Source organism: Pinus tabuliformis, chromosome Q (assembly GCF_031772625.1).
Source record: "Pinus tabuliformis cultivar Carrire ecotype Pingquan chromosome Q, CPIR1, whole genome shotgun sequence".
NCBI classification, from domain to species: Eukaryota; Viridiplantae; Streptophyta; class Pinopsida; order Pinales; family Pinaceae; genus Pinus; species Pinus tabuliformis.
The window spans coordinates 221,585,364-221,729,542 of record NC_142296.1 but is presented as its reverse complement, the minus strand read 5'-3'; the positions used below and the strand labels follow the sequence as shown (position 1 = coordinate 221,729,542).

Below are 144,179 nucleotides of genomic sequence, written 5' to 3'. Positions count from 1 at the left end.
TAAGGATGAAAAGCTGACGGTAACAAAACAGTGTAAAATTAAATTTGCTATCAATGTTGATTTTATTGATGAAGTAGATCTAGATTTGTTCCCCTTGATGTATGTGGAGTCGTGTTTGGGAGTCCATACATGTACATGCTTGATGCAATACTCATGAGGAGAGATACCCAATACGGCTCATCAAGGATGGTAAATCATTCATCACCAACTTGCATAAAGGAAAGTTGAAAATTTCACTGGTAAGTGCCAACCAAGCCAAGAAATTCATCATTTCCAGCAAGAAGTATGTTTTATTGTTTTTAAGAGAAAATCAGTCTGTGAGGAGTCAATAAGAGGCAAGGCAAGACTTTACAAATTTTTATAATTTATTGAAAGTTGTAGAATTTACAATCTATAAAGTTTCAAGGTCTAATTTTTTAAATGAAGGGTGCTAACTCAATGGAAGAGCATCTTCTTTGCAACTAGGAGCTTGGTAGTTCGATTCCATCATGTCATAATGTTCATATGGAATGGAGACGATTATTTTTTGGTGACGAAGGCTCTTTTGACCATCACCAATAAGCTTATGGTGACATTTTTTTACCCTCACAAAAATATGAAATGGTGACGGTCAAAGAACACCACCATATATATGTATCAATAGTAACGGCCATGAAAGGTCCATCACCATAAATTTGTGTTGTTCATATGAAATGGTGACAATCAACGAACGTCGCCATATATATGCATCAATAGTGATGGCCATGAAAATTCTATCACAATAAATCGTTGTTATTCATAAGAAATGGTGATGGTCATTATCCATCATCATAATCATTATTTTTCACGAACCTTGACTTTCACCACAACACTTACACTTTTGGTGGCGTTCAATTTTTTGGTGACGGAGGCTAAGATTCATCACCATTACTCATATTAAATGGTGGCAGTCACTATCTGTCATTATAAATCATTATTGGTGATGGACCTTGAATGTCACCACAACCCCTATACTTTTGGCGACACCACCTTTGGTGACATTCAGTTTTTTGTGATGGAGGCTCTTTTGACCGTCACCAATGAGCTTATGGTAACATTTTTCAACCCTCACTAATGACATTTTTTGTTGTAGTGCTTATCTACAGTTGTCCCTCTAAGTTGAATAATTCATTTCAAAGTGTAACTAATATATATTTTCTTCTAGTTTGTTTTTCTTTAGTTGAGAGAATATTGGACTTGTAACTATTCTCTCTTTTCTTTGAAAATTTATTTAAAGGGCTCCCGAGCTCAGAACTTGAGGTGCTGAAATTTTGCAGGAAAGGCCTTGTTACACTTTTGTACTTTGTTATTTCTTTAATATAATCTCTAAACCATTTTCATATTCCATTTTGTAAAGGAGAAAAAAAAATTGGTACTTTTATCAATAGTATTTTCTTTCAATTTATAAGTGGAATCTTTTCTTATATATTGTTACTTATGCTTATGATTAATTTGAACGATATATATATATATATATATCGTTTTCTATTCATTACAAGTATAAGTGAAACGAAATCATTTGTGAATGTTTATATGAAATTAATTAAATTAACTATTTAATTGAATTAATCTATCTTCAGATTGTTCAATTAACAATATAGATTGGAAATATATATTTTCAATTATTTATTATCTTTTTTTCACATATAAAGTATCAACACCCAGGTTAATTAGTATATTATATAGTATAGTTTATATTTAAATTTATGATTTTCATTATAAATTACCAATCCATTCTCATCCTTTCCCCATAGCTTTCACATATTTCAAGCCTCCATCTATTGGATCATTTTTTGTACGGGTAACTGGACCCAATTTAATACCAGTCAGAACCACCATCCCAAATGGGAAATATTCTAACTTGGGGCTCTCACTAAGTGATCTCTAAAATGTTGATGAGGACAATTTTGGCCATCAACATTTATGGCACTAGAAGGAGGGTCATCAGACTGTGAATGGAAACAAGATCTCATAAAAGAACTTCAAGCCATTCGAAGAGTTCATCTCTTCCCTTAATCTCCCCTATAATTTCCAAATCTCCTTCATGTTCTCCTCACCAACAATCTAAAGTTTAAGATCCTTCTAACACACTTCGTAGTATTGTTAATATACTTCCAATGGGCCTTTAGTCAATACACCTTTACATCAAGATCCACCTGTGTCACCCATAATTCAAAGCGTTATTCAAAATATCGAAGGATTATTAATTTTAGGAGATCAACACCAAGTTTTTGAAGCCTCTGAAGGAAGTGTTGTTGGGTGTGGAGCCGGATTATCTTCTTTATTCATAGGTATCACCGCATTGGATCCTAGTTCGTAATGTGGCGGCAACGCCACTCGTAATATTTGCGCTGAAAGGGGAGTCCATGGGGAGGCGGCAGCAACCTTTAGGAGCCCCCCCCCCCCCCCCCCCCACCCTTGACGGAGAATCAGGGGCAGCTCCCCCGAAGCTAAAAATAGATGTAAAATTGCCTTGTAAAATGTTATAATTTCATAGTCAATTTGGGTCGTTCATTAGGCAGAGATATGACAGTAGAAGTTATGTTTAATTTAGGGTTTTTTCCCTAGAGGGAAACCCCTCGCTATATATGAGGGAATTGTATTGTGTCTATGTAGATCTATATTCTGCGTAAGTAAGAGAGAGGAGATTGTGTGAGAGCGAAGAGGGAATTACGGTGGCTTTGTTGTAGGTTGTATCCCTTTAGTTTGATGGATAATATAAAAAGAAAGACTCGTTGTTTCCCGTAGACGTAGCCCAAATTGGGTGAACCACGTATATTTGTGTCTCTTTTGTTTTATGTGTTTTCTGTGTTTATATTTCTGCAATATATTTTTTGTGTTCCATTGCTCTGTAATATATAATTTTCTAACAAGTGTTGCGTCATCACTAAATATTTTTGGCATCTTGACTAGAGCTCAAAGTGAGAAATTAGGAGTCAAACCCTTTGAGTTTCCTCTAGACACTCACTAACAAAAGAAATTTGTCACAGTTTTGATTTGAAAGCTAGTGAAACCATAACTCCTAGTTCACCTCCACCTACACCTACCATCACTTCACCCACTACTCATCCATCATAGACTCCTACCCTCTAAACCTGATCCACATTCCCTTCTTCTACTCAACCCATAATATCTTCCATTGTTACTAGTACAACAAGTTCTTCATCACCCATTTTATCGTCATCATCCACTACCACCACATCTACTTATCTAATTTGTACAACCTCTTCCACTACCAAAATAGCACAAAGACCATGGGAAAGCTCGGGAGCTCTCAATATCCATGTTCAATTACATCCTCTTCCTAAACATCCTAAATGATAACTACCAAAATTTAATCCCGATAATGGTGTTCCTCTTGAGGAACGTGTTAGCCTCATACTCACAATCAATAAGTCCAAAATAATAAAATTATGAAACTTGGAAAATATAATTCCTCATTGTCTTTGTTGTGCTCATTAATTCTAGAATGAATTTGTTCCTAATAGTTAGGAGTTTGTTAAGGTCTAGTTGGTTAAAGGATTATCTCTAACTAGTTAGCCTCCTAGATTAGTGTGTGGTTGAGATATTCACTCAACCAAGAGATTGCATGTCCAAGATAAACTAAATATCTCAAGACATAACTTAATGTATACATATTGTATAATAATTATTTGTGAAAATATACAATCAAGCTTAAAATCCTTTTTTGCCAAAGTTATTTATTATTTTGTTTTCATTTAATTATCTTCAATTGCTATCAGAGCCTCGAGATACTTTTGTTTGCATTGTATTGTGGAGGTGTCAGGCTTCAGGGTTTATGAAAATGTGTGTGGTGTATCGGGAAGGTTGATGCCGATTTCCCTCCATATCTTTGGAACCCTCACGAGATCTGTCATTTCTATGCTCCTAAATGTGTTAAGATTTTTGAGGAGCGGCAACAACTTCCAAGCAGCCTAATTTTGTTTTCTATTGGTGAAGGCAACCATTTCAGAAAGAGATCCCTTCGCATCAAGAAACGGGGTTTGCAGGGTAGTGTTCAAGGACTAGAACATAGAGCTTGGCTTTGGAGTGGTTTCACAATTTTAATACAGGTTTTAGATCACAGAGCCAAGGAGCAGCGACAGAATATTTGGCTCTCGGTTGTGACTTTACTATTCCTTGTAGCATCGAGTGGAAGTTCCAGCAGTCACATCATAAGCATCGCATGTACGGTAGGATGACTCACGATCTTCAAATTGAATAAGTGGTCACCTGGCTTTCAAATTGCTTCAGAACCAGCAATAGTAGGGCGATAGCTCATGTATAAAGAAGTGACTGTCACTAAATTAATTCCCAGTTCCAATGAGTTTCACTTATATGGATAATGTGTATCAATCACAATGCTTTGAGGGGATGATATTGAATATTATCGCATGGCTTAAGGGTGAACCAGCGATGGTAACCAGTTATCCATTGGAATGACCCCGGAGAAATCGCAACTGAGACAGGGAGGCCAATCTCTTCATGACCAAGCCAAGGGACATTGTGATTCAGTTAGTCTGCAGTGAATTACTAAAGAGAAGGCATAGTTAATCATAATTGAACTAGGCACATTGTGAACAAAGGAAGGAGATCGCACTGCAAGAGATCGTAGTTGTGTGGATCTAACTAGACCATGACCAAGCCGTAGTTTCATGTGTTTTCCAGATCGACTATAAAGGAACCTCAAAAATTGGATGTTAAGGAGGAGCCACCTATTCGGCACTGCCTATGGAGCTTACATATATAAATACTCTTGTTGAGTGTTATTTGGAGACTGTCTAGATTTCCTTGTGTGTGGAGAGGCTTCAAGCCATGATCAACGGTGTTTGAAGCCGCAAAAGGTACAAAATTCGAATTTGTTGACAGAGAAGCTGCAAGTATTGGAATGTGTAACAAAAAAGGTCAAAGGGTCAATCCATGGATTTTGATTTATTGGTTGGAGTTCACAATTGTTCAAATCATTCAAACTCGAGATCTGCATCAGGAAAAAGAGAATTAACAAAGAGATGCAATCTATTGGGTGGCTCGTCGCATGTTTTCTTTCCTGGTGAAAACCGAACTCTACTTTTTCCTTATGATTCTGAAGATTCATGTATATCAGATACCCTTTGAAATCTTGTCATCATCTCAAAACTTTCTTAATTCCATGGAAGAATCTAGCTATTATTGAAATTTTAAATGCATTAGTCCATCGATGTGATTTACTATGTGTTCCTGCCCATGTCCAAACCATATCCATGCAACATATTTTTTGCAGTGAACTTCGGTGACTTCAACTCTCAACAAATTAGAAAGTTTCGACCTCTCGACTTGTTTCCAGCAGCCAAATCGCATGTCAATTTACTGCCAACAATTTGTGGATCACTCCACGGATTCCTCAAAAATATAACAGTAGTCCACGTGTAAGAAAATTTCTTTAGACCAATCTACGCACAGCTGGAAACAACTTGATTCATGAGCCCATTTCACGTGAACTTTTCAACGCTTGGTATAAGTGATTTATGAGCGATTTATATCTTCATGTTTTTTCCTCTATGGGTCATTCCAAGATTATAAAGTTAAGGTATGTAATTCGATGCATATGTTCTCAAGTGGCTTTTTTACACATTAAATTTAAATTTGGAAGTATATGGTGTAAATCTTTAACATAGAGAGATAAGGTATATTTTGTGATATATGGAGTGATAAAGAAATTTTTTTTTTTTAAATAATGTCATTGTTGTAATTCATAGTAATGTTTCTACTTCAAGGGAGTCTGAAAAGTCATTTTGTTAGTTGAGTTAAGTCTAATTTATGAATATTTTATTTTCTTTTTAAGTCTAGTGAAGTCCACAATTTTCTACATTTGAGTCAAAGTAAATTAAGAGAGAGCCATGAATGAGTCAAGAGTCAAAATTGGATTCAAGTAAAATTTCACAGTGATGAAGTTGTCATTGTTATGTTGAAGCAAAAAAAAAGGTGCATTCTCGGACACCCAAGCCTTGATTGAACTAGTAAGTCAGCGTTGATAGGGGGTTAAAAGTCTTTGGAACTTGTCATTACATTGTAAAATCATTGACTTGGGTGTATTTTCGGTAGTAGCCAACACCCTAAATGTGTCAAGTAAGCGTCAAATTGAAAGAAGAAAAGTTCAAATCTAAGATCAAGCGAGCATGAGTTCAAGCAAGCGAGTTCAAATGGAGAAAAGTATTCAATTTTTAGAGTTTCTAAACAATATGATACTATCCACTGCTGAGGACACAATGAAAATCAGCAAATCCAATCTTGTTGATATTAAAAGGCATCTACATTATGCACATGAGACCATTGAATTTCTCCAATTTGAATCACCACTACAACGTGATGAGTTACAGCAAAAGAGTCATGTTTATGAGTCATTCAACAATACAAATTCAAATGATGAAGATGATTCCAAGCCACTCAGTGATACAATTTCAAGTGTGGAAGTTATACATGATCAATTTCAACTTCTTTTTTTCAAAGCCAATCATCAAACCATTGGAGGAAATCCATTACAACAAAAATCGACATGGTTTAGGATATGACAAAGATGACAACAATTTGCATATTCCTGATTATTCAAAACCAATCAAGTTCATCAATGGAGGATTTCTTGATCAAGCAACATCAGAAATCAATGAGAAAGTTGAAGAAAAGCCAAAGTTCCAACATTTTCAAAGAACGAGGTCATATGGAAGATCATTTCTTTGATCTCCATCCTTGTCACCATTGTGGCAAGAAGAATTACTTGTCAGAGAGATGTTGCAAACGAAATAAACTAGCCAAATTGAAGATTAATTATGCATGGATTGATCCTTGGGAGTGGATGTCCACAATCAAATGATTGTATATGTTTTACCGTAGAATTCAATCTCACATGAAGACAAATATTACAGCCAATAGTGAAAATATAGTACTCTCATGCACTTGAAAGGGGGAGTACAATAGTGAAACTCTCCTACATCTGAAGGGGGGGAGTTCAAAACAAATGCAAATGGTTGTGGTCTCTCCTTTCAGTTGAAAAAAGGGGGAATTGATGATGATGGTTGTCAGACTGAATGTTTCGACAACAACACAATTTTCCAGGGGAAATCAAAAATTTTCAGTGGACAAGCGATTGAGGATGCTGATTGAGAGTACATTTGTGGGCATTATTGTTCACTTGGATGGTCATTAGATCTATCAAAGGACAGGTATATCCTTTTACATTATATCTTGGCATTAAATTGAGTTTTCAAGAATTTTTAGGGATGTGTCATACTTGCAGTTGATTCACTTCTCTTGGTTTGCTATCTTCATATTGGAGTTTTCGGCATCCAGTTTTGGCGTTTTTTTCAGGTTGTTTTTCATCGAGGCTCATCTCATCGGTTTCAACATGAAGGCTTGGTGATGGTACCAGGTTCTTGCTCTAGAATTATGATTGAAGGGGGAATGTTAGCCTCATAATCACAATCAATAAGTCCAAAATAATAAAATTATGAAACTTGGAAAATATAATTCCTACTTGTCTTTGATGTGCTCATCAATTCTAGAATGAGTTTGTTCCTAATACTTGGGAGTTTGTTGAGGTCTAGTTGGTTAAGAGATTCTCTCCAACTAGTTAGCCTCTTAGATTAGTGTGTGGTTGAGATATTCACTCAACCAAGGGATTTCATGTCCAAGATAGACTAACTATCTCGTGACATAGCTTGATGTATATATATTGTATTATCATTCTCTGTGAAAATATACAATCAGGCTTAAAATCCTTTTTCGCCATGTTTTTATCTCTTGATATATTTATTTGTTTTCATTTATTATCTTCAGGACATATTCATAAGTTTATGATGACCATTAATTTGAATGGGATTTTTTGAATAAGATGTAGTTCTTAGATTATTTCCATATACTTTTGAAGGTAAAGTTGCTTCCTGGTATTTTTCTTTACCTACTAATTCCATTGACAATTGGGATAATTTTGAAGAATTATTTTTAAAGAAATTTGGTGATAACATGACTCCATCCTTAGTAATAAATTAATTATTTAATATAAATATGGGCCCTGATGAGATAGTCAAATATTCCAATTTGAGATTCAATAAACTTTAAATAACATGCTAGGTACATCCAAACCAGGTGAAGATGTGCGAGTTGATTGGTATATCATTTATTTTCCCTCTTGAATGGCTATGTTCATAGACAGAGCTAGAAAGACTCCCCTTGCTAATAATATGAAAGAAGAATTAAGTGTGGAGAAACGAATAATAGCTCTTGCCAAAAAAAAATTCCTTGAAGAAAAAAAAACCTTCCTGTCACTCAACCAAAAAAGTCACATTCAAGGAAGATGAGAAAAAGAAAAAGAGCGTTAAAGACACATTTGATGTGGAAGGACTTCATAAAGTTATCAAAACCTTGTCAAACAAAGTTGTCAATCTTAAGAAGCAAGTTGCATAAGAATCTTATTCTAGAGGACCTTTCATATCTTTCAAATGGACACAACAAAATCTCCTTCCAGGTCATATTTTTGTAGCAAAAGAAGAGGAAGATGAAGAAGGAGAAGAAGCTGAAAAAACTAAGGAAGAAGAAGTATCCAATGCAAATTTTTCTTGGGACTTCATTGGTTCTCTTTTTAAGGATGAAGAGGAAGCTCTTCTTGTTACTACCATAAGCAAAATCTCTACTAGTATGTCTATTTCCAATCAAATTCCTACTGCAAACACTCCTTCATCCAATAAAAGTTCCCCTGTAAATTCTTCCTCTACTCTAGTGAATAAAATTCCTACGTCGAATCCTGCCTCTCGCTACTAAAAGTGCCACTCCAAATAAGTCTACTCCTAAAACTCTCGTAGTTTCTAATAACATAGAATATAATATCATAGAAGATATGAAGAAGACCAAGGATAGTATTAAACTATATGAGGTCAATAAACTTAAACAACAACAACAAATTTTATTAATCGCTTTAAATGCTACTTCAAAATCTCCTCTACCAACTATTTTTGTGGCTACTAAGTCTACAAACACCAAAACTAAGCCAAAGCCTCTTTCATCCTCTGATAAAACGTAACAAGCATATGCAATTCTCATAGGTGATAAATCTAATTCGCTCACCCTGCCTTTCCTTTTGACTTTTGAAATCTTTAATAAGAATGTGCATAATTGTTTAGTTGATTCTGGTGCCTCTTCCAACATCATGTCATATTTTTTCTGCTTGAAATTGAATGTTAGGCTCAATAATCGGTCACTCAAATAGTACAACTTGATAGATCAAAAGTCAGAGTTTAGGTGAAATAAAATAAATTTTAATTAGGTTAGAATCCTAGCCTAAAGTCTTTTAGATCATTGAAGTGATAATAGTTGATATTCTTGAGTCCTATGGTCTTATCTTGAGTAGAGACTCGTCATAAAAGTTAAAGGTTTATTTCAAAATTGACTAGTCACATCTCTAGTTGCAATACAATGGTAAGCCTAATCAGATAAGAATTGATCATGAAAAACAAATGAAACATACTTTTATTGAGTTGGAAGAGGAAAAAAAACAATTTCCTTTACTAATAATATTTTCGGAAATTATTTCACAAAATCATATTTTGGTAATTTTACTGCTCAATTATCTCCTTATCCATCTGCTTCTATCTACTCAAATTTGAAAAAATTTCGCATATCGATACTTCTCGTTGTGTAAATATTATAGATTCCTATGTAAATTAACCTGTAAAAAAATTATTTTGGACAATGTATTTTGATGGCTCGGAGTGTAATGATGGCATAGGTGCAGGGTGCATTTTGATTAACCCTAACAAGGAAAATAGTATGCTCACCTACAAGTTAGAATTTGAATGCACAAATAACGTTGTTTCCAGTATGAAGTACTTGTGTAAGGGCTAACAAAAGAAGTAAGCTTAGATGTCAAATATTTGAAATTTTTCAGTGACTCGAAAATTGTTATTAAATAGGTAAGAAACATTATTCGTTGTGATTCTAGTCACTTAAAACATTATCAATTACTTGTAAAAAAAATGACTTCTCACTTTCTTGCAACCAATATGAGTCCTATCCTAAGGTTGCAAAATGAAGGTTCAGATATTTTAACAAATGTTTCTTCTAGGCTCACCCCAACTGAAAACTTCAGTCCAGATTGCTTCTCAATTTAGTTAATATTCCGACCCTCCATACCTAATAATGTATCTAACTAGAGAGTTTTTAATGATGATGAAGACATCATAAATTTCCTCACTTCTAAGGGAGCATATGATTATCATGTAATCAATGAATATTCTCATGATAGAGAATTGAATAAATCATCCAATGAAAACAAAGTTGAAAACTCAATCCCTAAATCTATAATATAGTTAGAATACTTTTATGATCTTAAGGATAGATTTAAGAGACCTACCAATTGCAAACTTTTCTAGTTCTTACTTAAGATTTGAGGTCATTAATCTTGGCTCAAAGGAAAATACTCAAAACATAAATCTAGGTCTCAGACTTTCACTAGACAAAAGACTTGGTTGTATTCATCTTCTCAAAAGATATAAGTATGTCCTTGCCTAGAATTATGATGACCTCAAGACCTATGATACCTCTATCATTCAACATACAATTCCAATGTTACCCAAACTACACTCCTTATCCTCATGATGCGACAGGCATAAGGGTTACTTTTGGATAAGGAACATTGTTAGATTAAATCATCAAATTTTAGAGGAAAAAAAAAAACTACTTTTTCAACTAGTATTTTCAACTTATCTCCCTATGGTTTTAATCAAATTATGAGTGGGATCACTCGTTGGATGCAGAATTTAATTACTCATCCAAGGAGTACCCATGTTGCATACTTTCGATGGACCCTACTACACAAAAAATGAGAACTACAAGAAAAAATGTGATTGCAATCACATTTTTTCATGTAATTCTCATTTTTCGTGTAGCATGGTCCATTGAAAGTATCAAACATGGGTGCTCCTTGGATGAGGAATTAAATTCTACATCCAACGAGTGATACTGCTCGTAATTTGAGTAAATTGTAGGGAGATAAGTTGAAAATATGAGTTGAAAAAGTAGTTTTTTTAAAATCTTTTTACTTTTTTACTCCAAAAATGGTGAAACGTCCCCCATGGTTGGAATCATCATATTGAATTCTATTTGTTCTTATAAAGTTGATTTTGGTTGTATATTTTTGTTTTGAGACCCATTTTAGACCTCAAAATTTCTCTAATGTGACTCTATTAAAAACATTATTATACAAGTTCCCTCCTTGTTCTCACCAAATTAAGATAAATAATTTATTATATATATATGTTTACCTATGATCAATATTGTGTCATTTTTCTAACATAGAAGAATGATCAAGATGCAGAGGTACCTATAGCATTCAACAATTCAAGATTACAAGGAGGGGAGTTAAAATATTCATACATTGGAAAGCAGGCATATGCAATATTTAAATCAATTAAGCATTTCAGACCCTTCCTAATTAAGTCACACACCAAAGTAATTGTGCCTTATTATGTTGTTAAAAATTTATTAGTTCAGAATGACCTTGGCGAAAAAAGAGCTCATTGGGTTGTTGCATTACAAGAATATGATTTGGAAATTAAGCCTGCAAATATTTTTCGACGTCAAGGATTGTGTAAGTTGGTTACACATACTATTGATTCAAAATATAAAAAAAAATTAGTTGAGAATATCATGAACCAGAAGATTTATATTAGGTATGCACTATCGTTGACACTTCTAATTCGCAATATGCTGACCTAATCTATTTTCTTACACTTGGAACAACTTCTCTACATTTGGAATAAGAAATTGTTTGAGGCTAAAAGAAAATCAATACCAATTTATCAATGGGGCTTTTTTTAGAACAAACTATGATTCCATGTTATTAAGGTGTTTGGAAAATTATGAGGCTCACAAAGTTTTGCAGGAATAACATGAGGGTCCAGCCAGTGGTCACTTTGGTGGTGATACAATAGCTCATAAAATCCTTCATGCTGGATATTACTAGCCTACGCTTTTCAAGGATGCTCATGCATATGTACAAAGATGCAAAATTCGTTGGAAGAGATAGGAAAGCAACATTTCCTTTGTAGCATGTTATTATAGACCAACCCTTTGAGCAATGGGGCCTCAATGTAATTGGTGAAATAGTTCCTAATTCTTCCAAATAACATAGGTTTATTCTCAACGCAACTGATTACTTTACAAAATGGGTGGAGTTCATTCCTCTCAAAAATCTTACTACTGGACAAGTGATTTATTTTATTGATCAGTTTATAATCACCAAGTTTGGTCTCCCTTGCACATTGATTTGCGATAATGCTAGTTATTTTTATACTATTGCACTAACTAAATTTATTGTCCAAAAGGATTTCAAGCTAAAATATTCATCTAACTACTATCCTCAGGGTAATGGCTTAGTTGAATCAACCAATAAAATTATTTTAAGGATCATTAAAAGAACCATTGATGATAATCAAAAAATTTGAAATAAAGATCTTGTATATGCTTTATGGGTTGGTAGAATTATGTATAGGGCATCGATAGACATTTCCCCTTACTTCCTAGTATACGGGAAGGAAGCAATTTTACCTCCAAATATTTCCTTGCCTTCATTAGCCCTAGTATAATGCATTCAAGAAAAACCCTTCTCTAGCCTACTACAGTGCCTTGCACAAATTTTTAAGCCAGAGGAAACGAGGGAAAAGGCCAAACAAACATATAAAAATCACCAAAAAGTCATCAAACAATGGTTTGATAGCGGTTCAATAGGTGAAAAATATTTTAATACCAGTGACTTGGTTTTGAAATGGGACAAGGCACATGAAGATAAGGGTGAGCACACCAAATTCCATAAACTCTAGCTTGGTCCATTTCAAATTTCCAAGAAAATTGGTCCAACCACATTTGTCTTACAAACCCTTGAAGGGGTAAAAAAAAATCTTCCAACAAATGGACAGATTTTGAAAAATTATTTTTCATGAAAATTCATTTTTTTTGTAAATATGTAAATAATCATTTGTAAATCCAGTTTTCTGGTTGTTTATTTGTTGACAATGATTTGAAACATGTTTCATTTCATATATCTTGTTTATATATCTTTTAAAATAGAGAATTATTATTTAAAAGATTGCAAACAAGATTGTAAACTTATGTTACATTTGATATCATGACTAAGTTTTATGGGTAATTCATTCTATATAAAAAGCGTTCTTTAGAAAATACTTTGTAGTATATCCTTTTCTAGAAGTATAAATTTCCTTTTATGTAATGTGTGATTAGAATGGTAGATCATAAGATGAATAGCTAGTTGAATGCCATGATATGAATTGTTTCCAAATAACTTTCTCTATCGCCCAGCTTCTTATGCTCCATTTCTAAATGTGCAATCTCTAACATTATAATCAAAAGGAGATTATTAAAATAAAGATAAAAAGTTAGGGGAAGTGTGTGTAAACCCGTCGATGTTATTGAACAGGGTTGTTGATAGTGGGAAAAGGCATACATGATATGAAGGTAACTTCATCAGGTACTAAACAGGCATGTTGGCAGCGAAACAATGTTGGGTACAGAAAGTTAAACAAAATACGCATGCATAAATTGGTACTAAGCTATCTTTAGTAATCAAATCAAAATCCTTAATTCTTATTTAAATCAATAAATCAAAATACCATTTCCCCTCTGGATTAAGGTAGAAGAAAAAGTATGAGTATAAGTTCTTCTTTCTTATTACTTTAATGATCATAAAATTTTCATCATAAATTTTTATTTAAGTCATAAGTTTCTTACAAATGCAATCTTATCTTTTTCTCTCTTTATTTATATAAACAGAGAAAATTGGCTCGCCCAACATGTCCCCAATTGTTGCAGCAAACAACAACCCCCATGTTTATTTACACCATAGTAAAAAAGGGGACCCTTTTAAATTTTAAGATTAATTTTTTCTTTAACATTCCTTTAAAAACTCAAAAAATATTTAATTTTATACTATTTATCAATATATTTTATCCTGGGGCTTTATTTAATGTATTATTTATAAAAAAATATGTTAATAAGGCCATAGTCCAGAACCACCGCAACTAAGTGCTATTCAAATAAACCAAAGTTTCATGCTTGTAATTGTTATAAAAGCTTTTATTTAAAAACTCTTGCGTTCTTCATTTTACCGCTCGACACATCGCCCAAAGGTGTTTCCCTAGAGCTTTCACAAACTCTGCTTTCCAATCCTCCCGGGGATCACCTTCTAAGGTGATGCAACCATACATCGTGGCATATGTGGGTCCTCCTTTTTCACGTGGATTTCATTTAACCTTTACCTTTTGTGCTCCTCGCCCCTCTGTTATACCATGTCATCCTGACCCTCCTTCCTCAGAGATTACCTACACTCTTTCATTCAAACAAACTAGGGATGAACTCCCTAGACAGCTCAGTACTGCACCTCAGCTTATAGGCCCCTGACACACTTACACTCTAGTTATCTTATTAGGCACCTGCAGACCCCGCTTTACATGTAGCCTCGGCTTAACCTTCCCTGAAACTCTCAATACGCAATCCCTTTGTTTCTTCTAGGATCCCATCCTTAGGATGACTCAGCTTTTCCATGCAGTTTTATAATCATTTGTAACATTTTCCATTCGACCATGTGCATCTACCCTTCATGTCACCCCAGATCTATTCATCGTGGTGATTTCTTAAGCGTGCATCCTTTTTTCCTTCCAAGCTTAAGCTCCCAGGCTTATGTAATCAGCCACGATGATTGCCAACTCACGGCTTCTTCAAATTGAACCATGCCACCTATCATCCTTGAGAAGCTATCATTTTGACATGGAAAATTAGAAAATGCGCCCATAATGAATTTCTTGTACTTGCCACCTTCTAGGTTATTTACTCTTGCATGTGAAGTTTTAAGTTTATGTGGTTGCCTGCAATTGTATTAATTTATGGGTTTTATTATAATAACTTAGTGAATATCTCTTTAACCTTTGTTTTCCTTTGTAATAGCATAACTCCTCTGTAATATTTGTAACAATTGCTATAATGGTGAAACCAAAGAAGAAGAATATGGTTCAACAACCAACAGGGTGATTTTGAGAGATAATTAATGAAATGTTGATGGATTCTTTCCTCTTTTCTGACACCGTATGCACAACGGATTCCAACATTTCGTCCTAGAACGCTATGTATAAGTTATTGGAGGAAGAATTACCAGTAGAATACTATGTAAAACCAACAATGGAAATTACAGAGCACGATGACAACAAAAATTCAGAAGCCATGCTTCAGGACGCTACTATATCTAGCCTGCATAAAATTGTTTCTTGTCCAAGACATTATGTCATATGCTGATATGATTCAATGGGTGGTTGAGAATGTGGACATCATTGAAAGGAAATTTTTCAGTTCGCGTAGGACGGTTATTGTTTCATCCAAGCCAACTCACCTCCATGGTATGTATCAGTTTCCCAAGCCACAACTTGTGTATAATTCCCAGTTTGTAGAGATATTTATGAAATAAGAATGTAAAAGTAAGAAGAAAGAGCTCCATGGTTTGATTAGAGACTATAGAAGATACCTTACCAAGTGTAAGGAGGAGTATCCCGCGACTATTCCATTCAATCTTTAAATTATCCTTTTTGTTATATTTCCTCTATGTTATGTAGGTTATTTGCGTATTAGAATGTCTCACAATTCCCTAAAGACAGGGTTCCTCTTATTCATAGGGTTGTTTATGGATTTATTTTATATTTGGTCAAAATATTATCTAACAATCTAGAAAATCATATCCTCCATTTCCACCCCAAGCAGATGCTCACCCATAACCCCCCTTTTTATATGTCTTCCTTTGTAATGAACACCATTTGTTTCTCTTTGGACTTTCCAGATATGGGTTGGAAATGGACACTTGTTGATCCTCTCCCCATCCACATTTATCATATTATATTGTGAGAAGAGAATTATTTTAATCATTTTTACCGAATTTGTCACCTCGTTATATTTCCCATTTATCGAACCATTTTAAATTCTAAGCCTCCAAGAATGTCTACATCCACAATGGATTGTTTATTAAGAATTGGGGAATGGTTCACAAAAGAAGAATTTTTTACCTAAATTAGGGTTTGGGGAAGTAATGGTAAACAATGTGTTTTAGCTTTTTATGTTTTGTATAAACTCTTATGAAGAGAAGTTGGCCATCAAATAGTCAGAATAGGGATAACCCTTGAACTAAAGAAATCTTCCAAGAAAATCTGGCTTGAATTCCCTTTGCAGATTGTTATGTTTACCGTTTAGAATTATACTCATATTGAAAAGGAACCACAGCCTTTATATGAGTTGAAGTTAGCTATTATTCTTGTAAAGCCACATGATCCTTCCAAGTTGGTTGAGAATGAAAATATCAGGAACTATATTCATGACACCAACCATTATGATGAACTATTTTGTAGAGCTTCTTCTTATTTATCTTTCTGCAATAAATCCAAACAGCTATCCCTAGACAACTATTGACATTTTTTTTTTATTTTCAATGTCTCTAGAAGGTCTACCTTACCTTTGAATTTTCTTAAATTGTTGGAAGGAAAAGGTATATCAGAGAAGGTTTCCAGTTCTTCAATGCAATAGGTCACTCCTCAAATTACCTCTCCTTTTCAAATTTCTTTTATGGATTCTCAAGAACAAACTACTTCAGAAAACCTAGTTATTAACGATATTGTTAAATACTCGCAAGCATTTGTATAGATTTCTTCAAAACCGGTCAAACTAGCGAAAGAAATAGAAATGCTTGAAACCAATGTTACATCCATTTTTAGACAACAACCAGTGGATGTCTCTCCTAATTACTCGAAGATTGTTATTACAAAACTAGGTGTTATTGCTAAAACACTTATTAATTCTCAGCCTAGCATGGAGACAATTCCAACATCTCCAACAATTGCAATTCAACTGAACATTGAGGAAATTCCACCAATAGAAGTATTTTGTAGCCCGTGGCATAAATCCATTCTAAATAAAATAAGGAAGAAGAGGAAGGTTGTCAAGACACAAGTCTTAACAAAAAGCACTAATTTGCAAGCACCCTCACTGGAAGTAGTATGGAAAGGAACATTAGCAGCTCCTGATGAAGAGCTTGAGGAATTAACTCAATATGTAAGACCTTATGCTATTGCTGGTGTAGATAAAGCAACTAGAGTCAAAGAATTTATCAGGGAAAAAGATGAAAAAATACAGCAGTTGGAACAAGAATCGTCACAGTTTCAAGCACAAGTGCAAGCTCAGGTTTCCCAGGTCATAGGTAAACATGAGTCTGAAATTAAGAAGAGAGATGACTAGATAGGTGAATTACAAGATAAGATAAAGATAAATGAGAAAAACTCTTTGGATCTTTTCAAATTCAAGAATGAAGCTCATGAATTAAACCAACAGCTTCAACATCAGCATCAACTCCTATGAAACAATTTAAGCATGACACAAGCTCAAGAAAAGTTGTTCAAATCTTTCATTGCTGGTGTTATTGATATTGAAATCTAGTATGATGAAACCAAGCATAATCTCAAATAGATTTTGCAATGGAAAGAAGATCCCAAAAGGTTCTATCCAAGCCTACCCAAGATTAATGAAATGTAAAAGTCAACAACGCTTCATATTTGGAAGGATAAGATATGCTTGGTTAGGAAATTGGTAAATGATGCTAAAAGGCTTTCTAATTTAGTTATTCAATCTATCATCCAGTCACCCAAGGAAGAAAATATGCTATCAAGTGATTCAAAAGAGGCTCTCCTAGAGGCAAATGTATAAAAAGAAAATTGGCAAAATAATAGGACAAAGTTCAACAAATAAAAGGATTGGCCCATTGTCAAAAGTTGATTTCAAATTGACCCTGGAATTCTTAATAAAAACACATGGTTACCTTCAAGTAACCAATGTCACTATTGAATAAGCAATTGTTGATAGTGTTGGACCTGCCAACATCAGGGGATCTCCCCGGTATGAAGTCCCAAAATATCTCACACCATTTGGTGTAGGAGTCTCATCCGATACCATGGCCTGATTGCCATTATCTTAAATATATGCCTTAGCCCTTGCTTGTCAGCACATGAGAGTGGTAATCTTTGTCTTCGAACAGCAAGGTTCACATGCCTGGTGAGTGCTAATGTTACTTGTGTTAAGGTTATTTCACAGTAGAGAGAGGGTGGGAGTGAGTCTCAATTCGTATGGGAGGAAGCCCCAACGCTGTTAGAAACACACAACACAACAGGACATGCACAAATTTTGGAGGAGAAATCCACACAGATGTGGAAGTCACAACACACAAGGGAAGATAGCATGTACAACACTCAACAGGTTAATCTGCATGAGTGCAACGGTCGTTATAACAAGTTTACGTGAAAGGTTATGTCTGATGTCTGTGGAGGTAACCAACATGAGCAGGATAGCGTTAACAACTTATACAACACATTTTCATTAATATATGTATTAGAACAATTGAATGAATTCAAGTGTTAAACACAGGTTAAAGCAACATGTATTACAAGTGTTCAAGATTAATCTTACAAACAGTTACAACACGTGTGAAAATGTGTTGGTATGTTAACAGGCTTCTGAATTAAGAAAAAGTTCCAAGACACATCGATACACCATACATCACTAACCCTGTAGGCGGGGCGTTGGAGCCACTACTCACTCCTAAAAGAAAATATTACAGAATCTTAAGGCTATGTGGGAGGAGCCAAGGTGAAAAACTCTCTTTGCATGTACAAATGAGAGGGTATTTATAGCCAAGGGTGAAACTGTCCCTTGTGACTGTTCGACTGCCCTCATGACTTTTTGACTTTCATGACTTTTCAGATTACATGACTCTTCAGATTACAAGTGGGTCTCTTGGACTTCCAAGCTACATTACATTGATTGAAAATAGTATGTCCCACAGTAGCGAGGTGGACAACATGACTCATGACACGACTCAACATGACAGTGTTGGTATGTTCATGTTGTTGTTGGTGTGCATGTCGAGTTGCAGTGTTGTTGAGTGATGGATGTCCTCTTGGTTTATCACAATGTCACCTTAGCATTGAAAAGTGTGCAGAGTCCTCGATGGTCATTGGGTTCGCTTGATGTTGCACGTGCACGTTGCTCCTTTTCTTATACTTTGGCATGCTTGACATGTTCATCCATTCGCAAAAATATCTCCTTGCATGTTTGCTCTTCCATCTGTCCATGAACACATCTTCGTATGGCCATCTGTTTACAAACACATCTACTCGCATGCATCGTTCGTTTGTCCATTCATGAACACATTCTTTTGCATCTACCCTCCTTTTTCATCCCATCTGTTTTTTCGTCATGTTTTTTCATGTACCTGTATCTGCAATCACTCATGAAGAGGTGACATCAAATCCATAAATCTCCTAGTCTACCATGATGCATGATCGTTCCCTTTTAGATGTAGGTGACCGAAAAATAGGTCAAGGCTGCAAAACTGTGTGGGGCAAGTTTCAAGTTGGGATGTGAGCTCCGGGCACTACTAGTGAAAATTGCACAGAGGTCGTTGGGAGACTAAGATGGACAATTTGGATCAGCAGTGACTCTCCACGGGATCTAGCTCAGCTAGAGGGAAGATCTGCACAATTTCTGAAGTGAAGCAGTTTGGGCAGCAGAGGGCCTTGGCAAAAAAAACTGCACAATTCCTAGAGGGAGCTGGATGTGGGCTCTAGGAGCCTTAGCATCAAAAACTGTGCAATTCTTGAGGGAGCTGGTAGCGGGCTATGGGATGGATTGGCAAAAAAAACTACATAATTGCTAGGGGGCTGACCTGTTGAACACCTCTGAGTTGAACAAGATGTTGGGCTGCTGATGGGCTTACTCATAAATCTACGCAATTTTCTCGGTGAGCAGTCGGTTGGCTAACTAGGTGACTAGCTGGAAAAATTGCGCAATTCTGGAGGGGAGATAGGGACAGACACTTGGTGTCTATCTGACCTGTCTACACAATTTTTTAGGGGAGTGAGTCTCGAGGTCACTGCCTAGTCAAACTCTCAGGTTGACCAGCAAGAGGGTTGATTGATCAACTTGTAGGTAGCGCAGATTGAAATGGCTTATTGGACACTTCTATGTTGTTCTGGGTGACAGTCGTTCGAGTCGATTGCAGGGTGGAGGTCCAGCTATTAGAGGGTGATTCGGTCATCAGAACTTTAGCGGAATGTCTGAGTGTGTGAGCGAGTGAATTTATGCATATGCGACCTTTCAAACACACACTCAACATAACTTGACGACAGGATGCTTCAAACCATCAAGACAACATATGCTCAATATGACTTACCGACGGTGTGAGCGACAAGCCCGACACTTGTGATGGATCATTGAATGACCGCGACAATTCTTGTGCAACAGTGCATACAACTTCATGTGTGAGTGCGACAGATGTTTACATAGCAAATGCAACATGTACACATGAAGCGAAGACCTTGTGCACGACCAAAACATGGTTGCAAGCGTGACATTGTGACCAACATGCAACAAGTTGTCTGTTGAACGATCAAGCAAAGAGGGTGCAAAGACTCAACACGAGCCCACGGGGTGAGCCCGAGTGATTGCAAACATCAAGTAAAAACTCAAGGGAGGCTCCAAAATTGGATGCGGGCCAAAATTTTGGAGGGTGTTGCAGTCGCTACAACACTTGGCGACACACTGGTAGAATTCCAGCTTCTCTGTTTTGGTTCATTAACAACACAGGGCCTTCGTATTTTAGGGAGTACTTAATCATTGTGTGGATTACTTCAGCTTTCCCACTTACCCCATGGATAGACATGGTTCACCTTTTCCAACTTAGTCAAACACAACAAAAATTTCAGCTTGATCACATTTTTTTGAAATCAGGAAGGGTAGTTTGGCTCGCGAGTTAAAAGTTTTCAGAGTATAAGTTTTCATCTCTGGTGTTTCTCTGTTGCTAGCAGGTCTGGACAGTACCCCGGTGAAGTCACGTAGGAACACATGCATTGCTCCACTGCCAGCGAGCCTGGTCAATACCCCAATGGAGTTGCATGCTTCACCTCTCTGTGTAGGAAGCATTTCTCTTCTTTTGCCTTTGTATTTTTTAAAAAGGACTGTGCATAGGAACTTATTTATTTTTGGGGCGAAAGAGGGATCCTAACTTATTGAGAGCAGAAGAGGTTGCTCCTTCAGAGAAGCATGTAAGACCTCTGACATAGGTTTGCTTGTTTAGATTTTCCCTTTCTCTGTTTCTACTAGTTGGATGAGCTTGAACATGTAGAGAAAAAGACTGAGTGTAGGCATGGGGTTTTCCCAGTGTGGACACAAGTTCATGGTTGGACCCAAGCTTCCCTTACAAATGGCTCATATTTTCCATCAAGACTTCATCGGCCGAAGGTTAAAACCAAGCACAGGGAAGACGAACACAGGATTGGCCAAGTGTTGCAGTGTCACGAGTCTCTTCAAATCTCAACCACATACTCATTCAAAAGCCAGAACGCGGTAGAGGGAAGCACTTATTTTTAGAAAACAAAAATAGCAAGGTACCAAGAAAACAAAATAAAACGAAAAAAAAATAGTAAGAAAAGCAAACAAAGAAAAAAAATAATAAGCAGTAAGAAGACTATGTACATGGCGCGGGGCTCAGCCTAGCCTACTGAAAAGAGTGTTTGAGATGTTGGTAGTTAACAAGAAGGATGTCAATCCTCCCGTCAAGTGATTTCAAACGGTATGTGTGTGGGCCAAGCTTCTCATGGACTGTGTATGGACCAATACACAGAGATTGGAACTTCGTATTCTTGCCTTCGTCTTCATGGGTTTTATCCCATTTCAAGACTAAGTCACCAACATCGAAGTTAGCTTTCCCTGCAGACTTCTTGTCGAACCATCTCCTGATACGGTTCTAGTGGAGTGTAAACTTTTCTTTTGTTTTCATCCTTTCTTTCTATAGTTTGTGAAGTGTGTCCATCCTACGCTAAACTATCTGGCAAGGCTTGCCTTGGGATTCTTGAGAAAGCACAGGCAAGTAGATATTGGGTGGTAGGATGGCTTCTTTACCATAGACAAGGAAGTACGATAAGGTATTCAAAGAGGGTTTGGGTGTTACATGGTCATCCCATAAAGAATTTGTCAAGGTGGAGTGCCATTTGCGCTGCTCAGAGTAAACGGTCTTTTTTATTATATGGATAATGTTTTTGTTCGTGGATTCTGCGAGACCCTTTCCCTGTGGGTAGTAGTTAGATGAGTATTTAAGCACAATAGCATTTTGTAATGCAAAATCATAAAGCTTCAAATATGAAAGTACGTTGCATTATCAAACACAAATGATACTGGAACATCAAAGCATGAGATGATGTTCCGCTGGAGGAAGCTGATGACCTCCTGTTCGTTCACTTGCTTGAGCGGAACTACTTCTGTCCAATGTGTGAAGTAATCGGTTGCTGTCAGAATGTAGCAGTGTTGTTTCGACAAATGTGGGAAGATTTTCCCGATGATATCCAGGCCCCATTGTTGGAACAGTTCAGTTACTGAAACAGGGTGCAGTGGGGCTGCTGACCTTCGTGTTTTGTTGGCACACCGCTAACAGACGGGCACTTGCGAGCGTAAGCGTGTGCATCCTTGAATAATGTGGGTCAGTAGAAACCGGCTCGCATAGATTTTTGCACAATGGTATTTCCCGCGAAGTGACCCCCAGCTGGTCCATCATGCAGATCTGGAAAAACCTTCTCTGATTCATGTGCCTCCAGGGACCTGAGAAAGATTCCGTTGTTGTGCTTTCTGTAAAGAACTCCGTGCACCAACTGATAAGATAAAGCTTTGAGACGCAATGCCCTCTTCTGTCTAATGGAAAAGTGAGAGGGTATGGTGCCCTGCTCAAGGTACTGGTGCACATCTACATACCAAGAGTTTCCGTTTACATTGGGTGGTGCTCGCACTACATCATACATCTCAATTTCCTGCTCCCAACCAATGAGCTCTTCTTCTTCCTCCTGTGCGTGTACTGCCTCAGCTGCGAGTCTGCAAAGACCATGATCCTTGATAGTGCGAACTATCTTAATGTTAAGATCATATTCTTGCAAGCCTGTCATCCAGTTCACACGACGTTCACCCAACTCTTGTTGTACAAGGAGTGAGCGAACTACTGGGTGAGGCACATAGACTATGTAATGGTTTTTCAGCAAGTAGGGTCTGAAGTGTTTCACCGCCTTGTATACTGCATATGCTTGTTTTTCAACGGTGGGATAGTTGAGTTCGGGTCCCTACATGCTTGCGCTCATGAAGGAGATGGGGCGTTCATCATTCATTTCATCCTTCTGAGTGAGTACTGCAGTGAGTGAGTCGTCGGAGGCGAAGGTGTATAACAGGAAGTCTTTGTTGAAATTCGGGTTGTAGAGTGCAGGCACTTCTACAATAGCCTACTTGATACAAGTGAATGCGTACTTTTCCCTCTTGCCCCAACTGTAAACTGCATCCTTCTTGATCATGGCTTGCATTGGTTTGACTATCTGCACATAATCCGAGATGAACTTTCGAGGAAGTTTATCTTTCCAAAGAAGGACTGCATCGCTTTCTTGTTGGTTGGGTGAGGGATCTGTGTGATAGTCCAGAACCGGTCTGGATCAACCTTGATCCCGCTCTTGGCAACGATGTGTCCAAGGAGGTTCCCCTCAGACACTGCAAATATTCTCTTTTTGGGATTCAAGGAAATCTTGTATTTCTGGCATCGCTCAAAAATTTTCTTCAGATGGCATATGTGGTCTTCTCGTCTTCTTGAAAACACAGTCACATCATCGAGGTACACCACTATGCTCTGTTTGATGATTCCGTGAAAGGCGATGTTCATGGTGTGTTGAAAGTTCACACCTACATTCATAATCCCGAATGGAATTCATTTGTATGCGAACGTACCCCACTTAGTACGGAAGGTAGTTTTCAGTTTGTCAGGTTCTACTATCATAACCTAATTATATCCCAGAAACCCATCAAGTAGAGAAAACATATGTGCCCCAGATACTGTTTGTAGAAAGTGCTCCATAGATGGAACGAGGTAGTTGTCTTTGTCTGAGGGGCGGTTCAAGTTCTGTAAATCAACACACAAGCGGATTTCCCTGGAATTCTCACGTACAAGAACAAGGTTTGAAACCCAAGTAAAATGATGAACTTTGTATATGATTCATGCATCCAACAACTTGGTGATCTCTATCTGTATGAGAGGTTCAAGCGATGGATGTACTTTCCTCAGCTTCTGTTGATATGGCTTGACCCCTTCTTTGATCAGAATGATGTGTTGGATTATTCATGTGTCGTAAGTTTTCAGATTAGCATACGTCCATGCAAACACATCCTGATATTGTTTGAACAAGCAGACAAAGGCTTGTCGCTCCTACTACGTGCAACATGTACCAAGATTGACGAACGTCAGATATTGTTATGTTCCCAAGTTAATGAGTTTGTCCATCATGATAGAGTTGTGAGTTTTGTTGTTCCTCGGCCCCTGAAAGTGTTCTTGCAAGTCATAGAGATTTTCCAAAGATGCCACACCCCTAGGGATGAGGTGGCCTTTCTTGATATCTGTCCTATCTTGCAAAGATCACTCGTGCTCGTCTTCGTCTATTGTTGCATCCTTGAAGGTATCAGTGTTGGCCATGAAATGTAGTATCTGTTGATCATCATCAAATACGCATAGATTAGTTATGTTATCCGGGATAGATGGTTTATATAAAATTTCAACAGTAAATCTATCCCTAAGCGATGACATTCTAGAAGTTGTGTTTGCCAAAGCATTGGCAGTTGCATTACGCGTTCTTGGTACAGTAGTGATATTGAATTCTTGGAAGTTAGAGATCAGTCGACATACCTCTTGCTGGTAAATTTTGAGATGCGGTGATAAACAGTGAATGGTGTTATGTACCTGTCATACCACTATTTCCGAATCACCTACCACTTTGAGCGCGACCACATTGAGGCTAATGACTTTCTGCAAGCCCAACATGAGTGCTTCGTATTTAGCAACATTGTTCGTGCACTCAAACTCCAAGCGACTCGAGATCAAATGCTTCTTTTTTTTTTGGGTCGATCAAGGCACACCCGGCTCCTGAGCCATCCTATGTCTTTGATCCGTCAAAGTACATGGTCCACAACTCGTCTATACATGGACCATTCGACACGCTTGCACTACTGCTACTGTTGTTGCTACTACTATTGCTACTAATGTTACAATGTACTGTATATGTTTCATTTCCATCAGTTGGGAAAGGAAGGAGACCCAATGATGTGTCTGGTGGGGTTGGGGCTGGCCGTTTCCAAACACCCCAACCCCACCAGAAATAACACCCCAGCGTTGTTTCCAAGAGGCAGTTTCCAAACATGAGCTCTGCGGAGGCCAACAGTTCATTTTCGCCATTGATGGGAGTGATATTGTACCTCATATATCTCTCAGATAACACCCGGATTTGATTGTTTTTTCCCTTGTACGGAAGCCACATGTGTGACCAGTCTGTAGCAAAGTATCCGTTCAACTTGCTGGACTAGTCTCTGCTAAGTAGTAAGCCATACGCTTCTGGTATGTCCACAACAACAATGTTTATTCACTGGTGAACTCGGCCGTCATGAGATAGTCTGATGATCACGTCTCGAAGTTCGCCAATGGCTGGTACAGATGTTTGATCAAGTTGGATGATTTGCGCGGATGTCTTTCTCCACTGTGCATTGATATTTTTAGCAATGGAGAGAGGCATGATGTTGGCTGCCACGCCAGAATCAACCAAACAGTTGTGAACATTACAATTGAAGATTTCGAATGAAATCGGGAATGGAGGGCAAACTGCGTTTTCTTCTTCCATCTAGAGTGTGTTTAGCATAGTTGAAAGTGATCCGGGAGGTGTGCTTGCTCCCTTGTTGGTAGAGGTCACCTTGTCCGCTGATGTCTATCCTAGTGCACGTAGCAGGATGTCCCGTTGACTCTGGATCTTAGCCAAATCGAACAAACTGATGTTTGCGCAAGTTTTCTTCATGTCTTCCACAATGTTGTAATCCAGAGGGGGTGGGCTCACCGAGGTATCGGGGGTAAGACTGGTATTCGTGTTGTCTGGTGGAGTGTTTTGCAGCTTGTTGCTCATGGACGTACTCTTTTCCATCGCTGTCTTCCCGGGCTTGCTTTGCATTTTCTGATTTTGGACGGCTGGTGGATCAACACTCCTCAACAATTCTAGTTTCTGCTTCATTTCCCCAATTGTAAGGGGATCCCCTTTACTTCTAATATTGTAGCGCTCATTTTGCTTGGTGGCCTACTTCTCGGTGTTTGTCTTCAGTGCTGCTTGCGCGAACTGATACATGTTAATCACTCCCCCAGTTCTTGAGGTCTCATCAAGTGCAGCATCTTCATCCTCATCTGTGTCCTCTGACTGTGACTGCGAATTGCTCGACATGTTTGTAATTTGGTCACATACAGAGCCTGCAACTCGTTTCCAGTCCGAACAAGATCCTTTGGGTGCTTGTCTTTGTGAAATGAACAAAATTCATTGTTCGTGCAATCATCCACCTGGAACACTGAGTTGGAGCTCTACGCAGTTTTAGTTGTGTAGCGGTTGTTACCTAATGACATGCTTCCTTGTCTTTGTTTGGGCAGTCGGTTTCTTTCAGATGTGTCCATTGATCGTTGTTTCAGTTTAGACACTTTTGTTTTCAAGTTCTTGACAAGGCGAGTAAGGGTTTCAATATCACTTATTTCTTTGTCTCTACCCTTACTTGCTACAGCCTGGGGCTTACTTCTCACATATCTGGAGTCCTTCGTTGGTTCATCATCCTTGATGATTCCAATCGCATGCAGGTCCTTTTCTACAGTGATTGCCTCTTCACAATTTTCTAGCAATGTTCGTTTCGCAGCTCGCTTGACAAACTGCGCAATGTTGGTTGGCAGTGCGGACGTGTAGTAGTCAACAGTGATGGAATCATGAGGCTTCGTGTCCACTGCAAACTTGTTCAATATGCACAGAAACCTCTGATTGAAATCTTTTACCTTTTTTTCCCCTCCACCTTTAGGCTTCCCAATTCCTTGAGTAACATGGTTGGCGTCTTGTCATCAGCAAACATTTCCAAAAACTTACATTTGAACATACCCCAGTTCTGTATGGAGTTGACAAGAAGGTTGTGATACCATGCTACTGCGCAACCATCCAAGGTACATGGGAACAGTCTACATGCAACGTCATCATAGCGTACCTCAAGTGTCTGAAGCTGCAGGTAGAAGTTGTCTAAGTGATCTTCTGCCTTCACTGTGTTGTCAAGGTCAAACTTTATGCTCATCCTCTCCGACCGCTTCAGCATCTTGTGCAAAGCATCCGGGAGGGCCAATGGTCCCTAAGTCATCCATTCCAGATTTTTGTCAGCCATGTATTCTTGCTCTTCATCCTCCTCCTCTTCTTCAAAATCTGAAGGTTCGTCTCCACCTCCGCCTCCTTCGTTGCCTTCCCCTCCGCCTCTTGTATCGAAGTATGAGACCAAGATCATGAGGGTGTCTCATTCTCCCTGTTGGAAGATCAGAGGTTCCTCTCCGTCCTCAACAGCTTCTGCCAGACCTTCAAGTGTGGCAAGAACTTTTTCTTCCATTGATGATACAACAACCCCTGTGGGAGTGGTTTTTGGCTTTCTTGATGCGTATGGAAGAAGTTGGATTCCTGGGATTAGTCTAACTACTTTCGCGAACTGGCAGATGATGGTACGGACAGAGCGAAGGTGATGATATGAAATTTCGTGTTCAGTCCTGGGAGGTGAGGAGTAACCAACTGCAAAGATGCGCGTAGGTGAGATGGAGTGCGAGTTACTGCCTTGACCAGATGATTGATGAGTGGTTTTGAGAGGAAATTCAACCATAAACAATTGGCATCCCTCCTTCTAGTGCCAAAATGTTGACGGTGTTGGACCCGCCAATATCAGGGGATCTTCCCAGTGTGAAGTCCCAACTAGACCTCACACCGTTTGGTGTAGGATTCCCAATCCGGTACGATGGCCCGATTGCCATTATCTTAAAGATATGCCTTAGCTCTTGCTTATGATCACATGAGAGTGATCTGCTTTATCTTCGAACAGCGAGCTTCGCGTGCCTGGTGATTTCTAATGTTACTTGTGTGAAGATTCATTCATAGCAGAGAGAGGGTGGGAATGAGTCTCAAGTCGTATGGGAGGAATCCCCAACTCTGTGAGAAACACACAACACAACAAGTCATGCACAGCTTCCGAGGGAGAAATCCACATGGATGCAGCGGTCACAACACACAAGGGAAGATAGCACGTACAACACTCAGCGGTTTAATCCGCACGAGTGCGACGGTCGTTATAACAAGTTTACGTGAAAGGTTTTGTCTGATTTCTAGGGAGGTAACCAACACGGGCAGGACAACGTTAACAACTTATACAACACATTTTCATTAATATATGTATTAGAACAGTTGAATGAATTCAAGTGTTAAACACAGGTTAAAGAAACATGTATTACAAGTGTTCAAGATTAATCTTACAGACAGTTACAACACGTGTGAAAACGTGTTGGCCTGTTAACAGGCTTCTGAATTAAGCAAAAGTTCCAAGACACATTGATACACCATAGATCACTAACCCTATAGGCAGGGCGTTGGAAGCGCTACTCACTCCTCAAGGAAAAGATTATAGACTCTCAAGGCTATGTGGGAGGAGCCAAGGTGAAAAAGTCTCTTTGCATGTACAAATGAGGGGGTATTTATAGCTAAGGGTGAAACTGGCCCTTTTGATTGTTTGACTTCCCTCATGACTGTTTGACTTTCATGACTTTTCATATTACATGACTCTTCAGATTACAAGTGGGTCTCTTGCACTTCCACGTTACATTACATTGATTAACAACAATATGGCCCACAATAGTGAGGTGGCCGACATGACTCATGACACGACTCGACATGACAGTGCTGGCATGTTCATGTTGTTGTTGGTGTGCATGTCGAGTTGCAGTGCTGCTAAGTGACGGATGTCCTCGTGGTGTATCACAGCTTCACCCCCGCATTTCAAGGTGTGTGGAGTCCTCAATGGTCATTGGGTTCACTTGATGTTGCATGTGCATGTTGCTCCTTTGCTTGTACTTTTTCATGCTTGACATGTTCGTCTGTTCGCGAAAATATCTTCTCACATGTTTTCTCTTTCGTTCGTCCATGAACACATCTTCGCATGGTTGTTCGTTCACGAACACATCCTTTTGCATATACCCTCCTTGTTCATCCCATCTGTCGTATCGTCATGTTTGTTCATGTACCTATATCTACAATCACTCATGATGAGACGACATCAAATCCATAAACCTCCTAGTCTACCATGATGCATGATCGTTACCTTTTGGATGCAGGTGATCGGGAGAGAGAACAAGGCTGCGAAACTGCGCGGGGAAAGTTTCAAGCTAGGATGTGAGCTCCGGGAACTTCTGGTGAAAATTGCGCAGAGGTCATTGGGAGACTGAGATGGACAATCTGGATCAGTAGTGACTGTCCGCAAGATCTGGCTCAACTGGAGGGCAGATATGCGCAAATTATGAAGTGAAGTATTTTGGGCAACAGAGGGTCTTGGCAGTAAAAACTGCGCAATTCCTGGAGGGAGCTGGTTGTGGGCTCCAGGAGCCTTGGCAGCAAAAACTGTACAATTCCTAAAAGGAGCTAGTTGCAGGCTCCAAGAGGCTTGGCAGCAAAAACTGCGCAATTCCTGGAGGGAGCTTGCAGCAGGCTATGAGATGGCTTGGCAGCAAAAACTGTGCAATTGCTGGGGGGCTGACCTGCTGAACACCTCTGTGTAGTTTCTGAGCTGAGCGGGATGCTGGGCTGCTGATGGGCTTGCTCAGAAATCTGCACAGTTTTTTGGGTGAGTAGTCAGTCAGCTGACTGGGTGACTGGATGGAAAAACTACGCAATTCTAGAGGGGAGACAAGGACGGACACTTGGTGTCTGTCTGACCTGTCTGCGCATTTTTCTCAATCAGCAGAGCGGGAAAGGTCTGCAGCTTCTGCACAATTTTTTAGGGCAGTGAGCCTCAGCGTCACTATCGGGTCAAACTCTCTGGTTGACCGACAGGAGGGTTGTTTGATCAGCTTGCGAGAAGTGCAGATTGAAATGGCTTGTTGGACACTTTTGCGCTATTCTAGGTGACAGTTAGTTGATTCGATTGCAGGGTGGAGGTTTGACTGTTAGAGGCTGATCTGGTCGTTAGAACTTCAGCAAAATGACTGAGTGTATGAGCGAGTGAATTTGTCCATACACGACCTTGCAAACACACACTCAACATAACTTGACGACAGGACGCCTCAAACCATCAAGACAACATATGCTCAACATGACTTCCGATGGTGCGAGCAACAAGTGCAATGTTTGTGATGGACCGTTGAACGACCGCGACGACTCTTGCGCGACAGTGCATATAACTTCGTGTGTGAGTGTGACGGATGTTTACATAGTGAACACAACATGTACACACGAAGCAAAGACCTTGTGCACGACCAGAAAATGGTTGCAAGCATGACATTGTGACCAACATGCAACAAGTTATCCGTTGAACGGTCAAGCAAAGAGGGTATAAAGACTCAACACGAGCCCACGAGGTGAGCCTGAGTGATTGCAAACATCAAGTAAAAACTCAAGGGAGGCTCTGAAATTGGATGCAGGCCAAAATTTTGGAGGGTTTTGCAGTCGCTACAACAGCAACTCAACTATTACCATATTTGCAAGCTCAATTATTCAGCTGTCAAATTAGCATAAGATCTCACTCTCCTCCTGAGCGGGCACATCTTTTATAATTTTATCAGCAAGGGAAAATGCCCACTAGCTCCTCATCTGCAGTTTCCCCTCTAAGTTGAATATTTCATTTCAAATTGTAACTAATATCTATTTTCTTTTATGGTGATATTTTTTGGAGCTATCGCATTCATGTTTTCTTGAAAACATGAATGTGATAGCTCCATAAAATATCACCATACAAAATACAGATCGTAGAAGCCTCAAATCTATAATCTATTTTCTTCTATTTTGTTTTGCTTTAGTTGAGATATCGGACTTGTAACTATTCTCTCTTTTGTTTGAGAAACTATTTAAAGGGCTCTCGAGCTCAAAACTTGGGGTTTTGAAATTTTGCAAGAAATGCCTTGTTACACTTTTGTACTATGTTATTTTTTTAATATAAGCTCTAAACCATTTGTGTATTCCATGTTGCAAAGGAGTAAAACAAAACTGGTACTTTTATCAGTTGTGTTTTCCTTCAATTTATAATTAGAACCTTTCCTTATATATTGTTACTTATGCTTATGATTAATTAATCACAATATTGTCACTTTTGATATATTGTTGTTTGTTGATTACAATCATAAGTGAAACAAAATCATTTGTTAATGTTTATATGAAATTAATTCAATTAATTATTTAATTGAATTAATTTATCTTCATATTGTTTAAATTAATATATAGCTTGGAAATCTATATTTTCAGTTATAAGTTATCTTTCTTTTTTCACATATAAAGTATCACCACCCGGGTTAATTAGTATATGATATAGTATATTTTATATTTTAATTTACGATTTTCATTAAGCATTACCAATCCATTCTCATCCTTTCCCCATAGCTTTCACATCTTTCAAGCGACAATCTACTAGATCAATTTATGTATGGGTAACCGGACCCTATTTAAAACCAGAGAGAACCACCAACCCAAACAGAAAAGATTCTAACTTGGGGCTTTGACCAGGTGGTCACCAAAATGTTGATGAATATCGTTTTGGCCATTAACGGATCAATAGGACTATTCACATCATTCAAGAAGTTATGACAGTTAATGATGTAGCAAGGACCATTCCTATAATTTATGTTTCTTTGGAGGATCGAAAAGAAAATGATCAATTACAAATGGTGGACTTCGAAGGTAATATTTCCAAGGAATCTATTTCTATTTTGATTGATCTACAATCTATTCAAAACTATATTTCACCTAAATTTGTTGAATCATGTATTCTTCAGAAGTGCAAGCATAAAAAATCATGGTCAGTGTAATTGGCCACAAAAACTAAGAGAAAAATAAGTGAATTTGTGGAGAGATATCCACTTGAAATGAATGGAATTTCCACATGGGTAGATTTGAATATATTTCCACTTAGTTAATATGATGTCTTGATTAGTATGGATTATTTGGAAACACATAAGGTAAAATCGAATTGCTACAACAAAACTCTTAACTATATAGATGAGGATGGAAATCCAAGAATAGTAAAAGGCATTCCAAAAACCATTTCTATAAGCCAAATTTTAGCCTTATCATTGAAGACTAAATTTATAAAGGGATGGAAATCATATGCAATGCATGTGTTGGAATCAATAGAAAGAAGAGAACCAGATTTGGAAGATTATCCAATACTACAAGAATTCAAATATGTGCTTCCATATGAGATACATGATCTATGTCCCAAGAGGGATATTGACTTCTCCATTGATATTGTGCCTGGATGTACACCTATATCCAAAGCACCTTACATAATGAGCACTCTTGAACTAATATAATTAAAAATACAATTGCAAAATTTGTTAGAGGAGGGATATGTCAGTCCAAGTGTGTCTCCTTAGGAAGCACCATTTTTGTTTGTAAAGGAAGATGGGACCCTTGGACTGTGCATAGACTACAAATCATTGAACAAGGTCATAGTGGAGAACAAATGCCCATTACCTTGGAATGATAACTCATTTGATCAAGTAAGGGGGGACAAAAGTGTTCTTAAAAAATGACTTAAGATAATAATATCATCTAGTTGGAATCAAAGATGAGGAAATTTAAAAGATAAATTTTAGGGAAAGGTATGGTCATTATGAGTTTGTAGTAGTACCAGTTGGACTTACTAGTATACCATCCACATTCATGTTATTATTTGTCTTCAACAAGTATTTGACTATCTTTATACTTGCTTTTATTAACGATATACTTACCTACTCAAAATCTAAGGATGAACACGAGTACCATCTAAGAATGGTGTTGCAAGTATTGAGAGAACATCAATTGTATGCAAAGTTTAGTAAGTGTGACTTTTATCAAAATCAAGTCCATTACTTGGGACAGATTATTTCTTAAGAAGGAATAGTGGTTATTCTAGAAAAGATTAAGGCTATAATGATTTGGCCTACTCCTAAAAATATGGCATATGTGAGTTGTTTTATGTGCCTTGTAGGTTACTATTAGAGGTTCATTAAAGCATTATCCAAACATGGTTACCCAATAACTTCATTATAGAAAAAATGTTTAAAGATTGTATAGTCTCAAAAGTGTGAGAGTTTTCAATAATTGAAACATCTTGTTACCAATGCTCAATTTTGAAAATAGCAGACCCAGACAAAGATTTTTGAGTGTGCAAAGATGCGTGTGAAGGATTTGGTGGGGTTCTTATGAATGATAACCATGTGTTATGCTATGAATCCATAAATAAAAATGACCTTGATAGGAATTATGTTATCAATCATTTATAACTTTTTGTTATAATCCATCCATTAAAGATGTGATGCAATCACTTAATGGTCAAAAAATTTATGCTAATGACTTATCAAAATGGGCTAAAACATTTATTTGATGAGCTGCCCTTGAATGCTAAATAAGCTAGATGGGTGGGTTTGCTCAATGAATATGGTTTTGAGATAAGGTGCATAAAAGGGAAAGAAAACAAAGTAGCAAACACACTTAGCAAAAGCATGTTAGTAATGCATATGGCAACCTTTAGTACTTTTGAATATAATTTGAAAATCAAAGTGAAAGAAACCCTTATTAATGATGAACACTTCATCTAAGTAAGGAATGGCTTGTAGTAAGAACACTCTGAATAAAAAATTGAATGTTATCAAATTACTAAAGATGGATTTTTTATTTACAAAGATAAGTTGTATATTACTAAATTAGTACATATAAAAATATGGATCATGGATGAATTGCAAAAGAAACCATACTTAGGACACCCAGGCTACCTAACGATGATTGCAACAAGGAAAAAATGTATTTGGCTTGGAATGAAAAATAATATTCCATAATCCATTATAAGATGCATTGAACGCCAATAGGTTAAAGTTGAACATCAACATCCAATAGATAATTTATAACATTTTTCAAATCCCGGGAAAGTGGAAAGTGATTACAATGGATTCTATCACATTTTGTCTAGGAAAATGAAACAACATGATATTATCATGGTTTTCATTGAAAAAATAAGCAATGTTGATTAATTTATTCTCATAAAATCTATACATAGAGTAGACAATATTGTAGATATTTTCATGAGAGAAATTTTTAGATTGCATAAGATGCCTACCACAATTGTATCACACAAAGACTCAAAATTTACATTGATTCTTGGAAATAACTATTTGAAAGATTGGATACACAAATAAACTATATCATTGCATATATCTACAACAATGGGTAGACTAAAATAATGAATCAAATATTGGGAGACATGCTTCAAATGCATGTTATGAAAAAACCAAGTGAGATACTACTTGCGCATGGTAGAGATTTCTTATAACAATGGATATTAGGAATTATTGAAAATGAGTTCATTTGAGGTTTTTTATGGTAGAAGATGAAATACTCTAGTGAGTTGGGATAATTGAGTGAATAGAATCATACTTGGACCATAAATTCTTAAAGAGATGGACCAAGAGGTAATCAATATTAAACAAAATATGGAGACAACTCAAGACACCTAGAAGATTTATGCAAACAAGAACATGATGCATAAAGATTACAAAGTTGGTTAACATGTTTATCTCAAAGCTAAACCATGAAGGATTTCCCTAAAACTTTGAACTTGTGCCAAATTTGCACCGAGATACTATGGTCCATTTGAGAACCTAGAAAGAATAAGGCCAACAACATATAATCTTGCATTGCATGTTACCATTAAAGCACAAAAATTTTCCATGTTTCATTGATCCAGGTGGATGTTGGTGGCCACCCACCTATCCCACTTGGACCCCCACAATTGTCTCTTTCATTTTTTCAGTTTCCTTATTTGTAGCACAATTTACTATTTTTAGCAGTTTTTCAGGTCCTGAACTTCCGGAGCCGTTTTGAGGCCCTAAATGATGTTTTTTGGGAAAACCAGGAGCAACATGGGTCATGGACCAATGTTTCTCTTCCCAAAGTTGTAGTGCTCGGATAGATCTTTCTAACGAGCTATTGTACGCATCAAACGAAGATCGGGTGCCAAAGTTACGACCCTGGGAAGTTGATGTACCAACTTACCCAAAACAGGGCCCACAATTTGGCGTTTCATCTTCTAGGGTTAGGTTTTGGGATGTTAAGAGTTTTCCATTATTTCTCAACAATAAATAGGCCTTCGAGCCTCATTGTAAGATAGTTCAAAGGCATGTAGCTGCCACATCTCTTCTCAGAGATAAGCTACCATCACCCTAGCTGGTGTATTTCCATTTCTGTTTGTAAGCATATTTCAATATTTTACATTAATGAAATGAAGTATTATTTCCGTTGCAACTCTATGTTTATGGTTATCTCTGTAATTTGTTGCGTTCCTGCTTAAATCCGGATCAGTGGTATCAGAGCAGTCTGCTTTTTCTCTGTTTTTCTTTGCATGTCCCCAACGAGGTCGGGATATAAGGAGTTAGGGCTTGAAGTGGTCGAACCTTTGCAAGACCAGCCTCGAAAATCCCGACAGCCTCCCATGGCGGATGAGAAGAAAGATGAGGGGGCAAGAGATCCTATCAAAATCTTGCTCGAAGAAGCCCTCGAGCGACAAAGGAACACGATGATGGATAGCTTTGCGCAGATCCTTCAGCAGCTACCCAGAGGCGACGCATCGGCTTCCAACAGCTACTCTGGAAATGCCATACCCTTTAAGGTACAAGTTAATTTTGAAATCCCCATCTTTGAGGGTCAAATAGACACAGATGCCGTAGATAAATGGTTAAATCTACTAGATGGGTATTTTTCTATTCATGAATTTTCGAGTCGGGAAAAGATTGTTTTCGCTCTTCTCAAAGCAGCGCCCCACGTCAAGCACTGGTGGGAAACCTACTACGAGCAGAAGGATGAAAGTACGGGCTCACTATTTTCAACTGCACACACTTGGAATTCATTCCGAGATGCCATCAAGGAGCAGTACTACCCTTTTCAAAAGTTATGAGGACAAATACATAAAGTGGACCACGCTGCGGCAGGGAAGGGACCAAGATGTGCCAGAGTTCACCAAAATTTTTCATACCCTTCAGACACAGTTGGGTATCAAAGATTCTAAGCTGCATCTGGTACTCAAATACCGTGGCTGCCTACACAGATACATCCAGGAAGAGATGGAGTTCCTGAACATCTCCTCACTCGGCACGACGTACCAATACACTGTCAAAATCAAGCAGAAGTTTAAACAGAAGAAGTGGGAATTTGGATCTGCGAATCCGAAGACCAAAGGACAAAGCCAAGGCGGGGTGACCCAAGACAACCCGTTGAAGCCATAAGAAAAGAACAACACCACGAAGTCGAAGAAGGACACAAGAAAGTGGTGTGAGTTCCACAAGAGCCCCACTCACAACACAAGTGAGTGTCGGACCAAGCAGTCGCTGGTGGCCGAGTTGAAGGCTTCAGAATCAGATGCATGTTCCGACCCTGAGTCAGAACCCGACAAGGGGAATGGCAAAGGGAAGCAGATCATTGATGCGGAGCCCAGCGTCACTATTGCCACCGCCAAGATCCAAAAGAATGAGCCCGAAGACCCAGAGGAGGGGGAGTGTCTTTTCCACTCACAGATGTGGGTGAAGGGTTCACCACTGCAATTCATTATTGACAATGGGAGCCAGAAGAACCTCATTTCAGTAGAGGTCGTGAAGCGGTTGGGCCTACCGACTACACCACACCCGCAGCCGTACAGTATCGGGTGGCTTCACCAAGGACGAGATCTCCGAGTTCGCCAGCAGTGTCGCCTTCCTTACAGCATCAAACCCTTCACAGACGAGGTATTGTGTGATGTTACACCTCTAGATGTTTGTGATGTACTATTAGGCCAACCATACTTGTGGAGGCGACATGTTGTGTATGAGTCAAGGCCTCGCGCTGTCATTATTTCTTTGTGTAATTCATTATACAGGATACCGGAGGTAGCCCCACCTACCGCCACCTCTTTGATCATTGCTAAGAAAGGCAGCAAGCTCATCTCCCAGACTAGGAAATTCATTTTCTGTCTGGTTCGCTCCCAAAGTAAGGGGAAGATCGTCACCACATCCATGACCCCCGTGAAGGGTTCCTCCATGCAGCAGCAGCAGCAAAGGGATACGGTCATGACAGAACACAGGAACAACTTCTCCTCACCCACAGTGGTACTACACAAGCTTCAGGTGGGCAACAAAGTCTGGTTTCATGTGCAGAAAGAATGCCTTACAAGAGCCCATCAGAAGCTCAGACCACTCCGACATGGTCCTTACACCAGTACCAAGGCTACGGAAAACAATGCTTTGGAGCATAGCACTCCCCCATTCCTTCGATTGCACTAAGTGTTCAATGTGTACTGCCCTCAACCATGCTTCCCACCATTACTGGACACATCCGAGATTGCAGAACAGCTCACCAAGGACCAAGTTCAGCAAATGGAGGAACTCAACGCAATGGGGACCATTGCTTCCTAAGGGGGGAGGAATGATCCAGGTGGATGTTGGTGGCCACCCACCTATCCCACTTGGACCCCCACAATTGTCTCTTTCAGTTTTTCAGTTTCCTTATTTGTAGCACAATTTACTATTTTTAGCAGTTTTTCAGGTCCTGAACTTCTGGAGCCGTTTTGAGGCCCTAAACGACATTTTTGGGGAAAACCAAGAGCAACATGGGTCCTGGACCGATGTTTCTCTTCCCAAAGTTGTAGTGCTCGGATAGATCTTTCTAACGAGCTATTGTACGCATCAAACGAAGATCGGGTGCCAAAGTTACGACCCCGGGAAGTTGATCTACCAACTTACCCAAAACAGGGCCCACAGTTTGGCGTTTCATCTTCTAGGGTTAGGTTTTGGGATGTTAAGGGTTTTCCATTGTTTCTCAACAATAAATAGGCCTTCGAGCCTCATTGTAAGACAGTTCAGAGGCATGTAGCCGCCACATCTCTTCTCAGAGATAAGCTACCATTGCCCTAGCTGGGGTATTTCCATTTCTGTTTGTAAGCATATTTCAATATTTTACATTAATGAAATGAAGTATTATTTCCATTGCAACTCTGTGTTTATGGTTATCTCTGTAATTTGTTGCGTTCCTACTTAAATACGGATCATTCATTGCTAAAGAAATATGTACATGATCATATCCAAGTAATTGATTGCATTGTGATATCAATGGAACTAGAGTAAAGTTCCAACCATAACCCTTATACATCCTAGACAATAACGTTGCTCCATAGTTGAGCCATTATTGGAGTAAAGGTGCAACATAAGCACTTTGGACTAGATGAGGATAGTAAAGATATGGAGGATGTCTTGAGAGAGGGATATCCATTCCTATTTTAATCTTAAACATTTTTGAAATAAAAGAACACTAATGATAGTGCTATTAGAAGGGAGAGAGAAATTTGTAATGTAACTCTCATTTTGATCTTTTGGAATGATTTGAACTTAATTATGTATATTTAAATATTTTGCATAGATACTTTTATTACTATGCATTATCCACACCAAGAGTTATACATGCCATGGTGATTTTGAATGTTTGTAATATTAACATTTTGAAATTAAAGAAATATCCAAGATTTGCTAAAAATGAGTACCTAAAGGGGCTATGACAACATGAGAGGGGAAAGGGAAGGAAGTCCAAGGGAATTCTTATCTTCCTAGCTACCTACTCTCTTCTACCTACTTGTTCTACCCACTTTTCCATCGCCCTATTCCTTCAATATTTTATCATATTGATGTTGACCCTAGATTATGGCCTAATTTCAAATAATTTAAAAAGTGTAAATTAACCATCTCCTAGATTTACATAACCACCTCCTACATCCTTGGAATTTCCCACACACATTTTCGGAACTACAGAGAAGGTGGATTAGGGCTCTCTTGCAACTTTCTCACTCATGCAAAGAGTATTAATTCAAATTAGAGAGGAAGAGAGTAGGTCTAGGAAGAAAAAAATTGAGATGGAAGTATTTAAGGGAGGAGTGTTTTTTTCCCATGCAAGAAAATCATGAGACCCTATTAGAGAGTAGGAGAAGGAAGATGAAACCATAGAGAAAAGGAAGGGATTGGTGTCCAAAAATAGAGAGAAAATTAAGTAGAGAGATACCCTTTGAATCTATAAAAAGAGCGACCCAATCATAAAATGTCTAAGAACAAAGAGAAATTCTGCTGTAGTTAAGATTGAAGTAGACAATACTTTAGATTTTCTATCTACACATTGAACAACACTAAAGGGGAGAACTTTTGAAAGTATATTGAATAGAGAAGGAAGAATCATCTTTATGTTGTGTGGGGTAGGAATACCAAAAGTTGGTCTAACTAAACCATTGATTAAAGAACTTAGTAGTAGGTTGCTTGGTTGAGCTTTAATGCTTTTTGGGATGGGGGACTAACCTAAAAGCCTTGCATCTATATTTTTTACCTTGGTGGCCATATAGCCTAGCTAGGAGGTTGCATCCATAAAGGACTACCTATGATTTAGTGGGAAATCTCTCATACTCAATGAATCGCTTGACATTTACCTTTTAGAAAAGATAAGTACCTCATTATTGCTTTGAAATTTCTTATTGTGTTATGAGTATAAATCTATGTTGGTTATGGTTGTTGCATTTTAATTTTTTGTAGGATTAATAATAAAATTGATTGTTCAAAATAAGGTATGTTATACATGTATTTGATTTTCTATATTTCTAAGAAAATCTTTAAATACATATGATTTTATTTTATCTTGTATATCAGTGATTATTGGTGTCATTAATCAAATTGATAATGCTTTGTCTAAATTTTTTAGTAATAAACCCCTTTATCTTGTTTATTTATTATTGGAACCACTAGCTACAACCATATGTACCTACAAGGCCCTCATTCTTTATGTAAGTCAGTTCTATCAAAGAAAACAATGTCCCCCTTTTCTAATAGTGCCAACGACCTTCGTCTACATTATAGATTTCTTTGGATTTTTTGTGGTTGTGAATTGCAAATATTATCATGATTTTGATTGCATAGGTTCAAGATATGTGTGAAATGGTTGGACACTTTTATTATCACCTCCCAAGATAATCCAAAGAATGGTCCATCAAACTACTTTTATCTCATAAACTTGAAAAAGATATAAATATCCAAATTAGATTATGAACATAAGATTGATATCATCACAGTCATTGAAAACAAACTAGGTTCCTCAAGCTTATTTATCAAAGATCATATGGTATATAGAATAGCGGTTCTCGTTTAGGAATTTGTGATAGTTGCATTGGGCATGAACCAAGGATTTGTATGAAGATCAATCTTCCAACGAACTTCATGTGTTTCTTACCACCATAACCTCTCAAAGAACATGAAGCTCTATTGATTGTAGAGTTTCTTTAACCATGGCAAGTCATGAGAAAGATGGAGAGAAATGCCTTCAATAATATCCTCATATCCTCAGGCATCATTTCATTTTCATATATATGCTTGACTCTTAGGGTTGTGTTTTATATTATCAAACATTTTATATGTGAACTATCAAAATTTCACGATGGTATAGTATTAACAATGGTATAAAATATAGCATACTTTCTACCTAACATTAAGACTACAAGATCTTGATTTGAATGATGGAAAATTTAGTGATAATGCCTATTTAACAAGGGATATTTACCAAAGATTATTATTTGCTCAATTGGTAGAGCTATATCTTTGTGAGAAATTTAACACTCCAATTTTGAGCATTATTCAAAAAAACAATTGTTTATATTTTTCTTGCATCTAAAAGAATAATGAATGTGAAGTTAAATGGAATTCTTATTTCTAAAGGGAACGGAAAGTTGCAGATAATAATTGGCTTATCTATTTATTAATATTATGTCTTTGAGATGTATGTGCCCCTTACATTCTAACACTACATTATTTTCTCTTAAAAAAAAATTTGCCAACACCTTCAGAAAATCCTTTCATGGCATGCTCTCTCTTATTTTTTGTTTCACCATTTTTTTATGGAAGTTGATTTGAGTTCACACTTCTCTCTTAGTAGAGATTACTTTGTGATCAAATATGTGATTTATGATGGTTTTTTAATAGCTCTAACCATTGTAAAATGCAATACTACTTTTATAGATGTCATTTCATAGGCTATAATTATAATTGTTTTCCATTGGTTTTAAAGATATAAAATGGTCAAATAGCATAGATAAGAGAAAGAGAAGGATTGTATGTTATATCTATCTTGTATGCTCTTATGATCCTACAGTTGAATATAAAGCTAAGTGTTATTTCTAGTGTAATAGAAAACGTATGGAAATCAAAATCCCCTTTATTAATTCTTTACTTATTGGCCTTTACTTTAATTTGCATTTATGAGAGATGCCAATATGATTCTATGTTCAATATGATAATTGATTTCCTCTTTAAAATCACCTTTCTATTGATGTCTTGCTCAAGATGCTCTATTTATTGATATTCACAAAGACCCATGCTTATTTAATTAAAAAAATGATGTATTTTAATCCTTCAAATTGGAATATACTATAAGTAGAGATTTTGATGTCAACTTTTGCATTTAGTTAGACTATTAGCATTGTTTAGCAACTTATTGTAGGAGGTACACTACATGAAATATGATTGTATCATCAAATAAACTAGAATAAATTTGCATAGATACTTATTACCAAACACCTTGTTCACTAAATCTTGAATAGTAGCAAGAGCATCACAGAGTCCAAATGGTGTCATTTGAAATTGGAAGTGTCCCTAATGAGTCCTTAATGTATTCTTCTCTTGGTCTTGGAGCTAGATAACATTCCAGTAGTATCCTACATGAAGGTTGATGTTATAAATGAACTAGGTGCCATAGTCTTGGAGCTAGATAGGTTCTCAGTAATAGCCTACATGAAGGTTGATCTTAGAAAAGAACTAGGTGCCATGTAGCTCATCTATTAAATCATTTATGTGACGAATCATAAACATATTCTTGATAGTAACTCAAGTGAGCCCTCTATAGTCAATATAAAGGCAATGAGAATTATTTTTTTCTTGGCCCAAACAACTAGGACATCATAAGGGTTCTTGTTAAGAGTGATGTCCCTAGCGTCCAAAAGCCCTTACACAAGTCTTTCAATTTTGGACTTCTAAAAATGCACATATCAATAAGTGCATGCCACTATGGGACCTTTTTAAGAGTCTAGTGGAATAACATGTTCCTAATGTTCCTATAAGAGGATTCCCTATAAGGATTTCATAGGATACCACCTTATACTTCCAAAGCATTACACAAAGCCCTAAAGCATAAGTTCATTGTGAAGGAGTTCTTCCATGCATTATAAGTGAGACATGAAACCACAATGACCCTTCTTCAATAGTTTCAATATGTGCTTGAATTCCATAGCTTGGATGCTCTTATGTTTGAGTCCTTTGGGAGTCACCTCATTACCATCTTGGTGGAAAGAGTGATTTCATCAATTGTTACTAGAATAGATAACTATATAAATAAGTCGTTAAATAACCAAAACAACATCCACACCCCCAACATCAATTACATAAAAGTCATGCTTGACGCTATAGTCTTCTACACAAAGTTCCACCTTGGTCACCACACCCTCTAACTAAATATGTTTAAGGCCCTATATCTTGATGGTGGAAGCATTCATAAGTATCTAGATGGAGGCCCAAATGCTTCACCGAAAACATCTTAAATTATAAATGCAATCCATAATCAAGTCAAATCTATATATAGGTCAATGGTGGCTTGATTGGTCAATAGAAGTGGTTATTGCTATTGCCCCCAATAAGGTTGAAGTCTCACCATTGACATGTTCTCTCTATGTTTGCTCATGCTTGTGCTAGTGCAAGTGCTTACAAAGAGGTTGGGGTTAGATGCAAGCCTTATAACACATTTGGAAAAATAGATACCTCCCATTTTTAGCTTCTTAGCTAAAGACACTAGAGTAGTTGAACAATGCATGTCTTCTTCACTTCACTGAATATATCTCATATTTGGGAAAACACAAACTCGTTGAATTGTGATATGAGAAGCATCAAAGTAAAAGTGAAAAATTATATGTAGTCGGATCCATGTGGAACAACTATAATAAATGGGATTGAACAAATAATCATCAAACACAAAACAATATTAAAACACCTTAAAAACACTTATTTCATAAAAAATATGAAAATGTATGAATAATCTCCATGGAATACTTATCCCAAGTTGATGTTATAAATTGACAAGGGCTTGGCCAACATCACATGTTATCTTACCCATAAAGAATACCAACAAGCAAGAAATTAAAAGTTAATACACTACAACCCCTATCAATTAGAGGTTTACAACCCAACAAGTACAAAGAGATCATTACCTTAATTTGCCATCTTCTCACAAAAGCAGGAAATCGGACCAACATGAAATTACCACCTCTCACAAACAACAGTCTTGGCATGGATGTGTTGCTGCAAAATCTAGCAAGCTTTGGAGAGGGAAACCCTACAAGGCATAGGCTAGACCAAGAGACAACAATGGGATTGTGGCCCATTGTCACCACAGCGAAAACCCCCCGCTCTTTACAGATTTTCACTGGTGGGAGGAGTCTTAGTATGTGATAAAGGTCGCATATGTATGATGTTCTAAGTAGGAGGTATTAAGTGATTTAACTAGACATTCTACAAGAAAGACACAACAATAGTTCAAGGCTCTAATAGGAGGCAATTTTCTTTCTATGTAAAGACCTAGGGTTGTAAGCACAAGACCTAGGGTTTGAGTAATTTGTTGAGTGTTGGAGTATCCAAAGGTCAAGGCTAAGAGAAAAGGTTTCCAACAATGTGTATCAATGAGGTTAAGGCTCAGGGAACCTTCAAGAAGCCCCCAAGTTGAAGAAAGATAAAACTAGGGTTTCCCTCTTACGGAAAAACAACTAGAGAAAGAGAATTTATGGATGAAATTGAAGTGGATGTCCACCAAAAGGATAGATTTTGTGTCAAATGGCATCCTCTTAATGTTTAGGCTCTTCAACTCTTATAATTCTACTTGCCTAGGAATTTGCAACGAGCCCTAGTTTACTACCTTAGCCTTAAACGGGTTGCAATTTAAAGGAGAGAGAAAATGGATAAGAAAGGTAAATGGTCACCAACCAATTGGACCAATCCCTTATCCCTTGGGAGTATGGAGTCAATGATGTTTCAAATTAGCCAAATAGCTTCTAAGGAGGTCGAAATTTTGATGCACTAGCTAACAAAATTCCAACAATTACCTATCCAATGGAAGAAGCATTTTTCATGGGAGTGCTACCAAGAGTTCACCACTAAGGGCATTAATTCACATGCTATGTATGAATAATGCATGCAATAGATCATCTAGATTAGCATTCAAAAGATATTTAACAAATTAGGGCACAAGTGCAATTACTAGAACTAACAAAATTCCATACATTAGACATGCAAGAGATAGATATTCAAAATTTAAGTCTGCTTACAAGATAACATGCAAAGATTCCATTCCATTCATCCAAAGAATAGCTCCAAATTGCAATGATTTAACTCCAAATATAAGATCCAACTATCTCCACAAGTTCTAGACACCGAAATGCACAAGTAGGCAAAAATATACTAGTGTAATTTGATGAGATACAACAATGAAGGCCTCCTCTATTTATATGAGGAGTTCAAGCTCCTATTTAGCCTAGAAACCCCTCTAAACAATAAAATAATGTGCTAGGTCATAAGCCGTCGTAGTAGCCTTTGAAAAACAAATTAATTGTCCACGTGTGAGCCAAAATAAGCAAGAGTGTTGACGTCATGCAAGTGTAGGCCCTTCTAAGGTTGGCGTTGAGCGCAATAGGTGCCATTATGTGTGTCGTGGCCCTCGAAAATCAACCTCTAGGGGTTGGCCCCTAGATCTCTAACATAATCCATCTGTGGACCCCAATTTTGGCTTTGGGCACAAAAGTAGTCTCATGGATCTCCAAGTGGCCCAAAATGTCTTTCTCTACTCTAATGTTGAGTGCTCTCATAGTGTTGCTAGCCCTCCCATGTCTCAATGTGTGAGACCATCCACATTTGGGCCTTGGATTGGTTGTCATCCACATGATCAGTGCTAAGCACGTTGGGGGTATGTTGCTCTAGGTGCATCATCCCATAAAACTCAACAATTTGGGGCAAAGTGTTGAAACGTTGTGGGTGCTAGAAGTGCCTAAGGATGTCAGTGATGCTCTACAACTATTTGGAGTCTCATGGCTCTCAATGCTTCACCTGTGGGTCTCAATGTGTCCCTCTAGAGGACCTAGACCCCAATTAAGTTAATTAATAAATGGAACCACCTATCAATTACACATAATATTCAATGTTGCAACTTTCACCATTAGGTACATTTAATCATTATTGCATCTAAGTGAACCAAGCTTGAAAGTAATGGGCAAAATTAACACTTCATATAAGGCTTCCCTTCAAAAATTGTGGCCTTGGTCACGTAATGGTGTTACCTCCCTAGGTAGGAGTTCTTAATAGACGGCCCTATTAGGTGTTCTCAACCCCTAAGGAGAAGCGACATGTCCTTAGTCCACCCTTCAATCGATAGGTGTCATGTAAATAACGATGGAATAGAGCAGAGAAAACTTCATAGCGAAGTGCCATGGTCAAAGGAACCAACCTAAAGGGAATTCTCATCCTGGGTGTATAGATGTGAGGGAGCAATCATGAGAGCCTTAGATACCAACTCTTTTTTTGTTTTCCCACCCCTCTTATGCTTTATACTTTTTCTTGATTTTTCTTTGTATTATTGCTCATAGCTCAAAGGGTTAGAGCTTGATTTGTATGATGTATAGCAATTATTACCCCCTTAAGGATGGGGCATTTCATCACCCATCAGAAATTGGGACATGCAAGGATTCCTTATCTTCTATGAGATAGGCAACATTGGCCCAGGAACCAGGTGATGGCCATATGAGTGAGATAGAGTTCATGCTTAGCTTTTGCCCACATGTTAATTTCTTTTAGTTGCATCAACCTCCCAAGATACATTTCCAAGGCCTAACCAGGTATGAAGATGCGTGGGTGCCAAATCCCAGTGAACCAGTGGTCAATTGAACTCGAAGAATGGAGGTGGAATAGGGGCTTGTAATGTAAGATGGAAAGTGGTAAGTATGGAATAGGGAGAGATGGGGCTACGCTATCTCAATCATGGCCCCCCAAGTAGTGTCCCTCCTATACCCATTGGGCCATTAGAGAAGGTCCCACTAGATTATGATTGAAAATTGGCCCCCCATTTAAGGTGAGGGAACAAGATCACGACTAAGACCCTTCTTTCTTCTAAGTTATCCCATAATTCATGTCAAATGCCCAAATACAAACAAGCATAAGCCCCCGATTGCAAAATGAATAAAGTACCCTTTGATCAAAAGTCCACCTTCCAACATGTGCTCTTGCCAAACTGATGAAGAAACCTATGACTAGTGCTAGTGGCAGAGATATAAATGTCACATCATCATCAGCTACTAGAGGCTCTCAGGAGCTACTGGCTGTCGATTGGAAGAGATGATAGAAGAAAATTTTCTCCTATGGGGTCACCCACTTTGAGTGGTTAACAGGGTGTACATCCTCTAATAATAACATAGTAAGAAACAACAAATCTTGGCCATCTCTATGCAATGCCAACATTCACCAAGTCATAATGGTGTAACAAAAGAATGAGTGAAGGAATGGTAGGAACCTTTCATCTTCCCAACAACTGTTTTTACAGTGTACATGGTCATGTTTAGCAAGTGATAATGTAAATATCAACCCATTAACCATGGGCCCCACGTACAGAATCATAGAGAACGCCCATCATAACACGATGAATATGGATTCCATGATCTTTTATGTAATTTGATAAATATGGTACATTCTTCAAAGATTATATTTAGAGACGAAATATAAATGGTGAACATTGTGCATGTGAATACAAGGTATTCTTCTATCCCTCGTGGCTCTTATGCTCATGCCACTTCTCACAATATGAAAGTGAGTTGAATGAATGAGAAATGGTTCTCTCCCTTCTCCCCCTTGCCGAGTCATGGTCCTTGCTCTTCTTTCTTATAGAAAGAATCGTATGCTCATTTCATATTAATTCACTTCTTCGTGCCTATCATGCTTGTGTCACAACTTTATGTTGGGAAAAAGCTGGGCCCTGGACCTTGGGCTCTAACTCTCAACTTTACAATGCTACACAAGATGCCAAATCATGGTCCTTGCTCTTCTTTCTTATAGAAAGAATAGTATGCTCATTTCATATTAATTCACTTCTTCGTGCCTATCATGCTTGTGTCACAACTTTATGTTGGGAAAAAGCTAGGTAATTCACTTCTTCGTGCCTATCATGCTTGTGTCACAACTTTACGTTGGGAAAAAGCTGGGGCCTGGACCTTCGGATTTGACTCTCAACTTTACAATGTTACACAAGTAAGTTGTTGATTAACACAAGTGTTTACATGACAAAGCAACCTTCCACCTACACCTACTCAAAATATATTTACATGCTATGTATTATGAAGTATTACAAATAAACTATATGTTCATCTCAACACGTGGATATAACAATCCACAAATGAGATTACTACCTTCAAGTGGACCAAACACAATGTCATAGAAGATCACTAATTCCAAAAAACCCCAATGAAAGTTATTACCTCTTTGTGCTATGGACATTACACAATGCCAAAGAAACTGAGAATGAAATGAAATTGGACACTCCTCTACTCTTAACAGCCTTGAAAATAACAAATTTAATTTTTTTAAGACTGCATCATAATTTCCCCAAATCACAGAGAACAACTATTGTCGCAAAACATAATTCCACTCAAGAAAGCATAATAAATTAAGACTGCTTCATTAACACGAGGTAGAAGAGACATATTTCTGTATGAAATTACATGTTTGAACAGGATTAGGCGGTTCACATCTTATTGCAACAATGCAAGCTCACAGCTACATTGAAAACAGGCTGGCTAAAGAGGGTGTAGGCACCTTTGAACCACATCAATCAAAATTCCAAATTACGATGGCAAATGCTTACTGCAAATTTGTTTAATTAGTACTATACCATGTGAGTTCTTCAGACCTCATAATAGCAGGAATCTTGTGTTATCTATAAGGAACTGAGTTATATGGAAACAGATATGGATCCAAATGTCGATATGGAAACGACACATGTGAAAAAAACTATAAAAATATAAACATTTATATTTGGTCAAAAATCACCCTGAACCATAAACATAAAGGAAAAAAAAAAAAAACCTAACTCGAATCTAGAAATATAGTTTATTCCAAACCGCTCTCACAAACCCTATTATAAACTAAGATTTATGTGTTGTAGGGTTTGAGCAGCAGCTATTTATAGGTAAGACAAATGGTTTTAGGGCCCCAAGAATATCCGTAAAGAATCAAGTCATGTCCACATCCAGATTTACTGAAACATGGATCTTGGATGCGATAACATAGGTTAGGATTCAGGAAGCATATCAAATACAGTCCATGCCATTTGCTTTTAAATTTTCATTCCCTGTAATCTCCTACTAGCCATTTAACATTCATATGTCATGACTCGTATGCACATATACTCCATATATTTTAAATAAAACAGTATTAGTTGAAGTTGACTTCATATGTTACAAAAGCTGTCTGTATCTTGACTCTAATGTACCTAGTCTGACTGCCTACTTCCCATGAAAATGGATATAATCTTCAAGTGTGGCCAACCTTATCCTGAAACAACATTGTCACAACTGTGCAGTTTATGGGTTTCTCATTTGGCAATCACCTTCTAGCTGTCATTTGTCAATTTGTCACCAGTTCTCAGTCTAGTAATTTCCCCTTCAAGCTCATCAGATTTCATAAGAATTTCAACTTATACTTAGGGACGAAGTCTCAAGAGTCTTTTAATGAAGTCAGAGAAGTATATCTCATTTAACACTATGCCATTCTTTAGGAACTTCTGGCACTTCCATTGTTGGATTCTCCCATCTTTCATTGCTTTTTGGAACTATCAATCCATACCCACCATGCTTTCTTTTATAAAGAACATTTATTTCTCCTGAAATGATGGCAACATAACAGCAATTAGAAGAAAGAACCATGCTTGCAAACAATGGAAACCTAAAAACATGAATGTCACACTTCAAAAAATATGAGTCATCAACCCACCACTTTCCGAATTACGGAATGCATAGAAATCGTGATCAACATTCATCATCTGTTCTAAGGCTTCTTCATGGGTCATTGGTGGCATTTCAAAGTATTTCGTCCGAACCACCTGAAAACAGATAATCAACATTATGCAAGGAAGATGAAGCAGATCAGAGCAGAAAGTCATAATTTATAAACAATGGGATCATGTGGCAACATAAATCAAGCTTGTCCTGCAAATTGTAAGTGAAGTAACCATGGAAAAATTGATTAGCTGAAGCTACTGAACCTCATTCCAGAGAACGAATTGTCCTTGGTTGGCAGTCTTACCTTTAGAGAATCAGAGCTGTTGTTTGCAAGGTTTCAAGGATCAAGACAAGCATTTCTCAACCTTTGCATTTTCCATAACTTATAAAAGTTGAAATCTTACATTTCATGAAATACAATATTATAAGGAAGAACTACTCAAGCGCTTCTTTCCAAAGCTAGTGTAGTTTTCAGTTGGAGATAATTTGTATTTTTCTTCCCTCTCACGATCAACATTTGACCATCCTTAGATTCAAGCAAAGTTTTTTCATTTCAATTACGTTACGAATACAGTCTCTCAGTCAATCCATTGGAGCCTTCACATCTTCTATCAGAAGAGGCACATAAAGTCAGAAAATGGGAAGGAATCAAAAGTTTTATTATATACTATGAAGAGGGCAGTGAAAAAGATAAAGTTTTACTATACTGAAAGGCGCTAGTTCTACAGCCCAGTATAAGAGAGAAGTTCTCATGTCCATGAGTAATGCTTGTGTCATCATATGTTGGTTACCAAATAAAAAATGTTAATACTTGTAATGAATAATAATAGTAATACAGTATACTATATGTTCAAGCAAAATATAGATACAAAGTAAGTTTTATTGCACCAAAAGGTGTTAGTTCTGCAACCTAGTATGATGGAGATGTTATCGTGTCCATCAGTAACATGTCATCATAGATTTATATATATATGGCAAATATAGATACAGACTGAAATAAAAATACCTCTATATATATGAAAAAGAAAGACAGATCGATTTGACATGTGCACCCAAAATAAAAACTGTTACATGGAGAGCTAAATTTTAAAAAAAGAGATGACAGATTTGGACATAAAATTAAGTATTACAGATGCGATATTTAGATAGAAGTATTGTTACAATGCAAATACAAGTACCTTAAAACAATAATGAAAACTGTATTTTTTCATAACCACATCTGCGTAAGTTTCAAATTTTGAGTTTGATATTGCGTTGAGTAAGACTAAACAGCCTAGATCCATCATAAACAATCAAAAGATTTACAGGATTTGATCCTTTTTGGTGCTTGATAGATCTCGGTTAACATAGATCTCTGCTGATTTAAGCATGTCCAAATTACCTTTTTGTGCCAATAACCTACCATGACAGCAGAAAATACAACAATAATTTATAAGACTTAAACCGACTAAAATGAGCTTCGAATGAGAAGAATTAGACCGTGGATGACATGATCTCAAAGCAAGACTAAAATTTTAATAGAATTGGAACTCCTTCATTAACAGTGTTTGACAACCCGAAAAACACGCGCACTCTGCTCCCGCCTAGACGATTTCAAACTCTGTGAGCGACCTCTTCCTTTGGCTCCTGGGACCTCCTGCTCCCGAGGCTTTTAGCCCTCGCCTGGTACGTGATGGATCATGCGGAGCCTCCTCCTGAGGGTGCATCGATCCATGTCCCATCTGCTGGAACTTCAGCTCAGCTGGGAGAAAATGCGGAAGCCTTTGCCTCACTGCTCTCCTCCTTGGGACCATCTCGTCCCAGATCGTCCATATCAAAGTTTGTTAAGAAGATCGATGAAATGCCTGAAATAATCCTTCCTCCCGCTCTTCCTCGCCGCGCAGCTCTGTCTCTCTCTGAGCGAGGTTTGGTGGGTCAGTTCACTGGTCTCTAGCCCTCTCCCCGTTCGGTCCTCAAATGGGTAGAAAGAAACTGGGCCTCATCTATCATGGGGAAAATCTCCATCAGATTCTGTGGAAGAGGATACTTTACCTTCCACTTTGAAACGAAAGAGGACAGAGACTTAATCTTCAAAAATGGGCCATATTTCATGGATTCAAGAGGGCTTTATCTCAACAGATGGACTCCGAACTTCGATCCAGAGCTGGATGTGCCAAATGTAGTGCCAGTATGGGTGAGGCTCCCTCATCTTCCTCTTCATTGCTGGGGAGATGAATCTGTTAAAGCAATAGGGAATGTTGTGGGGAAATATATTGACAGAAGTGAGCCAAAGGAAAACATGCATGCCTGCGCGAGAATATGTGTAGAAGTAGATCTGGGGAAAGGACTTCCGGAAGCAGTCAAGATCAAAGTGGATAACTGGGTTCACATCCAACAACTAGACTACGAACAAATTCCATTCAAATGTCATGAATATGGTCATTTTGCAAATAGATGTACTAAAAATCAGGAAACAGAAGAAATAGAAAACCAGGAACCAAAATGGGAGCAGGTCAAGAAGAAAAAGTCAGCAACCAAACCCAAAACCTCTACTATTTCCAATCTTCCTCCCTCTTCAGCTACCTTCCCCCCTTCCTCTTCCCGGCCCCCCCCCCTTCTCCCCACCATCCTTCCCTTCCAGGCCTATCTCATCTAAAGACCCCTCTCTCCCTCTGCCCCCCTCCCTCCGTCTCCTATCCCTCCCCCCTTATCGGATCTATTGGTCTCTAATCCCTTTGGCTCCCTAGCAAACCTTGATCTCCCCTCCCCTCCCCCTTCCTCACCCCCTCTTCTTCCCTTCCCCTCTAATCCCTCCCCTACCTCACCTATCCCCTCCCAAAGCCCTCTCCCCTCCTCCTTCGACCGCATAATCACTCGCACCCTCTCCAAAGAGCTCCTCTCCTCTCTCGACCACCCTAAAAGGGCAGGCAGAAAAACTAACAGAGAAATTAGAGATGAAGCAGCAGCAAAGGAAATGGCTCTGGGCACCCAACAACCTTTGGACACTTTCCTAGAGAAAAATAAGGAGAAAATTGCCCACCCTAACAGAGGGAAAGGTCCCTCAACATCAAGTGATAATGATTATAGTCTCCTAGAATTGCAAAGGAATGGGAAGTATGCCAAAAATTAAGGCAATGAAAGATATCATAACTTCAAAGAAACCTAATATCCTTATGCTTCAGGAGACAAAGACAAATGAAAAGGAAATGGAAACAATGATACAAAAAACCAAAAATTATCAAGGAACTTCAATCCCAGCGACCGGAGCCTCAGGAGGAATATGCACACTATGGAAAACCGAAAATTGGGAGCTCATTCAGCAAAAAAAAGAGTTGCACTGGATAAAAATAGAATTGGAAAACAAAAAACAAAAGAGAAGTATTGCATTATAAATATTTATGCTCCAAACCATTACAAGGACAAGGAAAAAATTATCTTATGCACGACCAAAATAGAGGCATAATCGTAGGAGGAGATCTCAATTTGGTATTGAGCGCAGAGGAAAAATTCGGGGGAAAATACAATGCTGACCCTTATAGGGAAATGTTAGAATCTATTATTGAAGCATGCAAATTAATGGACATGCCTCCTAGCAATGGAAAGTACACATGGAGCAACAAAAGAATTGGGAAAAATAACATAAAGGAAAGATTGGATAGATTCCTAATACAAGACAAATTTGTCAATGCATTCAGTGAGATAAAATCCAAAATCATCCACAATATAGCATCAGATCACAAACCAGTGGCTATCACCCTTGGGAAGTTAGAAAATCTTGGCCCAATTCCTTTCAAATTCAGCTCCACATGGAACGACAAAGAAGAAGTCAAAAAAATCATAGCTGAAGTGTGGACAACACCAATTACTGGCTCTCCTAGCTATGTTTGGGAAACTAAATTAAAAGCCCTAAGGAGAGAGCTAAAACATTGGGCAAGGATTAACCATCTAGAAACACAAAAAAGAAAGTTAGAAATAGTAGAAAAAATAGACAGAATCCAAGTGGAAAAGGAGCAGCAAGAGGAAATGCAGGAGAGCATATGGCAGGAAAAACAAGCATATTAGGAGATGTATAGACAAAACAAAAAGGAAGAAGAAGAGTGGTGGCTAAAATCGCGAAGTTTATGGCTCAAAGCTGGAGACAAGAACACAGCGTTCTTTCATAATGCGGCCAAGATAAGAAGAAATCAAAATCAAATAGACAGCATAAAAGATAACGAAGGCAAAGAAGTCATAGGTCAAGAGGAAATAAAGGAGGCGGCTTATAGATACTATAAAAATCTATTATCATCCCCAGCATCAAATAACGAGTATGAAGAATATCTTCAGCATATACCCAGGAAAATCAGTGGAGCAGAAAACAAGGAACTCATTAGAACAGTTGAAGAAAAGGAAGTAGCAGATGTTGTTTGGGATATGCATCCGTATAAGGCTCTTGGCCCGGATGGGTTCCCTATTTCCTTCTATAAAAACAACTGGACCATTATTAAAAAAGATTTTATAAGAATGATAAGAAATGTATTTGGGAAATTCAAGGTTGGAGGATTCACAAACTCTTCCTTCCTTGCCCTTGTTCCAAAAGAGTCAAATGCTAACTCCTTTAGTAGATTCAGGCCTATTTCTCTGTGTAACTCCTCCTACAAAATCACAACAAAAATCCTGGCAAACAAAATCAAAGTATTGCTTCCAGAAATAATATCAGAAAACCAAGGAGGATTTGTCCCAAAAAGACAAATTCTGGACAACATTCTAATAGTGCAGGAAGCTTTGCACTCTAGCCTAATGAAAAAAGAAAAAGGAATGATTGTCAAGCTTGACATGGCTAATGCATTTGATAGGGTCAACCTGGGTTTTCTTGCAGCTGTCCTACAGAGATTTGGTTTCTCAAAAAAGGCAATAGATATAATAAAAGCCTGTATTGTGGGTCCTTGGATTGCTCCATTGGTCAATGGAAGACCAAGTGAATATTTTCAGAGTTCAAGGGGGCTACGACAAGGTTGTCCTCTCTCTCCTTTCTTATACATTATAATGGCGGACTCCCTGAGCAGAAGTCTTGAGAAATGCAGACAAGATAGGACTATCACAGGATTCTCAATCTCTCCTGAAGTAAAAAGTATAAACCACTCCCTATTTGCAGATGACACTTTGATTATGGGAGGGGCCTCCTACATAATGGCAAGAAGAATAAAAAAGGTACTAAACAGTTTTTTGGAAGCCTCTAGAGGGCTTCTAAATAATCAGAAATGTAGAATCTTTGTATGGAACACTCCATCTCGCACTCTCCAAAAAATATCAGAAATTTTGGAAATTCCATTTCAAGAAAAGTGGAGCCACTTCCAATATCTTGGACTCCCGATCTCAAAAGAAAATTTGAAGACCGACATATGGAATAAGTACATTGAGAAAATGAAACAAAAAGTGCAGAACTGGGGCATGATCTGGCTCAATATGGCAGGAAGGGTGGTATTAATAAAGGCCCTACTCACAGCTCTCCCAATCTATCAGTATGCTGCAATACTAGCCCCGACAAGTATACACAAACAAATTGAGCTAGTAATCAGGGGGTTCCTATGGCAAGGAGGTAAAGTGGAGACAAAGAAGCACAGCCTTGTGAAATGGGATGAAGTAACTCAGCCCTATGAGAAAGGTGGGTTGGCAAGACTACCAGGGATAATGAACTTGGCTCTAGGAGCAAAAATAACATGGAGACTTATAACGGGAGAGAATAGCTGGTGGAAGCAAAATACATGAACCACAATAGAACCCTCTTATTGAGAAAAGGTTACCCAATCAGGCCCTGCTCCCAGGTATGGAATCTTATTTAAAAAATTGTTTCCCTCATCAAAGAAAACTCTTCTAAGATACCTGGTAATGGTAAATCCATAAAAATATGGAATGATAGAATAATGGGAAATCAGCCCATAGCCTACCAAGAAAATCTTCAGGATCTAAGAAGATGGATGAAAACAAAAGGAATCACTACACTGGATGATATATCTCTTTGGAGAGATGGAGAATGGGGAGATTGGAGGATCCCCATCCTCCCTCATGGCCTTGTCCCTCAGTGGAAGTCCCTAATCTCATATCTTAAGGGGGTTGCTCCGCTAAGTATAGATTCAAAAGATTCCCTTCATTGGGATCCTGATGGAGGAGATTTTTCAGTCAAATCTGGATATGCCACTTTACATCAACATGAAAATCGAGACTGGGATTACTGGAGGGTAGCATGGAAAATCAAAACACTGCCCAAAATCAAAGTTTTCATGTGGACGCTGCTCAAAGGCAAAATACTGATCGTTGATAATCTTAAAAAGAAAGGGTATGAAGGCCCATCGCGATGTGCTATGTGTCATGGAAGTGAAGAAAATATCAATGTGGAAAAGGTCGAAGTCGGGATTAAATCGGCAAGGGTCCAAAAATTGAAAAACTCATTAAAGTCTGGAGTTTTTTGAAAAAGTCGGCAAAATTTTAAAAATACAAAAATATTCATTTAAAAAAAAAATAAAAAAAATTAGCATTTAAAGTATCCACAACATCAAATAAATGCATTTCCACATAAACATGTAAAGAAAGCTAATATATAATATGTATATGAAGTCTAGTGCTACATCACATATCAAAATAGTGAATCAACTCCCGAATCTTGAGTCTTGTCTGAGTCTCAACTCTCAAGAGTCAAAATATCAACAAAAAATATAATAAATGTATATCATGAGTCATCTACATGTCATAAAGTAATCAGTGATTGAGATCCTCTGCCCCTTTTACGGGAATAGGGAATGGCTTTGCCTTTTCCTCTAGAGGAAGAAGGCCCAGCCCCTGGGGATACAAATGGACTCAGTCGTCCTCTAGAAGCAAAACCCTCGGGAAGCAATTGTATAGTTGTATCGAGACATTCTATTGTAAAATTGGAAACATCCCTCCACTCTGCCACGAGATGGGGTTTTTTTTGGTTAAAAAACATATTTAGTAATGTTACCTTTAGGACTTCCTAGAAAAGAAATTGAACGAGTTTAAATTGTTAAGATTCTGAGTAGAACTCTAGTATAGTAAGAGTCTAGATTGACGAAATTATTGTGAAATTCTAAAATAAAATTGGAAACATTCCTTCCACTGTACGAAAGGATCTAGTCTTCACTACTAGAAAGATTCATACCTTGGACACTGAAATTGAAACACTCGGGATAAGCTTTCCTTAGAAGCAACTCAGTCCATTCAAAAGAATATAAAATCCACATGCATAAGCATTAATCTACATTATTCCAGAGAGAAGATCTAAAGAGAGGAAAAAATATATTGTGTTATGCAATTGAAAATGACTTCTTCCTCCCTTATTATGACTTTCTTAGTAATATGTTTAACTTTTACACTGGTACTCTCTCAAGCAGCAGAAGTCCAGAATGATGTAGCAGGTGGTTTTTGCAATTGTTATAGATCAATTTATTGGATTAGTTAGTAGCTCATAATTATTTGAAAAGTGAATGTAATGATATTTATTGTGCAGGTGAAAGTCACTCGACGCTCAAACCTATGAAGCTACATGATAAGATAAGGCCCGAGAAAATCGTGGATTTTTCCAAACTGAACATGAAGAAACCAGATCTTCCCATTTGTCAAATTTTTGGCGATTTTTTGGCTCGACTCCCGATTATATCGGAAGTATTACAATTTAATCCCGATTTTTTCGGGAGTGAAAAAATCAGCAAAAAGACGGCCGATTTAATCAACCAGATGAAAAAATCGGGTTTTTAGGATTTAATCCCAATTTTTTCCCGACTTTTTCCACACTGGAAAATATCCAACATCTTTTTGCGGAATGCCCCTTTGCGAGGGACTACTAGAAAAGGCTTGTTAGTCCCTTGGAGGTTAGCATCCAACATTCGCTACCTTATCATGAACTTCTATCAACCTGGGGAAAAAGATATCCATATTCCTTCAAAAACAAAGAAACAGTAAAAAGATATTGGCTAAGTTTGCCCTCATTTATGTGTTGGCAAATTTGGATAGCAAGAAATCAAAGGATCTTTAAAGATAGCACTCCAAATACTAGAACAGTCCTTGCCAAAACTTGGAGCATGTCATCTGAGTCCATCAACTCTAAAGGAGTTAAAGCAATAGATGTACAACATCTGCAGCATGAGGAAAGAGTCTAGGTTGAATTCGCGATGAGCAAGCAACAAAAAATACACATCAACAAATCTCCTAATAATATGCAGAATTGGAAAATAAGAATGAAACAAGAGGAGTTCAAAACATGGACAGAAAGTTTAAGTAGGCCCTGCTTACTGTTCGATGGCGCTTCAAAGTCCAACCCAGGCAAGGCTGGAGCGGGAGGTGTACTTTTTGACCTAGGAGGGAAAAATCCTATTACCTTTGAATGGGGATTAGGAGAACTATCCAACAACAGGGCAAAAGCATATGGCCTCCTATTAGGAACGGAAATCCTAAGGCAGCACAGTATGAAGAATCCAATCATAATGGGGGATTCTTCAATAATAATCCAATCGATGGTGGAAAGAAGAAGCCCCAAGAACAAGGCCTTGAGACAAATAACAAAAAGGGTGGGAAAAAACTTGTTTCTGGGTGAAGTCACCTTCAAGCATATTCTTAGAGAAAATAATCGTACCGCCGACATGCAGGCGAATCTAGTTGTCAACCGTCCTATGGGAGAATCTAGAATCGATAATGCGATTGCTCAGAAACCGATTCCATAAGAACTCTCGCCACAATGTGCAGAGAATAGCAATCAAAGAGGGAACATCAAGGTCGGAAACAGTGACTTTGGCTCGAATGAATAGATATCAGAAGATCAGGAAATCCCCAAGAACAGATATGATAGCCATTCTTCGGCTTACAAGCGATTGGCAGCTACTCAAGCATCCCGTGAAATGCATATGTTCCCTTCCCTGAGGAGGCAAGTTGCGCAGCTATATATTCTCCCCCTTCATTCGTCATATTTTATCTATGCCATCTTCGCCCTCCCTCTCCTTCCCCTCAATCTCAGTAGTAGTCATCTCTCTTCTAGTAGTCATCGCTGTGCCCCTTTGGGGACTAAGCTTATCTGCTCTGATTTCACCTTGCCTTATTACTTCGCATAACTCTGGTGGTTATTTCCCAGTTCCATTTGCCTCTGCGCTACTCTAGTGGCCCCCGCCTTCGCGCAACTCCGAAGGAGTCTACAATCTTTTTGCCTTCGCGCAGCTCTGGTGCCCCTGCCACCGCGCAGCTCCTATTGAACCCACCTCCACGCTGCTCCTATTGCCCCCTCCACCGCGCAGCTCTGGAGGCCCTCGCCTCCCAGTTTCTTCTACTTTCGCGCAGCGCTTGCCGCTTCTGCTTTCGGTGCCCAATCTCCCTTCCAGTAGCTGTGGGTCTTCGCGGGACTGTCTAGTGACCGCTTTTGTCTCTTCTCTTTGTTTCCTATTTCCCCATCTTTGATCTGCTGGATTGATCACCCTCTCCCTCCAGGAAATATGGACTGGAATCCGCTTGCAAATGTTCCAAAGTGCAAAAACTGCGCAATTTGTCGAGCAAACAAATTCATGATTGAGCAGGTCAGAGAAACGGTCAAAGACTACAAATATGAAGCAAAATCTGAGAATTCCTTTCTAAAGAGACAAATAGAAGAACAGAGGAAAGAAATGTTTGCGCTAAAACACAAATGCAAGCATTTGGAGGAAACAATCAATTATCTGAAGAGCTTACTTATTACTCAGATCAAAGAAAACTCCAACATTCAAAGCAGCAAGAATTGGCCTCAACCCCATCAGGAACCCTCAGTCAACAAAAAGTAATTGTAAATGCCTCAATCATCTCAGTATTGTTAAGTCTTTCCGCTACTAGCTCTTTATGTTATGTAGGTGTAAATTGTTGTTGAATCAGTATGTAAGTATTTATAAGGATAGTGCAATTAGTAATCTCAGAAACAAAAGGGGAGGAGCTTGGAAGATAAGGATTGTTGGTCCTCTGTTTCTCTTCCAAGATGCCCTCACCCATTTTGGCTTGATGTAATGGGAGCATGTCTCCCTCCTTTTCGTTTTTTGAATAGAAATCCAGTAACCGGCTTTGTTAAAAAAACAAACAAAAAAAAGTATTTGACAACCCATAATAAAAATAAAGAAATCAAAAAATTATCCCACTTCCAATCACTATTTTTCACTACTCCTGACTCCTAAACATATTGTGGCCAGTTGATCAATATATAATCATAAGGCTTTCTTTTACAAATTCCATTTAACACATTCTCGATTAAACAAACAATACTGCGATCCTGGTGTCTCAAATCAACAAGAACCTCTACATGACATTGAAATAAAAAACTTTTCTCCGTGACTAATCCATTGGAACATTTGCACTTTAACCTATTTTATGCTTGTAGTATTCCATGCCTTAGGTCAACATTCTTGCCATTGGGTTTAGGATGTGTTAGCACTCAGTAATTTTCTGAGGTTGCAGAAGAAAATCACCACAGTAACCATAAACCAACTTTAGAAGCTGGGATCTGACCCTGCCAGCTTCAGAGAGGGCTCTCTCTGTAAGATTTAACTTTGTTGGATTAAATATTAGGCTAGTTATGAAGTTTGGGGTTTGATTTGTATTTGAATTGTTGGTTGATAACTAAATTACCATTGGGCTATGGAGTATGTTACATAAAATACAGATTAACAACAATGTCTACAGATAGATCTCACAGGGCAGGGTAGCCAAACTGACTAGATTTTTTAGGGTCTGTGAAATGGAGAAGAAGAAAAGATTTAAGGTTCACTTTAAATATAGAGCATTGTTACCTGAATTCTATATTTAAAGATCAGAAGAAAACATTGAAATTATTCGTAGCCGGGTGCACAGTGTAGATTTAAACAAATTCTGCCCTTTATTTATCTATTGAATAATTCAGATTTGGAAAACAAATATGTGCTATAAATAGAGAAATATAAACACATAAGACATATAGATGCACTTCACCAACAACTTGACACAAGAATCCTGTGAAAGAGCTTTTGTATTACTGGTAATCTGTTGATGCTTCAGAAAATATACAATAGTGTTCTTCATACAAAAACCAACCCTTGATACTTCTGAAGATGAAGTATTTATAATTAATTTACAAAAAATATCCTATCAGAATGACTAGGATGTATCTAAAAATAATAAAATTGAATCAGGGAAATTCGAACTGTCTGAAGTGATGGCACTAAATTGGTGGACTAGCTGGCTGTCTAGCGCTCAAATTCTGCATGTGGTGTAACTCTGATTTGTGCCCCCAAAACTACCTTTTACTCCAGTAACTCACAAAGTTTATCCCAGCGTTGTTCACTCGGGATATTCATCTTCATCAACTTTCTGTACACTTCGTCGACTTCAGTATATTTGGCAAATGTCGGCCGGGTGATGAATAGATTTGGAATTGCATACTGAATGTCGAGATCGTATGACAATGCTTCCAGGAACACCTTTCCTGTCATACTGAATCTTCCAGTTGTAACCTTTGAACTGTCTCTTGCCTTGGTCATAATTTTCTCACTATAATCCGACCACGTGCTGAGCTTGTCATTAATTACTAACAAGTTTGGAAGTCCTTTCTTGTAGAGGGGCTCTAGCTTGGCGAAGAATTTCTGTATACCAATGTTCATAATTCGACCCTTCTCTTCAAGCTATCTCATAAGATTCCTTTTAGTCAATACTTTCCTGACTTCCAAAATCGTTTCAGTTTTGTCTTCAATTTCCAACTCTTCCAATTCCTGATTGTTCTTGGAGTTGAGAAATTTGATAAGCTCAGTGGCTTCATTTGGTTTATCTCCCAGTTGCTTTCTGACCTGCTCAATGGCTTCATTGGACTGTTCAATCAGCTTCTATTGCTCAAAAATAATTTGGATTGAAGGCCAGATGTCTTCCATGTCTTCATTGATCATTTTCCAAATATTCTCCTTTACCTGTGCCAATGTATTGCCCATGGCACAGTCTTTTTCCATCTTCTGCAATCTTTGGGACAATGTTTGGGACTTCTGTGTTTCTGTCATGAAGGCATTTTCAAACCTTGTACTCTGTTCCTGTAAAACCTTCACCTCCTGCCTCAGCTTCTTTAGCTCTTCTCCCTGTATGGACATGTTTTCCATGGATTTAGCTAACTTAACTGAGTCATCTACAACTGATGTGGGAAGCACGGTAGAAGATGATGTTCCTGCTATCATGGTTGTTGTAGGGACACCTGTTTGAAGTAGAGATGCAATGGGAACTGCATCAAGAGGAACTACTGCAAGTTGTGAACTTTGTTCCTTTTCTTTTATCAGCTTGTCCATTTCTGCTTCCATTGCTTTGATCTGTGCACTTTGTTCCACTAGAAGCTTCAGCATCTCTTCCTTTTGTAGCTTTGTCTCTCCAAGTTCCTTGGCCTGGGGGTCTTCTGTTGCTGGCAGCTTCAATTGCTTCTTTAAGGCTGCTATGTCAGCATTTTTCTTTCTGATTATCTCCTCCATGGATTTTGAATTGTCTGGATCAAAGCCTGCTTTGATCACCATTTCCTCCAAGTATTTGATTCTGGTATCTTTGGCAAGTGAGGACACTTTCTCCAATTTCAGCTGAGACTACACATTATTCAAAGTAAGTTGTAGTTTAGAGGCAATGATAGCAGTCTGTGTGAAAGTAGAATATACCATCTCTCCAGCCTACCTGTGCATATCTATTTGATCTGAAGGATGGACATCCTTTGCCTCAAACTCAAAAGTAGTTTGTTTGAAATTTGTTGCTGACTTTGGTTGAGGGACCTAGGCTTGCAAGAATGCCATATGCATCCTTCTCTTTTTTGTATCATATGCTGAAATAAGCCTACGTTGGATGGAGGAAAATTGCTCCCTGAATTGAGCAGATATATTATCATGAATGGCCTCATTCCTCTGCGTAATCTCCTTATATCTTTGAAAAATATCCCACTGCCTCTACTCTGTGGATGATTCTAGTGTCTGAGGTATAGTAGCTGGAATCTCTTTAGTAGTCGAGGATGATGGAGACTCTGTGGTACCACTATCCAACTTAAAAGTCTGCAAACCTGAGAGTACAATAGTGCCTTGTGTGTCCTCCAGTGATGGGAAGTCTATTTTAGAGGTTGTTTTAATCTTCTTTGTGTATATTTTGAATTCTTTGGCCGAGACTTCTGTAACTGATGGAGAATCATCCTCTCTCGGTCTCTTATCTGTGTTTTCTCTGGGTATGGGAGTCTATGAAGCTGTCCTGGAAAGTACCTGCTCCTCGGCCTCCTGCAATGTATTCTCTACCCAAGTGCGCTCGTTCATATACTTCTTTATTTCTAGCCTCTGAGTATGCACATAGGGTGTAGCTTTTTGTTCCACTCCTCACTTGGAAATTACCCCAAAGGGGTCATAACAACAAGTGAAACTGAGAGGGAAGTTCATTTGTTTCAGCAGGAGGCCTGCTTCCTCTCCTGCTGCTCTACTGTTGCAGATGAAAGGTCCTATCTGTGTTTTGATCCGGAACTGAGATTTCTTCTTGGTTGCCACGAAATGGATGTTATCAGAATGAATTATTTGCCTGATGTACTCCAAGGCAAATATTCTCATTGGCAAATACTTAGGCAACTTATATGGTGGCAACTCTGAACCATACACTCTAATTTCTGTGAATGACTGGTAAAGGCACCAGTCCCCTGTTTTCCCTTGTCCACTCTTAACTTGGAAATTACCCCAAAGGGGTCATAAGAACAAGTGAAACTGAGAGGGAAGTTCATTTGTTTCAGCAGGAGGTCTGCTTCCTCTCCTGCTACTCTACTGTTGCAGATGAAAGGTCTTATCTGTGTTTTGATCCGGAACTGAGATTTCTTCTTGGTTGCCACGAAATGGATGTTATCAGAATGAATTATTTGTCTGATGTAATCCAAGGCAAATATTCTCATTGGCAAATAATTAGGTAGCTTATATGGTGGCAGCTCTGAACCATACACTCTAATTTCTATGAATGATTGGTAAAGGTACCAGTCCCCTGTTTTCACCTGTTCATTGAGTTGTAAAACCTTCTGAATGTCTTAACTAATCCTTGGAACCTGCTGACCACTCCGCAAACAAGTTGCTGGATACACAAACTGATCTGTGAAGTCTGAGAAGCTGAATTCCTATGATTGTCTTCTGATTAAGGAAGTCCAGAAGACAACAGACTACGGCTCTCCTTGTTGATCAAGCTTCTGCACTGCGAATGGAAACTTATCTGTTTGAAAGAACATAAACATGTACATGAGAATTGAAGAATATCTTAACATTCCTTCAGTTAGAAACTGAAGGAATTGTTCATGAATTACATTTGCTAAGAAGTGACCATAGTCAAAGGTGACTGATGGTCCTTCTTCTGAAGAAAAGGTGGATAGAAAGCCTAGAATAGGCTCATCTACCCATTCATCTGAATAGTAACCAAGAATGGATGACAAGACAGAGATAATATGTCTGGTCCTTTGAGGGAACATAGAAGAGGGATATGGGGGATTTTTCTTAGGGAGTTGAGAGTCTTCAGGGAGGAAAACTTCAAAAATTCTAGCTCTTTGGGGGAAGGTTAATTTCTAATAAATTTCTCTAAGAGCTTCAAGGGAAAAAGGGGTGAGGGAATCACTGTGGGGAACCTGCAACATTTGATTTATGCTATCAGCTGTAATGGTGAAGAGAATTTCACCATTTGGGGAAATAATAGCCCTCCTACTTGAAAGGTAAGAGGCTTGGCATTTTAAAAAGAATTCAGGAAAATGATAGGATTGGGGGGAAACAAACAAAGGAAGTCTGGATAGCCAGAGGGTTATTTTGTCGGATTGATCAAGGAAATTATCCCAAAACCAGCAGCGTAATTCGAAAAGGTCGAATTCACACTATGTTTTGGCAATCTTATAGTTTCTTTCAGCGCTCGGAATGTGGTCTAGGTCGACAGGGGGAGTGAGCATAGGATTCACTACAGGGGCGACTTTGGGTGCCATTGTAGTTGTAGAATGAATAGGGGAAGGATGTAACAAAAGGAAATCGCAGCGTGCTTCAAGAATTAGCGGGAACTTACAGTGACAGACCTCTGTATATTTATCAATTACAAGGAATGGAAATGTTGTTGTGAGATAAGAGCACACAGGGGCGAGAGCAATATTCATTAAGCAAGGAAGGAAAGGTGTAACTACTGATGAGAATTCAATTTTTATAAGGCGCGGACCGAGCTTAACCGTTGGCTTAACGATCTTGATATGTCATTAATTTTTGTAATTGGCGCGGGCGAACGGAAAGAAACTTAATGGCAGGTGCAACGGTCGCGAACATGGCAGTTGAGGATTGGTGGGTGAATGGCGCAAGACCATTGGCGGGAGTGACGAGAGGAGGGACACGTGGTGTGACGGGAATGGTGGCAGAGACGGGACGTGGAGGCGACAGTTGGCAAGAAGGCGGATTGCGGCGGGAGGCAATACGGCTTTCGGAGGTGGGGTAGGCGGTATCCGGTAAGTGAAAGGGGGGGGGGGGGGGGGGGGTTTGAAATCCCACGGTGCTGACACGTAGGGGGCGGGAAACTGCTTTTCGGACACCCCCCTGTCGTTAAACATTATCACTATGGGGGGGGTCCGAAAACTTTCATGGGTCGTTGGATCAATGCGATGGTTGATCGGGAGGTCGTGAAAAGAGCGGGGTTTAACACCAGCTTGTCCCACAACATTATTTCAGGCGCATGCATAATATACCAAAGTCCAAACTTTGGATAACGAACCACTTTAGACTATTACATCAAAACCTTTATTTTCCTATTCTAATGCATTTTTAAAGCAAATAAGGGTCCATTTAAACGTGCAAACCCTTTCAATTTTTCATTCTAAAGAGATTATGAGTATTTATTTCAAACACTAAACTAATCTACTCAACTACAGTAATCCAAATTAAACTGTTGGATTAACTTTATTCACCTATTCTACCTATCTAATCTTAGCCAAGATTACACTGTTTGGATAAGTTATTCACTCTAATTGAAACCAGCTTGAACATGATTAAATTGTATGTCTCAAGCAAAAAGGGATTGTGGCATTTTAAACAAGTTGCACACAATTTCATGAATTTATTCTTTACAAAGCCAAAAGGCTAGTAGTGGCACTTAAACTAGCATCACTTTCACATTTATTCATTTTTTGTGGGGTTCATTTATCATTTCTTTTCTTTTTCCCTTTTTCTATTTTTTGTATTTATACCCTCTTTTCATTTTTTATTTTCATTTTTCTATCTTTTTTGGAAATCATTTGCAGAAAGCAATATTATTTACAATCTGAAATACTAAAAGCAATTATTCAATGATCAATTGATCCTATAAATTATAGGACCCTAACAGTGGCTCCAACTGGGGATGGCACTTCCTGGTGAAGTGTCAAGAACACCGTAGACTAGTAGCCTTGAATCCTCATCTTCAGTATGGCTACATCTGATTTTTTTTTCTGTTTTCTGTAGTTATGGTGGCAAAATGCCTCAAAGCTCAAGGCCTTCTCCACGGGCTTCAACTTTCAGACATAAGCTACCCACTCATGACAGTACAAAGGTAAATGGTATCTATAATGGGTGTGATAAAAACACTTTCTTAGTCCTGAAAAACATAATGCTTTAGCATCCTACCATTGACAAGTCCTCCAGGTAATTATGTTCCATCTGTGTTCTTCAGAAAAAATGCATTGTTACCTCGGTAAGAATCAATAATGTAAGGTCCCATCCACAAGTTGTCGAACTTACCATGCTTTCATTTTTCTTCCCTTCTGGAATCCCATTTCAGAACATGATTTTCGATCTGAAAGTCATCAGCTTTAGTCCTTCGGTCAAATGTTTTCTTGATGCTATCTTGGATCAACTGAGTTCTGTTATGAACTGCTTCTCTTGTCTGATGCAAATGAATGGTCTGGTTTATTCTCCTCTGTAAATCATTTGGTTCCACCTCCAATTCTTGCATCATCTTTAAAATAGGGATTCCCAATGAAGTTGGAAAAACAACATCTATCCCATAAACTAGCTGATATGGAGACATGCCTATTGACTTTTTGGTAGTAAGCCTGTCTACCCACAATGCATTAACCAGCTTGTTGTGCCATGATTTTTTATTGTCCTGCAACAACTTTTTAATAATGTTAACTAAGCTTTTATTGGAAGATTCTGCTAGTCCATTTCCCTGAGGGTAATAGGTTGTAGAATGTCCCAATGTTATCTGATATTTGTTGCAGAAATCTACCATCCTTTTTGACCTGAAAGTTGCAGCATTGTCAGTAATAATTTTCCTAGGGCAACCAAATCTAGCAAGGATATTGTTTTCCAGGAATTTTATGATGACTGCATCAGAAGCTTGTCTGGTAGGTATGGCTTCTATCCATTTTGTAAAGTAATCAGTGGCTGTCAAAATCCACTTGTGTTGGGCAGATGAGGTAGGGTGGATTTCTCCTATGAAGTCAAGGCCCCATTGTTGGAAAGGGGTTTCAGCCAGTGTTGCGAACATCTCGATAACATCCCGATTTTGTCTCGAAATCACGATTTTTTGGCCTAGCCGATGTTTGCCAATTTTTACCGATATTTTGATGGTATCTTGATTTTGCCGATGTTTGCCGATTTTTACCAATATTTTCCCGATTTTTTGGTTTTTCAAACCCTTGCCGATTTTATCCCCATGTCGATGTTTGCAACATTGGTTTCCGCAGATATAGGCCTCAAGGGTAAAGGCAAAAGTTTCTTTTTACCTTTGAATATTTGGCATTTGTGGCATGAAGTAACTTTCTTTTGGATATCAGAAAATAGGGTGGGCCAGTAAAAACCTGCCCTCAGAATCTTATTTGCAGTAGTTTTCCAATACAGGTGTCCACCGTAGTCTCCTTCATGGAACTCTTGCATGACTTTATCTGCTTCATTTTTCAACAAACAGTTTAGTAAAACACCACCAGCATCTTTCCAATACAGATTTTCATCCAAAATACAAAACTTAACAGCTTTAAGTTTAATAAATCTAGCCTTTGTTTTAGTTAAACCAAGAGGAGCTTGTAAATTATGTAGGACATAAATAATGTCTGCATACCAAGGAGAGGTAGCAAAAGCTTCTACTACCAATGGAGTCGCCAGCTCATCTAGTTCATTAAATATTGCCAGAAAATTTATATTTAAAGCATGTAAGTTAGATTCTGCCATTAATTTTGCTAACCCTTGACCTTTGATGAGTTTAGTGGGTCGAATTTCGATATCATATTCTAGTATAACAGTAATCCACTTACCCCTTTTCCCATCGAGATCGTTTTGAGTCAGTATATCTTTAACTACTGCACTTGGAACAAAAGCAATGATGTGTGAATGAAGAATATACACTCTAAAATCTTTTATGGCCTTTACCAGGGCAAAAGCTTGTTTTTCCATAATGTCATATTTCAATGTTGCATCTCTCAAAGCTTTGTTGAAGAAAGCAATAGGCTGTTCATGGCCCTCATTATTCTTTTGTAGGAGAACTGCAGCAATGGTGTGCTCAGAAGCAAATGAAAAAATTAGGAAATCTTTAGTAAAATCTGGACTAATTAACACAGGTGCCTGAGTTAAAGCCTGCTTTACATTATTAAATGATTGTCTAGCTTCCATATTCCATTTCACCTCAGTGTCTTTCTTTAGCATATTGGTTATATTCTTTAAAAGCTCAGCTAAATTCGGAATGAATCTCCTTAGAAAATTTATCTGTCCAATAAAAGATTGAACTTCCTTTATATTCCTTGGGGGATTAATTTTGAGTATAGCTTCGATTTTGCTGGGATCTATCTTGATTCCTTCTTTCGAAATTATGTGTCCCAACAGTTTTCCTTCTTGCAAACCGAATAATGTTTTCTTGGGGTTGAGGGAAATGCCAAATTTCTGACACTTTTCAAAAACTCTTCTCAGGTGATTTAAGTGTTCCTCATCTGTTTTCGAAAAAACAATGATGTCATCCAGATATATAACTATGAAATGACCTATTTCATTAGCAAAAGTAGGCTCCATGGCCCTCTGAAAAGTTGCTCCAGCATTCATTAGACCAAAAGGCATTTTCACATACATGAAAGTGCCCCAAGGTGTGGTAAACGTTGTCTTCTCTTGATCGTCTGGGTGTACTAAGACTTGGTTATAACCAGAAAAGCCGTCCAACAAGGAAATCCTGCTGGATCCAACCACCTTCTGTAGGATGTGGTCCATCTTGGGCAAAGGGTAATTGTCTTTTAGAGAGGCTTTATTTAAATTCCAAAAATCAATGCAGAGCTTGATTTCACCAGTCTTTTTCCGAGTGGGAACCAAATTGGATACCCATTTGGAATATCTCAGAGGTACTATGATTTTTGCATCATACATTCTTTTTACCTCTTTTTCAACCAGAGGCATAAGCATTGGATTAATCCTCCTTAATTTTTGTTTAAAGGGTTTATGATCTTCTTTCAAGGGAATTTTGTGTTGTATGATACTGGTGTCATAGGATTTTAGGTCCTCATAACTCCAGGCGAAAACATCAATGAATTCTTTGAACAATTTAATGTACTTCAGCTTTTCAGCCGGGGGTAAGGATTTGGACAGTTTGATCATTTTGGGTTGAAGTTCAGTCCCAATATTATGTTCCTCAACACCAGCTCTAGTGGGTTCAATTTTGGGCTTCTTAGCTACATCATTGAAATCAAATAAATCTTCTAATGGAACAAGCCCTCTAGGTAGGATATTGTCTTTCAGTTGTAAAATATATGTTTCTTGTTTTTCTTCATCTATTTCATGCAATTCTAATTTATTCACACTAGTATGTACAGTATCTTCTACATCAAATTCTATATCTATATTAGCATCTTCAAATTCGTCTTTAGACTGCAAAAAATTTTCAATCTGAGCATCATCTCCAAAAACTTGCTAGTATCTAATGTTATCAGGTACAGTAGGTCTATTTTTCACTTTGACAATATATGGACGAGTAGGACGAAATGGTAATTTACAAGTACTTTCCGAAGTAGCAAGACCATCAGGCAGTATGTTTTGATCTCTTGAAACCGCAGACAAACTATATTCAGTAAAAGAATCTAGAAAGTCTAACACAACATTTCTATATGCTCTCATCCTAGGATGTTTTGCAAAGTATTCTCCTTTGATTTGTTTTATCACCAACTCAGAATCTCCATGAATGGCAATCCGTTTAGCACCAAGTTTCTTCAAAAGTTGTAAACCTAAGATTAAGGCTTTGTACTCTGCAACATTATTAGAACACTGGAAATTCAATTTGTAGGAGTGACCTTCTGAGTGATGAGTATATGAATTAGAAACCCATACACCAACACCAGCTCCTTCTTTACTCACTGATCCATCAAAACTCAAATTCCATAAAACTTTATCTGAATTATCCTACTCACTGATTAATGTTTGACCATCGGCATTGAGACAAAGAGCAGTATTATGATTAGGAACTTGTTCTTGTGTACTTACATCATTGTACAGAATAAATGAGTCCAGATCAAAATGAATAGATATATAGGATAATTGTTAGGCCTATCCTAAGTGGTGACCATGAATTTCATAAGTTTCTCTCTATAGAGTCTTTTGTTCTGACCAAAGACAATGATTGTTGCATAGGACATATCCATCTGTAAGGTTCCTTGGAGTTTGGCTCCCCATGAACGGGAAAGCAGCATGCCAAATTTGGGAGGCATATCAGCAACAACTATGTCCATAAGTAAACTTTTGGCTGGTATTTGGACAAAATTTACACACAAATCTTTTATAAGTCCAAGGCACTTGACTAGAATCAAATGAATACAGGTATTTATACCTTTTGGTAATATCTAATCCCAACTTCTCCATAATTACTTTCGGCATAAGATTGTGGGAGGCCCCTGAGTCAAGCATAGTGTTGTGTAAGACTTTATCATGAATAGTTAGGCTAACATAAAAGGGAGGTACATCTCCCTCTTGAAGTTTGCCATCAACTTTTGGGCCAAATAGTATTTCAGGTTGATCATCTGATACATTGACTGCATCAATATTTTCTCCTATGCTCAATGCTTTCATTACCTAGGATCTATAAGCAGTTTTATTCATCAATTCCGTCAAAGGAATGGGGATTTTGAGTTTTGCCAATTCATTTTCTATATTAAATGATGACTGTGCTTTATTTGAATTGGCAGCTTCTTGTTTATCAGCCACATCTTTTTGGGGTATATCTCTTGGTTGGCTGGTAGAGGGATCATTAGTTTGAATTGATTTGGATGCAGTATCAGGTTTTTCTGGATTAGAACATCAAGATTCTTTCTAGTAAGAATCTCAACATTCTTTTTGGCAGGTGTTTCAGCTGGTTTCTTTGGTGGAGTATCAAGTGTTTTCCTACTCCTAAGGTTGTATTGCTTATGGACTTCCATAATAGCATTCTCAAAACCTTTCTTGTAATCCTCTGATTCTTCAAGTTCTATTTCATTCTGGGATAACAAGAAAAGATCTTGTTCTTCCTCGGTAAGAAAAATATAGTCGTTATCATTTACTCCAATGAGATTTACTTGAGTGTCCTCTATATCATCAGCTACTTCAAACTCATATGTATAATTTTCTTGGAAATGGGGTATTACTTCTTGGTCTGGACCTTTTGGGTCCCTTTGTTTTATCTAGGGTTGATTTCTCCCATAGTTTGGATTCCTTAGTTGCCCAGTTTGATTTTCTCTCTAAAGAGCCTTATCAGCTATACTGATTCTATCCATCATTTTCTCTATTGTTCTCAGTAGATTGTCTAATTTATAATCAGCAGAAACAAAAGGTGAACGTTCCTCTTTTATTGTTACTCTTTTTTCAGCCTTAAATTAGCTTTCTTGGCTACTAAATTAGCCTCTACTTTAAGTGCGTTCGCTTGCATCTCCTCTAAGGTTGTGGGATCTCTTTCTCTCAGTTGATAGGCCATATCAACATCGAATCCTTCTAGGAAATGTATCAAGGCCAAGCCTGGGGGTGGTTTAATGGCAATGGGAATTGCATTGTAAACCCTATTAAATCTGTCACAATACTCTTCTACAGTTTCATTAGGTCCTCTCTTAAGGTTTTTATAATCATTAAGGATTTGCAGAGGACTCTTTTTAATTTCCCACCTAGTTAGGAAATATTGGTGAAAAACAGCAAGGTCAGTTATACTACCTACTGCTAAGTTTTTGAACCACTTTCTGACTTCTCCACCTAAGCTCTGAGCAAAAAGCCTTAGTTTTACATCATTCTCATCTACTTCATGAAGATCGAAAAAGTCATTCATCCTATCTATGTGCTATTGTGCATTGATAGCAATAGTACCATCAAATTGGGGAATCCTAGTCTGATAGTCTTGGGGCATATCATGCAATTGAGCAGGTAAAACCAGGGGTGCATAGCGAGCAGCCATGATATTTGGTCTTAAGGGAGGAGAAAATATAGGATTTGTGGGAATTAATTGAGTTACTACTTGTGATACTACTGGATGAGTAGTAGAAATTACAGAAGAGGTAGGGCCAACTGATGTTGGATGAACTGATTGGGAAGATGAAGCAGATGTTGCAATGGTAAGAGCAGAAAGCTCAACAGACTGTTGTATGTAAGCTTGATGTACAGCCTGATCAAGTGCTGACACAAGATCTTACAGTTTGTTGAACTCCTGAAGGGCTTGTTGACCCAAATCAAGTTCAACAAATGGTATTATTGGTTTATAGGGTTGAAGAATGGATTCATCAACCACTGTCTAATCAACAAAAGTTTCAGACTTAGTCCTAAAAAGACTGTGTTCGAAAGGTAGGTCGAACTGAATATCTTGAATGGTGTCGAGGTTTTCAGGAAGAGAATTGGCCCTTGAAAGGGGGCTATTGCTTCCTTGGCTTTCAGCTAAACTTCTCCTTCTGAGTATCCTTTCAGGATTGTCTAAAATTTCAGGTGGGTCTGGATCAGGATTGGCTCGGGTATAAATTCTTTTTGGAGCCAAATCTTTAAAAATGAAAAACAACCTCTAATCCTTTATTTCCAATGTTTTGATCATTAGATTTCTTGAAATAAGGATGCAGAAACTAGGGAAATAATCTTATGATGATGAAATGAAGGATTATTTTTTAAGTTCCCCAGTATGGTCGCCAGAATGTTAGCACTCAGTAATTTTCTGAGGTTGCAGAAGAAAATCACCAAGGTAACCACAAACCAACTTTGGAAGCTGGGATCTAGCCCTGCCAGCTTCAGAGAGGGCTCTCTCTGTAAGATTTAACTTTGTTGGATTGAATATTAGGCTAGTTATGAAGTTTGGGGTTTGATTTGTATTTGAATGGTTGGTTGATAACTAGATTACCATTGGGCTATGGAGTCTGTTACATAAAATACAGATTAAAAGCAGTGTCTACAGATAGATCTCACAGGGCAGGGTAGCCAAACTAACTGGATTCTTTAAGGTCTGTGAAATGGAGAAGAAGAACAGATTTAAGGTTCACTTTAAATATAGAGCATTGTTACCTAAATTCTATATTTAAAGATCAGAAGAAAACATTGAAATTATTTGTAGCCAGGTGCAGAGTGTAGATTTAAACAAATTATGTCCTTTATTTATCTATTGAATAATTCAGATTTGGAAAACAAATATGTGCTATAAACAGAGAAATATAAACACATAAGACAGATAGATGCACTTCACCAACAACTTGACACAAGAATCCTGTGAAAGAGCTTCTGTATTACTAGTAATTTGTTGATGCTTCAGAAAATATACAATAGTGTTCTTCGTACAAAAACCAACCCTTGATACTTCTGAAGATGAAGTATTTATAATTAATTTACAAAAAATATCCTGTCAAAATGACTAGGATGTATCTAAAAATAATAAAACTGAATCAATCTAACTTATTACAATGATATCAGGGAAATTCGAACTGTCTGAAGTGGTGGCACTGAATTGGTGGACTAGCTGGCTGTCTAGTGCTCAAATTCTGCATGTGTTGTAACGCTGAGTTGTGCCCCCGAAACTACCTTTTACTCCAGTAACTCACAAAGTTTATCCCAACGTTGTTCACTCGGGATATTCATCTTCATCAACTTTTTGTACACTTCGTCGACTTCAGTATATTTGGCAAATGTCGGTCGGGTGATGAATATATTTGGAATTGCATACTGAATGTCGAGATCGTATGAAAATACTTCCAGGAACACCTTTCCTGTCATACTGAATCTTCCAGCTGTAACCTTTGAACTGTCTCTTGCCTTGGTCATAATTTTCTCACTATAATCCGACCACGTGCTGAGCTTGTCATTAATTACTAACAAGTTTGGAAGTCCTTTCTTGTAGAGGGGCTCTAGCTTGGTGAAGAATTTTTGTATACCAGTGTTCATAATTCGACCCTTCTCTTCAAGTTGTCTCATAAGATTCCTTTTAGTCAACACTTTCCTGACTTCCAAAATCATTTCAGTTTTGTCTTCAATTTCCAACTCTTCCAATTCCTGACTGTTCTTGGAGTTGAGAAATTTGATAAGCTCAGTGGCTTCATTTGGTTTATCTCCCAGTTGCTTTCTGACCTGCTCGATGGCTTCATTGGACCATTCAATCAACTCCTATTGCTCAAAAATAATTTGGATTGAAGGCCAAATGTCTTCCATGTCTTCATTGATCCTTTTCCAGATATTCTCTTTTACCTGTGCCAATGTATTGCCCATGGCACAGTCTTTTTCCATCTTTTGCAATCTTTGGGACAATGTTTGGGACTTTTGTGTTTCTGTCATGAAGGCATTTTCAAACCTTGTACTCTGTTCCTGTAAAACCTTCACCTCCTGCCTCAGCTTCTTTAGCTCTTCTCCCTGTATGGACATGTTTTCCATGGATTCAGCTAACTTAACTGAGTCATCTACAACTGATGTGGGAAGCACAGTAGAAGATGATGTTCTTGCTGTCGTGGTTGCTGTAGGGACACCTGTTTGAAGTAGAGATGCAATGGGAACTGCATCAAGAGGAACCACTGCAAGTTGTGAACTCTGTTCCTTTTCTTTTATCAGCTTGTCCATTTCTGCTTCCATTGCTTTGATCTGTGCACTTTGTTCCACTAGAAGTTTCAGCATCTCTTCCTTTTGTAGCTCTGTCTCTCCAAGTTCCTTGGCCTGGGGGTCTTCTGTTGCTGGCAGCTTCAATTGCTTCTTTAAGGCTGCTATGTCAACATTTTTCTTTCTGATTATCTCCTCCATGGATTTTGAATTGTCTGGATCAAAGCCTGCTTTGATCACCATTTCCTCCAAGTATTTGATTCTGGTATCTTTGGCAAGTGAGGACACTTTCTCCAATTTAAGCTGAGACTGCACATTATTCAAAGTAAGTTGTAGTTTAACAGCAGTGATAGCAATCTACGCGAAAGTAGAATATACCATCTTTCCAGCCTGCATGTGCATATCTATTTGATCTAAAGGATGGACATCCTTTGCCTCAAATTCAAAAGTAGTTTGTTTGAAATCTGTTGCTGACTTTGGTTGAGGGACCTAGGCCTGCAAGAATGCCATATGCATCCTTCCCTTTTTTGTATCATATGCTGAAATGAGCCTGTGTTGGATGGAGGAAGATTGCTTCCTGAATTGAGCAGATATATTATCATGAATGGCTTCATTCCTATGCTTAATCTCCTTATATCTTTGAAAAATGTCTAGCTGCCTCTACTCTATGGATGATTCTAGTGTCTGAGGTATAGTAGCTGGAATCTCTTTAGTAGCCGAGGATGATGGAGACTTTGTGGTACCACTATCCAACCTAAAAGTATGCAAACCTGAGAGTACAATAGTGCCTTGTGTGTCCTCCAGTGATGGGAAGTCTATTTTAGAGGTTGTTTTAATCTTCTTTGTGTATATTTTGAACTCTTTGGCTGAGACTTTTGTAACTGATGGAGAATCATCCTCTCTCGGTCTCTTATATGTCTTTTCTCTGGGTATGGGAGTCTCTGAAGCTGTCCTGGAAAGTACCTGCTCCTCGGCCTCCTACAATGTATTCTCTACCCAAGTGTGTTGGTTCATATACTTCTCTATTTCTGGCCTCTGAGTATGCACATAGGGTGTAGCTTTTTGTTCCACTCTTAACTTGGAAATTACCCCAAAGGGGTCATAAGACCAAGTGAAACTGAGAGGGAAGTTCATTTGTTTCAGCAAGAGGTCTGCTTCCTCTCCTGCTGCTCTATTGTTGCAGATGAAAGGTCCTATCTGTGTTTTGATCCGGAACTGAGATTTCTTCTTGGCTGCCACGAAATGGATGTTATCAGAATGAATTATTTGCCTGATGTACTCCAAGGCAAATATTCTCATTGGCAAATACTTAGGCAGCTTATATGGTGGCAGCTCTGAACCATACACTCTAATTTCTGTGAATGACTGGTAAAGGTACCAGTCCCCTGTTTTCACCTGTTCACTGAGTTGTAAAACCTTCTAAATGTCTTCACTAATCCTTGGAACCTGTTGGCCACTCAGCAAACAAGTTGTTGGATACACAAACTGATCTATGAAGTCTGAGAAGTTGAATTCCTGTGATTGTCTTCTGATTAAGGAAGTCCAGAAGACAACAGACTGTGACTCTCCTTGTTGATCAAGCTTTTGCACTGCGAATGGAAACTTATCTGTTTGAAATAACATAAACATGTACATGAGAATTGAAGAATATCTAAACATTCCTTCAGTTAGAAACTGAAGGAATTGTTCATGAATTACATTTTCTAAGAAGTGACCATAGTCAAAGGTGATTGATGATTCTTTTTCTGAAGAAAAGGTGGATAGAAAACCTAGAATAGACTCATCTACCCATTCATTTGAATAATAACCGAGAATGGATGACAAGACAAAGATAATCTATCTGGTCCTTTGAGGGAACATAGAAGAGGGATATGGGGGATTTTTCTTAGGGAGTTGAGAGTCTTCGGGGAGGAAAACTTCAAAGATTCTAGCTCTCTGGGGGAAGGTTAATTTCTGATAAATTTATCTGAGAGCTTCAAGGGAGAAAGGGGAGAGAGAATCATTGGGGGGAAACTGCAACATTTGATTTATGCTATCAGCTGTAATGGTGAAGAGAATTTCACCATTTGGGGAAATAATAGCCCTCCTACTTGAAAGGTAAGAGGCTTGGCATTTTAAAAAGAATTCAGGAAAATGATAGGATTGGGGAAAACAAACAGAGGAAGTATGAATTGCCAGAGGTTTATTTCATCGGATTGATCAAGGAAATTATCCCGAAACCAGCGATGTAATTCGAAGAGGTCGAATTCACACTATGTTTCGGCAATCTTATAGTCTCTTTCAATGAGCAAAATGTGGTCTAGGTCGATAGGGGGAGTGAGCATAGGATTCATTACAAGGGCAACTTTGGGTGCCATGTAGTTGCAGAATGGATAGGGGAAGGATGTAACAGAAGGAAATCGCAGCGTGCTTCAAGAATTAGGGGGAACTTAGAGTGAGAAACCTCTGTAGATTTATCAATTACAAGCAACGGATATGTTGTTGTGAGATAAGAGCACACAGGGGCAGGAGCAATATTAATTAAGGAAGGAAGGAAAGGTGTAATTGCTGATGAGAATTCAATTTTTTTAAGGCACGGACCGGGCTTAACCGTTGGCTTAACGGTCTTGATATGTCATTAATTTCTGTAATTGGCGCGGGCGAATGAAAAGAAACTTAATGGCGGGTGCAACGGTCGCAGACGTGGCAGTTGAGGATTGGTGGGCGAATGGCGCGGGACCGTTGGCGGGAGTGACGAGAGGAGGGACACGTGGTGTGACGGGAATGGTGGCGAAGACGAGACATGGAGGCGACAGTTGGCGGGAAGGCGAATTACGGCGGGAGGCAATACAGCTTTCGGAGGGGGGGGTAGGCGGTATCCGGTAAGTGAAGGGGGGGGGGGGGGGGGGGGTCCAAAATCCCACGGTGTTGACACGTAGGGGGGTGGGAAACTGCTTTTCGGACCCCCCCCCCCCTGTCGTTAAACATTATCACTGCGGGGGGGTCCGAAAACTTTCATGGGTCGTCGGATCAATGCGATGGATGATCGGGAGGTCGTGAAAAGAGCGAGGTTTAACACCGGCTAGTCCCATAACATTATTTCGGGCGCATGCGTAATATACCAAAGTCCAAACTTTGGATAACAAACCACTTTAGACTATTACATCAAAACCTTTATTTTCCTATTCTAATGCATTTTTAAAGCAAATGAGGGTGCATTTAAACATGCAAACCCTTTCAATTTTTCATTCTAAAGAGATTAAGAATATTTATTTCAAACACTAAACTAATCTACTCAACTACAGTAATCTAGATTAAATTGTTGGATTAACTTTATTCACCTATTCTACCTATCTAATCTTAGCCAAGATTACACTGTTTGGCTAAGTTATTCACTCTAATCTAATTAACATAAATTGAAACTAGCTTGAACATGATTAAACTATATGTCTCAAGCAGAAAGGGATTGTGGCATTTTAAACAAGCTACACACAATTTCATGAATTTATTCTTTACAAAGCTAAAAGGCTAGTAGTGGCACTTAAGCTAGCATCACTTTCACATTTATTCATTTTTTTGTGGGGTTCATTTATCATTTCTTTTCTTTTTCTCTTTTTTTATTTTTTGTATTTATACCCTCTTTTCATTTTTTATTTTCATTTTTCTACCTTTTTTGGAAATCATTTGCAGAAAGCAATATTATTTACAATCTGAAATACTGAAAGCAATTATTCAATGATCAATTGATCCTATAAATTTTAGGACCCTAGCAGGATGTTTGCAGCAAACCCTTTTGAACATTTGGGCCCTAGTTGCTTATCCTCTCCAAAAGGATCCAACAAAGCTGCTCTAATGGGGAGGGTGAGCAGTGAAAGCTCATCAATCCTCCTCCACATGACCTAAAGAGAGGGCAGAGCCTACCCACATAATTGTTGTAAAAGATCTGAGATGACAAAAAAATTATGTTCGTTGTGAAGCAACAAAATTTCCCAAGGTACCTCTAAATATTGCTTGTTCTGATCTTCCCGGCAAGACATCCCGATGTTAAACCAAACAAATGCAACACAGAAACTGTTTATAGACTATGTTGAATTGATCAAAGTTCAAGTCTGTTTTAGCTAAATTGTCTTGAGGCCACTCATATTTACAAGAAATTGATCTCCTTATTTTTTCACAATGGTGCAGGAACCATCACCCCACCTCCCCGCTTTCGATCTTGGAACTACGCTCTAAGTGGGGGCGCCCTTGGGAGCACACTTCGGATCTTTTGGGCATGCTCTTTGCGAAATTTGGGAGTGTGGCACCTCCAAGGACGCTCCCAGAGCTAAAGAGTATGCTCCCAAGGCAATCCCTGAATAGTCCCTAGGCACTCCCTGGAACCTCCCTAGACATTCCATAACGGTAATATTAAATTCTTAAATAGAAGGATAAAAAGGAAATTATTTTACTTAAATATTTAACATTACCATGAATTGTTATAGGATGTTTGAGAGTGGTTCCAACCTCATCGAACTTCATATGGAGAAAACGGAATTTCATATTCCATTCAAAATTCAGCAGACGTAACAACTTTCGGGATTTTCAGATCGATGGGATTGCGGCATTTCACTGAATTCTATCACGTATGAGGGTATGTGATTGACATTTAATCAAGAGCAACAAGCCCTATATGTATCCCAGTATTGGTAGTATGGATTTTTGAACTCCTTTGTCATGGTCTTAGCGAAAAAGTACCCTTCAGTCAACCAAAATCATTTTGCAGGCATGTTAAACTTTTTCTACCATATTTTGAGGCTTGGATTAGGCAGTTTCATCAAAATTGGGTCGAAGAAGAGGCTAGGCAGGGCCCAACATTTGTGCTCTTTGCAAATTAGATTATGGAACACACAATCACTTATCTATATCATGTTTGTTTACAGTGCAGGTCATCACACAGGCTTCAAATGAACTTGGATTAAAACAAAGATCAAATCAGGATCACTTATCACAGTACAATAAGACATGGTTGGAAGCAAATGTAGTATCCCAATACAAAGCTTTCCCTAGCATCTTGACTAACATAATATAGTGGCCCAGGAACCCAAACATTTTCAAATCCTCTCCCATTCCAATAGAGATTGCTTCAGAACTGATCACCAACCAAACTTTAAAGCGAATACAAATTGGACATCAAGATTAAAAAGCAGAGAATCTCGATCCCTCCTCAGCTTGATCACTCCATCCCTTGTGGGTATTTTGATGGCGCCACACAGGGGCACCCCCTCACTGTGTTGTGGGGGTGATATTGTTCCTATCCCGTAACCACAAATTCTAGGTGAGATATGCTCCGGGCCAAGGCACCAACAATCGTGCTAAGTTTGCAGCTCTCTGCACACTAATTTCAGTTGATCACTTAAGCGGGTAAAAAAAACTCCAGATCCTGGGTGATTCCAAACTAGTAAATGACTGGACCTAAAACAAAATTATAATGGACAACATTTATTTACAACACACTCTCAGAGACATACAAGAAGCACTCGCAGAATTTGAATGGTTCTCCTTCACATACATTTAAGAGAACTGAATACACTGTTGAATTTCACAATCTTGGGTATATGTTAGAATCTTAAAATCTTTGACACTACCAAACCAAGAATCTCAACAAGAACTACTTTGCACAATGGAAAATATAAAGTAGTAAATCACATATGCACAAGTATACACAATTTTTAACAAATATTGTACAATATTGTACAACCCAATCTTCGTAATATTAAACCAATCTTAATAATACAACAGTCTATGGTATATAAGATACAATGACAATCTTCGCTACAGCTTCTATGTCGTATCTTGTCTTGTCAGTCCTTTGCTGCTGTACTGCTCTCTAGTTGCCCCTTAGTCCTTTAAAGGACAACACATAGAAACTCCAGGAGGGTTGCCACCTAACATTGTTGTAAGTCACTTATGTTGCATGTACACGGGCTAATCCAATCTACTCTTCTAGGTTGGTCAATCCTTGAGCTCCAATCCGCCAATCCCGCAGTCACTTTTGTCCATCAAAGTGTTGCACATTAAGCACCAAACTTCACCCAACCTTCAACTCTCTTCGTCACTTCAAGATTGCTTGTCTAGGGCTACTTTGGGTAGCCAACACACTGCCCTCCACCAAATCAATGGCACCCAATCCAATCACTACAAGATCTTCTCCTATGAAGGCTCCCGATCACCAAATCAAGCCTCCAAATTGGCTCCCATAGGCTGCAAATGGAAATGATCCAAAACTAATCCAAACATAGATCCAACACCTAGCAGCCATAGAGAAAAAAACATACCTTTATCTCATGGACTGTTGTGACTGTTGCAATTCTAGTTAGGGCATACACAGTCCACCTCAGCCCTAAAAACACCCTCAACAGTCCTTCAAATGTTGCGGCTTACCCTCCTTTGTTTGTTGCCTATCCACGTTGCCTTGTTCCACACTTCAGTTGTATAAACAAACCTTATGGCCCTCTTTAATCACCCTAACAGATCTATGTTGTTCTTGTGGTTACTACAAGGTTGTGGCCTACAAATTTTAGGTGGGAATCACCCTAACGCAGCCTCCCAACATCCCAGACTTGTCCCTATTTGATGCGGCCTTTCTGTAGATGTAAACGCACCTTTAAACAGTCATGGAGATGCTCCAACAAACCCTCTTTCTTTGCTGAAGTAGCCCTACTTCTGCGGCCCAAAATAGAGATGCATTTCTCCTCCTATGAGTTCCTATCTCTCCTCTATGCTTCCCTTGTGTTGTACAAATGGATGAGAGAAATGACTCTCCGTCACCTTCTATATATACACGTAAGAAGGGCTTCTCAAAACGTCCAACAAGGTCTTGTCCAACTATCAAGGAGCTTATTTAACTCTATAAGGCCAAGAGGTAACTCCTCAAATGAATTGTGTTTATTCATTAAGATTACTCATGGTTATATACATGAGGGAGTGACTCTTGGGATTCACCTCCCGATGACTCTTCATTTTCCATTATTTACTATTTACATTATTTACAAGTGTTCACCCAATCCCAATGATTAGGTGTCAACATTCCCCCCTTAATCTGAAGGGATGTTGGTGAATCCAAGCATCGTTCTGAATCTTTCAAACTTTTCTCTTCCAAGCGCTTTGGTGAAGATGTCTGCAACCTGCTCATTAGTGGAACAATGGCGTAGATAGATTGTCTTGGCCTCAACATGATGTTGAATCAAATGGTATTTTGTATTGATGTGCTTCGTTAGATTATGGAACTTTGGGTTCTTGGCCAACTTTATTGCAGAGGTGTTGTCAATCATGAGTGGAGTTGAATGTACTTGTTTTACCTGTAAATCTTCCAGAATTTTCCTGAGCCACACAATTTCTTTTGTTTCCTCAGCTGCTGCCACATATTCTACCTCTGTTGTGGAATCTGCTGGAACTAATTGTTTGCGTGATCTCCAGGAGATAGCTCCTGATCCAAGACTCATAGCATAACCTGAAGTAGATACCCCAGTTTCTTTGTCTCCATCGAAGTTTGAATCAGAGTATCCAATCAAGCTGAAGTTGCCCACCTGTGTATACTTGAGTCCAAAGTCTTGGGTTCCCTTCAAATACTTTAGAAGTCTTTTTGTTGCAGACCAATGTCCCTCACAAGGCTTTTGCATAAACCTGGAGAGGATTCCAACAGCAAACGAAATGTCTAGTCTGGTAGTAATCAGGTAATTGAGACTTCCTACAAGTTGTCTATACTTTGTTGCATCCTCAAATTCTTTTCCTTCAATGGATGTGAGCTTTAAGTTTTGTTCCATTGGAGTAGTCAAAGGATTGCACTTAGCCATGCCAAACCTGTTCAACAGATCTCCAATGTACTTCTTTTGAGAGAGGAATATAGACTTTGGATGTTGAGTTACTTCAATACCAAGATAGTAGTGAACATAGCCCAAGTTAGTCATTTCAAAACCTTTCCTCAATTCCTTCTTTATGGATGCAATGTATCTCTCATTCCCTGTCATCAAAGATCATCTACATATACCACAAGATATACAATTGTTTTGCCAACTTTCTTGACAAACAAAGTTGCATCATCAAGATCATAATTTTTGAAGTTGAATTTCAAAAGATACTCAGTTAACTTTTCATACCAGGCTTGCGGTGCTTGCTTGAGGCCATACAAGGATTTCACAAGTTTGCATATTTTATGTTCATGTCCATTCGCAGCAATTCCTTCAAGCTGGGACATAAAAACATTCTCTTTCAGATCTCCATTCAAGAAAGCAGTTTTTAAAACTTTTTACATCCATTTGATGGACTTTCCAACCGTTCTGAGTTGCTAAGGCAAAGAGTGTCCGGATGGTAGCCCATTTTGCTGTGGGGGCAAAAGTCTCCTCATAATCGACCCCTTCCTTCTGTGCAAAACCTTTTGCCACAAGCCTGGCTTTATGCTTGTCAAGTGAGCCATCAACTTTATACTTGTTCTTGTAGACCCACTTGCAGCCAATTGATTTGGTTCCCAATGGAGGATCAACCAGCGTCAAAGTGCCATTCTTTATCAAGGCATCATACTCCTTTTGCATCGCTTCTTTCCATTCATCGTGAGAAGCGGCTTCTTTGAAGGAAGTTGGTTCAAAATCTGTAGACAAATTCAGTTCACAATCATAAGAAACATCCATATCAACAGGTGAATCAGAATCATCTACATCACCTCCATTTTGCCTGGTTGAATTTCTTGTTCCTGTCTTTCCAACCTCATCAAGATGAACACTTTCAAGTGTCTTTGTCACCACTTTGGGGAACCTTTTTGAGATGGTCCAGGCTGCTCAGTTGGGACTGAATCAAGATTGAGTCTCCCAATTCTGTCAATCACATCACTCAAAGTATCATTAGTGGTTGGAGTTTCATGTGGGGGAGAGAGTGCTTTAGAAGAAGATTCCACAGATTGATCCAGTATAGGAATCCCCCCTTCAAGATGTGGAATCCTTATCAAATTCTTGAAATGATTTTGTATGCCCGAATCTATCCAAGTGATCAAGTTGTTGCTCAACAACATTGTCGCATAACAGGTGGAACCAAAGACCCTGGGATGCTTTACCGAAGGAATGTGGCCATACCACATTTCATAAGGAGTCTTGTTTCTAATAGCATTAGATGGACATCTATTCTTTACATATACATCACATAGAACTACATCAGCCCAAAACATCAATTTTACATTCTTGAAAAACATCATGGAACGTACCATATTTAAGATTGTCCTATTCATTCTTTCAGCTACTCCGTTTGGTTGCGGATTATAAGGTACAGTTTGATGTTTGATCCCATGATGGCGAAGATAGTTTTCAAATTCATTTGAAGTGTATTCTTTTCCATTATCAGTGCGAATAGAGCCAATATGAGATTGTGCATCATTTTCAATCCATGTATGAAAGTTCTTGAATGTTTGAAAAGCATCAGATTTGTTCTTCAATAAATAAACCCAACAGATTCTGGTGTAGTCATCATATATTTATTTACATTTGCAGAAGGAACAGGCATTGGACCGCATAAATCTGAATGAATGAGTTCGAGTGTTCTATGTGCTCTGGAATGTGAATCATGAAAAGACTGTTTGCTATGCTTTCCTAGAATGCAAGCATCACATTGCTTAAGTTTCCTAGGAATTGTAGGCAAACCAGTAACACCATTTTTCTTCAACAAGCGAAGGTTGTCATAGTTCAAGTGTCCAAATCTAGCATGCCATAATAGACTTGATGGAAATGTACCTTCATCATAATGAGAATTGTATGAGAAATTTTGTGCACAAGCAGAGGTACCTTGCAGCTTGAGAAGTCTTTCTTCTTCTATCCCCGTCATGACAAGTGAGTGATCTGATGCTTTTCTCACCTCAACCTTGCCATCAAACATATGAATGGAGTGTCCTTGTTGGCGGATGTGGACCAAGGACAGCAAGTTTCTCCTCAGTTGTGGGAGATATAAAACATCATGCAGAAGAAAGTCTGGAAGACCAGGCAATTTGAGCCTGATTATGCCAAGCCCTGATGGCTTGAGTTTTGATTTGTCTGCAAAGTATACTGCTCCATCAACATTGTCAGTAAATTCTTCAAAAAAATCTCTTCTAAAAGTCATGTGGCAAGTTGCTCCTGAATCAAGCAACCAATCATTTTTCCAAGAAGCAAGTGAAGCATTAAACAAGTCTTCATTTACTCCAATATTACAATGTGCCACAACATAGTGAGCGGATTCAGGTGCTTTACCTTTCTCTTTGTCATTGGTTTTACCTTTGGCTTGATTTCTTTCCTGCTCAATTTTGTCCCAAGGCAACTTGCATGTGGATGCATCATGTGATCCATCTCTATTGCAACGTATGCAATGAAGATCAGACTTTTCTCCTTGAGAGTGTCTGCCCCCCCTGCCTCTGAAATTTCTTCTTCCTCTTCCTCTTCCTCTTCGACCACCTCTTCCTCTGGAAGAATCTTGAGCATGATTCTTCTCTCTATGTGAAAGACACAGCTTCTTCAGAAGATTGAGGATTTGTCTTCTTCCCAAAAGCTTTCTCTCTCTCAGCAAATTTATTCACAAGGGAGTCAAAGGTAATCTCTTTGAGGTTTCTATTTGCTTGCAATGACTCAAGATAATTTGAATAAGTGGGATAAACTGCCTTGACAAAAACTATCAGAGGAATGTCTAGTTCAACATTAGTGACTTTGATATCATGCATAATAGATTTTACTTATGATGCTAGAGCAAGAGTATCATCATTTTGTAATTCAAAACTGAACAATTTAATCATCAATTAGACAATTTCAAGCACAAAGTGTGAGTCATAGAGTTCCTTCAACTTCTGTAAGGCTTCAAAAGCATTTGAAAATGGTGAAATATGGAAACTCGCCTCTTCATTCACAGATGCTGCAATCAAGGCATAGGCCTTGTTGTTCTTGTTTTACCAAATGGCGAATTCCTTCTCTGAGGTAGGCTTTGCAGGTTCATTATCTCCTTCTCCTACACAAACTCTTGTCCACAGCTCATTGAAAATGAGTGTGTTTGATCTTCCGAGACCACTCAGGATAGTTCTCCTTCCCGATGAGAACCACTCCCACAATAGATATCAATGAATGCATTTTAAAATTTGTATTCTGTAAAAAAAAATTGTACTTCTGGTGGCAAAAAAATGCAGTTTTGGTGGCTAAAAATGCACTTCTGGTGCAATTTGATATTTGAGGACAGAGGTATTATATGGGGTAGTTGTTATATGGGAGAGGGATTATGTGGGGGAGGGAGTATTTGGGGGAGGGGGTTTATGGGGGAGTCAACGTATGGGGGGAGGTGGTATTACCACGGGAGGAGGAGTATTACTACAGGAGGTATTACCAGCAGAGTTTTACCACGGGGATGACTGAGCGTTTACATAACCGAGCATACCTGAGTCAGGAGAGTGGTATATGAACTGAGAGTAGAGTTGTATTAAATGTGTGTTATTTTATTTGAACCGGAGTAAAGAAGGTGGAGGGGTAATTCCGTGGTTCCACTGCGCAGTGGGGAGAGCGGCTCATATAGTGGGATATAGCAGTGGTACGGGTAGCACCAGCACCACGATGTCGCAACACTGAGCCACAGTGTGATGCCACGGGGAGGAGGAAACGATGTAACACAATGCAATGGAATGGTGGTGTGGGGAGCTCTGTGTGATGTCGTAATGCCAGAACAACGGTGATTTATAGTCACACCATTGTTTGAGTGCAGACAGAGAAGTGGTATGACAACACAACAATACACAGTTGCACAGTAAAAAATTAACACAATCAGTGCATCACATACTCATAGTCGAGGTGACAGCAATAAAAATCGCGTTAGTATTAGCCAAGAGACGGGGCCACGCACAGGCTACACCCCTGCATGTCGCAGCGACATTGCTCAGTTCGGATTCGAGTCTCCTACATTGCACCTGCTTGCAGTCCCGCAATGGTATGTCTTCGAGCGTTAATACACAGGAAACTGGGGTGCGAGGATCGGGGAGTATGGAACCGGAGTCGAGGAACGTATGGATTACCAGTGAGCCGAGAGGAGGAGATTGACTGTGTAATGGTATCACAGTAAAAAACAAACAAGGGGATGAATAAGAGAGAGGGCTCAACTAGCTCGACGTATACAACCTTCTGATTGTCGAGGAGGCCTTTAACGAGCCTATCAAATTCCTTAAGCGATTCTGTGGATTGCGAAGGACCGACAATATGGCAGATTATAAAACACGCAGAGGACAGAATATGGTAGAAGGGAGTTACAAGGGCAAGAAAGCTAAAAAATGGAGTTGGCTCTGATACCATGTCAGACCAGGAGGTAACTCCTCAAATTAATTGTGTTTATTTGTTAAGATTACTCATGGTTGTATACATGAGGGAGTGACTCTTGGGCTTCACCTCCCGATGACTCTTCATTTTCCATTATTTACTATTTACATTATTTACAAGTGTTCACCCAATCCCAATGATTAGGTGTCAACAAACGCAAGCCGACCTTGACACATATGGTGCAAACCCACTCCATAACTTCAAAAATTCATAACTCCATTTCTACAACTCAGAATCGGGTGATCTTCGTTGCGTCGGATTCATCTCGATAAGAGCTATCATCCTCATCCATCACATGTCGAAATGTGCTCATGGTTTTGGCCCAAAACACGATGGGTGAAAAACCCCAACCTTGGGTTCCAAGCCCACAAGTGACTCTTGTGGCGTTTTTCCCTCCAAACCCTGAACACTAGGGCTTAGTGTACATCCCAAGCTGCTCAAAAATCAACACTCCCTCTTAGCGAGGAAGGTACTTCCAAGACTAGGAAGTAACTCATCATCATCATCACTACTCGCAACACTCGCCCAACTCTTGGCGCTCACCACTGCAGCAATCCCTAAAGCATGAACTACGCCTCTCTCGGAAGTGTCGCTGTCACTGGAAGCATCCTTCTTCTTCTCTTGTATCACTTTCCAATCCCTCCATGATTCCTTCTTGCCAGATGTGGAAGCACCCTTGCTTCCCACTGACCACGCGCTCTTCTTGGGCTGCAAAGTCTCCCTCTGAATTTGCAAGCTCTCGCTAGAACTCGACTCCCTCTGAGCCTCTAGAACCTAGACCTTCTTCTCGGGAACCTATACTTGCTCCTCTGAAGCCTGCACCTGCAACTGCTTCTCTGGAACCTGCACCTGCTTCTTCCCATGATCCATAGGCTTGCCCGTCAGCCTGTATAGACCATGTACTCTAACTCCAAGCACAATCCCATCAGAGCTGGAATAAGACCTCAAACCCCTTCTTCTCAATCATCGAGACAGATATCACGCTATATCTAAGTCCTAGTACAAACAATATTTCCTGGACCTGCATCACTCATCATGTCTCCATCCTAAATGGCACAACTCCCAATCCTCGGATCTCCTTCTGACTCTTGTCACCCAACACCATGTGCAACTTTGAGTCCCATTCAGCTAGAGTCTCAAAAACCTCCTGTGACCCTGTCATATGTTTCATCGCACCACTGTCCACGTACCATCCATCCTCATTGATAGTACCCTGCGAGAAATGAGAGATCATGGCAAAGTCCTCCTCCTCCAATCTCCTGGTGAGAGCATCTATCTCAGCAGAAGAGGCAACACCGGCGACCTTCTTTCCTTTCTTCTTCTCGTCATCTCCCTTCTTCTTCATCGAACATCTTGATGAAAAATGACCCATCTCGCCACAGTTGAAACACTTGACTTTACTCAAGTCCTTCTTCTGCTTACCCTTCATTCATGTTGCAAGTGCCATGTCATCCTCTGAAGCCCTCTTCTTCGGATGAAGATCGTCGTCTCGCAACTCTTTGTAAAAATTCTAACTGTAGATTAATCCGATAATGCAATATAACTAAAGCAAAATACTTTAATCTACTTCTACAATCAATTAGCGGAAGCTTAAAAGATTTGAGCAAGATCAAGCGGAACAAATATAACCAGAAGAAGAATCAATGCACATGAAACACAGAAGAATACTCAGGGGAAAGCCTCAGCTAAAAACCCCACTATCTGTATTATCATACAAGTTGGAAATATCTCAGAATTACACCAAGCCTTAGCTCTCACAGCTAACCAGCTCTCAGTACAATCCTCACAGATGCTCACAGGCAGAATAGACTTCGCTTAAGCCTTCTCCTCTGCCCTCCAAGCTCCTATTTCCTTGCGCTTTTTCTCCTGGGTGATCCTCCTATTACCAAGTGGAACACTGATCTCACACCCTGTAAAACTGTGCAATACTCAAGGAATGATCTTCCTTCTCCATGCATGAGTTTTGTTTATAGGAAAACACATGCAACTGATAGTACATTGTCCCTGTCTTTAATCTCAACTAGGTCTTTCTCAGAATAGACATGCATGAGTTAATGATGAGAGAATCTTCAGTTATCTGGAGTACACTAGTTGAGTGCATGCATGCATCAACTGACTGATAACTCACAATTAGTTCCTCAAACAGTTTGGAACTAATTTAACTGGACATAACTCAATAACTGAGCTAACTAATTACAACTCAAATATAACTCAATCTTATCTCCTTAATTAAGGGATAATCTCTTTAATTTTAGGGATACTATTGCATGACTTCAGAAAGACTTCTAACTTGAATTTCTCCAACTAATTAACTCAAGATGAATTAATTAATTATTTTTCAAGCAGCTGGTGAGACTAAATTCGAATTTTAATTCAAGGACAAATTAAAATTGGAATATTCTTGTTGCCACATTTCAACACTCCCTCTCAACAAGAAAGGGATTATCTGCCACCCCGATCCTGTCTCTATGGAACTCGAATTTACACTTTGACAATGCCTTTGTCAAAATGTCAACATCTTGCTCCTCTGTCGAAATATACTGCAACAACATGATCCTCCTCGCTACACAGTCTCTAAGATGATGGTACCGGATATCGATATGCTTGGACCTATCATGAAACACTGGATTCTCAGAGAGTTTGATACAACTCTGATTATCACAATAGATCACAGTTGGATCCATCCTCTGATCAAACAAACCAACTAGGATCTTTCGCATCCAGATGGCCTCACATGTTGTCTGACTTGTAGCCATGTATTCAACCTCTGCCGAGCTGAGTGCAACTGACCTCTGTTTCCTGTTGTACCAAGAAACTGCAGCTGACCCAAGGTTGAAAATCCCTCCTGATGTGCTCTTCCAATTTGATGGACTCCCTGCCCAATCTGCATCAGTGAAGCCCTGTAGCTTCACTCCCTTTGTCCGTCTGTACCATAATCCATACTGAGATGTGCCTCTGAGGTATCTCAATACATGCTTTGCCGCCTTCCAAAACATCTTGGTAGGCTGAACCATCGCTTGACTCAGCTGGTTCACCGCATAGCACAAATCTGGTCGTGTGTTCACTAAGTACATCAGTGAACCCACAAGCTGCCTGTACACAGTAGCCTCTACTACTTCTCCTGAAGTAGCATCCTCCTTCCTCCAGTTACCTGCTAGAGGAGTCTGCATGGGCTTGCACTTCTCCATGTGGAATCTCCTGAGTATCTCGTTGGCATACTTGCCCTAAGACACAAACAACTCCCCATCCTTCTGCCACACTTCCATGCCAAGGAAGTAATGCATGAGACCCATGTCTTTCATCTCGAATTCTCTTGCAAGGTCCTCCTTGCAAGACATGATCAACTGATCATCACCTGTCAATATGAGATCATCAACATAAAGTACAATGATCAACAGCTTACCTTTCACCATGATGTGGTACAGGTTCACATCTGCTTCACTCTTTGTGAAGCCCAACCCGGTGAAGTAGTTGTCTATCCTGGTGTACCAAGCACGAGGTGCTTGCTTCAACCCGTACAAAGCTCTCTTGAGTCGGCACACATGCGACTCACGATCGAAGGTCTCAAAACCTTTCGGCTGCTCTATGTACACCTCTTCCTCAATCTTGCCATTGAGGAATGCAGTCTTCACATCCATCTAATGGATCTTCCAACCCATCTGTGCTGATAGTGCCAACATCGATCTGATAGATGAGTACCTTGCGACAGGAGCAAAAGTCTCATCATAGTCAATCCCCTCGACCTGTGAAAAACCACGAGCAACAAATCTTGCCTTATGCTTCTCCACACTACCATCAGCAGCTTGCTTTACCTTGCAAAGCCAACGGGAACTCACAACTGACTTGTTCTCCGGTCTTGGAAACACGTCCCAAACACTGTTACGAACTATGGAGTCATACTCCTCCACCATAGCATCAACCCAAATCGGCTGCTGCACTGCTTCCTCAAAGGAAGATGGCTCAGTCTCAACCAGTGTTTTTAAAACCGGAACCGGTGACCGGACCGGTCCACCTAATGAACCGGTTTACCGACCGGAACCGGTCTAACCGGGACTGGTTTGGTCTAAACGAACCGGTTTTAAAAAAATACATTAAATAATTAATTTTTAATGAAACAAAACTATTTTTAAGATGTAAAACCATGATTCCAAGCCAATAGAGACAAAATATGCAAAGTTTGCTCATTTATATACCATGCAAAGGTGATTATATCAAAATGGCACTGAGTGCAATACATATCATCGACAAGTCCATCACCAACAAGAAACAGTTCTGTCTCCAGCTATGGAAGATCAACAGACAAAATCACAAAGTAATCCAGCAAATATTACAACAACAAAAGTTGTTGGGATACTTCCGACCAAAGAAAATGAACAGATAGCATACCTGGCAGAACAAATAAATAAACAGCAAAAAGAAACCAGTAGAGCTCTAGCTAGTGATGTGACTACAGAGGGAACTGTTCTACAAATTGATGCAGCAACAGAGGATAAAGGTATGGGATATGAAAACAGTAACAAGAGAAATGTGGAAAAAACAGAAAGCACAGTTGATGATAAGCAACAGTTGACCTTGTCCCCTGCTTTGGAAGAGCAACATAAAAAAATGCAGTCAGCTCCATTTATCAATGAAGTAAGAGATGTAGAGATGCTTCATACAAGGAACAATGCCTGGGAAGCAGACCCAACAATTACTTCAGGTGAACTGCACAAAGTCCTGGATCCAATAGCAACTGATGCAACAAAAGAGGTAGATGTTACAGCATTAAATACAGCAGCACAGGGGCAATGCATGGATATTCAAAGTATTAAGATCAGGAAAGCAGAAGAGACAGCAAGTATATATGATGAAAAAAAGCAGGACCCTCTAGAAGACAAGGGTAAAGACCCATATCCAGCACCACCTGCCAGTGCAGTAACATCAAACGCTAATATTCCAATGATGGATAGAACAAATGCCACACTCCAAACAGGAGAACATCACAAACTATCATGTACAACTACAACAATAAAAAAAGACATTCAGGCTGACAATGTTGCAGCAGAGGCTGTACTAGATGTGGAAATTGAATGCAAGGATATTAAAGTTGACCAGAATAATAAAAATATAGATGTTGATGAGCAACTAAATGTGTCATCTCCATCATTGAAAGAGAAATATGAGTTATCCGACATAGCTCAACCTACTATTTTAGCACTAGCAGTCATTAAGACTTTTAATGCAAAGGATGATACAGTGGAATTAAAACAAATAAGACTACAGGAAGAACTTCATAAAGAATTCAATAGGACTTCTGTCATTGATGCAACAGCGGAGGCTACTAATGAAGAAAGAGGGGATGCAAAAGTTGTTGAACTTGAAAGCAGTGGTGTTCAAGAGCTAAAAGAGCCAGAGAGCAGAAGCATTGATGGGATGCTTCCAACAGTTAGCATGCAGACAACAGAGCTGACAATAACAACAGATGAAAAGAACAAAGAATCCAGTAGTTCTCCAGATGCGAATGTGGAAACAGAGGAAGATCCTTTACTCATTAATATAGCAAGAGAGACTAAAGGCTCAGAACATGGAAGGAATAATGGGGAAAATGCAGAAAGGACACAAAGCACAAGTGCTGAGCAACAATCAAACTTGTCTCCGGCTTTAGAAGAGCAACATGAAGAGTCACAGAGTCTGTGCCTAAAACCGGCCGGTTTAGGACAAAACCGGCCGGTTTTGTCCTAAACCGGCCGGTTTTTACCGGTTAGGTCAAAAAATCGGGCAAGTGATGGGTTAAACCGGGTTTTTAGGCCGGTTCCGACCGGCCAGCGAGCTAACCGGCCGGTTTGACCGGTTACCGGTTTTTCAAAACGGTTTTTAAAACTATGGTCTCAACAAATTCCCCAACAAGGGCCATGTATCAAGTGTACCTCTCAGGTGACCTCCTCTGTCTGCGCTGAGAAGATGGTTCTCCCACATTCTCTCTCGCTTCTGTCAACAATCTGTCAGCTTCTCTTGTGCGCTTTCATCCATCTCTGGAAGACTCTGCTCGAGTGAATGTCTCCACTCCTGGAACCTCTGCATGCGGCTACTCTACATGAGTCTGAGGCTCCTCCTCCTTAGGAACCAACAGTTCCTCCACAGCCTGTAGTTAGAGCTCCCTCTCAAGGGAAACTCACATGGCCTTCTGCTCATCAAACTTGAGATCTCTACGAACCACTGTCCTCCGACTAGTAGGCAGATACACTTGATAGTTGTGGGGTGTATCAGTGTACCCCACAAGTATCCCTAACTCTGATGTCGGCTCAAGATTCTTTCGTGCATCCTTTGTCACATGGCAATATATCGATGAGCCAAAGATCCTGAAGTGACCCACATCTGGTCTCTTACCGGAGAAAGCTTCCTCTGATGTCTTCATCCCAAGTATGCGATGCAGGCTTCTATTTTACAAATAGACCATTGTGTTGCATGCCTCAGCCCACAAGTGAAGTGGTAGGCCTTGGTCATGCAGCATCGCCCGTGCTGCCCCTACAATAGTTCTATTCTTCCTCTTGGCCACCCCATTCTGCTGTGGGTTATGAGGTGCCGTCAACTCTCGTTTAATTCCTTCCGCTGCACAGAAGTCCTTAAACTCTTGAGAGACATATTCTCCACCATTGTCGCTTCTCAAGGCCTTGATCTTCTTCCCTGACTCTTTCTCGACCAAAGCTTTGAACTCACAAAACTTTGTGAAGGTTTGGTCCTTCTTCTGCATGAAATAAATCCAGCATTTACGAGAATAATCATCAATGAAAATCACATAATACCTTTGCTTCATTGTGGATGTCGTCAAGAATGGTCCACACACATCAGTATGAACTCGCTCTAAGATAGCCTTTGCTCGATTGTCTCGATCATGAAAGGAAGACTTGGTGTACTTTCCCAAGGTACAACCTTTGCATGTGTCAACTTGCTCAAGTTTACCTTTGGGAAGTCTTGTAGATATCTGTTGCATTATCTTCAAGGCCCCATGATGCAAATGGCCCAACCGCTTGTGCCACAACTCGCCAATGTCTTGGCTTTGCATCAATTTTGCTTTCGTACTCAATGCTGCACAATCATCTACCTCTAGTTTATAGAGATTCTTCACCCGAATCCCTATCCTCTTGGTCTGACCCGTGGCCATGTGTCTTAGGAACGCCTTTCCTTTACTGAAGACAACATTGTAGCCTTTGTCCTCCAACATCGCGACCGATACCAAGTTCTTCTTCAGCCCAGTCACATACATCACATCTGTCAAGGTGAGAGGAGCTCCATGCTTCCTCTAAAAAGCAACTGTGCCCACCCCTGAAACACCATACCTTCCATCGTCACCCATCTCTATGCGCATCTTGAGGTCTTTCTCCTCCAAGGTATTGAATAATTTTTTATCACCATCATGTGGAATGAGGCTCCGCTGTCAAAATACTTGACACAACCCATCATCGATGACACCATGCATGCGATGAGGGTAAAGTCCATTTCGAACTGAGAGGCTAATGCCTCACCTTCCGATCCTTTCGAGGATCCCTTCTTGGACTTCTTCAATGGGCAATTAGTTGCATAATGTCCCATCTCGTGACAATTAAAGCATCTCACTTTAGACTTGTCAACCTTCTTCCCTCCATGAGAAGAATTCGATTTGGAATGGGAAGCCTTCCCCTTCCCTTTCCTTGCCTTACTTGCTAAGGCCAGATTTTCTTCATCATCATTCTTGGATGAAGAACCATCTCGTGTGCTCCTCCTGATCTCCTCCTGCATGAGATCCGACCACAGTCGTTCCCAATCCGGCAGTTTCTCCCTTCCATTCACAGAGTCCTGGTAGCTATTCCAGCTCTTTGGAAGGCCAAGGAGAGCAAGGCTCACCATATCATCATCGGCAGTAGTTATTCCCACACTGCTAAGCTCATCTCTGCAGGTGGTGAGCTTGTTCAGATATGTGGAAATAGTATCGCCATTCTCCATCTTGATTCTTCGAAGCTTATCCTTGAGCGCCAATTTCCTCTGGTCGCTACTATTCTGGTAGAGGTCCTTCAATGTCTTCCACATTGAAAATGGAGTATCCTTCCCATGGAAACTTGAGACAATATGGTCTCAAACTCCCTCAAGGATGATCCGTCTCACCTTCGCCACACACTTCTTCCATTCAGCCAACTCTTGTGCATTAGTTAAAGCTGGCTTTTGGATTTCTTGATCAATGAATTCCTTCAAGCCATTGTCTTCTAATACAGCCTCCATGCGATCTTTCCATACTATGTAATTCGAGTTTCCATCCAAAGCATACTCGAGTCTCAAGCCATTGAACGCCATTGACCAAACTTGAATATGATAAGAATTCGATTTTGCACCTACAACCCCGAACTTCAAACTTCGAATTCTCTTATCAGTATATTGTTCACAGCTCCGATAACCTTTGCTCTGATACCATGTAAAAATTTGTAAAAATTTCTGTTTTCCCACCCCGGTTTTCAGTTTCACCTTATTTCTCCCATGTAGTTAAATGCCCATTCCCATAACCATACATTTAACAGACTGAAAAAATAAATATTGCTGAAAACACAAATTCTGGAAATTTTTCAGAATGCTGGAAATTGCAGAAATAAAAATCAGCAATTAAAAACAGCCATTAAAACACATTAAAACACTGATATTTTTGGTCAACTTGACCCTGGAAAAATCTCCTACAACTCTTGGGGAAAACCAGTTTGAGAGCTCTTCTTTATTTCTGAAAATTGTCTTTTTACAGTGAGAATTATTCAGCAAAAAATCAGCAAGCAAATTTACAACTTATCTCCTTTCCCGTGTCTCACAGCAATCTGGAAATTACAGCAAACAGGACAGCAATAAATGCTGTACGACCTCCGTTTTGTGTGCAGAAAAATCAGCAAACTGCTCCTCGATTTTTGTGCAAAAATCTGTCTTTCACTATGTGCTGAATCAGCTGTACAAATCTGCTCAACTGCTGCCTTGGAATGTGTGCCAAGCTGCTGTCTCCTTCTCCTCCCTGCTCAGAAATCTCTCTTGCTCTCTTGCTCTCCTTCTCCCAATCTGCTCATGAAAGAATGAATGATCTTTTCCTCCTTTTCCTCCCTTAACCCAACCCTAAGTGACTTTTGCGTGATCCCTAAATCCAATGGCTGAAATAGATTTAGATCAATGGCTGAGATTAAATGCTCATTTAAATCTCACTTTCTATTTTTTAATTCACCCCACTTTAATAAAGACCCACTTAGTCATTTATTTCCAAAGTCACTTTTCCTTTCTAATTTTTCATTGACTTTATAAAAGTCACTTTAAAATTAGACTTAGTAACTTTATCACTTAAAGTCACTTTTAAATTAGATTTAACTTTATAAAAATTATAAAGTTACTTTAGGAGAAAAATTAAATTCTTTTGGACACTTTTCCCTAGGCCAAAGATCAAAGCCTAAGGGAACCACCTGTCCTCCGGTACCAAATTTCAACACTCCCTCTTACCGAGGAAGGTGTTCCTCACCACACCCATCTTGTCTCTGAAATAGACATGCTTGCCCCGTGGTAAGGCTTTGGTAAGAATATCTGCAACCTGCTCATCAGTGGAAATATACTCAAGCTTCACAGCTCCCTTCTGAACATAGTCTCTGATGAAATGATATCTGATCCCGATATGCTTTGACCTGTCATGAAATACTGGATTCTCCGTGAGTTTAATGCAACTCTGATTATCACAGTAAATCACTGAAGGTCTCAACGGCTGACCAAATAAGCCAAACAACATCTTGCGAAGCCAGATGGCCTCACAACTAGCTAGACTGGCTGCCATATACTCTGCTTCCGCTGAACTCAGTGCTACTGACTGCTGCTTCCGGCTGAACCATGACACTACTGCTGAACCCAACCCAAAACAACACCCTGAAGTGCTCTTCCTATCAGAAGCACAACCTGCCCAATCAGAATCAGTGTATCCTGCCAATCTCACTCCATCTCCCTGCCTGTAGTCCAGACCATAATCCACTGTCCCCTGCAAGTACCGCAAAATGTGTTTTGCAGCCACCCAGTGAACCTTCCTAGGCTCACACATAAACTGACTCATCGTGTTGACTGCAAAACAGATATCTGGTCTAGTGTTGACCAAATACATCAAGGAACCAATCAGCTGCCTGTACAATGTGGGATCCACCAACTCGGAATCCGAAGCATGAAGCTTCTTCCAGTTGGTGATCATCGGTGTCGACATGGGTCTACAATCCTCCATGTGGAATCTGCTAAGGATGTCCACAATATACTTCCCCTGCCCCAGGAAGAAATGCCCCTCCTCCTGCCACACCTTCAAACCCAAAAATTAATGCATCAAGCCGATGTCCTTCATCTCAAACTCCGCCGCAAAATCTCTCTTGCAGTGCTCTATGAGTCTCTCTGCACCTGTAATGATCAAGTCATCCACATACAGCACCAGAATGAGAGGCTCCTCACCAATCACAATAAAGTAAAGGTTCGGATCTGCCTCACTCTTTGTGAAACCCATCCCCTGCAAGTATGCATCTATCCTGGAGTACCAAGCTCTGGGAGCTTGCTTCAGGCCATAAAGGGCCTTCTTCAATCTGCACACATGGGACTCCTTCCCATGCACCTCAAAGCCCTGTGGCTGCTCAATGTACACCTCCTCCTGTATGAAGCCATTGAGAAATGCGGTCTTCACATCCATCTGGTGGATCTTCCAACCCATCTCTGCTGCTATCGATATAATGGAGCGGATCGAAGTATATCGAGCCACGGGAGCGAAGGTCTCCTCATAATCAACTCCCTCTACCTGGGAGAACCCTCTAGCCACAAACCTCGCTTTGAATTTCTCAATGCTGCCATCTGCAGCATGCTTTACCTTGTAAAGCCATCTGGAAGTAACCACGGATTTGCCCTCAGGCCTCGGCACCACCTCCCAAACATCATTCTTCATGATAGAAGAATACTCCTCCTGCATGGCCTCTCTCTCCAGACCTGCTGGCTAGCTGCCTCCTCATAGCTAGAAGGCTCAGAGTCAAGGATGCTGGTAACCATCGCCATATAACTACAAAACCTCTCAGGTGGTCTACTCTCTCTGACCGGCCTCTTCGGCTCAGCAACAGATGTGGCATCTCTCAAGGTGTCCTGAAGCCACTTGGGCCTCCTCTTCCCTGAGCATGCTTCTCCCATAGGAGAATGAAACTCCTCCTCCTCATCACCATCAGTAGCCTGAACTCCTGACTGTCTGTCTGCTGTCCTCCTGCCTGCACCTGAACCTGTAGAAGCTGAGGTACCGTGTGAACTGTCCATCAGTGGACTCCCTAGTGAACTGCTCTGTGAACTGCTCTGCATGCTGCCCGGAGCACCACCCCTCTGGCTCGGCGAGCCACTGCTCATTGATGGACCTGACATCCTCATAGATGTACCTCCGGATCCTCCTGATCCCTGCCCACTGGATCCTTGCGACTGACTCAACTGCTGCTGAGGGTCTGGCTGATCCAGATACTCTAACTCCCGTGACCTCCTAAAGGCCCTGTCCTCCTCGAACTTCACATCCCGTCTGACAACAACTCTCCTCTGTGCAGGAATGTAAATCCGAAAGGCCTTTGAGGTCTCACTGTAGCCCACAAAGATACCCTTCTCTGCGGTGGGTTCTAGTTTGGTCCTCTTCTCTTTGGGTATATAGGAGTATGTAATGCATCCAAAGATATGAAGATGACCAATATCAGGCTTCTTCCCAGAGAAAGCCTCCTCTGGAGTCATGTGCCCCAAAGCACGATGCGGACTCCTGTTCTGCAAGTAAACAGCTGTGTTGCAGGCCTCTGCCCACAAGAACAATGGCAACCCCTGATCATGTATCATGGCTTTGGCAGCCTCTATGATGGATCTGTTCTTCCTCTCCGCAACCCCGTTCTGCTGGGGGTTGTAAGGAACAGTGAACTCCCTCCTAATGCCTGCCTCCGCACAATAGTCAACAAACTCTCCAAGGGTGTACTCTCCTCCATTGTCCGACCTCAAGGACTTGATCTTTCGACCTGTCTGAGTCTCCACAAGAGCTCTGAACTCCTGAAACCGCTTGAAGACCTCACTCTTGGTCTTCAAAAAATAAATCCAGGTCCTCCTGGAGTGATCATCAATGAATAACACATAGTACTCATATCCACTCAAGGAAACATGAGACATCCGACCGCTCACATCGGAATGAATCAAATCAAGTATCCCCGTCGCTCTGCTGTCACTGCTGGGAAAAGGGGATTTGGCAAACTTGCCCATCACACAACCTCTGCAAGTATCAAAGTGATCAGTACTGAAATCTGGCACACCTGTAGTGATCTCCCGCAATGTCCTCAAGGCTCCATGATACATGTGTCCCATCCTGCGGTGCCAAATCTCACACAGCTCAGAACTGCTAGCTCTGCTGTCGGTACTACTGCTCAATGCCAAAAGGGGCTGGAATGCAAACTTGTACACCTTTGCATGGCGTACACCTATCACTCTAGCTGAATCAGCTGGAGCGTCCCTGGGATACATCAACACCTGTCCTCCCCTGAACAGTACCTCATATCCTCTGTCCTCCAAAGCTGAGACGGATATGAGGTTCTTCCTCATCCCTGGCACATAAAGAACCTCTGACACCTTCAAGGGAGGTTTGGACTCCCTCTGAAATGTCACTGTCCCCACCCCGACTGCTCTAACAACTCTGTCATCACCGAGTACTACCTCAATATCAGTGCCACTCTCTGAAAGCTCTGAGAAGTACTCCCGGACTCCTGTCATGTGACGTGAAGCCCCACTGTCCACATACCAGATACCTGAAGATGCTCCGCTAATCGAGGGAAAAGCATGCTCCCTCTGAACCTGTGTAGCAGGTGATCCTGCACTAGAGGACTCACATGTAGTGAACGCAAACTCCCGGTCAAAACGACCTGCAAAGTCCTCAATCTCAGCTGAAGCTGCCACATCCTGGTTCTTCCCCTTCTTCTTCTTCTTCTCCGGACACACAACTGCATAGTGTCCCATCTTCTGACAATTCCAACACTTCACGTTGGAATAGTCCTTCTGTGAGTTACCATGTTTACCTTTACCTTTGCCTTTGCCCCCACCACTGCTTGTGGAAGCCTGCTTCTTCCCTTTGCCTTTCTTGCCTCCTGCCACCAGTGCTACGTCCTCATCCTGCTCAACTGGCTTGGCTGCCCCAAGCTGTCCTTTCCTGATCTCTGTCTGAATACAATCATCCCAAAACCTCTCCCATGTGGGAAGGGTCTCACGTGCACAAACCCCATCAGCAAAGTTCAACCATGAACGGGGAGGCCATTCACTGCAATACGCACCAACTCAGTGGATGGAATGGCCTCTCCAATCGCTGCCAACTCATCTCTCACATTGGTAATCTTTGTGAGATATCCAGCTGCACTATCATTCCCCATCTTAATGTTCTTCAGCTTCTCCTTCAGGACCATCTTCCGGTTCTCATTGGTACTCTGGTAGAGATTGGACAATGCTGTCCACATCTCATGAGCATTGCTCTTTCCTCTCACATGAGGAATGCAATGGTCTTTGATTCCGTCTAGAATCAGCCTCTTACCCTTATTGTTCTTCTTTTTATACTCAGCCAACTGAGTAACATCAGTGGGCACAACAACAGGGTTCTGTGCGGTATGCACCATGATATCCCAGACTTCTGCCTCCTCAAAGATACTCTGCATTCTCTCCTTCCAAACGCTGTAATTTATATGCCCATCCAGCCTATCCTCCACCCTCAATCCCAATGACATCCTGCTGTCCTAAAATTGAAAAATAGCACTGCTGTAGTAAAGATAAAACTGCTGTTTATGAAAAAATCAGCTTGCTGGAATTTTCTGAGTGAAAAATCAGCAACTGTAATTTTTCCTTTTTGCTGTCCCAAACTGCCCTTCAGCACTCAAGCTCCGATACCATGTAAAAATTTCTGTTTTCCCACCCCGGTTTTCAGTTTCACCTTATTTCTCCCATGTAGTTAAATGCCCATTCCCATAACCATACATTTAACAGACTGAAAAAATAAATATTGCTGAAAACACAAATTCTGGAAATTTTTCAGAATGCTGGAAATTGCAGAAATAAAAATCAGCAATTAAAAACAGCCATTAAAACACATTAAAACACTGATATTTTTGGTCAACTTGACCCTGGAAAAACCCCCTACAACTCTTGGGGAAAACCAGTTTGAGAGCTCTTCTTTATTTCTGAAAATTGTCTTTTTACAGTGAGAATTATTCAGCAAAAAATCAGCAAGCAAATTTACAACTTATCTCCTTTCCCGTGCCTCACAGCAATCTGGAAATTACAGCAAACAGGACAGCAATAAATGCTGTACGACCTCCGTTTTGTGTGCAGAAAAATCAGCAAACTGCTCCTCGATTTTTGTGCAAAAATCTGTCTTTCACTATGTGCTGAATCAGCTGTACAAATCTGCTCAACTGCTGCCTTGGAATGTGTGCCAAGCTGCTGTCTCCTTCTCCTCCCTGCTCAGAAATCTCTCTTGCTCTCTTGCTCTCCTTCTCCCAATCTGCTCATGAAAGAATGAATGATTTTTTCCTCCTTTTCCTCCCTTAACCCAACCCTAAGTGACTTTTGCGTGATCCCTAAATCCAATGGCTGAAATAGATTTAGATCAATGGCTGAGATTAAATGCTCATTTAAATCTCACTTTCTATTTTTTAATTCACCCCACTTTAATAAAGACCCACTTAGTCATTTATTTCCAAAGTCACTTTTCCTTTCTAATTTTTCATTGACTTTATAAAAGTCACTTTAAAATTAGACTTAGTAACTTTATCACTTAAAGTCACTTTTAAATTAGATTTAACTTTATAAAAATTATAAAGTTACTTTAGGAGAAAAATTAAATTCTTTTGGACACTTTTCCCTAGGCCAAAGATCAAAGCCTAAGGGAACCACCTGTCCTCCGGTACCAAATTTCAACAAAATTCTAACTGTAGATTAATCTGATAATGCAATATAACTAAGAAAAATACTTTAATCTACTTCTACAATCAATTAGCGGAAGCTTAAAAGATTTGAGCAAGATCAAGCGGAACACATATAACCAGAAGAAGAATCAATGCACATGAAACACAGAAGAATACTTAGGGGAAAGCCACAGCTAAAAACCCCACTATCTGTATTATCTTACAAGTTGGAAATATCTCAGAATTACACCAAGCCTTAGCTCTCACAGCTAGCCAGCTCTCAGTGCAATCCTCACAGCTAGCCAGCTCTCCTATTTCCTTGCATTGTTTCTCCTGGGTGATCCTCCTATTACCAAGTGGAACATTGATCACTCACACTGATCTCACACCCTGTAAAACTGCGCAATACTCAAGGAATGATCTTCCTTCTGCATGCATGAGTTTTGTTTATAGGAAAACACATGCAACTGATAGTACACTGTCCCTGTCTTTAATCTCAACTGGGTCTTTCTCAGAATAGACATGCATGAGTTAATGATGAGAGAATCTTCAGTTATCTGGAGTACAATAGTTGAGTTCATGCATGCATCAACTGACTGATAACTCACAATTAGTTCCTCAAACAGTTTGGAACTAATTTAACTAGACTTAACTCAGTAACTGAGCTAACTAATTACAACTCAAATATAACTCAATCTTATCTCCTTAATTAAGGGATAATCTCCTTAATTTTAGGGATAACTATTGCATGACTTCAGAAAGACTTCTAACTTGAATTTCTCCAACTAATTAACTCAAGATGAATTAATTAATTATTTTTCAAGCAGCTGGTGAGACTAAATTCGAATTTTAAATTCACAATTTTAATTTAAGGACAAATTAAAATTGGAATATTCTTGTTGCCACATTTCAACACTCTTCCTGAATGAAGTCGTCCCACAACCTATTCCAGTCTGGCAACTTCTTTCTGGCAACAATCCCTTTGATGAAGGGCTTCCATTCCTCGGTGAACCCTTTCAAAGCAATCCTTACCATATCTGAATCTGAAATAGTCACACCGACGGCAGCAAGCTCATCTCTGACCTGAGACAATCTCGTCAGATACAAAGTCACTCCTTCACCCTGTATCATCTTGGTGGACTTCAACTTATCCTCCAATACCAATACCCGATTCTCGTTCTTATTCTGGAACAAATTTTGAAGAGCCATCCACATCTCATGTGCAGTGTTGTTCCCAGACAACTGAGCTATTAGAGAATCATTCACACCATCAAGGATGATCAATCTCGCCCTCATATCCAAATCCTCGTACACTTCCAGCTCCTTTGGGTCAGTGGGCGTCTTGATGGCTTTCGCGGCGAGATCCTGTTGACCTGCAAAACCAACTTGATCATTTCCTTCCATGGACTATAGTTGGACAACCCCTCCAACCTATCCTCATACCGAATACCAGCCTGCAACTTTGACATTGTCAACTACAATGTGACCAACTCCTTCTTAAATTGTACTTCGTTGTGCATGACTTTGATTCACTAACTTCCAAAGTAGCTCAGACATGCTCCAATACCATGTTGAATTTCCACGATCTTGGGTCTAGGTTAGAATCTTAAAATCTCTGATGCTACCAAACCAAGAATCTCAACAAGAACTACTTTGCACAGTGGAAAATATAAAGCAGTAAATCACATATGCACAAGTATACACAATTTTTAACAAATATTGTACAATAATGTACAACCCAATCTTCGTTATATTAAACCAATCTGAATATGGTATACAAGATAAAACGACAATCTTCGCTGCAGCTTCTATGTCATATCTTGTCCTGCCGGTGCTTTGCTTCTGTACTATTCTCTAGCTGCCCCTTAGTCCTTCAAAGGACAACACATAGAGACTCCAGGAGGGCTGCCACCTAACACTGCTGCAAGTCACTTCTGCTGCATATACACAGGCTGATCCAATCTGCTCTTCTAGGCTGGCCAATCCTTGAGCTTCAATCCGCCAATCTAGCAGTTACTTTTGTCCATCAAAGTGTTGTACATTAGGGACCAAACTTCACCCCACCTTCAGCTCTCTTCGTCATTTCAAGATTGCTTGTCTAGGGCTACTTTGGGTAGCCAACATGCTGCCCTCCACCAGATCAATGGCACCCAATCCAATCACTGCAAGATCTGCTCCTATGAAGGCTCCCGATCACCAAATCAAGCCTACAAATTGACTCCCACAGGCTGCAAATGGAACCAATCCAAAACTGATCCAAACATAAATCCAACAACTAGCAACCATAGAGAAAAAACATACCTTTATCTCATGGACTGTTGTGATTGTTGCAATTCTGGTTAGGGCATACACAGACCACGTCAGCCAAAAAAACATGCTCAACAGTCCTTCAAATGCTGCGGCTTACCCTCCTTTGTTTGCTGCCTATCCACACTGCCCTGTTCCACACTTCCAGCTGTATAAACAAGCCTTGCGGCCCTCTCTAATCACTCTAACAGGTCTGTGATGTTCCTGTGGTTACTACAGGGCTGCGGCCTACAAATTTCAGGTGGGAATCATTGTTTTAAAAACCGGCCATTTCGAAACCGAAACGGCCGAGTTGATCCGAGTTGATGCTGTTGGGAGTGACCCGGCCTTGGAAACGGTCCGGTTGGCCGAGGAGTCACAAAGGGACGGCCCTCCACACGTAAACAGCATTTAAAAATTGATTTTTTTGGGATTTTTAAATTGTTTAATGTTTGTTTTGGATCTCAAACTGTTATACCAACCACTGTCTTACTAGAGCTCTGCTATATCGTTATAAGTTGTGCATTATTGTCATGCATATGTATAGATTATATATATAGGATATACTGTGTCAACTAGTATATACTGTGTATAGATTACTGCTATGTTTAATATGTATACTGTTATGTAGGCTGTGTATACTATGTAAACAACCAAGTCAAGAGATCAAGTGTTGAATCAAGATGTTGATGAGAAACTGCACTGTTCTCATTGGCGTGGTGCATTTATTTCTTGAAGTTACTCACTGATATACAAAGTGATTACTGCCACTGTCTTATAGTGAGAGTCAACAACATATATTGACAATCGGATGTCAATGTCTTGCAGAAGTTTCGTTTATGCAATAAGGTATCGTCCAAATTACAATTGAAATGTCAAACGATGCCCTGGATGAGGGCCTACTCTTGCACTCAACAGAATACCTAAGAGCCTCAAAGTTACAAAACAAATTAATGCAAAAAAGGACCTAAACAGTACTACGCTGCTGGTTATAAGGCCTAAAATCTGCAGTTAATATAACTTTTCCTCAAGCCCTACTACACATGTCCGAGCCCTAAACGCTTTACTTGAGTCTTCAGTGCAAATGACTATCCACAGTCAAGCATAAGTCCTGTAGTTCATTGTTAGTGGATGTCGAGTTCTTTGGAGCAGGTCTGTAATAAAATTCTGGGTGTGCAATTGAAAAGGAATCCCAACCGAATCACAAGGGAAAAAGGAAGAGAACAGATCTTAAGGATAAAATAACCCTAGAGTCTAGACTCAAGGTAAAACAACACCAGCGGATCAAAAATACAATAAAGTTCTGAAATTATACTCAAAGAATTACCCAAACAAATTCCATTGGAACACACAAAGGAATACAAATTGAAAATTTGAAACCCTTACCTTGACACCTAGAGCTACTGTATTTTTTTTTCACTGTTCTGATGATGATGATCCAGAGATTGGTCGAGATGATCTTGGCTCCTCTGGCAGTAGCTACTAGCCAGTAGTAGTGTAGCTGCTAGCAGTGCTGCAGTAGTACTAGTATTGGAGTCTGGTCACCATCACAGTTTACTTTTGTTGTAGAGGCCATTTCTAGCCTCCTTGGTTATTTGTATTTTGTTTTGAGTCTTTGATCATGTATGACAGTTGACTATGTAATTGTATTGCCATTGGGTACCATTTTGATATAATGGATTGGTTCATGAGCCTACTTTGATCATATGTTGTCTTCCATCTATATTATAATGCTGTGTGTTTGGAAACATGAATGAAAATCTTTAAAATTATGTTTAAAATATTTAAAATTATGTTTTTTAATAAAAAAAATAAATATTTAATGTATTTTTTACAACGACCGAGTCATTGAAATCGAGCCGGCCGAGTCATTACCGTTTCAGAGTCGGAGTCGGAGTCGATCCTCGACCGAGTCGGAGTCGGAGTCGGAGTTTTAAAACATTGGTGGGAATCACCCTAACGCAGCCTCCCAACAGCCCAAACTTGTCCCTCTTTGATGCGGCCTTCCTGCAGATGTAAACGCACCTTTAAACAGTCATGGAGATGCTCCAACAAACCCTCTTTCTTTGCTGAAGTAGCCCTACTTCTGCGGCCCAAAACAGAGATGCCTCTTCTCCTCCAACGAGTTCCTATCTCTCCTTCTACGCTGCCCTTGTGTTGCATAAATGGATGAGAGAAATGACTCTCCATCACCTTCTATACATACACATAAGAAGGGCTTCTCAAAACGTCCAACAAGGGCTTGTCCAGCTGTCAAGGAGCTTATTTAACTCAAGCCGACCTTGACACATATGATGCAAACCTACTCCATAACTTCAAAAATTCATAACTCCATTTCTACAACTGAGAATCGGGTGATTTTCGTTGCGTCGAATTCGTCTCGACGAGAGCTATCATCCTCATCCATCACATGTCGAAATGTGCTCATGGTTTTGGCCCAAAACACGATGGGTGCAAAACCCCAACCTTGGGTTCCAAGCCCACAAGTGACTCTTGTGGCGCTTTGCCCTCCAAACCCTGAACCCTAGGGCTTGGAGTACCTCCCAAGCTACTCAAAAATCAACATACACTGGTTGATTCACTTTCCAAAGATGCTATGGAAATGCACGCTGGCTCAATGAACATCTCAGAGTTACTTGATGAAGAGGAGATCAACCACATTGATATATGATACTAATATCTCCCTTCTATGTTTCTTTTCTTTGTAACTACATATACACTGTTTTAGCTGGTAAATTTCCATGAGAAAAAAAACTTTATATTCAGTATGTTGAATATACATAATGCTGTCATTTTCTGTCTGTTGGTGGGCAGTGTTGACTTCCAATAAAAAAATTGACCCATCAAAATAAAACTCTTTGCACAGTTCTGACTTCCGTTCAGGAGTTATGGCCTATATTCCATGGATGCTTCACTCCTCTGGATGTTTGGAAAATGATGCTCCCGAAGCTCGCACTCTCAAAAACCCCATACAACCTTTCTTTTGCATGTTATTCAGCCTTTCTATATTAATGCCATTGTGGAAAAAATATCAATAACTAGAGCGTCTATTTTTTGTTTTTGGTGTTCAGGTCTCGAACCCAACTCCATGCTTATAAGGCACCTACATTCTCCCTGTGGCCTAGAAGATCTACAACAGCTGCTCATGAATTTTCAATCATCTTATCTATTTGCTTACGATTTCTATATTGATATTTCTATACAGGATCTTGAATTGTGCATAAAATATGATATTAGTAGGGTTTGTTTCACTATAAATTTTTGTATAAAGCTTTTATAGGAGTAAAATTTGCAGATAAACAACTAGGAGATACCTCATCAAATAAATCAAATTCTTCATAACGCGTGTCCTTGACATCAGCCAAATCATCAGATTCTTCGTCAGGCATATCCTTGACATCTAACAATTCTGACAGAAACTCCCCAAGCTTAGGTTGTTTGCGCATCTTGGATGGACGGCCATGGCCCCCATCTTTCTCTTTGATCTTCCTCAACTTTCTCCGAATAATATCCGAGACAATGTCTATGCTGGCATAGATGGTTTCAGCCTCCTCTTCAGCTCTTACAACTCCATGTTTTTTTGTGAAGATGGTTACCTGCAGTCAAAATGCGTATCTCATTCCATTCCATGTACACATGGATTTCCTCCAACAAATAGATCAAATGGAATTCCAATAAACAGCAAGTAGTACCTCACACCGCCTGATTTTTGGGCCTTTGCCAATCTCCCCACCTCGGATAGACAAACGGACATCGACTTCTCTTACCAGGTTGGCATGTTTCTGAACTGCATTGGCAACCTTTTCTTCTACATAAGCCTTCACTGCATCTGTTAACTGCCATAATCCAAAACACACAAGACCTTAATCAGGCAGGCTAACTACATAGTCTAATACAGATGTAACATGAGGCATAGACAAAATGTCACAAGGAGGAAACTATCAATGTGAGATGGAAACCAAATAATGGACATGCCACTGAGACATTAATACTTGCTACTATCAAGGAGATCAGATATATCACAATCACAAGTCAAAGAAAGCCCACAAGTTCTGGGTCATGTTATGCAACTCAGACATTAAGATTTGTTGCTATCAAGGAGATCACATATATAACAACCACAAGTCAGAAAGCCCACAAGTTCAAGTTCTGGGTCATGTTAGTATTGGAGTGAGGTAAGATGTTATTACTTTAATGCTGGAACTTGCAATCCAAAACAGGTTTTTGGATTGGGCTAGTGGCACTTATTAGTAGCTAATCCTATTTATTTGTACAGATTTTGTTATTATTTTTGGTCAACCAAAGGATATGGGAAATGAAGAATAGGGGAATAAGGTCATCTCAAGCAAGCATATTTACCCTGCAATCAATGAACTAATGTGTTAATAGGAAGATGACTAACATTATGTTAATAGACATCCATCATGTAAGATTCTATTGTTATTTTTTATTAGCCAATGAAGATAAGAAGAGCAGAAAAAGGGAAAAACTCATCAAGCCAGCATATTTGCCTTACAATCAATCATCTGTTATGTTAATGGGAGGGCCACTACCTGTATAGGAAATCATCATGGTAGATTGGGCCATATGTGTTAACACAGATCAATCTTTACAACCAACCAATGTAATATAGGCAGCTGTGGGCCATCAACAGAACAGAGATGGGTGTTACAAACAGTTTATCCATATCTTCTCTGGGTGTTATACACATTTTATCCATATCTTCTCTGGGTGTTATACACATTTTATCCATATCTTGTGTGTGATTTAATCTTGGGTTGTATCAGGAAGCAACGCTGAGCTATTCAAATATCTGTAGATTTCCCATACCTGAAAATTTTTCCCTTGAATTATCAAATGGACAGATGACAGAGGCCCACTCCACAGCGTGCAATTAATCTGTCCCCTGCTATGAGTGACGATGGGGCGAACTGCAAATTTCCACCGAAGGGCGTGACCCTGAATGCTGGAGTTGAAGCTTGAGAGAGTGGTGGGAGTAGGGCTACTTAACAAACTAGTCTTCAATTGAACTGCAGAAGGTGTATTAGATGAAGATAACGCAGCGCAGGTGAATAACCCACATTGGCCAGTCGTGCAAACCAGTAAAGCCATGGACCCCAAATGCTATCCTAAAAGCTACCAGTCCGGTAATAATTATATTCAGTTATGTACGTAACCAGAAAATATGTTGATAATTCATGTATGGGTGGAGAACATGTAATAAAATGTGGAGTCGATAGGGTAATGTCGGTCCCATTAATACACTCAGCCGACCTTGTTAGTTTGTCAGCGTGTACAAAACTTCAGCCGACGTTGTTAGGGCGATCCCTATATCCAACCCTATAGCAAAGTTAATGCGGCCTGACATGGTTGCTCGATACCCTGATATAACACACCGTGGCGGTGATGACTAGGAAATAAAAAACGGCGTGTTATATCGGGATATCGAGTGGCCATGTCAGGCCGCATTAACTTTGCTATAGGGTTGGAAATAGCATTTCCCCTTGTTAGTTTGTCAGCGTGTACAAAACTCCATGGATATAAGTGTATTTGGGTTTTTGAGTTTTATTGCGGGATTGTTTTTAGTGTGATTTTTTTTGGACTTTTTGGTGTTGGCATTTGGTTGAAAATTTTGAGGTGAAATTTTGATTTGTGTTATTTAAACTAGTTTTTTTTTACTATATATATGGATTCAGTGCCCTAGGGCAGGGGTTACCCATCAAAGTTGTAATTTCAATAAATTATTGTCGGATTTTAGAGAAATTAGACAGGAAAAAACCCACCTAAAAAGTCTCCAAAAAGTCTCACTAAAGACAACTCATTTATTTTCTAGTAGTGATCCCATACAGCTATTAAAACATGACAAAAAAACATTCATAATTAAAACATAAATAGGTAATATTAAGTTATATAAGTTATTCAAATATGTCCAAAACTGACTCATATATTGATTAGGCTTACAACTATCCAACACTAACCTTTAGTATCACAATTTGACAAGACACCCTGTCCCAAGTACCTCCAGATCTGATTTAGAAAACAAGACAAAATTAACAAGCAAAACTTTCATCTCGTACTATCCAATAGGACACAAATCACATCAGACCAACCCCAATAAATATAAACTGGAGCAGCTATGACCAAAGTTCATTGCTACCTACACAAGAATAGAGAATGTATGTGTCAGCCATAACTGCATATATGTTCATCAATGCAACCTGCTCAAAGCAATAAATGACACCAACACACAAGATTCAGGATTTAAACACAGGATTCGGGAATTAAACACAAGAAAACACAAAGGAAAGCACAAGGATCAACCATAAGAGTTTATCGGCCATTGGATGACACCCAAATCAATCCACAACACACATTTGAATTTGGAAAAAAACAATCCATGTCAATCCTCCCTTCCAATCAAATTCAACAACAAAAATCTATAAAACCACTTCACAATTGCTTCGTAAACTCTCATTCTACTCATTTGTAGCTGGATTCACTCCATCAGATATTGTGTAGATTGTAGTCAAGTTTGAATAATTCATGTATTTTCTTTGTGTTTTTTTAAATCTTCTATTAATCTACAGTGTAAACTTCATTTGTTTTCCTTTGTTTGTTTCTGTTATTTTTAATCTTCTAAATCTTCCATTAATTTGCCATATGAAAAAATTATGTAATTTAGCTTTTGTGTGTGAAATTGCAGAGAAAAAACCATAGCTTCTGAGTCAACAGAGAACAAATTAATCATGCCCAACATGCAATTTAGCTTTTGTGTGTGAAATTGCAAACAAAAAACTATAGCATTTGAGTCAACTGAGACAAAAAATTAAGCATGCCCAACAAAGACAACAGAGACAAAAATATGAGAGCATCTGAGTCAAAACACATAGGCTTGATATTTCTATCAAACACATAGGCCTGATATTTTTGTCAAAATAATGTTGAAGTCTAGTCTTGCCATAATGTGAAAGTCTAATGTATAAGGCAGTCTTGCCATAATGCGAAAGTCTAATGTATAAGGCAGTGAAACAGGTTTTGTGTTCCATACTTGCTAAATTGTGAGTATGGATTATATCATCTCTCAAAAGTGTTTTTCATCAATAGAGAAACTCGCAAGTTTGTCTCTATGACCCACCAAAGGTGCCAAATTCATTCATTCTCTCCACTCCATGCATTTTTCTCTCCCACGATGATTGCAACTGCAAGCCATAATCCGAGATAAGGATATCTATGGCATCATAACATTGACATATTGTCAAGGTTTATTGCTTCACAGTGCAACAAGCAACTATGGTTTCATATCAGTGATTGTTACAACATCTTCTCCAACCGAAGAAGCACCTCTACATGTTCATCTTTTCATTTTTTCTCATGTTAGGGTTTTAGGGTTTATAAGTAATGTTTCTAGGCTTGTTTCACTCTCTTTATGGTTTTTTTTTAAACTATGTTTAGAGTTTTTATTTTTCTCTGGTGTTTTTTTTAGGAATTTTAAGGCTGTGCCATAATAGCCATAAACTAGAGAATACCATAAATTAGAAATTATAAACAAAATTCACCTTATGTGTGTGAAATTGCAGAGAAAAAACCATAGCATCTGAGTCCACAGAGACAAAAAATTAATCATGCCCAACAAAGACAACAAAGACAAAAATACCAGAGCATCTGAGTCAAAACACATAGGCATGATCATTCCTTAATCACAACATTTTGGCAGCTTGTATGCAATAATGTGGATTTTTGGTCATGTCATGCCTCTAAGAAAAAATGAATAAATTTCTTTCAAAATCGTTTGGAAGTTTCTGATCTATTTTAAAAAGAAATTGTAGTATGTTATTTTTCAGTTAGTTGAGACACAAATGTAAAATGAACACAATGTAGTTACAATGGAGGAGACATCTTCACAGCTGCTAAGGAATTCAGACATTGTATGACCAACAGAAGTCTCTTCCATTGCAAGATTTCAAGGCTTTAGTTATCATTTTAAAGGAGGTATGGTGGCAATTGTTATGGGCAATCCCCTCTAAAACTTCTACATCTCAAAAGAATAATCATTTTGAATCAAATCAAAGGATATTTCCATTACAATCTATCATAGACTAATCATTTTGAATCAAAACAAAGGAGATTTCCATTACAATCTATCAGAAGACTAATCATTTTGAATCAAATCAAAGGAGATTTACATTACAATCTATCCAAAGAGAGAGTCGGCATGTTAGCAGCGAAACTCGTGGCACAATTGCAGAATTGGAAGTAGTTGTAGCTGACAATGTAGAGAATTGGAGTGTTTTAAGATATGGTCAAACACTACAACTTTTAGTCACCTTTTTCAGTGACCTTAACAGCAAATGAATTTAAAACTTATTTCAATTAACCAACACCTATTCCTAGCATTTGTAAGGAGACAGTTTTCAATACCCTTCCCTTTTTTTTCTGAGGTTGATCGAGATATTATGGATTTGATGCCCTGCTCAGGATACATGATTATGTTCAAGCTAAATTTAGGCCTGATATTTCTATCAAACACATAGGCCTGATATTTCTATCAAATTAAGTCCTGATATCTGTGGATGGAGATTCAAGTTGATGCAAACACATAAATTTCTTATTCAAATATATGCAGGTTGCAAGTATTGATTAACCTGTTCATATTTAAATTTCAGGAAATAAATAAGACTAAGTTTCTATTATGCAGGTTGCAATTATTGATTACCCTTTTCATATTTAAATTTCTTATTCAAATACTGAGTTTCTATTGTTGAAACAACTTCCACTAACATAAATAAAACTTAACAATATGCATGTTGTTGTAGCCATGTTGTTGTCACTCCCAGAGACAGCCTTAGATTGCTTACAAGACGAGTGTCTGGGCACATCTAGATTTTGAGTGTCTCAAATGATTCTCCGTGAAATGGAGACCTCACATATGTTTTACATATATATATAAAGGGTTGGTTCATTCGTCCAAAGATATAAGACATGTATTTCTGGCACTTATTCACATATGCAGTTCAGAGAAATTTATGCACAAAATAGTGTAAGCCGAGTAGTTCAAGGACTTACAATTTAATAAGCTTTTGTAGTTTGAATGAGAGAGGATAAGGGGAAAGATCAACTCATCACATAGAGCTTAAAGCTTCAAGAATTCTACACTTAAACACATAGAGTTGGAGGCATTAAGAATTTCTATACTTATTTGAGTTACAGGTAGATATAATGGATAAAAGAGGCACTAAATGTTATGATTCATGTAGCGCAGATTTAAAGATATAGTTTCAGTAATCCATACAGGCACATGCATTTACAATGTCGACACAAATGAATCTGTGAGAAAGTTACAGGCACATGCATTGACATATCGATACAAATGAATCTGTGAGGAAGTTTGAAATATTTCTAGCAGCTATGATTGCATGAATATGGAGAAGAAACATGAACATAAATGGGTTTTAACAGAGGGATAACATACTCTATTACTTGAAGGGGGAATCACCACCATTTCTTGATATTCTGAAAGATCTGTATTATAAAGCCATACAGTCTTAAAATAACATGTAGTGTTTTCTTTATAATTTCTTGAACCTTTGCTAAGTGTTGCTTCCCCCTATTTATCTAGAGAGGGGAGCATGGACATTCATTACAAAAAAAATATCTTCGGCCAAGTCTCAGCTGTCAAGGTGACTAGCTGTTTCGATCGGACGACTTTGTGGCAAAAAACATTACAGAATTAATTGCCTCATTGAAGGGAGGCACATTACAGGACAACAAATAAGTAAACAATCAGACGGAAACATAAATGAAATATCTTCATGCCCATCCCTGTGATCGCCTCTGCTTCAGGTTGCAATTCGCTCTTTGTATGGCCTCCTGTGTTGCTCAACTGACTCCCATCGTTTCAGCCTTTACTGCTTGAACCATTTATCCTTTAAAGCTGGGAGTGGGCACCATCAGTTTCATGCCATAGTACTGGAGCAGAGGACCCCTGGGCGGTACTTCATTTCCCCTCTGTATGGGAGACCATGCCGAATAATTAAATCCTCCTGAGCTACTAAGTCCCTTTTTACTCCTGTCAGCGTTGACCCTGGTTCTGTGTCACAATGGGCCTTTCTGGATCAGCCCATGTCGGGTTTGAATGCACCACTTGTTTTCTTAAAAGCCACAGTTTCCAACCCGTCACGCCTTTAAAGTCCTGCACTGCACTATCGGCGCCCTGATATGCTTGGTGATGCACTTATGGTGTAATCTAGTGGACTTTCCGGTGTTGGCCCCTATCACTAAAACATTGTGAAACATGTGAGTCCCAATCCCCTTTAGGCCCCTTTGCTTTGGTCCCTTTCTGTAATATTCTTCATATGATTGGGGTCTTGAACCAGTTGCTTAGTCCAAAGGCGCTAGAGCCTTTAAAAGCCTGTCCGGGGCCTTCTTTTTCTTTAATACATGAAATCCCGCATTTCAGCGATTTCCAATGTTTGCCATTGATATTTCCTCTGGACCCTTGCGATCGTCGATCTGTGGGGTTGGGCCTACCCGAGGTATCGCAATTGCAACATAGAAGAGGGCCTTCCTATCATATTCCCTGGAGCCAGTTGATTGTCTGAACACGACGGTCTATAGAATGCATCACATAAAGTGTCGCGTCCGGGGGGGTTTTCTCGCATATCGCAATCGCAACATTGGAAGGGACATTAACGAAGGAGGGATCTCACCTTGTGTGATCATCGATCGCTGATTTGCGATGGGTGATGTCATCACTTCCACGTGTCACCCGGAAATGCCCCCTTAAGACCCCTGATAATGTCGAATATGTGTGCCACATGTCCTCTGTACTGCCACGTCATGCTAACGTCAGCTTCCATGTGGGTTCATCTAGACCAATAGTGCTCTACCAAGTGGCCCTCCAGAGGAGAGAGAAAAAGGCTCACCCATCCCTCTTTTTGCGTCGATTTCCTTTGTTAAATGTTTTCGGCCTTCCCCAATGATTTAACAATATTATCGCAACAAAGCAATATCGAATGGTTTTTAGAGTTGTATCCCTATTGTCACACTGATTTGCCAATTGTGATGTCCTCGACCCTGAAACCCCTCAATATGCCCAACACACCAATAGACCAGACCTGCCGATATGTGATCCGTGATATCGGCTATCAACGAATCGCAGATTTTGCTATCTACCCTTGTCGTTGCCTCAGAATGGCCCCGATTTGCGATTTGCAATGGCCCGTCGTCTTGCGATTTGCGATATCGTCGATCGGCCAATCGCAGACTCTGATATGTTCCCTTTCCATCTCTTTAGTAAGGCCGCAATTAAGATTTGCGATGAGCCTGGCCCTTAGCCATTTTTCCTTTGTTTTCTGGCTTTGGAAGGGTATCTTCACTCTGCTCTAATTTCTGACCCAGGAGACTGTTTTCGGACTTCCATATACCATTGGAAAGCCTATTCCGAGCACTATGCAATGGAGAGGGTCTGATTTGGCTTTGAGTGCCTCTGTGGTCTGGAAGATTACTTCAAACTTCACTGCTATTTGGCAACTTTGAACTGAAAACTCATAATGTTGTGAGTGACAACATTGGCTCCAACTGTGGACAGTGCCTTGCTGGAAAGGTGATGAGAACCTGCAGACCAGTAACCTTCCTTCCATTGGGCATGGAGTCTTTTATAAAAAACAATAATTTTGTGAAAGTGGAATTTTCAACATAAACTGGAAATTCCGTATAACAATTACAATACACACACCGATATTTACAATGAGTGCAAGACAGGTACCTCTAGTTTTGGAAATAAAGTTTGAGGAACTGACCATTTACCTCCAGTTCCAGATATTCACTGTCCATATTTTCAAGCATGTATGCGTTATTCCCTCTTTCTCTTGAAAGGGCCGAACCATAATGGATCGAATTTTTCGTGCTTGCCTTTTTCTTCCCATTGGACGTCCTAGCAGAGAACTAAATCTCCTGGTTGAAGTGGCTGATCCTTGGCATTCTTGTCAAACAGGGATTTCATCTTTTGTTGGTAATTTGACAATTTGGCCCCCACCTGTTCTCTATTCTCATGAAGCTCGACCAATTGATTTATCCTCTGCGTTAAGGCACTTAGCTCTTCCTCTACTTCTTGTAGTAACTTTGCCACCGGCATTGCTAATTGGATCGAGAAGACCGCAGCCTTACCATACACTAGCTCAAAGGGTGATTTCCCCGTGGACCGTTTAGGGGTTACTCGATTGGCCCATAAGGCAAACTTCAATTGGGAGTCCCATTTCCTCTGATTTTTGGCAATGGTTTTTTCAGCACCCTCACCATAGTTTTGTTGGAGGACTCAGCCAAGCCATTACCTTGAGGAAATTAGGTAGTGGAATGCTCGATGATGATATTGAACTTATGGCAGAAACTGGTGAACTTGGAAGATTTGAAGACCTGAGCATTATCAGTGATAATTTTGAAGGGACAACCGAAACGAGATAGTATGTTCTCCCCCGTGAATTTTATCACCATTGATTCTGTAGCATTTCTAGCTGGGATGGCCTCTACCCACTTGGAAAAATAATCTGTGGCCGTCAATATCCACTTGTTTTGGCCACTAGATGGTGGGTTTATTTCTCCTATGAAATCTAGTCCCCACTGTCTGAAAGGTTCTTCCACATGTACTGGAATCAGGGGGAGAGGAGAAAGCTTTTGCCTCTCAGCAAACACTTGGCACTTCTGACACGACCTGACCTGGGAATGAACATTCCCAAACAGTGTAGGCTAGTAGAATCCTACCTTGAGGATTTTATGTGTTGTGGTCTTCCAGCTGTAGTGTCCTCCACAAACTCCTCCATGAAAATCCTCAATCACCTTATGGGTTTCTCCCTCTACCAAACATAGCAGTAATACTCCCACAGGGTCCTTCCAGTAGAGTAGACCATTGGATATGATGTATTTTTGCGCTTGCAATCTCAGACTTCAGTATTTGGATTTATCTAGCCCCAACGGGCACCTCAGGAATAAGAGATAATGAACGATGTTCTTATACCAGGGTGATCCCTCATATTTGGCATAGATTTTCTGCTTAGATGTTTTAATCCTACTCTGATGATCCTTTAGTCTACCTTCCTCTGTGATCATGTTTATCCCTAAAGCTTGGCAATTATATTTGGATAAGACCTTGGCCAACCCCTGGCCTTTTATGAGCTTGGTAGGCTTTATGTCTAGCTCATATTCTTGTATCTTAGCTATCCACCTACCCCTTTTTCCTTCGTTGTCTCCTTGCACCAGGATGTCCTTGACTGCTGTCATTGGGACAAACGCTATGATTTCCAATTGCAGCACATACATACGAAATGCCTTCAAAGCCTTGACTAGTGCATAGGATTGTTTCTCCAATATGTTATATTTCAGCTCAGCATCCCTTAGGACTTGGCTAAAGAAGGTGATGGGTTGTTCATAACCATCTTTATTTTTCTGTAGCAGCACTATAGAAATAGTATGTGGAGAGGCGAAAGAAAAGATGTAGAAAGGCATTGAATAGTCAGGGCTGACTAGTATCGGGGCTTCAATCAAAGCTTCTTTAATTCTAATGAAAGAATCTCAGGGGGCAGGGCTCCACTTGACTTCATTTTCCTTCTTAAGCATGTTCGTAATACCCTTGACAATTTCTGCATAGTTGGGTATGAACCTCCTCAAGAAATTTATTCTCCCTAGAAAGGCTTGAACCTCTTTCTTATTCCTGGGCAGAGGAATATGGCTGATGGCTTTGACTCGTTTAGGATCAATCTTCACACCCTCCTGCGCTACTATGTGTCCTAGTAGCTTCCCCTCACTCAGGGCGAACTGAGATTTCTTAGGATTTAGAGAAAGATCGTACCTCCTGCATTTCTCAAAGGTGAGCTTTAAGTGGAGGATGTGCTCTTCATCAATCTTAGAAAAGACAGTGATATCATCTACATAAATCACCACAAATTTGTCTTGATCCCCTACGAAAGTTATGTCCATGGCTCTCTGAAATGTGGCCCCTGCATTAATAAGATCGAAGGGCATGCGAGCATACATGAATGTTCCCCACAGGGTGGTGAAAGCAGTTTTCTTTTGATCATCAGGGTGGACTGCCACCTAGTTGTAGCCAGAAAACCCATCCATCATGGACATTCTGGCTGAGCCAACCACCTTCTGCAATATATGATCCATCTTAGGAAATGGATAGTTATCTTTCAGCGATGCCCTATTTAGATTCTGAAAATCTACACATAGCCTTATTTCTCCGCTCTTTTTTCGAATAGGGACTAGGTTGGCCACCCATTTAGAGTACCTTAAAGGCATTATGATTCTTTCCCAACAACTTTCTCACCTCTTTTTCAATGGAGGGGAGTAAGAGTGGATTTATTTGCCCGAGTTTCTGTTTGCATGGCTTTATTCCACTCTTCAAATGAATCTTATGTTGAATGATGTTAGTATCAAATGCTTTCAAATCCTCATAAGACCAAGAAAATACATCCTTGTAAATTTTGAATAGATTTAAATACCTTTGTCTGTATTGCAAGGGGATTCCTTTTGATAGCCTGATCATCTAGGGTTCCTCCTCTGAGCCGATGTTGCAGTCTTCTACTTGATCGTCTATTTCTAGAGCCATTAGCTTGGAGACTATGTTGTCCTTATTAAAAATCCTTTGCAGCAAGACTAGTCCGCGAGGGATAGTATTCCCTTTCAGTTGCAAAATTTTGCTTCCAGCCACTGTGTCTTTCCACAAAGTGGCTTCTTGATCTACTTCTTCTTCTTCTTGATCAATGGTGGAGTGGGCAAACTTCCCAACGACTTCTATGAATCTTTTCACCTGCTCATTATCCTCAAATACCTTCTAGTGTTTGACATTATCAGGTATTAAGGGTCTGTATCTGACTTCTACCGCATACCTAAGGCGCAGATTTTGTTGGGTTGTGTTATATTCTTTCCACGACTAACCCACGTAGTGAATCGGGGGGTTAGAGGGGGGGCGGAGCCCCCCCTTCGTTGCATTGATTGCGCAGTTGGGGGGTCACAGGGGGGTTTAAGGGGGGCGCGTAGCCCCCCTCTACGGGGTCAGGGGCAGCGCCCCGGGAAATTTTTTTTTGGACCCTATATTAGGTTGGGCGAACCTACCTATGGTTTTCGGTCCATGGTATTGGATGCTTCAGCATGTATAAATATGTATTGTAACATTGAAAGAAATATAATGAAAAATCAAGTTGGTAATCCCAGTTTTGGGATCCAGGGGAAAATCTCTCTGTATATGTGTTATGCTCTCGCATTGTTTATTTTCTGTGTTTTAGAATTCGTATGCAGGTAATTTCTATACAGGGTTAAGACCTACATTTGGTATCAAAGTTGTTTTGGCTTCAAGGGGACGCCTTTGTTGCCAAGGGGTTTCGCTCGGGCTTGTGGTAGACCCTGTTCAGTGGGAGATCTGCGAGATCGATTCTAGTGGTGAAAGAAGATGGCGAGCAGCGGAAAGATAGAGATCGAGAAGTTCAATGGTCAGAGTTTTGAGTTGTGGAAACTCAAGATGGAGGATCTGTTGGTGGATAAAGATCAGTGGATCGCGGTAGATCCAAGTACTAAACCAACGGGAGTGACCGATGAAGAATGGAAGAAGTTGGATCGGAAGGCAAAGAGCACAATACGATTGTGTGTCTCAGATTCAGTATTGCTGAATGTATCAGGGGAAGCTACAGTGAAGGCTTTGTGGGACAAGTTAGGGACTTTGTACCAATCTAAGTCTCTGGTGAATAAACTGTTCCTGCGGAAAAAGCTGTATAACCTGAGGATGAAAGATGGAGACTCAGTGACAGAGCATCTTAACGCATTTAATACTGTGGTAAGTCAGTTAGCGTCTGTTGATATTAAAATTTCAGATGAAGATAAGTGCATCAGTTTGTTGTGTTCTCTACCAGATTCATGGGATAGTCTGGTTATTGCAATAGGTAGCAATGCAACTGCTTTGCAGTTTGATGAAATAGTCTCAGCCTTGCTGACGGAGGAGATGAGACGGAAAAATATGGAGAGCCAGAATGGTGATGCCTTGTCTGTACGAGGACGGTCCCAGAATAGAAACAAAAATAAGTCATCGAGTGGGAGATCTAAATCTAGAGGGAGATCTAAATCTCCAAGAAAACCTGTAAAGGTGGTGTGCTGGAAATGCGGAAAGGAAGGGCACTTCAAAAGGGACTGTAAATCTAAAGCTCCTGATAAAGGAAAGGGATCTGATGATGCTCCTTCTGCAGAGGCGAAAACCACCTCAGATGAAGGTGGGGATGTGTACTTGGCTTCTTCAAGTACACATGTAGATCATGAGGCATGGTTGATTGACTCAGATGCATCCTTTCACTTCACTCCCCATAGAGAGTGGTTCTGCGAGTATGAGAAATACGATGGTGGTGATGTCTTCTTAGGAGATGATAGGAAGGCTAGAATCATTGGTCGCGGAAAAGTAAAGTTGAATTTGCAAGGTGGAAGGGTTAGAACACTTCCGGGTGTTTTGCATATTCCTACATTGGCCAGAAATCTGATTTCTGTAAGCAAGTTGGATGATGCAGGTGTAAAAATAGTGTTCGAGAAGGATACCTGCAAGATGGTTCGAGGAGCACTGGTATTGATGCGGGGAGTTCGGACTAGAACTCTGTACATGCTACAAGGTAGCACTGTTGTTGATGGGTGCAACAGTTTTGTGGTTCCTGAAAGTGGAGCTGAAAATCTAGTGGTCTATGGAGAGAAGACCATGCTGTGGCATCAAAGGCTTGGACATATTGGAGAGAAGGGCCTTCGAATACTTCATGGTAAAGGTATGGTAGAAGGTATGAGTAATAGCTCTCTGGATTTTGATTTCTGTGAAAATTGTGTATATGGGAAGCAGAATCGGGTGAGTTTCCCCTCTGGTGCTAAGAGGGCGAAACAGATATTAGAGCTTGTGCACAGTGATGTGTTTGGACCTGTGAAGGTTCCATCACTGGGTAAGTCTGTGTACTATGTATCATTTATAGATGACTTCTCAAGGAATACATGGATATATTTCCTTAAGAAGAAATCTGAAGTCTTTGACAGGTTTAAAGAATTTAAGGCTCTGGTGGAAAATCAGACAAAGAAGAAGATAAAGGTGTTGAGGACAGATAATGGTGGAGAGTTTTGTAGCAAGGAATTTGAAGAATTCTGTAAGAAGTGTGGTATAGCATGGTAGAAGACTACTCCATATACACCTCAGCAAAATGGAGTCGCAGAAAAAATGAACAAGACGTTGATGGAAAGGGCAAGAAGCATGCTCAGTGGTTCCGGGTTAGGACAGGAATTCTGGGCAGAGGCGGTGGATACTGCATGTTACTTGGTCAACATGTCACCTTCATCAGCATTGGAGGATAAGACTCCACAAGAAGTATGGACTGTTAAGAAACCCTCTCTTTCACATCTGAGGGTATTTGGATGTGATGCACATGTACATGTTCCAAAGGAGAAACGAACCAAGTTGGATAGTAAATCTGAAAAGTGCATCTTTATTGGGTATAAGGATGGTTTAAAGGGTTATAAGCTTTGGAACCCAGTCACACAGAAGGTTGTGTACCGCCGAGATGTGGTTTTCAGAGAGGTAAAAGATGTTATTAAACATGAAGTCCAACCAAAGGAACCTGAGAAGATAGAGTTTGAGCTAAAGGAGGAAGAATCAGACTCTGCAGCAGAGGAGGAATCAGAAGATGAAGAGCCACAAACTCCGGCTGTGAGAAGATCAGTTTGAGAAAGAAGGCAGCCAGAAAGGTATAGTCCTTCTGCTTTCTGTTCAAATTTTGCTTCGTCTATTACTGATGATGATCCCAGAACTGTGAAGGAAGCAGTAGATTCAGAGGATGGAAAACTCTGGAAAGAGGCCATGGTTGATGAAATGGCATCTTTGCACAAAAATGAAGCTTGGGATCTGGTGGAGTTGCCGGTTGGAAGGAAACCCATTGGCAGCAAATGGGTGTTCAAAAAGAAGACAAATGCAGAAGGGAAGGTGGAGAAATACAAAGCTCGGTTGGTAGCAAAATGTTATTCCCAGGTGCCGGGAATTGATTTTGGTGATATTTTTTCTCCTGTTGCCAAGGTAACTTCTATTAGGTTACTTTTATCTGTTGTTGCTGCTTTTGATTTTGAGGTAGAACAGATGGATGTGAAGACAGCATTTCTTCACGAGGATTTGGAAGAGGAAATCTACATGAAGCAACCTGAAGGCTTTGCGGTGAAGGGTAAGAAAGAACTGGTATGCAAGTTAAAGAAGTCTCTGTATGGGTTAAAACAGTCACCAAGGATGTGGTATCAGAAATTTGATACATTTATACGGGGACTTGGCTTCACCAGAAGCAAAGCAGATCACTGTGTGTATTTTAAATTAATTGGTGACCATGTTATTTATCTGGTCTTGTATGTGGATGATATGTTGCTGGTTGGAAATGACAAAGAAATTATCCAACATTTGAAGACCCAATTGTCCTCTAAATTCAACATGAAAGATCTTGGTGCTGCTAACTATATTTTGGGCATGGAAATTAAAAGAGATCGGGCAAAGAGGAAGCTCTGGTTAAACCAGAGGAAGTATGTCGAGACAATACTGCAGAGGTTTAATATGCAGGATAGTAAACCGGTGAAGGTTCCTATTCCTGTAGGTGTGAGGTTATCTGCTAAATAGTGTCCCAAGACACAAGAAGAGGAAGAGGACATGTCCCGTGTTCCATATGCGAGTGCAGTCGGTAGCCTAATGTATGCAATTGTCTGTACTAGACCAGACATTGCACATGCAGTGGGAGTATTGAGCAGGTTTATGTCAAAACGAGGGAAGGAGCACTGGACAGCAGTGAAGCAGGTTTTCAGGTATTTGCGTGGCACTAGTGATTATGGTTTGTGCTACCAAGGAAGACCAGGATTGGACAGAGTGTTGGATATTTGTGGCTTTGTTGATGCAGATTGGGCTGGAGATCTGGATCAGAGAAGATCTACAAGTGGGTATGTGTTTAACCTATTTGGAGGTGCAGTCAGTTGGATGAGTAAGAAACAATCTGTAGTGGCACTATCAACTACAGAGGCAGAATACATGGCAGCCACTCATGCAAGCAAGGAATCAGTTTGGTTGCAGAGATTGTGTTCAAGTATGGGGTTAGTACAGGGAGCTATAAGAATAGTCTGTGACAGCCAAAGTGCAATTTTCTTGGCAAAGAACCCTGCTTATCATTCAAAGACAAAGCACATTGATGTTTAGTATCACTTTGTGAGGGATATGATAGAAGACAAAAAGGTGTTGCTGGTAAAGGTGGACACTTTGAAGAATACTGCAGATGCATTGACAAAATCTGTGAGCTTTGAGAAGTTCTCTTGGTGTAGAGAAACAATGGGCATTTCAGGGCTGGAAAAATGACTAAGCTCTCTTGTGGCCCCCTGTGGAAAGAAAACAACAAGTGGGAGATTGTTGGGTTGTGTTATATTCTTTCCACGACTAACCTACGTAGTGAACTGGGGGGTTAGAGGGGGGGCGACGCCCCCCCTTTGTTGCGCCGATCGCGCAGCGGGGGGGTCACAGGGGGGGCGGCAGCCCCCCTTGTTCGGGGGGTTTGAGGGGGGTGGGTAGCCCCCCCCCTCTACGGGGTCCGGGGCAGTGCCCCGGGAAATCTTTTTTTGGACCCTATATTAGGTTGGGCGAACCTACCTATGGTTTTCGGTCCATGGTATTGGATGCTTCGGCATGTATAAATATGTATTGTAACATTGAAAGGAATATAATGAAAAATCAAGCTGGTAATCCCGGTTTTGGGATCCAGGGGAAAATCTCTGTGTATATGCGTTTTATGTGTTATGCTCTCGCATTGTTTATTTTTTGTGTTTTAGAATTCGTATGCAGGTAATTTCTGTACAGGGTTAAAACCTACAGATTTTGAGGGGGCCTATAATTTTTTGCAGCTACAGCAAGGGAGTCAACCATTCTGTTTCCTTCCCTAGGCAGAAATTGGATATTAAAGGCCATGAAGAAATTATCAATTAGATCCCACACTTCATTCCAGTACGTCCTCAGTTTGGGGTGTTTGGCCTGGCACTGATTTCTGATCTGCCTTACGACCATCTCAGAGTCTCCATAGACCGTTAAGCATTCAATATTCATATTTTTTGTCATTTGTAACCCAAGGAGCAATGCTTCATACTCTGCCACATTGTTGGTCGCCTCAAACTCCAGTTTGAATGAGAGGAGTACGAGGTTGCCCTCTGGAGATACCAACAATATTCCGGCTCCATTTCCCTCTTTTGAGTTTGCTCCTTCAAATTATAGTTTCCATACTTTGTTTTCATTTACGTGCTGGTGTTCTGACTGCCTTGTTAGGTGTACTAATGTTTCCTCTAAGAAGGCCTCATCTTCTTCTAGGAATAGGTAGGAGAGGTCACTTTCTTTCCCATGCACTAGGGAATTTTCTGAGCCTTTAGTTGGGGTCACAATTTTTACAAACCTGGATTCTCTGTACAGCCTCCTTTGCTCGCCTCCAAAAGTGGGAATAGTGGCATAAGTCAGATCTAACTTGATAGAGCCCCCCACCTTGGAACCCCAAGATCTAGATAAGAGCATGTCGAACCGAGGGGGAATGTCTGCCACCATTATGTCCATTACCATGCTCTTCACAGGGATTTGAGCTAGGTTTACCATGAGATGCTTAATCATTCCCAAGAATTTGACCCTCTTAGAGTCAAAGGAGTATAGGTCCTTGTAGGGCCTGGTGATCTGCAAGCCCAGTTGTTCCATCACTGCTAGGGGCATGAGGTTGTGTGAGGCTCTAGAATCCAACATGCAATTATGCAGCAAGAGATCATGGATTACTAGGGTCACGTAGAAAGGTGTAGTAGAAGGATCAAGTTCTTCCACATGCAACCCAAAAACAACCATTGGCCTCTCCTCTTGAAGGTTTAAACTGTCATGGATTGGTGCTGAGGTGGATGGATGCATGAATTGAGAGACTTGAGCTTTATAAATAGGCTGCTTTAGAAGATCAATCAGAGGAACAAGAATCTTCACCTTTTCAAGCTCCTTCTGAAGAATGAATGTAGGTTGGGCCTTTTCTATACTTCCTAGCTCTGCTTCTCCTTCCTTACCACTGGCAGTTTTTTGCAGAACCGATGTCTCCTTTTCTGCATGTCCCTCTTAACTATTGCTTTCTTTATTAGAGGAAACTTTTATCTTGGAAGGGTCAAGATTTAACTTAGCTTTCCCTTTGTCTAGTACTGGAGGAATAACTTGGGGAGCAGTTCCCTCTTGTTGTTCTGGTTCTCTTGACCTATTATTTGAAGATCTTCGTTCATACTTACGTTGTGGATGTGCTTGCATGAAATTTGCAAACTGTTTAGAATAATAATCTATATCTTCCTCATATGTTGTTGCTTCTCTATCATGGTTGGCCTCCTTGTAAGCCATATTCTCATGTTCTTCTTTGGAGAAAGCAGAATACAAGTTTCCCTACATCTTGTGTGTATCCGACGATTGTTCATCGCGATCATCTTCTAAATGTAGAGGATGAGGGATCCGTTTGAGTTGTTCCTTTCTCTCCCTTGGAAGTATTTGCAATGGAGGCCTTCTATACTACGGGTTGTAACCTCAGTTTTTTACTTGAGCATTCTATTTGGAGAGGCTCTTATTCTCAATTTCAAGCTTTCCAACCTTCTGTGATAAACTCCTGATGAGTTTTTCCAATTCATCCAACTTCAGGTCTAGTGATTCTTTAGCTTGACCCGAGGAGGATGCTTCTTCTTTCCCTCTTTTGTTCTCAGTAGGTTCTTGCTTTCCTCTTGACTTCCTTGCTGAGGTGAAATTTGCTTCCACGTCAAGTGCATCGATTTGGAGTTGATCTAAAGTGAGAGACTTCCTTTCCCTTAGAGTAAATCCAAAGTCGGACTTAAAGACTCCCAAAAAATCTAATCGAGCAGCAGTTGGAGGAGGCTTTATCTCACCCGGCAGGTTATTGTACTATTCGTTGAACCTTTTTATAAATTCTGAGATATCCTCTTTTGGATTTTTCCTTATAGCGTTAAACTCTATGAGGAGGTATTCATGATTTCTCTTTTCACCCCATTTCTGTGTGAAAGAGTTTTCAAGTTCCTCCCAAGTAGTGATGGAGGCATTGGGTAGGGCCTTGAACCATTTTCTGGCTTCTACATCAAGGGAATGTACAAAAAATCTCATGAACACATCCAGTTGTTCCACGTTTAGTTCTCATCAAAGGCACAAAATGTTTCAATGTGCCTCTGCGCAGTGTTGCCATCCTCCCCATTGAACCTAGGCAGAAGCTTTAGGTAGTCTTGGGGCATAACACTTAGGGGATGAGGAAAATTAAGAGGGGCATATTTATTTAACAAAAAACCCGGAAGATCCATCTAGACTAATGAAGGGGGATTGAGACTCGCCTGAGGAACTTGGGCCAAACACACAGTGGTAGGAGTGGCTAGACTGAAAGCAGGGTAGTTAAGGGTCTTAGGAGTAATTCTTGAGTAGTGAGTAACAACAGGTTGATAAATGGATGAGGAGACTTCAAAAACTGATGAGATGGTAGTGTAGGTAGTAGGAGTTTTCTCCTTCCAACCTTCCTGAAAATTATTTTCTTTGGGTCAGATACGAATGGGGGTTTCCGCTAAGACGTATCTGAGCGAGTGTGGGGCTTATTAAAAGCCAGGCTGATAAATGATGATGGGGTTTGTGGAGTCGCCAAGGTGATGTGGATGCAATCAAAGCGTCTTTTCTCACCTACACAAAGAGTGCTCAATTTTTCGTATCCTAGGGGGAAAATCCTTTAATACGTTCCCCTACAATCGCGCCAGAAGATGTTGTCACTCCCAGAGACAGCCTAAGATTACATACAAGACCAGTGCCTGGGCACATCTAGATTTTGAGTGTCTCAAATGATTCTCCGTGAAACGGATACCTCACATATGTTTTACAAATATATATATATAAAGGGTTGGTTCATTCGTCCAAGGGTATAAGACATGTCTTTATGGTACTTCTTCACATATGCAGTTCACAAAAATATATGCAAAAAATAGTGGAGGCCGAGTAGTTCAAGGACTTACAGTTTAATAAGATTTTGTAGATTGAGTGAGAGAGGATAAGGGGAAAGAGAAACCCATCACATAGAGCTTAAAGCTTCAAGAATTATACACTTAAACACACAGAGCTTAAGGCTTTAAGAATTTCTATACTTATTTGAGTTACAAGTAGATATAATGAATAGAAGAGGGACTGAATGCTATGATTCATGTAGCGCAGATTTAAAGATATAATTTCAGTAATCCATACATGCACATGAATTAACAATGTTGACACAAAAGAATCTGTGAGAAAGTTACATGCACATGCATTGACATATCGATACAAATGAATCTGTGAGGAAATTTAAAATATTTCTAGTAGCTATGATTGCATGAATACTGAGAAGAAACATGAACATAAATGGGTTTTAATAGAGGGATAACATACTGTAATACTTGAAGGGGGAATCACCACCATTTCTTGATATTCTAAAAGATATGTATTATAAAGCCATACAGTTTGAAAATAACATGTAGTTTTTTCTTTAGAATTTCTTGAACCTTTGCTAAGTGTTGCTTCCCGCTATTTATCTAGAGAGGGGAGCATGGACATTCATTACAAAAAAAATATCTTCGGCCGAGTCTCAGCTGTCATGTTGACTAGCTGTCTCAAACGTGATGGCTCTATGGCCCAAAAACATTATAGAATTAATTGCTTCATTGAAGGGAGGCACATTATAGGACAACAAATAAGTATGCAATCAGACGGAAACGTAAATTAAATATCTCCATGTCCATACCTGTGATTGCCTCTCTTCAGGTTGCAGTTCGCTCTTTGTATGGCCTCTTGTGTTGCTCAACTGACTCCTGTTGCTTCAGCCTTTACTACTTGAACCATTTATCCTTTAAATCTGGGAGTGTGCACCATCAATTTCATGCCACAGTACTGGAGCAGAGGACCCCTGGGCTGTACTTTGTTTCCCCTATGTATGGGAGACCATGTAGAATAATTAAATCCTCTTGAGCTACTAAGTCCCTTTTTACTCTTGTCAGCACTAACCCTGGTTCCGTGTCATAATGGGCCTTTTTGGATCAGCCCATGCCGGGTTTGAATGCACCACCTATTTTCTTAAAAGCCACAGTTGCCAACCCGTCACACCTTTAAAGTCTTGCACTGCACTATCAGCGCCCTGATATGCCTGGTGATCCGCTTATGGTGTAATATGCAGGACTTTCTGGTGTTGGCCCCTATCACTAAAACATTGTGAAACTTGCGAGTCTTGGTCCCCTTTAGAACCCTTTGTGTCGGGCGGATAAATCGTTCTTGCAGACAAGACCGATCTCCCTAGTATCTAATGATATCTAGCGACAAGCAAACTAAACAAATTCTATCTTTCTCTAAATATGCAATTTATAAATAAAGGCCAACAGGTGTTTTAGGCCTACCTCGGGTCCAGTGCTAGTTTGTAGAAGCCACGCTCCGTTGATCCAAATGAGCTCCCTTTTAAAGAATCTGCAAACACAAATAGGCATACATATCAAATAACACCTGAAAATCCAATATAACAAACCATATTTATCATGATGATCAAGGAATTCATGAAATAAATCATAGAAGACAATTTATTGAGAAAAATGAATCTGATTGTATTAACTTTAAACAAAGAAGAACTTTACAACCTTGGTGCCTTGATGCTGTACAAGCTCCTCCCAGGGTCCAGTAAGAATCTCCTCTACTTTGACAAGTTTCACTCTCTTCCCAAAGAAGCCAAAAGGTATGTAATCTCTCCTCTCAAGCTTAACTAGGAAGTCTCAATTCCAACAACATTTACCCTAAAAAATGTTCAGCTTTCAACCTCTCTAGCAACCAGCCCAATGCCTCAATTTATAGTGCAGAGGAGGGAAGTTACTAGGTCCACCTTCAAAGGGATAAAGCCCTCCTTCAAAGGGATAAGCTCCTCCTATCAAGGGGTTAGCTCCTTTAGTTATGGGATGCATGAACCACCTAGTAGCGAACCAACCACGTCAAGATTCCTTCTAGAAGAATCCAAAATTAACCCAAAGTGAGTTTTTAAGAATAAACTTGCACCTTTTTGACTTTCACAGGGGTCCGCACCCACTCCTTTAGAGACAGAGCGGGCAGGTCCGCAGGTAACATGACCAAGGGGTGCGGGACCACAGGTAATGGTAAGAGAAAGTGCAGAACCAGAGTTTTATTGATTTTCAAAGACTTTCTCTCATTTTTAAAGCTTGACATGAAGAGCTGAGGTTTGAGACTTGCATAGGAGGTCAGTATGAGTGATGATAGACCCACACTGATTACAGAAAGTCATGGTGACAATATTTTGTGTAACAGATTGCCCCCTAAAGTGCGAAGTCTGTAGTAGATGAGGATTTCATTTATCATCTAAGAAGAGTGAAGTACTTTATCATTTCAAGGATCATCTTGTGGAGAGCCTGGTTGGAACCTGTAAAAACATTCATGCAATATATATATATGAGATCATATCATCGCTGAGGTAGGCATTCCCATACTCAGATCAAAACTGACTAGAAAACTAACTACTACTATGATATAGGAATGATTTTGCAATACATCACAAGTATAGACACATGTAGACACAGTATGGACGCAGCCATCTGTTTATGAATAGTCCACTGTATAATGAATACAAAATTCCTCGCAGCCTGGATGGTGGAAACTAGATCCAGGGTCTTGATTTCTACTTCCCGAAATAGTACGATTCTATCCATGTGAATAAATGTGTCGAAGTCGAACACGGAAGAAACCACTTGATTACCAGTCAATGATGTAAAATGTTAACAAGTGTGAGAGAAACCACCATTATTGTCACTGGCTCTCAAAGTACTCAGTACAACCCATGAAATGTGAATAGATGTGTTGATGTCGAACATGTCACGGAGTCCTTTGATCGAAGGTCAATGATGCAACCTGTCGTCGAAGGCGAGAAACCTGCCATTGAGGCATGCAGATTCCAAGGTACTGAAGATTTCTAGATCATCTTTCTAGATAATGAGCTGAAGTCGATAGAAAGTGATCCGTCGTAGGCAGGCCCACAACACGAAATCATAGATCAAGTTTGAAGAAATATAGTTGCAAGGATTGACTCAAGGATGGTCAAGATGGATGACAGATATTTTGCAGATGAATGGTTTATTTGCACTGACCTCTTGAACACATAACGACACAGCAGATGGTTTGGTGACAATTGACCCAAAGTTAATACCCAGAAACCGGCTGAAGACTTTCAATATGGTTTGATTAACTGTTAGGCAAAGGATTTCCCAACCCAGGTGAACAAAAAGTGTCGTGTTCAAGAGTGGTTAAATGTTTTTCTGAGACACAAAGTATGACAAATAGGTTCATTTTTCTCTCTTTTCCCCCACCATTTCTGGCAAGTACCTCTTTATTTTTGACAAGCTTGAGGAGGATAACATTTGCTTGATTATAAGCTCATCCTTCGGATGAGTCCAACTTAGTTTAAATTCGAACCCTAAGAAGGAGTGGTCCGTTCCTGTTTGTAATTGAACAGGTCCTTTACTGTTAAATTTTAACGAGTCCAGTATAGGAGAAACTCGGTGTTTTTCAATTTTAGGGAGTCAGAAGAAAAACTTAAGAAAACTCCATGGTTGTCCTTTTTCATAAATTTGTGTCTCCCAAGCCCAAAAAAGTATAAAATAATACTTGAGAGAACCGCTTGACCATTATGATCAAGGAGTACTTTTCATAATTAATGTCTTTGATCCGAAAAAGTAAAAAAGTGATCAAAGACACGTCGTTTTATAACCAATATCGAATTTGAAACGACAAAAATTCGGCAATCTTTTCATGTTTATACGGTCAGAAAAGAGCTGTAAGTGGACCGTCTTTTTAATTCCGTTTTAACGAGCTTAAAAAGAAAAACTCGGCAATCTTTTCATATTTTACGAGTCAGAAAAGAGCTTAAAGAGGACTCGTCCTCGAGGAACGAGTGGTATAAAGGGTAGCAACTGGTTCCGGCAATGGAGGAACTGCTCAAAACATGTAATGGCTAAGAGGCTGGCTAATAAAACCACTCATCACTGCAGTCCCTCAGGAAAGGAAAAACAACCAAGTGAAAGCATATGATTAGCCAAAGACATGGTGGCGATGGAATGAAAACAACCAAGGCTCATCTAACAGAATTTAGCGGATAAGGATGGCAATCACGAGATGTAAAACGGGTATGGGTTTATTTTTACACAAGCTTGAACCATAGAGAACTTTGCTTGGATTCGGTTTCATGTTTACACAAGCTTGAAATGAAAAACTATGCTTGTTATAAGTTCGCATGCCCCCAGCATAATGACGCAAAACGAGGTACATGCCCCCCAAGCTTCATTGCATTCAACGAAGTGGATGGAATGAAGGTTAACTTTCGAAATCTTGGAAAGACTCAAGGGAGTTGTTTCATTTTTTAGTGAGGTTGACACAGGAAAAGAAGTATCCTCAAAACCCTTGTTTCATTTTTTAAACGAGCTTGACACAAGATAAGGAACTATGCTCATGACTCCTTGTTTCATTTTTAAACGAGCTTGACACAAGACAAAGAACTATGCTCATAAAATCCTTGATTCATTTTTTTAAATGAGCTTGACACAAGACAAGGAACTATGCTCAAGTCTACTCTCTACAATCTACCTAACAAGGAACTATGCTCTAAAATCCTTGATTCATTTTTTAACGAGCTTGACACAAGACAAGGAACTATGCTCAAGGCTACTCTCTACAATCTACCTAACAAGGAACTATGCTTTAAAAACCTTGATTCATTTTTTTAACGAGCTTGACACAAGGCAAGGAACTATGCTCTAAAATCCTTGATTCATTTTTTAACGAGCTTGACACAAGACAAGGAACTATGCTCAAGACTACTCTCTACAATCTACCTAACAAGGAACTATGCTCTAAAATCCTTGATTCATTTTTTTAAATGAGCTTGACACAAGACAAGGAACTATGCTCTAAAATCCTTGATTCATTTTTTAACGAGTTTGCCACAAGACAAGGAACTATGCTCAATTCTACTCTCTACAATCTACCTATATAACCTACTGATTCATTTTTTTTTAATGAGGTTGACACAGGAAAAGAACTGTCCTCATACCTGATTCATTTTTTAGCGAGGTTGACTCAGTAACAGGAACTATCCTCTGACCAACTGATTCATTTTTTAACGAGGTTGACACAGGAAAAGAACTGTCCTCATACCTGATTCATTTTTTAACGAGGTTGACTCAGTAACAGGAACTATCCTTTGACCAACTGATTCATTTTTTAACGAGGTTGACACAGGAAAAGAACTATCCTCATACCTGATTCATTTTTTAATGAGGTTGACAGAACACATGAACTATCTTCTGACCAACTGATTCATTTTTTAACGAGGTTGACACAGGAAAAGAACTATCCTCGCGACAGCCTGTTTCATTTTTTAACGAGGTTGATACAGGAAAAAACTATCCTCGCCCATTGATTATGGCTTCCAACTGGAAGAAAGACATGTCAATGGACACACCTTGATCATGGCTCCCAAGAGGTCTTCATCAGAAGGAAGAATAGTTCTCTGGAAGGAACACATGTCAAGGGACTCAAAAGGGATAAGAACATCGTTTTCAAGTAATCCCATAGAGTTTTCCATGTCAATTACCGGATCTAAATCAAAGGAAGATGCGCAAACAGTGAGAGGCTCACTTACATCGGTAACTGAAAACATGGGACCAGTTGCCACATATTTAACCCATGGTGGGGTAGATACCACTTTAGAATCAGGAACATTTAGGGGTGTCATATTATTGGTAGTTGAAACAAGACTAGGGAACGAAAGCTGGTCTACAGTCACAATATTTCCATTGTGAGGGAAAGATATCACGCGAAAGAGTGTTGATACGACAGCTTTCATTGCATAAACATAGTCTCGCCCAAGGAGTAAATTGAAATCCAAGGGACCTCGAACTACCATAAGATCAATACAGACAGTTTTACCTTCCAAGGTAATAGAAAACTTAGGAAGGATCCCTAAAGGTTCACTAATGGTTCTGTTAAAAGCTTTCAGATTCTGCGTAATAGGCGCAAGCTGAGGGGAAACCAAAGCTTTCCAAGCAATTGAGGAGAAAATACTAACAGAAGCACCTTCATCTACCTGTGTGCGGTGCATGTCCCTACCACCAACCTTGACAATGATTTGGAAAGGGATGGAGGAAGGAAGATGAGGTTCTGTCAATCTATTCCAATCAAAGGAAAAGACCTCAGTACTTGGAGGGGTTCTGTAGAAACAGGTGAAATGCCCCCCGGCGTAGAAGAATTTGATGTAACAAGAAGAACCTGAGCGGTATTAAGTTCACTCTCTAAAGGGAGAGTGGGATCGACCGAATGTGAAATTGAATCGACCACTTGATCAACTAATGGATCATCAACCTGAGTGATATGAGTTTCACTCTCCAATGGAAGAGTGAGATCGACTGTACTTGAAATTAGATCAATCACTCCGTCAGTTGACGGTAGGTTGGGAGAAAGTTTACGGTGACCAGTTGGAAATTCTTACTGTGGAACAGTAAGGTTTTCCAACAATTTTGAGGCTTCATCCATGTGAGGGCAAATGTGAGTTTGATGACTCCCTTTGCATAACTTACAAGGAAACCTAACTTTACCCTTTTTCCCAAGAACCTGACTATCACTGGTTGATGGATCAATGGAAAGTTGATGAGATTTTTCTGACCATACTTCCAAGACCTTTGGAATACCAGGACAATTGATAAGGAAGTGGTCACCCTTACAAAGCCTGCAAGTGTATTTGGGTTTACGATGCATGTTGGAGGTTTCCTCAACACAACTAACACTTATAGCCATGGTTGGTTGGTTGACTTCTTTCTTATCTTGCTTCTTCTTCTTCTTCTTCTTCTTCCCTTTCTTCTTCTTCTTAGCCACTTGGTTATTAGCGTCAAGGATTTTACCAAGCGAAGAGGAAGAAATGGAGGAAGAAAAATTAGGTGAAGAAGGTAAAGGGTCAATAGAAGGTTGGTGATGTTGAGATGGTGAACTCTGTTGAGGTGAAGCATTCGGTTGAGGTGGAACAATTGGAGTATTTGGGGCCAACGAAGTTGAAAATAACCATATCGGTAAACCTATTGTAAATCCAGGTAATGACAAAGTATCCATATAAGGAGGACCAACATTTCCAAAGTAAGGAAAAGTACTAGGATTCTCGTTAAGAGGGGTTCCTTGGTTGGTAAATTCTGGAACAGTTGCCATTATATTCAACTTCAGTGAATTTTATTAACAATTTAAAACTAAAATTAACAATTCACAATTCACACCTAACAATTAAAATTCACAATTCACACCTACGGTCTCTAAAAGTAAAAACAAACAAATTAACACGCGCTATCAAATCTAGGAGTCAAACCACACACAAACAGTAACTTTCCGTACCAAAAACACTAGTTGGTGATGAAATCCAACGTCGCAGAATTCAATACAGAAAGGGCGGTTGGAATAGTTACCCCGACAACCTGCTTAATGAAACAGACTGGCACAAGTTTCTTCACTAAACCATCTCAAGTGAAGAGAACCCCCCAGAGAGTCCAAGTGAGTCTAGTTGACGTCTGCTCCAGGTACAGTGGGATATTCCCTCCACCGTCACCTTAGGAAAGAATCCTATAGATTATGGCCACTAAGGTTACCAACAGAAACAAATATACCTAGGGGAACAGTCTACGATCCGATACACACGCAAGGGCAGAGTAACAAAGCTCAATCCCCTTGAAGGCTCCTTGACATAATCCAAGGTTTACCAACAAGTGACCCCAGGCTCCTCGACAATGGTTAATCCGAGGTTTACCGTTTTTAATACGTGTATATCTGCTATCGTTCCCAATGAGGAAGGATTGATTACCTCACTGGTTCAGATATGATCTCGTGCTTGACTTCCTTAAAAGGAGCTTCCCAGAGCATATATGTAATAATTGGAATTTACTTCCTACCGCAAGATCGACTACTTGTTTGTTTTACTGTCTTGGAGAGTTAACTAAAACCTATTCCAAGACACTAGCCTAAGCTAGATTGGTGGAAAGAGCCCTAAAAATGTAAAAATTACTAGATGAATTTTAATTAAGCGTCGTGTTATTTACGCTGTTTTTACTCAAAAGGGTAAATGGATATGAAACCAATGATGTTATGACCTGACCCAAAACTGAATGCAATCGAATATGATAATGTAATCTTTTCAATTCGATGAATCCTAACTAAAGTAAGGAGAGAGTTTCCATTCACTTCCAACAATGCAAAAAATTGATCGCTAAGAGAAAATATAACAAATTCTCTAATGCACTAATTTCATCAAGAAAAACTAATGCAAATCAATTCCAAAACAATTTTTATTTTTATTTTTGTGTGTTAAAAACAAGAATAAAATTATGTAAATTCAAATCAAAGAAAGTTGATCTAAATCTACGATTGATTTTTCAGAATGTAAACTATGCAATTGTAATCTATGCACAATTTATTTGAAAAGTATGCAAATGTAATCTATGCACATTTTTCATTCATATTCTGAAAATGAGAATTCTAATTATGCAAATGTGATCTATGCAAGAGAATTCTCAAACACAAGATGATTCTAATGTAATCTAAGAACCAATCAAGTGCAAGTCAAGAAAATGGGGTGAGAGTTCCAAAGATCAAAAATTAAAAACACTCAAAGGTGATTAACACTCATACAAACTGAGACAAACCTCCAAGTAATGACCAAAGGAAAACAAATCAAGAATTTCTCAAAAAAGAGACTCAAAACACTCAATTAACTTAATGGAGATTGCTGAGATGAAGAATTTGCTGAAAGAAACTCATAAACAAACAAGGCTTTTTGATAGAACACATGTAGATCTGGGTAGACACTAAAAGCCGAAAATAAAAACTAAACTTAACTGGATGAAAAGATTTTAGTTTTTTCAAAAATTTGACAGGGTCCGCAGCCCCCCGGTATAACCCGGTGCGGTACCGCACTGTGTAGTAAAGAAACAGTGCGGGTATGTTTGCAGTGTGTTACATACAGCAGGTGCGGTCCACTCTCAAAAACGTGAAAAAACAAAAAACAATTCAAAATCTAAAGAAATTACCCAATCCCACACACATCAAGCAAAAACCAGAAAGAGAGAAACAGTTTCTTAAGTCAAAGTAAAAGCAAAGGCAAAAACCAAAAATTCAAGTCCCTAGCGGAGTCGCCATTTTGTCGGGCGGATAAATCGTTCTTGCGGACAAGACCGATCTCCCTAGTATCTAATGATATCTAGCGACAAGCAAACTAAACAAATTCTATCTTTCTCTAAATATGCAATTTATAAATAAAGGCCAACAGGTGTTTTAGGCCTACCTCGGGTCTAGTGCTAGTTTGTAGAAGCCACGCTCCGTTGATCCAAATGAGCTCCCTTTTAAAGAATCTGCAAACACAAACAGGCACACATATCAAATAACACCTGAAAAGCCAATATAATAAACCATATTTATCATGATGATCAAGGAATTCATGAAATAAATCATAGAAGACAATTTATTGAGAAAAATGAATCTGATTGTATTAACTTTAAACAAAGAAGAACTTTACAACCTTGGTGCCTTGATGCTGTACAAGCTCCTCCCAGGGTCCAGCAAGAATCTCCTCTACTTTGACAAGTTTCACTCTCTTCCCAAAGAAGCCAAAAGGTATGTAATCTCTCCTCTCAAGCTTAACTAGGAAGTCTCAATTCCAATAGCATTTACCCTAAAAAATGTTCAGCTTTCAACCTCTCTAGCAACCAGCCCAATGCCTCAATTTATAGTGCAGAGGAGGGAAGTTACTAGGTCCACCTTCAAAGGGATAAAGCCCTCCTTCAAAGGGATAAGCTCCTCCTATCAAGGGGTTAGCTCCTTTAGTTATGGGATGCATGAAACACCTAGGAGCGAACCAACCACGTCAAGATTCCTTCTAGAAGCATCTAGAATTAACCCAAAGTGAGTTTTTAAGAATAAACTTGCGCCTTTTTGACTTTCACAGGGGTCTGCACCCACTCCTTTAGAGACAGAGCGGGCAGGTCCGCAGGTAACATGACCAAGGGGTGCAGGACCGCAAGTAATGGTAAGAAAAAGTGCGGAACCAGAGTTTTATTGATTTTCAAAGACTTTCTCTCATTTTTAAAGCTTGACATGAAAATCTGAGGTTTGAGACTTGCATAGGAGGTCAGTATGAGTGATGATAGACCCACACTGATTATAGAAAGTCATGGTGACAATATTTTGTGTAACACTTTGCTTTGGCCCCTTTCTGTAATCTTCTTCATATGACTGGGGTCTTGAACCAGGTGCTTAGCTCGAAGGTGCTAGAGCCTTTAAAATCTTGTCCGGGGGCCTTTTTTTTCTTTAATACATGAAATCCCACTTTTTGGCGATTTTCGATGTTTGCCATTGATATTTCCTCTGGACCCTTGTGATCATCGATCTGCGGGGTTGGGCCTACCTGGGGTATTGCAATCGCAACATAGAAGAGGGCCTTCCTATCATATTCCTTGAAGCCAATCGATTGTCCGGACGCGAGGGTTTATAGAATGCATTGCATAAAGTATCGCATCCGCAGGGGGGTTTCTCACATATCGCAATCGCAACATCGGAAGGGACATCAATGAAGGAGGAATCTCGCCTTGTGCGATCGCCGATCACCAATTTGCGATGGGTGACATCATCACTGCCACTTGTCACTTTGTGAGTGGTGACACGTGTAACCCGAAAATGCCCCCTTAGGACCCCTGAAAATGTTGAATCTGCGTGCCACGTGTCCTCCGTACTACCATGTCATGATGATGTCAGCGGCCATGTGGATTCATCTAGACCAATGGTGCTCTGCCACATGGCCCCCCCGAAGGAGAGAGAAAAAGGCTCGCCCATCCCTGTTTTTGCGTCGATTTCCTTTGTTAAATGTTTTCGGCCTTCCCCGACGATTTAACACTATTATCGCAACAAAGCGATATCACATGGTTTTTAGAGTTGTATCCCTGTTGTCATGCCGATTTGCCGATTGCGATGTCCTGGACCCTGAAACCCCGTGATATTCATGATACGCTGATAGACCAGACCCACCGATATGCAATTCGTGATATAGGCAATCAACAGATCATAGATTTTGCTATCTACCCCTGTCACTACCTCAGAAGAGCCCCGATTTGCGATTTACGATGGCCCGCTGTCTTGTGATTTGTGATATCGGCGATCAACCAATCACAAACTCTGATATCTTCCCTTGCCGCCACTCCAGTAAGGTCGCAATTGCGATTTTCGATGAGCCTATCCCTTAGCCATTTTTCCTTTGTTTTTTAGCTTTGGAAGGGTATCTTCACTCTGCTCTAATTTCCGACCCATGAGTCTGTTTTCGGACTTCCATATATCGTTGGAAATCCTGTTCCGAGCACTATGCAATGGAGAGGGTACGATTTGGCTTTGAGTGCCTCTATGGTTTGGAAGATACCTTCAAAAGTCACTGCTCTTTGGCAACTTTGATCAACTGAAAACTCATAATGCAGTGAGTGACAACACATGCCACGAGTTTCAATTGCAGATCGTATAAGGAACAAGAGGAGGCGAGGGACCAAGGGTGCCCAATTATGATGCACTTCATTAGAAGAGGAAATGGTCAATGATGTCAATGTTGCCAATGCTCCATGTAATGATGTTGAGAATGCCCATGTGGTGACAGATCCTATTGTCCAACCATCTACTATAGAGCCACCCTCAACCACAATACAAGGCGAAAGATCAATGAAGAAGATCAGTGCCATAAGAGGGTGGACAAAGGAAGACATGCTAGGTGCAATTGATGACATAGAGTTTAGGGGATATTCAGTACGTGCATTTGCAAAAAAAACATGGAATTGTAGCCTCAAGCATACATTATTGGATTAATGGGCTCACTAATACAAAGCGTAGAGGGCCTGTTATTGTTATGAATGAAGAGGAGGAGGCCAAGGTGGTTGTGTGGTGTAAGGAGATGGCCCAAATGGGACATGGGTTGGATTTGATACAACTCAAATCCATAGTATCTCAAATCTGTCAGGGGAGGCCAAACCCCTTCAAAGATGGGTTTCCTGGAAAATCTTGGTGGAGTGGGTTTAAAAAAAGGCATCCAGACCTTGTCTTACAAACAACGAAGGGTATTGACAGAGACAAGGCTTTAAATTTACGCCCTGAAATTGTGTCTAAGTTTTATGACACCCTTTCCTGTGCATATGAGAAACACTCGTATGCCCCAAACCATATCTGGAACGGTGACGAAACATGCTTACAAGATGGAAGGAATTGTGGCATGCAGGTAATTGCCAAGAGAGGGAGTAGAAATGTGCCAAAATTTTTGCCTAGGAGCAGGGAGTGGATCACTATAATTTGTTGTGTCAATGCAAACGGTTCTTCAATCCGAGGTTTTTATTTATTCAAAGGAAAAACACAACTTAAAAAGTATATACATAATTGTGAACCAGGTGCATGCATGGTTGGACACCCACATGCATGGATGACAAAGGAACTCTTCTTGAATTGGATTTTTCACTTCGTTGCATCTGTGTCAGGTGGTGTCTCACCTAAAAATAGACACCTACTAATTTTAGATGGCCATGGAAGCCATATGCATGTGTAGAAAATCGAGGAGGCCAACCATTTGGGCATTGACCTATTAACACTTCCAGCTCATACCACTCACATATTGCAACCCCTTGATGTCAGCGTGTTAGGGTCTTTCAAGAACTATTTCAGGGCAGAGCGAGTTTACTAGATGGCATAGAATCCATGGGTGGAGGTAAAAAAATTTGAGCTAGCTGAGATTGCAAGTAAAGCATTTAAAAGGGCTCTAACACCTTCTAATATCAAGGCTAGATTAAGGAGGATTGGAATTTGGGCACTGAATGTTGATGCTCTTATTAATGATACTAGTTACAGCCAGGCATTTGTTATGGAAGGTCAGGAAGCAGAGGACTTACTTGACCAGGTTGATCCCCAAGAAGATGTGGATTGGTAGGAAGATGTTATTGTTGTTGAAGGTATGATATCCCTTTCTCAAGGGGAATTCTATGATGATGAACATGTATGTGAGACAAAATTCAATAATGAACCAATTGTCAATAACATGGAGGTTTCGACACCCACTGAAGCACCTACTAATTATGCATGTGATATTCCAAATGTGAGAGTTGATCATGAAAATGACAATGCAAGTGTGGTTTCAAATGAGAATGTAACAAGAATCAACAATGACCAATTGATCATGTCAACCCAAGTAACCCCGCCATCATGGTTGGTAGAGGCCATGATGAATAACAACAAACATAATGTGTCATCCACCAATGATGAAAGCATGGCAATGCATTCTCAACCAGCGGAGTTCAACACTAGACTTGTTCATTATTTTGTGGAAAATGGATCACTGGAAGAAGAGTCTATTCAGAATGAAGTACCGAATGAGGACAACAATGGGGTTCAATCAGGTTCCCTTGAGGTTGAAAGGAATTTATCAAGCCATCAGGAGCATGTGACAACAAAGAAAACAATACTTGGTAGGTTCCTAAAGCTACCAGTAGAGAGAGTGAAGTCCTCATCAACACATTCAGCAACAGACTATCTTCGGTTAGAGAGGAATTCATAGTTACTCACCTCTGAAGAATATATGAACCTAATGTTCAAGTATGAGCATAGAAAAATTGAAATTCGGGAATGTAAACAAAGAAAGAAGGAGTTGGCCAAGGAAAAGAGAGATTCAAGGATTGTAGCAACAACAACTCGGGCAAAGGAAATGCTTGAAAGACAAAAAACAAGGGAAGAGAAGGAACATCAAAAACAATTAGCAAGGCAAGACAGGAGGCAAGAAAGGCTCAACAAGTGCTGGAAAAATAAGCGATGACAGACAAGAAAGAGTATGGTGCAAGTCAGTTAGAAAAAAATAGGATGATGTCCAACACTTTGGACCACATTGCAGATCATACACCATCATACCAGGCCCTGATTAACATCCAAGTCCCCCACTATCAGCTAGGGGTTATACCCACCGCCTATACACCTACCAGTGTAGGGGTAAATCCTATGTATTATAGGCTACCTCCAATTAGTGTTGGGGTTAGTAGCACGAGTGGAAAATTTGGCTATTCAATCCCTCCATGGTTACAAGGAGTAAACTGGACTCATGCACATGGAAGAAACTTGGCTCAGGTAGGCACTACAACAAGTTTGGGCAATTTAGAAAATGATGCCATCAAGCATAGGGGTGGCATGAATTTTTTGTTTGTAACCAAATTGCAATGTGGATGAAGTTACCATCCATTTTTGGTCTGTTGCAATGTAAGTTCCAATGTGTATTTGGATATAGTTCAAAAGACAAACATTTGGTTTAATATACTAGTTAAATATACAATATGTTTCGAGTATGGTTTATAATTTATAATGTTACAAAAATAACTAACTGGCATGTTACAAGAACTAACTAATTGACTAACTAAATTCCAATGTTACAAAAAAATTGCATAATTTATAATGTTACAAAAACTAACTAACTGACATGTAACAAAAACTAACTAACTGACTAACTGTTACATAACATAATTACTCCCACTGTTACATAAGCACTCCAATTGTTACATAACATAATTATTAAGTTCACTCATAATTTAGTTGTTACATAACATAAGCACTCCAACTAGATTTCATTTAGCAATGCCTCGAAAAATTCTTCAAGAATTTCATCACTGCAAGTTAATCCACTTGAGAATTCAATCAAATTTAACTACAACATAAATTTAGGGTTCTTTTTGTTATCATCATGTTCAGCGAATGAATGACACTTAGATGTAGGTAAACAATGCAGGTGTCAATTTTTATATTGGCTCGAGCAACTAAGTGGAATATGAAGAGACTGTGATGACAAACAAATTATTATGGTACTAAAAGAATGACATAGTCTATGCTTCCTCTTATGAAACCTTCCTCAACAAGGCCACCACTTCCCACAGATACATTACTTGTGAAGGCCACCACAAGGTTGCATAATTATATAATCTTCAGTTATTTAACCACCTACAACATGAAAGTCCAATTAATTGACTATTTTTCCACTGTAGAAAGCTATAGAACAAGACCTCACTTTTGTAGATTATTTCCCAACCACGAGGAACCCTCTCACATCACAATCTTGTATGTCTCCTAGTTAAGCATGTGTGACACAGAGAAGGCATGGTTTGGAGCAAACTGGTAAGTACACAAATAAACTAGAATGTGTTACAACCCCACATGGATAAGCCACAATAACTACAACTACACCATGATACAACGCAATTACAACGCTAGAAGCTACAATAACCCCAAAAGCAACTACAATTATGAGAGTTGTAGTTGTAGAATACAATGTTGCAACTCAAGTATCCACATAATACCCTGGTGTTCTGATTGAATAAGAAATACTCAAGGTCTAAAGAGAGATGAAGGTAGCCATGATAGCAATGTGAATTCATAGAAATTAAACCCCTAAGAAAGAGACGGTCCATATGATGCATACAAAAAATCCATGCTGAGAGTGCCAAGGCTCAGGATTCTGTACACAGCAATAGTAATCAGAAAGAAATTGTCTCCAATAAGAAATAGTCAAGGTTTTCATTGCAACTCTAAAGAGAGATGAAGGTAACCATGATAGCAATGTGAATTCATAGCAATTAAACCCCTAAGAAAGAGACAATCCATATGATGCATACAAAAAAATTATGTTGAGAGTGCCAAGGCTCAAGATTTTGTACACAACAACATTAATCAGAAAGAAATTGTCTCCAATAAGAAATACTCAAGGTTTTTGTTGCAACTCTAAAGAGAGATGAAGGTAGCCATTATAGCAATGTGAATTCATAGCAATTAAACCCCTAAGAAAGAGACGATCCATATGATGCATACAAAAAATCCATGTTGAGAGTGCCAAGGCTCAGGATTCTGTACACAACAATAGTAATCAGAAAGAAATTGTCTCCAACTTAGTGGAATATGCAGAGATGTTGATACAAACAAATTATTATGACTTCAATTATTTAACCACCTACAACATGAAAGTCCAATTAATTGACTATTTTTCCACTGTAGAAAGATATAGAACAAGACCTCACATTTAAAGATTATTTCCCAACCATGAGGAACCCTCTCACATCACAATATTGTATGTCTCCTAGTTAAGCATGCACAACACATAGAAGGCAGGGTTTGGAAAAAAGTGGTAAGAACAAAAATAAACTAGAATGTGTTATAACCCCATCTGGAGAAGCCACAATTATACAAACAAATTATTATACAAATAAAGACTGTTATACAAACAAGTTATTAAACAGAGACTGGCTCGAGCAACTCAGTCTGGAGAATCCACAATTATACAAACAAATTATTATGCAGAGACTGGCTCGAGCAACTCAATATGGAGAAGTCACAGTTATACAAACAAAGACTATTATACAAACAAATTATTATGCAGAGACTAGCTCGTGCAACTCAATGGAATATGCAAAGACTATTATATAAACTAATTATTATGGTACTAAAACCCTGATTTTGTTTTTCAACCTAAGCCATATAAGCCATGAATTGAAGCCACAAATACTCCATACATTCACAAAAGGCAAACAAGCCACCGAAAAACCCAACCAATGCATAAACCCCATTTTTTTTTCAACCTAAGCCACAGAAGCCACCAATTAAGCCACAAAAGCCACGAATTGAAGCCACATATACTCCATACATTCACAAAAGGCAAACAAGCCACTAAAAAACCCAACCAGTGCAAAAACCCCATTTTTTTTCAACCTAAGCCACAAAAGCCATGAATTGAAGTCACAGATACTCCATACATTCACAAAAGGCAAACAAGCCACCGAAAACCCAACCGGTGCAAAAACCCCAAAAAAATATTCAACCTAAGCCACATAAGCCACCAATTAAGCCACATATACTCCATACATTCATAGAAGGCAAACAAGCCATTGAAAAACCCAACCAGTGCATAAACCCCAAACTTTTTTTTCAACCTAAGCCACAAAAGCCACCAATTAAGCCACAAAAGCCACGAATTAAAGCCACAGATACTCCATACATTCACAGAAGGCAAACAAGCCATCGAAAAACCCAACCAGTGCAAAAACCCCATTTTTTTTTCGACCTAAGCCAAATAAGCCACGAATTGAAGCCATAGATAGTCCATACATTCACAAAAGGCAAACAAGCCGCCGAAAAACCCAACCAGTGCAAAAACTCCAATTTGTTTTTCAATCTAAGCCACAGAAGCCACTAATTGAAGCCACAG

General features: G+C 39.5%; 1 protein-coding gene across 1 annotated transcript; it reads right to left on the bottom strand.

The window, feature by feature from the left end:
- Positions 1-48,704: 48,704 nt before the first annotated feature.
- LOC149218990 (ribosome-binding factor PSRP1, chloroplastic-like) lies at positions 48,705-109,014 on the bottom strand. Its single transcript, XM_089384209.1, has 5 exons — positions 108,622-109,014; positions 107,484-107,627; positions 107,106-107,387; positions 49,313-49,421; positions 48,705-49,202 (listed from the first exon to the last, which is right to left on the bottom strand). The coding sequence occupies exons 1-5, from the start codon at positions 108,901-108,903 to the stop codon at positions 49,072-49,074; spliced, it is 948 nt and encodes a 315-aa protein (XP_089240335.1). The 5' UTR covers positions 108,904-109,014; the 3' UTR covers positions 48,705-49,071.
- Positions 109,015-144,179: the final 35,165 nt, after the last annotated feature.

Excerpts from the sequence above, each read along its gene's own strand:
- LOC149218990 (XM_089384209.1), bottom strand. The coding sequence starts at position 108,903 with ATGGCTTTACTGGTTTGCACGACTGGCCAATGTGGGTTATTCACCTGC. Across the intron at positions 49,422-107,105 it reads AATTTGATTTATTTGATGAG|GTGGTTCGGACGAAATACTT; the intron begins GTATCTCCTAGT and ends ATCTGTTTTCAG. Across the intron at positions 49,203-49,312 it reads ATTCCGTAATTCGGAAAGTG|GAGAAATAAATGTTCTTTAT; the intron begins GTGGGTTGATGA and ends CCATCATTTCAG.